We start from the raw sequence: 144,179 nt of genomic DNA, 5'->3' as shown, positions 1-144,179 counted from the left end.
AATTACATTTAAAACTTTATTTGCGTTGCTACATATAAGAAACATTTAAAGTAAGAAAATACTGCAACAAGCTAACATCACACATTTTCCACAAAAATTTGAGCTGACATGAGCAATTACATAACTCGCTTGTAGCAAACTCATTTGCATTTATCTTTTCAGAGTTTCTAGTGCGGAAAAGCGAAGTAAAACGTGGGGTGAAAAATAGATTGTGATTCGGCGTTCAGTTGATTAATTAGTAAAACATAAAAACACCGCTTTATAAAGGACTTTAAGTGTTTGATCGATTTGAAAAACCACAGAACAGTTGATGCTGTATATACAAAAATTGCAGGTTTATCATAATCTAAAGTAATCTAAAAAAAACTTTGTTTAGTACTGTTTAGTTTGTTAGCAAGTGGAGCACAATTCTGAAAAATATTGAGCCTTTTTTTAAACAAACTAGATTAAATCTTTGTTTAATACGAGAAGTCAGGCCAACAATGCACAACGGCCAGACACTATCTCATTAAAATACTTGTGAGTTTGTTTAAAAAGGCACGTCTGATACCGTTGCTGTTGACAAGACTATAACCACTACAAATTACAAAAATAAAAAAGCGAAACATTTTCGGTAACTAAAACAATGTTGATGATGATTTAAGTACTTATCAGCTTACCACAAAAGTTACCAACGTTTTTCCTCTGGTTTACCAAAGATGGATCGTTGCAAGTTATTTGTCTCAGTGTATCACTGTGTCTCTATGTCACAATTAGTGTACACTGAAACGGATACCTTTTCTTTGCAAAACGGTAGGCCTGCAGTTGCTACAAATGTTACCCATCCTTAAATACGTTTATTTCAAGTAAGTATTCCAGTCAAATGCGAGTTACTTTATTTTTTTCATAAAATCGCAAACATTCATTTGTTTTCCTGTTAAGCAAAACGAATTTGAAAACAACGACGACAAACGGTTTGAGACAGCTGTTATTAACATGCCACGTTTAGTAATCGCAAACCACGTCCAAGATGATTCTTTGACGTGAAAATAAATGATTAGCCTATTTCATGTGAAGGCAGGTGTTCTTTCCGAGCAGAAAGAAAAGCCTGTGACTTGAGCAGATTTGCATACACTGAAAACTGAGCGGTTAACTGAACCGCTTAGCAAATGTAGCCTTAGTTTTCCCACTGCTGCGGCTGAAACAAAATAAAAAATTGCGCTTAACAGCCTAAAAGCTACCAGCACCCAAGTTGAACTCTTCGGTCATAGCATCCTGACCAAATAATTCAGCAAATCACACTATACTGCGAGGAAAAATTAGAATCTATGAGTGCTTTCGAAAAAACTTTAAAGCCGAGTATTGGAGAAAACCTGCGTCAAACTCGAGTATGAAATTTTTATATCAAACGCTAACTGAAATAAATGTAAGACTTAGAAAAATGAAAACAGTAAAAATACAGCTTGCGGTTTTTTCTTGTGATGTCATTCAATTAAAGGCAATCACTTACAGCAAATTAAAATATATGTCACAAACAAAATGGCGAAAAAATACTTCCTGAATTAAGGCATGAACCTGCCGGCAAGTTACTACGCCAAATCAGCCATTCTAATCAACCAGAAACAAATTCTTGCTATTGTTTACTGTACTCGTTCCGTTTTAAGAATACTTTTCAACTAAAAGTATGTTAAAAACTCAACCTGAGTAGCCTATTCTATTATTATATTTAAACAAATCGAACAAACTTATTTAAACAGAGCATGAGATGCAAGTTTACTTCCAAAGTCAATCGAAAGTTTAACAAAATAAGATTCAACGTTATTGATCTACAATTCTGCATTTTGAATGATTAAGCGTGGCATTATGTTTTTAAAAAATCATAGTTTCAAAGATTTATGGCGGTTCAAAACGACTTTGTGGTATCTCAAACGTAATTACGATCATACGCATCTTCTATAAAGTTGGCAACAAATAAGACAGTTTAGGTTAAGACACTTAACTTTTGTAAGAAACAAATCTTTTGCATTTAATCATCACCAAATTTGAATCAATATTCGAATCAAGGATTATACAATTTCAGGCAAATTGTACTCAATTGAGAAAGATTAGACTAGCAAATGTAAAAATCCATTTTTCAACAAAGAACTGGTTTTACAGTTGCTGTTTTACAACCGGATTGAACAGTTAGCGTTGGAAGGAGTGCCATTTAGAATAGTTGTGAGCACATTACCATGGCCGAAAAAGTCACGTACGCAAGCACAAAATCGTGAAGCCTTGTGTGCATATAGACACAGTAGGTGAAAGTTAACCATGATGTCATGAAAGTAAATAGTCCAGAGCGAAGTCCAATGGCATCACTTCTTTGAGCCGCATGTTTTTAAGAACTGGGTAATATTGAAACTCGTTAAAATGTCCATTTTTCATTTTTCTTTATTACTTTCAATTTTGTTGGTACTTTTTCTCCGAATTCCTGATAGACATTTTTTAAAAACTTCTCAGAATTATTTCGATGTTTACAGTTCTGTTTTTTGATGTCGATAGTCGTGACACATGTCTCCTGGTTTAGGCAAAATTGTTTACACAACTGAATGGTATATACATAGCCTCATTTAAAGTTAAAACAACTTTTTTCACAAATGATATTGATGAAAGCTGAACTTGTTAAAAGAACAACTTGAAAAATATTAGTAGGCTTTTTTTAAATTAAAAACAATTAAAAGAAAAATACACGTAAAAGTATTGCTGAATAAATTCTTCATGTAAATTCGACAACTCAGTGACAGACTGCAGTTGTAGACGAACTTGAAAACTGGTGAAGGAAATTAAATAAGAAACATAGGATTACTGAATAAAGAGTATTTATTAATTACCTTTGCAGCTTTATCTTTGCAAGTTTATATTAGCTAGACTTCCAGAAGTTGATTTCATCGACACAGTGCAGGTTGCGCGTGAAATTGACATGACGGTATCACAATATCACCAGAAAAACTGGTCATTTCCATTGATTCAATATCTACACTGTCCCGACGTTGAACTACTAATGCAAAGATGATTAAATTTTTTGCTGGAAAATTATTCCACTGAGAAGCATCGACTAGTCGAAACATGACATGCTGGATCTATCAACTAGCTGAGTGACGACTAAATGTTTTTATCTTTGGTTCTGATGAACATAGCTTTGCTTCCCAGTGCGGTCATGCAAAGATTTATAAAATCCTACAGGCTGTATTTTCTTTCACGTCAAGACCTTAGCGGGCACCCCAACCGTATGCTAACAACTGAAGAACGTTACACAATGGGCGTCTCACCACAGCGGCTGAAAAGGTTTCCTTCCGCAGAGAAGAAAAAGTAATTCGCTGTAAAAAACGGTGGTTGACAAGAAATGTAGTCGTCAGAATAGGCGAGATGCTAATGAGGCCCAGAGGCCTAAATAACGTCGCCTGCAGCTTCATTATTTCCCCAGTTGGTTGTCTACAGGCAACTACTGCAGTCTTGATAAAGTGCAATCACAGTGTAAATACGACGAAAAAACTCAAAAAGTATCGTCGTTAAAGAAAACCTTAGCAGTTGAAAGCAGCAACAAACACATCACACTACTATTGCCATTGTTTGAAGATCATCTTTCCATTTCCTCATCACTGAGTCATCTAGTCAGGACCAGAAGTTCGAAACTTCAAACTTAAGGAAAATGGTACAAAATTTCGCACAATAAATACAGCAACGACTTTTAACTGCAACGGCAGTGAAATATTTTTCCAGTAAAATTTAACTTACGTTTTCAGGTTTTAGACATCCCGTAAATGTTTAGCGGACACCTCCGTTGGGGTATCTCATGTCTGCGATACTGCATCACACTTACGCCAGCACAAGTGACTAAACACAAAAAGCTAAATCTTGAATACAGTGGTAAGTGTGTAATGTGCAAACAAAATTGAAAATTACGTACAGTACTAGTTATACTTACACACAAACTGTGCTATAGCAGAAGTCACAAAAAATGCCTTTTTGTGAAATGTATCAGCTTGTAGCTGTTCACAACTCGTTAAGATACAAGTACAACCAAACTGTTTTTGTCGGTAGTTGACAATTGTTAAATTTTCTTCAGTCAGAGAAAGTTTCTTGCACTGCAATTCTATCACTTTGGATGAGCTTTCAAGATTAATTTCATATATTTCATACAGGAAAATCAATTTATGATTTCATAAAGTGCTTAAATGTGTGCATTTTATTTGCAGGCATGAAGAAATTTTCACGATGGACATCGCAAAAAACTACATTTCTTGATAGGTGTAGCATGTCACTGTATTGAGACCATCGATATAATCAGCACCTGGCGCGGTGTTTGCAGTGCTGGATTTATTCTAAGGGCGTGGTTAGAGCAAACTTTAAATGTAAAAAACGCACTCAAATACAAAAATATTACGATGGTGAACTGGAAGATTTATCATTTTCTAAAAAGTATGTTCCAAACCTTAATTTTTTACGCTCTAACAAGCAAAAAGTTATTTCATCGACATTCCAGGTTTACCACACCCAATCAGTAGGTTAAGTTAATCCAGCAACATTGAAGTCCGTTTTACATTGATTCAACGTATTCAGACGTTAAATAATGTATAGTAAAAATAGATATTTCTGAAGCTGAGCACTTTTTGAAAATCTAATAAAGAACATTTTTGTTTAAGATATTTATAGTTTGTTCAGAATAACATCAGTTTTAAAGGTTAAACCGAAATAATCACTAGCTATATTAATCAAAATGCATCAACTTTCAAATAGCTAAAGCGTAATCCACTGTTTGTTGTAACACATACTCTTTACGACATGGATTCTAACTAGTGAACCATAAACTTCTGATAGTCCACATTGGCTTATTGAAGGAGTCACGAGATTTTTATGCAAACATTTTTGCCGCTCTGTGTGCAAGCAACGACGTTTATTTTGTTTAAAGCACCTTTGCTCTTGTGATAATTCCTAAACAATCAAATAACATAGAAACCTACGAGATTTACAGTTTCAGGAGAAACTTTGCTTTCTTGTACCAAAGGCAGGCAAGACACAACAATACAACAGGATTGAGCATTATAAGTAACAATTTATTTTACATATTTACAAATAGTTTAACAGTCAAACGTTTTCGGCTTAACTTAAGCCCTCATCAGGAATCTGAAAACATTAAAAAAAATGCAATAAATTTCACTTCTTGAAGGTAACTAACTAACTGATTATATAAGCATCAGGAAATAGTTGCTATCTGCTGATATACTATATTGAACAAATGGGTATTTAACTGCGATCGTCTGTCTTCTGTCATCCGACACTTGCCGAAAAAGCTTTGGTGATCCATATAACAATTCCACACCACGTTGTCTATGAAAAATAAGTCATCATGTTACTCTTTTTGCAGGGCCTTGCTATGTCACACTGATAACAAAATGTCAGCAGATGCTGAATCAACGCGTAAAGGATCAATTTTGCTGACTGGGGACAAGGGACTTTTATTGAGCCTATGCATTGGAAAAACCAGCGGAACGGAAACTATACATTGTGCAAGGTAAATATTCGTTGTCACACTCATTCAGTAATTACTTTGCGCACTTGCACTGCTTTTTTGTAATAACTTAGGCTGCACGTGCTGTTAAACCTTTATGTTTCATAAAATTATACCTGTATTTACAAAACAAAACTGCGCACATTTTAAAGCAAATTAATTTATAAGGCATTACTGAGAATTGCTGTCTTGTATGACGTAATTGAAATTGCTGCCTTATATGATGCAATTGAACTTATCAAATGAGAAAAAATTTCAGCCAAACGGGGAACAAACGCAGCCGCGATTGCCCCGAGTGAACTTAACTAAGTTGCACTTTTTATTTTGATACATAAAGGCACAACACCTTGAACGAACTAACGAACGAAATGAATAGTCAAAGTATTATTTTTCAAATTCAATTTCAAAATTTTGGGCAGAAAGGGCTTGGTCATGTGCGGCAGTGTATTTCACAGACTAAAGATTTATTCACATCGGAAAAGACCGTGCAGATAATTTTGATTAGTTGGACATTAGAAATCAAAAGTGTTTCGGTAAGTTGCAATGAATTAAAGTCGTTTGAAAATTAGCCAGAATTATAAAGAATACGATGAAGATGCTTACAAAGACTGCAGAGGGACCTGATGCTCTCTCCTTTGTGTTAAGAGGGGGTCCAGATAGTTAAGCTAGCTCAAAATGAACTTTTCCACTAGTGCCGTGGGGCTCAGGATGTGTTTTGATTTAGCCATGATGCATAATGTTTTCTTTTTGTCTCAAACTTTGTACTGATATAAGAAGTCTTGCCCGCAAAGTGGGCAAAAGTGGTTTTAAACTTGATAACGTTCGCAAGGACCCCTTCTGTAATATCTTGAAGCGTTGTAAGAATAAACTGAAAACATGTTGCACGAACCCGGTGTCATTACGCAAGTCAGCCGGATTCCATTTTGAATTTTGAACCATCCAGTCGGGTCTACCTAAAGACAGCAGCGCGTTCTTAGTACGCGCAAGTACTTTTGGTCAATACTGAGGCTATATTTCGTATCTCAAGAGAACCAGGTGGCGCTGTGGTTAGTGCCTTAATCTATCTCTGATACTGAATCTGCAGGTCACTGCAGCAGATGGGGTGTTTTGACTGGCAGACACCTTAAAGATCAACGACAATTTTCCCTATGAACCAGCTGACTGCAGTCCACGTGACCTTTCTAGCACTCAGACAGAGCATTGATTCTTTCTTTGAACTTTGTTTGGTAATTAATAAAAAATTATGGGCAGCAGTGGGAATCGAACCCACGTCATCAAAATGATTATCTCCCAAACTCTATCGACCAAATCATTACGCCAATCGCTGGATGCCAAATCGTTCGAGAAAAGCGCTCACAATATCACGTGGTTGCTGCAGCAACCTGCATATTATAAATACGCTACCAGGGTCACTTGACTCGTTAGCGTATTAAGTCGGATTATGAAAGCAAACTTTTAAAAACTTAGGCCTGCCGATTATTTCCTTCAGCAAAGTAGTGGAAAGTCAAGTAGGCCTAACAACTAAGTTTTATAAGTGGGCAATAGTAGCTTCCTCTCTAGACAGCCCTTCCTGAACAAGCCACTTGGACACGCTGTGACTTGTCATTTTGCTTTTCCATGCAAATACTGCCCATGTCAATCATTACAAAAGTTGTCCGAGCCACGCTCTTCTAAACTATTTATGCTCCGTGAATGCAAATTGAGAAACTGTATTCAATTTGAAACTTAAAATGTATTTCGAATCAAATCGTGGCCTACGAATCAAATGCATGGAGCCTAAAATACCAAATAACATCCTGAATCATTTTACAAGTACAGTAGATGTAGTTAAGATGCAAGTACGTTGCGATGGCCTAAAATTTCTAAACCTCTAATTGTTGAGCTTGCAAGTTGATGGCATTTATGTTCATCGCAAAATGCTTTTGGGCAAACATAGGCAATCAAAGTTCCTCATTTAAAATTAGCCCGAATTCGTAATCCTAAATCACCCATTTCCGAAAAATGAATTTTTTTATCACGTTTAAAATAAATAAATGTTTCATGCTCTGCTATTTTAAGGCAATAATGTTCTCAAAATGCTTTAATCATCAGTTATAAATCTTACAGACATGAAATTTTAAGCGCAGACCGATTAGAGCATGCAAATAACTTTGGTTTTTAGACTTGACTTCTTTGTATACATCAGCGTAGTCCAACTTCTTTTCATCGAGGACCAAAACTTTTTTTTTATCTTGCGAGCCAATGTTTTTAAATAGCGATTCATTGGCTTATTGCTGGCAAATTATGCATAGCCTACGGCAGGGGTGTGAAACGTGCGGCCCGCGGGCCAAATGCGGCCGCGAAGAAAAATTATGTGGCCCGCGAAGATGTGCCAATTTTGAATTGTGTGAGGCCGCGAAACGTGTTTATAATTTAGTTTAGTCTGGTACGTGTGAACAACTCATTGTGGAGTGGATTATTGTAGATTTCGCACCTTCTGTTAACCATTTTAGAAGTCTCCCACCGGCCACCGCTAATCCATTGTATTTAATTATTTGGAATGTAAAAATGTATGGTCACATAAAAGGAATTATGAACAAATTACGACTTTGAAAAGCTCACGTACAGACAGGAAATCTTTTCCACTTTCCAACTGAGAGACCATGGAATGCATCCTGAGAAGAAAACTGAATTTGCTGACCAACTTGAAAAATTGTTGTATGAATTTTTGGCTCGTTTCAAGGACTTCAAATTTCATGAACATTTGTTTGGTATATTCGCTTCGCCATTCAACACAGACATTAACAAAGCACCAGAAGATATAACTTGAACTGATTGATCTTCAAGAAAAAACGGATTTGAAAGCAAAGTATTTAGAAATGAATCTTCTTGGCGATTTTTACCGAAAACATTTCAACTAAGATGACTTTCCACATTTCAAAAATCCATGGCTTCAAAAATGGCACTTTATGGCTCAACGTATTTGTGCAAACATTTTTTTTCTAAAACGGGCGTCATGAAATCTCCCCATTGATCGGTTCTGACAGACGAACACTTGGAAAATGAACTTCGAATTGCGAGCATTTCCATTAAAGTAAATTTGGAAAAAGCCGTCGGGAAAAGAAGCCAGCTGCAAACTTCGCACTGAGCTCGTTTAAAGATGTTGTGACAATAAATTTGAATAGCAGTTTTCTTCAGAAATTTATGCGTCTTAACTTATTATTTCTGGAAGGAGATAACCCCTAATAATGCCATAAGAATAAAATAAATAACAAAAAAACTACTCTTTTGTGCCTGCAACTACTAGAAATCATATGTTAAATAAACGTGCAGCCCGCGGTTTCACCCAGTTATTTATATCTGGCCCTTCTGTAATAAAGGTTGCACACCCCTGGCCTACGGCATATAGTTACTGCTCTCTAAAACCTCTATAACTTGTTTCACCCTAAAAGGGGGATCATCTTTAACTTTATCAACTTTAGATTTTAATTTTACACAATAGCGTTGGTATCCACGAGAATCGTAGTTGTGGCCATGCGAACGCAAGCGTAAAGAGCCTCGTTTCCAAGTTGATTTGGATTTTTGGTTTTAATATTGTTCATTGCCGAAAACGTGCATTCGCAAATGTATGTACTTCCAAACATCGAGTGGCCTACAGGTTCAGAACAGCATCTTTTGAAAGGGAAAACTTCTCCTTTGACACTAACTTCCAAAAGCTTGCAGGATTTTCCAATTTTTATTGACAGCAAAAACGGATCGTTCTGAAGTTCACATAATTGGAGTTGAAGCTCTGGGGGCTGTGTACTAATTCTCACGCCCATGGGAAAAATTTTTGAACAAAGTGTTATTGTTATGCATCACAAAGGATCATTCACAAAGTTTTTCTGTCAATTACAATAACAAAGAAAAAAATTGAAGTGATAGGCTATTGCTAGAAAGCAAAGCTGACTATCAGTTCGAGGGCCAAAAAACGGAGCTCGCGGGCCAAGTTTGGCTCGCGGGCCTGCAGTTGGACCACGCTGGTATACATCATCACTGCTAGAGAGATTTCGTTTGAAATATATTCATCAAAGCATTTTGTGGAAAGTAAATATTTTGTGATGGGTGTACAACTGTACAAGTATTATTACCACCCCTTCTAAGCAACAAGAACTTCTGTTTAAGCTATTGTCTAGAGATAAAATAATTTATATTCTGTGAGCAAAATGGCGTTTTATGCTACTGTATTATAAAAGAAATAAAGTTAAATTCTCAAGATTCCTTCAGATTCCTGATGACGGCTTAAGTTAAGCCGAAAAAGTTTGACTGTAAAAACTGTATGTAAATAGGTTAATTACATTCTCATAATGGTCAACCTTGTTGTGTTAGCCCTTGCCTGTCTGTGGTACATAAAAGCGAACTCTCTCTCCCGAAAGCGTAATTGTAATCTGCATATTGCTGCAGCAGATGGAGTGTTTTGACCGGTAGACACCTAAAAAGATGCAAGAATTTTTCTCGTAAACCAGCTGACTGCAGTCCTTGTGACTCTTCTAGCACTTAGACAGAGAATTGATTCTTGCTTTGAACTTCGTTTAGTAATTAAATAAAAAAAATTAACGGCAGCAGTGGGAATCGAACAAAGATCATCAAAATGATTTCCTCCCAAACTCGAAGAGATAAAACCATTGTGCCAGTCTGCGTCTACCGAATCGCTCGTTTAATTTACTTCATGTGAGAAAGTTTCGAGAAAGACGCTCACAGTATCACGTAGTGTTGATGCAGCGATTTGCAGATTATAAATACGCCTCCCGAACTATACTCAACAATTTACTCTTAGCAACTGAGTTGAATGTGTACCATTCAAACATCGACACATATCTCTGAGCTACTTAGTTCACACAAGGGATAGAGTGGAAGATTACGCAGTTTCCTTATTTGCCGTGTTTGGTCTTCAGCTCAATTCTCCTTTTGCTTTCAGACGTGGCATCCAGACAGAGAAGACGTGACTTAAAATTGACCAGACACCGGCCGGTATTTCAAAAGAGAATTTGTGGAAAATTAGAAAAAGTTGCAGTGAGGGTAGACTAGTTTTCTGTTGACAGAATGACAGTCACGTTGGTTCAACGTTGTTATATCGTGCTTCGAAAGGAATGCAGCAAGACATTACAGTGGATCAACAATTTGTTTGATGTATAGTACACTAAGTTGGAACTTGGAAGGCGCTCATGCAACATGCCATAAATTTGTTCTACCCACCAGCCAATCATACTGAGGTCCAGCTTCAATGTCGGATAACCATCTACTCTGCTGTCGCAAACAAGTTTTCATAGACATCACTGAATGCTGTAGTGTTAAAGAGGATTATAATGCAGCATACATCAAATAACAAATTGAGCTCCAAGTGACAGATGTGAACGACTTTATGAATGTAGTCTTTCATCACCCTTGACATGCTTTGTTGTTTATGAAAAGACAGTGGACATGATGTGCAGTCCGCACTATAGTCACCACCATTATTCCAACCTATTTCACACGCTGAATCAGAGATAACTTGTTTCAAATGGTGAAAGCAAGATCGTTCTTTAGATTAAAAACACCGAACAGCAATTGTTTGCATTGTATTTTCCACAGGGGTCACTACAAGGAGGGACATACTATAAGTAAACATAGGCGCCGACTTTTCAAAAAACCTTGGGGGGCGAGAAAGGTGATGACGTCATAACCATAACGCTATTTTACTCAATTAAAATAGTCTTTGATTAAGCTTAGTGTCTTGCTTATATTGACACCTAGGTCGCAAACCGAATTTAGTAGAACCGCTGCTTGAAACGATTAGTTTTACGCATGCAGTACGCCTTGTAAAAATTTTGATATTGTTAGCTCATAATTGGAACAGTTGGAAAACAAGCCGATTCATTTCCTTTTCGTGTGTGGGAATAACAACGACCAAGACAGTGAAGTTATCGAAATAAAGCGCAAAAAATCATGATCTCAAGCAGAGTGAAAACCCGCTATCAGTTTTATTAACTTCGTTTCGCTCGTTTTGCTAATTACTTACCTTCAATGCGATAACAACGGTGAAGTGTTTTCTCTTCTGTTTTTTATCGCAAGTCTTTATAGTCTTTTATCGAATACCGTATACACGAGTATAGGCCGAGATGTTCGTCGCAAGCGATTGTCACCTCAAAAACACAGTCAGGTTCAACTTATACACGGGACAAGCTGTTATCTCCAGCTCGGCAGTTTTCAAAATGAACACATTTTTGCTGCGGCAAAATCATTGCCGAGATAGATTACGGAGTGTGAAATGGCGTCGGCCAGAGTACAAGTTTTGAATACGTTTATTTGCAGTGATTCAAAACTAATTTTCAAATTTAATGATTTCTTGTCATTTCTAAACTTTATGCACTTGTTGAGCAATATGCAAAGCTCACTAGACAAAACAGCGGAAAGAGCTGTTTTAAGAGATCAATTTTTTTTATTTTTGCGTGTAGGATATAATCGTTCTAATTATGTGACATTCCATGATCGTTCAAGTTAGTCGATGTCAAACCTTGGCGGCCGCATAAAACAATGATGTCAGGTTAGCTAGGTCATAATAGCGGTAAGAGACGTCGTTAATGCAAGCAATACCTGCGACCAAGACCATTAAACAGTTAAACACCTTTTCTTTTATCGGTTTTCGATTTAATTCTCACACATTGCGAACAAGACAATGCGTTCTGTTGAATTATAATTGATCTCACAGCGGGAAGACCTCGTTGAAAATGGCGCATCTAATTTAGCTGGTTTAGTTAATATTGCAGTAAATAGTACGTGACTATTCCAGCAGCGTAAGTTACTCTACCATCTACTTTGAAATTTCCGTACCGTATGAGAAAGCCATGCGATCAGCTGCTGTTTTGCGGGCAAAAGCAACGTAGGCTATTTTTCGTTTTCGGCATTCTTTAAGTCCATTTAAATGATCTAAATCTCTTTTGCGAAGCGTTTTATCTTTGAAACACCACTTGGAATAACCATTTTTGTTGCCCCTCAACCATAAGTTTACGGGGGGCGCCGCCCCCCGGAAGTCGGCGCGTATGAGTACACTAAAAGTGTTCTTTAGGTGTTTTAAGTGAGGTTATTAGAATATAATTCAAATACAAATGTCTTATCAGTTTTAACTTGATTAAAATGTTTATATATATGTATTTGTATGTTGGCTTACTTAAGTGTTTTGTGTTTTCTAAGAAACTGTTCAAAATGACTTGGGTACACTTTAGTGTACATGATAAATAGAGTAATGAAATAAACAACATGTTGTTAGACACAGCCATGCATATCGTATAGCATATATGGTACTTACCAAAAAAATTCAAAGTTTGGATGCACAAGTGACTGCTCGCTTTAACTGCAGTAATTCAAATCACCAAAGAATTCAAGATATCTTTGTCTAGTGCACCCGCGTCAGTGTAACGCACATCAATCTAAACACTGTTAAAATAATTGCAAAAAAATGATTGAATAAAAAATTACAATAGCAATCTGTTGAGATAAAGAATAGATCGTGAAAAACAAAAACTGCTAAAATTGTAACAGACATCAATAGAATAGAAAATATTATATTTTTCCACCACCTTAATATAATATTCTTGTCGCACAAAAACATACATACATTCAGCCACATGCTGCACCACATCAATGGCTTTATAAAACAGGCCAATTGTTTAAATATCAATTGAAGCATCGTACACAATTCTGAGACACATTTGTTTGATTTGATGCACCAGAAACCTATAATGATTGCGTGTTGAGAGGTACACTTTCTTGGAAAAATTTTTCTTGGGGGGACTCACATTTTACATTTTTACTTATGTATCATACATTTTAACCCACACAAAGTATATATATTTTTAGAAAGCTGATAAAATTTGCAAACTGTCTACAGTCTCTAATTTGCACTAAAAGCAATTACTCAAAGAAAAAGATGATTTAAAAATGTGCACATGACTTCTGCAGATTGCAAAAAAATCTAAAAGCTCAAAATTCCTTTCAAGATATTTTTTTGTAAATTTCTGCGGAAATAATATGGCCTTATAGTTATATAAATAGGATAATGGAGGCTTTTGGAACAATAATGTTTCTGTAGTGAAATATAATATTTTTGGTAGATGCATTCTCAATTTTGAAAGTTGACCTGAATTTTTAGCCCTACTAGCCACAGACAAAATTTTTCGAAAACTCTCCGTTTATTGATGGCTCATTCCCCAACAAGCATTGCTGTAAAATTTCAGAAAAATTGGATAAGTGGTTTGGGCAGAGTTACAATTTAGAATTCGAGAAAATCAGCATTAAACATAAAGTAGGCTACTCGAAAAAAGCAAAAAAATGTTGTGACGATTTAATCTTACATCTGAAAACAGGATGGAAGTATTAACAGCTGCACAGTGCACATTAACCCATTCTTTTCAAATTAAAGTCTTAAACTGAAGTCTTAATTGAAGAACAATGAAAAGGAACAAAGAAGTGGTAAGATCAAATATTTTTTCACAAAAATCACGTTCAGAATTGCTAAGTACATTCCAAAAATTGTAATTTTAAGGCATAAAGAGTTCAAGTATGGCAAAAATAATTACATATTCTGAATCCTCATTAAACTTACTATTTATATCAACTAAAATAAAACATTTTAAATAAAGTAAACAATATCAACTAATATATAGCAATTTATCAATATCAAGTAATATAGGAACAAAGTTTTGTTTTGGGATTTTTAAAATAAAACAGTTGATAAATGTTTGTATTTTAAGGAGGTGTGCCCCCTTAAGCAAGATTTGTTGAATTAATCTACCAATACTGCAAGTTTGCAAATGCCTGAGGCTATTACAATTATGAAGATAGGTATTATTTACCTAATCAAAGACTGGCATACACCATAATTTGCATATAAACAGGAAAATCGAAGAAGCTATACCGAAAATCAGTGACCTGGATGTACTGCAAAGGTATAAATTGCAACTTTCACATATGTTTAGACAAAGGAACTGTAGTCAAATTTAGCAAACTACTTGCATTGAATATTCAGGGTCCACGTCTATTAGGCGCAGACAGTTAGGCGCTGGTCAATAGGCGTGCACACTGTGGCGTCAGGATATTTAGGTGCTACTCAGACCTCTCACAGTGTTCTTATGTTCTCATAACTGGGTCATTCCACATCAAAACAGCCAATATGAAGATATCTTGTAATGGTACCTCTCAGATTTTGCTGTCATGCTATGCCTTAGGCTACCAAACGAAAGAATCCTAAGTTTTAGATCAATATCTCAAACGGTTTTCCCATGGCAGCCATTTTAATTTCGGGTGCTATCCTCATTTTTAACTGGGAGGGGTAGCAAATAGCAATTTTAGCCATTTTCAGAGCCCCATAACTTATATTGTAATTGTGGTAGAAGACTAAAAATTGCTGTGCTAGTTCATTATAAACTATACTACACAATTCAATAGTAAAAAACAACATCTCTTGATGCATAAGTGTTAGGTGGGTCATCGAAATCCTGTTTTTTTTTGTATAAGTGTTTTTTTTATTTTCAAATGCTTTTACCACCCAAACCAATCAAAATATTTCTCTAAAACCTAATTATTTGTAATGTTTGGAAACTGTTCTTTTGCCAACTTGAATTTGGGAGTTGTGGTGCCATTAACAGAGATCTTATTGGGGTCTGAAAACCCTATCAGGCAGAAATGACCCTTTGTTACAATTTTGTGTGAAAAGCATTGCCGGTTTAAGCAGCTTCACTCACCGAAGCCATGACATATTTTTCTGTTCCATACAACATTTTTGTGTGAAAAGCATTGCCAGATAAAGCAGCTTCACTAACAACAAATAAATGCACGCGCATTAACAAAACAACATATTTTTCTGTTCAATATAACATTTTGTGTGAAAAGCATTGCCCAACCTGACAAGCTGATACAATCTGCAGACTTTACAACGAATAGCACCTAAATGAACGGGCGCCACAGTGCTTCGCACCTAAATATCCAGACGCCACAGTGTGCGCGCCTATTTGACCGGCGCCTAACTGTCTGCGCCTAAAAGACTTGCTCCCAATCTTCATGTAGCAAAAAATAAGCAGCATTAGTAAAAGTTTGCTGTTAGCATTGTGATCCTTTGCGAAATAATTGTAGCTAATATAATTTCCACAATCAATTTGTTTATCATACATTTTGCTTTCAGCTGAGCAAACTACTTTTGTTGGAAAATGTGTGTTTGTAGTTGTATGGATGAACTATGATTTGAAGTTGTGGAAACACAAAGACAACGTTCTATAAGCAATAAAAGATAGAAATTTATAGCTGAACTTGGTAGTGATGACCCAATGGAGATTAATTGATCCGTTATGGCTTGGTCATAATATTGTGATAGCACTTGCAGTCTCTACAATAAATCATAAAAGTTTGTTTTTTGTACAAAAACCAAATCTACGGAAAAACAAACTAAAAAGTAAACTGCAGAATGTGGAGACAAAACTATGTTGTCTCAATAAGGATGACTACTGGTAATCCAGCATAATAAAATTAAATTATTACTTTTGAATTTCAATGCTAAAATTAATAAAAATCAAGCAATGAAGTGGTCTTTGTACTTACTCAACCAAAAAAAAATGAAATTTGTAAATTGGCAGGATCAATCACTTTTAAAACTTGTGGTGCAAAGTTAATATTCAACCTCAAGTTTGATCCCAGTGGTTTTGTTTTGACTTTACTTTATAGCTTTGGTAGAGAGGTACTTTTTAAAAACCATAAACAGACAATTGATAACAACTTAATAACATTGAATTGCATAATTCAAACTTAATACAGAAATGAAATAGATACATAATTTCAAACGTTTTCAGCAAAACTTTCTGCCCTCTTCAGGAAAATATCTTAATTCATCTAAACAAAACAATTATTCGTAAAATGTTAATAATAAATGAATGAAATTCAATAAAACTGCACTGAACTGCGTACAAGCAACAACTGACGAACAAACACAAAAGGTGGTAGCAATCTGTCATAATTACGCGGGAGTGTGGTCATGAGCTTGTACGCAGCTCAGTGCAGTTTTATTGAATTTCAGTCATTTATTATTAACATTTTACGAATAATTGTTTTGTTTAGATGAATTAAGATATTTTCCTGAAGAGGGCAGAAAGTTTTGCCGAAAACGTTTGAAATTATGTATCTATTTCATTTCTGTATTAAGTTTGAATTATGCAATTTAACTTTACTTTATGTTCAGTAAAAGTATAATCATTTTGGATCAGTGTCAAAACACTACAAAGTTTACAAACTTGAGTTTATAGATTTTTTTCTTTCACTAACTGGAGTTAATTAATACAGATAGAGTGAATACTGAATATTGCTTATCGAATAAAGCACAATAATTAAAATTAATTATACAAACATTAGCTTGCTGCCAAGACAAAAAAATCACCTGGAAGTGAATACTTAGATTAGGATAGCCTAATCAATCGAAATAAAATATTAACATTACACAATAAACAACAAGGTAATCTGCAGTCTTGCAAGTGTTTGCAAGATACAACATTACAAGAAGTGGATTTTCAACACTTACCAGCAAAGTTAAAGGTTTGTTTGGATAAAAATGTTGAGTTTTCACAAAAATACTGATAAATTCAGCATCATCTCTCAAACAATACATGTATTGAATGAGCAATATCACCAGTTTTGGTTATCTTGAAGATCAAACCAGATCACCAAAACAATGTGATTTTGAAGATCAAAATCACTTTCAAGATTACTTTTCTGTGTACTTGAAAAAATGAAGTTTTTGATCAATAATGTTGCAAAAGAACACACAAATTTTACTACATAAGCATTAAGCAACCTGGTCAACCACTTAGTCAATCTCGCTTAGCCTATTAGACGGGATTAATTGCAAAGAAAATTCTCATTCTTATTGCAATTTGTTTTTGAATAGTTTTTTAGTTCGGTGGTTTTTCCAGTGCATAATATAATAAGGCAGTGGCTATTTGACCGGTGCCGGTCTTTGAATTTGAAACACTATTTAACCGGTCATGACGTCACTATATACAGTCTTCGATATTAGCCTCGGCAATTGCTGAGGTGATTGCCGACGCAGATGCATGAATGGCGCATTAGCGTCGGCAATAAAAATGATGAGGCCACACGAGCGCTTGTAAGGTTAGGGTTAGACATTACTCCCAGTCGTTTATGCCAGGGTTGAGAAAAACCCGGGTTTTTTTAAAAAAGCCCAACCCGCCCGTGTTTTTTTTAAAAAAACCCGGGTTTTTTTGGGTTTTATTGGTTTTTTTTAAAAAAGATGCAAAAAAAGGTAGATTCATGCTTATTTCACCTCAAAACTACTTTTTACGAATGAAGTGCCTTTCACTCACAGTACATGCTTGCCATAACTCAATAAAATAATGCACTAGGGCTGTTGTTGCTTGAATGTTGCATCATCCATTAATTTCAAGATCAAGTTGGATGTTGCATCATCCACTGATTTCTATACCAAGTTGATGCTACCGTGGTAGAAATCACATTTGCATCATTTGCTTTAGATTTGAAGGCAAGGAGCATTTATGCCATCATGTTTAAATATTTTTTATCATTTATATATATATTATATATAGTAATGGGTGAGCAATTGAGCGATTGCGTGGCCAATTAGGCAAATGCTCTGAAACAGCCATGTGTTAGAATCCAGAATCTGTAATTGGTAAATAGCCTCCTAAATTGCATTTCACATCATATATATATACAGACTACAGTAGAGTAGTACTTTCACCAGTTTAACTATAAGGCCTTCTTGCATAAATGAGTTTTAGTGTAGTATATACACAAAGTGGCATTACTTGATTTTTGTGTACTGTACAATATCCACTGCGTTTTCAGTTTATTCTTGGAAATTTACTTTACAATCACATCCTTAAGTCCCAATTTAAAGTTTGTTTTAAGTGCCTTGTAGTGTTTTTGTTCATTTTTTTAATTTTCTAATAAAAACTGGACAAATATGATGCTCTGGGTTTTTTTATGGGTTTTTTTGGGTTTTTTTAAGTGGATTTTTTAAAAAAAACCCACCCGGGTTTTTTTGGGTCGGGTAAAATACCGACAACCCTGGTTTATGCCAGTGGAGCCATAGATTTATTCCTTAGTCAACACCATGATGGAGCTCTGAGAAAGAGGCGTGTGGACTGTGGATCGGTATCAAAGCACGAAAGCCACAAAACGTGGACTCTTCATTGCGAACGGCGAAGACAGTGTAGATTTACAGCCAAGCGATGAGCCTCTTGATGTTTCTGATTCCAGTGATGACGCGACAACCTCATCCTCCGATACAGCATCTGATGATTCTGACAACTAGTTCTTTATCAAACAGACTTTGTGTTGCTCGCAGTATCCCAATTGTGCCGAAATTACTTTATGTTTGTGTATACGTAAATCGAGGCAATCTTCTTCCAGGGAGCTATTAATTTGTTACTGGTACCCGGTTGAGCAATTAACATTATTTTATGATAATTCAACGTCGCTAGTTGTCGAATTAATGTAAAACAAACGTAAATTTCTTATTAGGCATTGTTGTTACGCAATATAATCCGCCGGGAAAATTAAATCGATTTGTACTGACTCGAACGTTGAATCAACCCAAAATTAACTTTTCCCCCCGTGAGTTGTTTAACTCGACCTGTTATCAGCCGGGACCTGATGGTCCCGCCCTTCACTAGTTTTGAAATTTTATATAGAAGGAATTCTCCTAAAGCGCTGATATTTCTTGACTTTTACTTTTTATCATTTGAGCATCGTTTAAACCTAATTTGGTTATTTTTGGAACATTATGTGGTTCACAATAAGCATTTTGTCACAGGTTGTTCAGAAATTTTGTCTAAATTCCTATATTTTGGCAATCGGCCTCGAAATGACTCATCGCTTCTGCTATTGTGTACACAGTGACCGCAGTCAACCACGAGTCAAGTCATCAATCACACATTTAAACTTAGAACTAAACGCAATGGAACTCATCGTGTAATTTATCGTTTTATCTAAATCCCAGGCAGTTTTTGTTGCGTCATTGCACAATCTCGGCAAGTGAAGTTGACCAGTTTTTACGAAGATTCGACGTGTTCAAAACATGAAAAGCAAACTTTAGCTACTAGGAATAATCCGTTACTTTAGTTTAGTATTTACACTTTGCTACTTCTGAAAAGAAAAACAGAGCTAATCACAACCGAATCATCAACCACAGTTATCCACAAAGCGTTGTACCATTATGTGTAGACGACATCAGAGGAACGGGTTATTCCAAAAAAAGAAATAATCTCGGCAAAGTTTCTGATCGTCGCTACAAATGCAATATGCCTTTTTGCACAAAGCACATATTGAAACTATGTATGTCATGCCATTCATGACATGTAGGCTACAGTTGAGAAGGAGCGATCTTCCCGGCGTTAGCACTACCTGACTACTCACAACAGAACAGCGAGCATTGTGTTTCTCTAAATGCTTGTAAACTGAATTTTTCATAACTCCACGATCATTTGTGTGTTGAACCAGAATTGTGGTACAGTGGCGTAGCCAGGAAAAAAATTTGGGGGGCGCCAAATATTTGATGAATTGAAGAGAACGACAAAGTGTTTGATTTAAGACATCACTACCTGATGTGCAGTGGCATATCTTGGTGGCTTGAGCAAGGGGAAACAATGAAACTGGTGGGGGTTAGAGCGTGCCGAAGGCACGCGTATTCTAGGGGGGTCCGGGGGCATGCTCCCCCGGAAAATTTTTGCAAAATTACACTTAAATAATGGATTATAGCGCTTTCTGGAAACACTTTTAGGGTAATATTTGTATGAAATTTATTAGCAGATAAACAGCTATTAACTTATTAAAGGTAGCTCTTACACACGAACGGGCAAAATCTGCGGCTAAAATTAGAGAACACCAAAAACTCAGCTACACAAAAACTCAACAGAGTAAGCGATTCTGAAATTGCTTCCACAAATTAGTTAAAAGAAACGTAAATCGAGTAAATTTTGCGCGATTTACGATTTGTAAAATTTATTGGTGTCTTTCTGTGTATCTAAAACAAGTCCTTGGGGTGTTAATAGCCAGATGTCTTGGAAAACGTTATAAATTTCTACAAATTTTGTTGTACTTTGAACAAAGGGCTCAACTTCGGAATCCAAACTTTGAAAATTTGGGGGGGGCATGGCCCCTTTCGCCCCCCCTGGCTACGCCTATGTTGTGGTACTTTTCATTAAAAGTAAAATTAACTATTCTTACATTGTCTCGACATTGCCAGACTCAAGTTAAACAACCCAGACAAAAAAACCAGTCATTTTTACATTGATTCAACGTCTGAAAAATGACGGGTTTTGCTGTCTGGGAAATTTAGCTAAAAGCAGCAGTCCAGGCAGAAAAGTTGGCTTTTATATCGTTTCAACGTTTAGCTACATTGAAAAGTATCAAAAAGAAGCTTTTTTTCTGATTCTAAAACATTTTGGCAGGTTGAAATGAAAGCTACACTCTATGTTATGAAATGAAACGCTTGAAAAAACAGCTGACTGGAAATCGTGTTACCTATACTTCTAACCCAGCCAGTAAATTAACCACTTTCAACAGTGATTCGACGTCTGCAGACGTTAAATAAATGTAAAAAGGACCAATTTTGCTGGCTGGGAAAGAATGTGATAACCTAGAGTTCTTTCAACCAGAAAATCAATCTGCGAAGGTTGAATCAATGTAAAAAAATGATTTGCTGGCTGGGACGCGACAACTATTTTATGCTTTCATTCATCTTGATTTGTCATGAGAGATACTGCGATGCTAAGCAGCCATGACCACATGTGGAGAACCTATCAGTGCAATTCATCACAATAAACTCAAAATCGCTTGATGTAGTATGAATATGAAAAATACTGTATTTATTGTAGGAAAAAATAATTTGTTTCAAAGTATTTTTTTGAATGGTCACAAAATCATCAAAATTAAAATTCAAACGAAGAAAATCGGACATAAAATGACTAAATGCCAGCAAAATTCGCGTTTTTAGAGCTTTTTTGCAACATATGTCTTCAGAATACACAAACTAAGCACTTATTTCGAAAACAAATAATTACAATATAAAATAAAAGCATTTGACTATGTGCATGCCAATTTTCTCAAATGTGCGATATTTAGCGGCTGAGTTATAACCCATTAATCAGGGCGTGGCCAAATGGTCCCGTCTCGTGCTTTTCGCGTGTCTTTGACACGAATACCAGAAAGGGTTAACGTGAATTACCATAACAGCGTGCTTATCGCGTTGTTTGCTTATCGCTAATTTTGGTATTATTACATCACAACAAATCAAACAGTGCGGCCGTGGTAGACTACTCTAGTATATTTTTCTCTTCTCGTTTTACTTGTTTTGGTACAATTTTTTTGTAGTTAACGTTCACAGCAATTGCCGAGGCAATTTCAACTTTTGCCGAAGTAAAAATATGCTAATTTCAAAAACTGTATATAGGCACTTTTTTTCTTTTTCTCCTTCACAGCAAAAGACGAGAAGCGCCTATATATATAAGTTCTAAATTGTGATCGTGTTTGCTGAGCGACGCATTACATACCATACTTTTCTTTTAAAAGAAGCATTGTATATAACTAACTTCTTGAGAGCAAAAATGTAATGCGTCGTTCGGCAAACACGGTCACATCCTCTTATGACGAACAGAAAATTACCGTACTCAGAGAAAATCTCAAATTCCAGCAAATTAAAAAAACTCTAACTTTATTACTCACATTTGAAAAGACATAAAAAATAGGGCTGTAGGCAACTCAAATTAAAAATTGACTAAAAAAATGCACTTCGGGTCAAAATTTAGTTAAAAAAATAAAAAAAAGGAACGCTTCCGGGTAGTATCGAACTCATTCCCTCTGGAATAGCAACCGGAGAAATATCATACACGCCACGTATCGAGTTGAATAATGTTGTCGAATTTAGAACTTATATAGGCGCTTCTCGTCTTTTGCTTTGAATTGAAAGAGAAAAAGAAAAAAAAGTGCCTATATAGTGACATCATGACCGGTTAAATAGTGTTTCAGATTCAAAGACCGGCGCCGGTCAAATAGCCACTGCCATATAATAATGTTGTCAACATTAAAATAAAAAAATGCTGAAAGTGTTGCAAAATATAAATAGCACCTATTAATTTATCAACAATCAAAATATGCATTAAAAACAGAGTGAAACTGTTCACCAGACATTTGATAATTAAAGTAGCAAGTTACTTTATTAACCGAGTTACTTTAATAATCAAAATATGTATAGTATATGTACCTACGGTATGTCATTAGTCTTATTGCAAAAATTTTTCTCCCGCATACACATATGTCATCTGTCCACAAGTGGTTAAAAGTAGTTGGCATTGCAAACTGCGACTTATGGCAGTAGACCTCAAGCTGTAGTTGCATCAAATTTTGTCATAACATTGTGACCCTCCAGTTGTCCACCTTAATTTTGAGTGAGCAATCACCTACTTCTACCATCCCTAATGGCATTGAATGAAGAATGATGCTATTAAACTACATGTTCCAAGAACTGCATTGCAAGCTTGTTGTCATAGCCTACTTCGTCCTCTACCTATCAATAACATCTTTTTCCAATGATTTTCCGTGTTATACTATATAAAGAATAGGTAAAAATCAAACAAGTACGTTTAGTTTGTAAATGTTGGCCAATGTAGACTACGGTACTCATGTAGAAATGTGGCATGGTACCGTATTTGGTTGGCCAAAACAGCTTACCTTAATTTTTTTCAACTTGTATCCATAAATAATAATTTATTTGCATCAGACAAAGCTGTCCATATCCAAAACAAAACAACAAAATAATACACAAACTGCAAATGCACAAATAAAATATAGTCAAGGCGGATTATAGGTTGAAGATTCCATCAAAAATTTGTTCAAGCATAAAAATAATGATAGTAACCCACAGTCCTACACACAGAGCATAATACATTGTGAAGTCGTTTCTCGTTTGTTCTTGAATCTTGTTCGCACCACCAACAAGTAGAACTAATTTGCATGTTAAACATCAGGTCAGAGTTGCCAAATGCTTTGATTAACCTAAACGCACACGATACAGCAGGTTACAACCAGAAAAAGCATCAAAAACCTAGAAAAATTAGAAGTTCAAAGAGAGATCAAAAGAATATCAAGATGGTTGTGTTCTGAGAATCGTTAAAGTTCAATAATTTTTGAAGAATCTGAGAAAAGTAAGACTCGACACCAAGTGGAACACTCGGGCGTTTAAAACAAGTTTTTTTTTGTTTGAAAGGTTGGCTCCGTCGGTTGACTACACGAACTGAAGAACACGAACGAAGAAACGGCATGAAATCAACTACATGAACGAAGAAACGGCAAAAATGAAAGGCGCTAGTTTGACTCTCGGCCCGAGAGTCACGTAGTCTCCGCTTTAGCAACGCATTTCAAGGACACCTGTTTATTCAGCGACACCCAGTGGATAGAATAATTCAGAGGCAGCAGCACTTCAAAGCGAAAGCTTTGGATGGGACCACAGATGACTCTCAATGCCCCATACTGTGTACTGTAAATAACACTTGCACTTAACCAGATGCAAAACGAAACGGGTCAACACAAAGCCTTTTCCCGGACGGCACCCCTACACGGGGTAATGGAGAGCAAAAGCCTCTGATAAGTTCCCAACTAGCAGTAGCAATGACAACAGGCGCCTACCTAGGTATCAAATGGGCAATATGCTGGGCCCAAGTGGGCTGTCAAACTGGATCCCAGTTAAATTTGTAAGCAAGTACCGTACAAGTTTTACCCAACTAGGCAGTCCAGTTTGAAAATGTTTGAAATAAAAGCAGTTCGGAGCGGTGTCGACCTGATGTCCTTTGTAATCTGGATCACGGACGGATGCGATGCACCACTGTGCCTCACGCCAAAAAACTTCGAGCTCAGTGGTAATGAAAGGAGTTTTTGTTTGTGGTTGAAGGGAAGGTAAAAGAAGAAAATGCGGAAAAATACCTACCGTATGTTACCATAACAGATGGTGCATTAAGTTAGATTAGCCTACTAATACTTTGAACTAATGTGAGATATTCAACTCAGCCTAAATTTTGTAAAATATTGTTGTGCTAATGGCCTTCCCAGACTGAACCAAAATGAGATCTCACATTAGCCTAACTCTTGCCTAAATTTTGTAAAATGTTGTTGTGCTAATGGCCTTCCCAGACTGAACCAAAATGAGATCTCACATTAGCCTAACTCTTGCAATAATTATTGGCAGTAGGCTATAAAAACAAGCAACGCTAAAAACATTTTTGTAATAATGATCACCCACTTAGCCTAGCCTACCACCAATGTTTGAATGATTTTACAACTGGGCTACCCAGATTCAATACTGATGTAGCGGACGTCGAATTGTCTGGAGCATCCGCCCATACGCCACTTAGCTGTAACTGCTACAGCAACATCCCGACTATAAGCATGGTAGTGGGGATGATCTGAGAATGATACCTTGGTTTTCTGCGAGTATGAGTTTATTGCAAAGAAAAAAAAACAAACTTCCAGATCGAAAACGTTGCAGCCAAATAATGCCTAACTTGATTACAAACAGAATGAAATGAATCGAAATAATGATTCATAACATAAAAATAAAGTAGGCTACAAACATAACTGAACTGACACCCTGACTTTCAAGAAAAGAATAAAGGAAAACTCAGCGAGATTAGAATGCTCCAAGCAATGCAGCAGATGCACAACGCTAAAAACACATAATAAACTACGTACCGAGTAGCCTATATGTGTATCAAACTTCCGATTGCAAGAGAACCCACAATTAGCCTACAGTTAGCGTTTCAAATCCCTAATAATCCTTGTGCTATTTGTGATGACCTACCAATGTAAAACTGGGTTCTCAACTCTTGTGAACATCAAAACTAAGTCGGGGAATCGTTTGGATCCACAAGATGATATGCGAGTGTTTCAAAGAAAGAACCTGCAGCAACAAAAAGCCATTAGTAAATTGACTGATTGTTGGTGTGCTGCAAATATTGTTGAACTTACTAAGACTGTTTTTAATGCATAGGCTACATTCAACACGTAAGTCATAAATACACTGAGTTTAATTCCTATTATTACAATTTTATTTACTTCTGTCGGTCATTGTAGACAGGGGTTCGAGAAAATTTCATAAAAGCTCAAAGGGTACGACACGAGCGCTAAAAAGGTTAAGAAACACTGGACTTATGTATTCAAAGATGGTAATCATGTCATGTCCGTCCGCCCCGATAGCTCAATTGGTTAGCGCGTGACTTCTGGACGAAGAAACTTGATTGATTGATTGAATCTTTATCCTCGGACTGGGAAAGCTTCTTGCAGAGCTTAATCCTGGCAGTTTCGCATACTTGTAGAGGCTTTGAATCACTGACGCAGGCCTGGTCACCGAGATTGACAGAGTGAAGTTTCCGATTGTTGATCAAGATCAATAGCGGCGCTGGTTTGACTCTAAGGGTGTGCGCTTGAGCAACGCACTTTAAGGACTGCTCTCCATTCAGCGGTATCTAATGGATGGAATAATTCTCCGGCAACAACACTTCAACAATCGGAAACTTCACTCTGTCAATCTCGGTGACCGGGCCTGCGTCAGTGATTCAAAGTCTCTACAAGTATGCGAAACTGCCAGGATTAAGCTCTGCAAGAAGCTTTCCCAGTCCGAGGATAAAGATTCAATCAATCAATATCATAATAAAAGGAGTTGCAAAGAAAAAATTCAGATCTACTTAAAGTACAGAAAATCAGATGACCTATCAAGGGAGGGTACGGTAATAAGTTCTTTAAGTTACCGGTACTCATATAGGCTACAGGGCCTCCAAGAACCCTGCCGGGCCCCGGTGCAGATGTTGCTGCCGGCCCCCCAGCGCGACATGTTGCATGATATTTCACAAATCACACAGCAAAATTTGCGGTGCGCGTTAATCCACAAGACCAGTGCATATGTACCGACTGCTGTCTCGCATTCGTCATCAACCAATATTCTGCAGTGCAGTTATTTTAATTCAATTGCTTAGCCTACCGTACTCTCAACTGTTTCAAGTTTTCATTAATTAGCATTGCGTCTGGCAGCACTCGCCAAGGGTGACTGATTTCGCCTATAAAACACACTGGTGTGGTAATCTTCTTTCTTTTCGATCTACGCTCTCACCACGGGAAGTCAGTGACGTTTCTGGATCCGCCTTGATCGCTTCACACGTGGCGTAATACAAGATGTACTTTCTGATACCAACAATCTAGTGTCGTTGTCAGCCACTCTTAGTCAGAAGCATTCAACCGGCAATCCCAGTAACGTTACACATACATGGTGTTCCGGACAGAGTTTTTATTTTAAAACCAGATCTGTTTACAAAATAATATAAAGAATACATTAGGTTTAAGTGTGAACACTCCATTATTTCACAAAGAATGCAGTATTGTGTAGTGGTGTTTATGATTTTAAATTCACAGACACACACTAGTTATACACAAAGATAAAATGCTGTGGCTATATTTAGGCCTACACTACGTATACTATATAGAGTAAATATAGCCTCAATAGCGTTGCCAGATAAAGAATTCTGCTCTAATTTGAGGAAAAGTTTATAGCTGCTGAAAACAAAAACTTGTATTTTGGAATTTTTGTTTAGTCCTGAGCAAAGATAAAAACCCTAACCTTATTCCTAACTCTAACCCTTTTACCTTAACCTTTCTTAACTTCAATCCTAACTCTGGCAACACCTGATTGTAACCATGGCAACAAGTGGGTAAAAACAGCCAATTCGAAGATAAAAATGGCAATACTATCCGGCATGGCTGACATAGCATTGGTGTCCGACGTTTTCTTCGTAAACAGTTCTTCGTAAAGCAATTCTTCGTAAGCAATTTTTCGTAAAACAATTCTTCGTAAAGTTAATTCTTTGTAAAACAATTCTTCCCAAAGCATTTATTCGTGCATGCAATGGAGATTTGATGTATACTAAGAAATGCTTTACGAAAAATTCTTTTACGGATTTCATTTCACCAACAACTGTTTACGAACAATTGTTTTACGAAGAATTGCTTACGAAGAATTGCTTTACGAAGAATTGTTTACGAAGAATTCGCCTTAACCCATAGCATTGCATATGTTACAAACACATCGTCGTTTCGAGCCGGTTGCAATGCTTTATCTCTGATTTTTGACGTTACATAAATATTGCGTAAATATTCGTCTTGGCAACGTCATGTGTAGGTCTTCTACATTTGTCGCTAGAGTGGCGGCGTTTCAAACTTTCTCGATACGAATCATGTGGAGTCATAGGACAGCGACTTTCTTTCTCTCTCGCTATGATGTCTGTGTTTTGTTGTCCAACGCAACTTCTATGTATTTAGTACAGATATGGGTCATTGCTTTCGAAGCGCACAATTGTCCAATCGAACGCTGTCCATCCATCGTCCAATTTACTTTGACCAGATTAGTAGCTTGATGTGAGTCTAGCGTGTATTCGTACTTTTAGTGCAGCTTCATTTATGGTATGAATATAAACAGTAATAGCTTTGTACTATCTTTCAGATTTAAGCTCGTTGTAGGTGTTTGCCACAACTATTCGAAATCTCTTTATATTTCTTTTTAATTATCTTTCAATCATAATTTGATACGTTGTTTGTCTCGAATTTGTCTATTGGAAGTGCATTGTCTATTTGAGTGGAGACGTTGGATATTTTAATAGAAATCACTTGAGAGCATTTCGCTTGGCACCTGCAGACGAGAAGATTAGCGACCCAATTGCCTAAGAAAGCCGCATCGTCTTATCTTAGCTGTTCGGGTTTGGCGAGAGATTTCAATAGGTGAAATCGCTTGCTACGTAGAACACAGGGTTCTACAGCATATGTGTGCATAGCCTACAGATTTTCATTAACATTCAATACCATTTCTGACCTTGAAATCTGCAGAGACTAGGGAAGCAAACTTAGGATGAATGCTTTGCTATTGTTCATGACATTAAGAAATACCAACTTCATTTTAGGATCAATAGGCTGCTTCTTATATTCACTCCTTTAGTTTTCTTTGCTTGTTTGAGTTAAACTTCTCCATTCAGTGGCAGTGGCCTCCATTCAGTGGCATCTAATGGATGGAATAATTCCCCGGCAACAAGACTTCAACAATCGGAAACTTCACTCTGTCAATCTTGGTGACCGGGCCGCATATTTACAAAAGGTTCCCTATTTTGTGCCTATCTCGAAAACTGACCAATCAGGTGCCGTATCGCTTTCTTAGGTCATTGCGTTATTTACGTTTTCTTTCTTTGGTCTTCTGCTCAGCGCTTCCACTTTGGTGGTAATTACCACAATTGTGGAATTTTCATCATGCTTGTGGTAAAAATGTGGTAATGAAAAATTTGTGGTAATTTAGTGGTAATATGGAAATTTTGTGTGGAAATGTTGCGAAAATGTGGAAATTATACATTTTACAAATTCACATAAAATACTATCAATAAATAAGAGCATTTAAACAGTTGTCTTCCGAAATCAAACAGATATGCAAAAAACTACTTATAATAGCATGCGACTAGCATGTTTCGCTGTTTTCGGTTTGATTTTGGAATGCGTCCTGACTTTTGACTTTGAACGTAGGGTGACCATGTGATCATATTCATTGTCAAGATGTCTTTCAGATTCTAGCTGCGGTGTCAAGTACAGTACTTTGCTTACTTATTTCGGGCGTTTTAATAACTGTTAATAACCGGTAGCCTACTGGTATTAATAAACTGAGCAGTTGTTTTAGACCTTATTTTACACTATGTAGTGTAAATATAGCCAAATAATAGCGTTGCCAGATAAGGAATTTTGTCCCAATTTGAGAAAAGTTTAAAGCTGTTAAAACACAAAAATTTGCATTTTGGAATTTTTTTTAGTCCTAGGTAAAGATCAAAACCCTAACCTTACTCCTAAGTCTAACCCTTACCATAACCTTCCCTAACTTGATTAATTGAATCTTTATCTTCGGACTGGAAAAGCTTCTTGCAAAGCTTAATCCTGGCAGTTTGGTATACTTGTAGAGGCTTTGAATCACTGACGCAGGCCCGGTCGCGAAATTTTTTTTTCCACGAGCTTTCTGTCTCATTGATTCTAGTCACTGTAAAAGTAAGATTTTCCGAAAATGTTTTGAGAGACTGGTTGATTCAGATTGCGAAATAACTATTTGCCAATGAAATTGTGCAATAATAATAAAATATAAGCTTTCCCTGACCCTACTTTTTTTGAAAAGCTCTTGTGCAACGCAAAAATTAGCTTAAAGAAAAAAAAAAGTTGACTTCGACGGGCGCCCTCGTTCCCACGAACACTAGGCGGAGGATGAAACCACTGAACAAACCGTGCCAACGAGAAATGTTGCATTCACACGATTTTAATACAAACTTTTACCAAAATATGCAAGTGAGACAGAAATCCCGTGGGAAAAAAAATTTTGCAGCACGGTCACCGAGATTGACAGAGTGAACTTTTCGATTGTTGACGTCTTGTTGCCTGGGAACTATTCCATCCATTAGATGCCGCTGAATGGAGAGCAGTCCTTAACGTGCGTTGCTCAAGCGCACACCCCAAGAGTCCAACCAGCGCCGCTTGATCTTGAAGATTCTTTGTGCCAGAAGTGACGCGCTAACCAATTGAGCTATCGGGGCGGACTATCTTTAATCCTAACTCTGGCAACACTTTATTGTAACCATGGCAACAAGTGGGTAAAAATAGCCGCTTTGTTAATGTAAAAGTAAGTCGAAATACGGTTAAAATCGGTAAGAACATCACAGTAAAAAATGTGGTAATCTGAGGACAAATGTGGTAATACAAGTGGTAATCTAGCTTTGTAAAAGTGGATGCACTGCTTCTGCTAGTAATGTCTGGTACAGGAGCAGGCTGGTAGGTTAAGTTCGCAAGTTAGTCAGTAAAGTGAAGTGTACTGATGCATGTACAATTGAAATGTTTTGTAAGTTAGTCAGTTAATTGAAATGAATGAAAGCGCGCATAAAATAATTATCAATGGAAAATGAGTTAGTGTAATTTTCTTGGCACTGGATGTAGCAGATATAGCAAGTTAGTCAGTTAACTGTAGCCTAGGTAGTAGGTACTGGCAGAGGTGGGCACCCGCTACTTTCAAAGTAGCGCGCTACCCGCTACCGCTACTTGGGCCAAAGTAGCGCGCGCTACCGCTACCCGCTACCAATTTACAAAAGTAGCTCGCTACCCGCTACCGCTACTCGGGCCAAAGTAGCGCGCGCTACCGCTACTTCTTCCGCTACTTTTGTCTAAAATGACACTAGGAAACACTCAAATCCCTAGTGACGCAAAAATGACCTTGAAAACGAATGTTATCATTCGTTTACGCTGTCATTTTAACGTCGTTATAGAAAACACATTCCAAAGGAAATTTATTGTTACGCATCTTTCAAAAACACGAGCATTTCAAAATGAGAGTCACTAAGTCCTGCCCGCTTTCGCTTAAGCACATCTTTTCCAACAGAGAAAAGTCTCTCCACAGCAGCACTGGAAGTAATGGGTGTGTTGTATTTAATGAACAGGTATGTTTTAACTCGTATTCGAAAAGCTCAAGGACTTGCTCTTGTCCGAAAAAAAGGCGTCCACAATTGCTGCTTCCTTCTGCACCGACGTTCCACGGGATGGCGCAAACACTCCAAAAAATACATCCTCAGAGTCATGACTGGTGTTGGTGTCGCTCTTCTCGGTATCAACCTGATGGCTTGGTCTCCCGCAACCGGAATGGCCCGTTTCGGCGAGTCCGATTCGGCGAGTCCGATTCGACTAGTCCGATTCGGCGAGTTCCCTATTCGGCGAGAGCCCTTTTCGGCGAGTGCCCTATTCGGCGAGTTTTTGAAATTTTTAAAAGGAAATTATCGGGTACCGTAGCCTAATTGCAATTTCGACTAGTCCGATTCGGCGAGTTCCCTATTCGGCGAGAGCCCTTTTCGGCGAGTGCCCTATTCGGCGAGTTTTTGAAATTTTTAAAAGGAAATTATCGGGTACCGTAGCCTAATTGCAATTGCCGTTTTTACATCGTTTTAACGTCGCTAAACGTTAAAATCGTGCAGAAAGGAATAAACAGAAAATGTTTGAACTATTAATTAAATTAAAATTCGTCATGTCAGTTCAGTTGTTTTTATTTCTGACCATCATATGAAAAACAACACACGTCAACATAGCAAAGGTAGAAGCGACAATTCACGTCAACATAGCAAAGGTGTAGAAAAAGGTAGAAGCGACAAAACGCGAACGTTAAAACGTGCTTGTGACCGAAGTAAGTTATTGAGTTGAAAGAAATTTGGCAAGGTTGCATCACCTTCAAAAAAATTTAAGATATGAAGGAAAAATACAACAAAGAAAATGTTACAAAAAAAATAATGTTTATGTCTATAAGTTAGTACTTTTGAATAGTTAAAATCATAGGCGCCTAACTATTTTTTTGGCCGTGGGGGCGAAAGCGTGTTTCATCAGCAGCAACGTAAATTCAGCGAAATGTCACGCAGATGGATGACGTAATTATGTCGTCACACTAGGATTGCTTTTATTGCCACACTCGGAGTTATCGCTACGTTCGACCTACCGTTAATTATTACAAACAAAGCTCGACCAAAACACATGGTCTGCGTTGGCTAGCGGTTGATGGACTGCGACTCTTTAAGCTAAGCGCAACATTAAGTTTAGCAACATATTTATTAGCATGAAACAAGAGACGAAAAGGTTTACTAAAAGGTATACTGTAAATGGAATGAAAATACTAACTTGATCATATGCTTGAAAATATACCTGTTGAAAGCAAAATCATTCATGTTTACATCAATTCAACAGCACGTCACCTTTAATAAATTTAAAAGTTGCTGACATCCGTAAACAGCCCTTGACAAATAGTTACAGAGAGACGTTTGATTAAGTTTTCGACTTGACATTGCTCCCTTTTCACTACAATATCGCAATTTATGGCTGACCAGCTTTCAAGTTTCAATTCGCTGTAATACGCCCGCTTTCGTGTTGCAGATCAAACAAAAGATGCGCATATTCCCCGCCTTTGATCGGGTTTCTATGGCAACGGACGTGTGTGCGCCATGCAGTTTGCGCGAGTCCGTTGTTGTGTTGATTATGCCGCTTGTGCGACTGTGGGCAGTGCGGTTTGTACCAGCCTTTGTTACGTTGGTTGGTGGTTACCTCGGGCCGAGACTTCAAGTTCATGTTCACAGCAACCGATTCACTGCCGCGACAATTCTCTGCAGAGGTTTCGACTTTCGAAAGCGACAGGAGGCTGTTTGCAAGTGCATTAAGTTAAACGCACGCTGCGTCAACGTAGCAAATTATGTTGTTTTTGGGTGCATTCAACATCTGATGACATTGAATCGACGCAAAATGGTAGATTTTTGCTATGTCACAGGCAGCAAAATCAGTCATTTTTACATTGATTCAACGTCTGCAGACGTTAAATCAACGTAAAAATGACAGATTTTTTTGTCTGGGGTGGGATTGTAGCATCGCTACTCGTTCTAGTGATTATTTACTGCGAAGCTATTGCGGTTTGTATTTAAAAATGTTTTCCTGCTGCCGATCGCTAGTTCATCTAATGTTTTATATATCAATGCCGCATAAAAAGTTGCTCCCACGCGGAAATATGCGTGGGGGCCTGGCCCCCACGGCTTAGGCGCCTATGGTTAAAATGATTAGTTTGGATCAACAAATGTGTGACCTACACTCCTACAGCTTAGATTGAAAGGAAATTATCGGGTAGGCTACCGTAGCCTAGTTATACCGACCAGCAAAAATTTGTTCCAAGAACCCAGTTAGCCTAACAGTTCATTTTTACATTGTAGTTCATTCATAGCTTGTCACGCCAGTGTCGGAGCCAGGTAAGAGCATTGTTTGTGATGTTTTTGAGGTCGTTGTCATTGTAGTAACAGAATGAAAAGGCTAACCAAATGTGTGGCCTATCGTTTTAACGTCGCTAAACGTTGAAATCGTGTAGAAAAGGGTGCTTTTGCTGACTAGGATACGTTGAAACTGAGAAACATTCACAGAAGCCCTACGATACGTTGCATTTTTAAGATAATGTATTCAGACGTTGAATCAATGTGCAAATGAAATGTTATGCTAAATGGGTTCTTGGAACAAATCGTAGGGCTTCTGTGAATGTTTCTCAGTTTCAAAGTATCCTAGTCAGCAAAAGCTTCCTTTTCTACACGATTTCAACGTTTAGCGACGTTAACACGATAGGCCACACATTTGTTTAGCTTTTTCATTCTGTTACTACAATGTAAAAATGAACTGTGTTCTTGGAACAATTTTTTGCTGGTCGGGATAACTAGGCTACGGTACCCGATAATTTCCTTTCAATCCAAGCTGTAGGCCACACATTTGTTGGTCCAAACTAATCATTTTAACTATTCAAAAGTACTAACTTATAGACATAAACATGATCTATTTTATTTATTTTTTGTAACATTTTCTTTGTTTCATTTTTCCTTCATATCTTAAATTTTTCTGAAAGTGTTGCGACCGTGCCAAATTTCTTTCAACTCAATAACTTACTTCGGTCACAAGCACGTTTTAACGTTCGCGTTTTGTCGCTTTTACCTTTTTCTACACCTTTGCTATGTTGACGTATTGTTTTTGATATCATGATCAGAAAGAAAAACAACTGAACTGACATGACGAATTCAAGCACGTTTTAACGTTCGCGTTTTGTCGCTTCTACCTTTGCTGTGTTGACGTGTATTGTTTTTCATATGATGGTCAGAAATAAAAACAACCGAACTGACATGACGAATTTTAATTTAATAATTCAAACATTTTCTTTTTATTCCTTTCTTCACGATTTCAACGTTTAGCGACGTTAAAACGATGTAAAAACGGCAATTATAATTAGGCTACGGTACCCGATAATTTCCTTTCAAAAATTTCAAAACCTCGCCGAATAGGGCACTCGCCGAAAAGGGCTCTCGCCGAATAGGGAACTCGCCGAATCGGACTAGTCGAATCGGACTCGCCGAATCGGACTCGCCGAATAGTAGCAGACCCCCCGCAACAGTCGAATTACATCTGTCTTGACTTTTTCTCGCAGTGCGTCAGCATCATCCGTGGAAACGTAGTGCAGAAATTGTAGTCACGACGTCTTGAAGGAGGGATGAAGACATGATGCCATAACGCATTTCATGTCGTTGAAGCACTTGTTGAATCGTTTCTTCACCCCTTCAAGGACTTTCTTTTTCAACTCCTCACAGGTCACAAGATCACTGATCTCGGTCAACTTCTTCTCGCAAATTGTGATGGTTGGAAGCAAGACTCCGTAATATGCCTTGGACTCGCCCTGAAGAATATCTAAAGCCTGGCAGATAGGCTTCATCACACGGAGATATTCGCCGAAGAAGTTGACGTCAGCTAGAAAAGACCGAAACTTTGCAACCAAGCCGATTTTATAGCTACTTGACCACGCCAGTATTGCAAAAAAAAACAAGCATTTTTTTCAATTTAAATTAAAAAGTAGCGGGTAGCGGAGTGCGACTGAAAAAAGTAGCGCCTCTCCCGCTACCGCTACTTTGGAAAAAAACAGCGCCGCTACTGCAGCCGCTACTCTAGCTAAAAAGTAGCGCCGCCACCGCTACTTTTACCAAAAAAGTAGCGCCGCTAGTAGCGCCGCTACAAAAGTAGCGCGCTACTGCCCACCTCTGGGTACTGGTGCATGAAAAATTGAGCCTGACAAATTGGTAATGTTAATTTTTTTTTTTCGGTAGCCTAACCTAGGCAATTGCTGGCATCATGGCTTCTCAGGTAGCCTACCACCTGTGCAATTGGTGAAGCGGTTAGAACGTTGCAAACTTGAGAAAGCCTGTGCAATTAATATCTTTCTCCAAGCTGGCTAATAAAACCACAGATAGGCTAGGCTGGGAGCAAAAGGGCTCCAATTGTGGCAGGTGGAAAAAAAGGTTTTTAGGGTATAGTGGTAACAGTGCTAGTTTTAGGATTGAAACATTATGCTGATGTGATGATACAAGTTATTGATAGCTAGCTGTTTAGCTATAGTTAGTTTAGCTACAGTTACCTATTACTTATAGATAGCTATAGTAAGACCATTGAAGTTATTTACTGGAATCGGGGATATAGTGAGCTCGAGATATGAAGTCACGTGACCTCGCGAGAAGCCTCGTACTTCTGCGCACAGTAGTGTCACTGTTTGGCAAGTATTCAAAGTTTAAACAGCGCTGTTGGTGATTAGGCTGCACGTTGAATACTAGTTAGTAATGAAGTTTGGTTGTGCAATAGGGTCAGAAAGGCTAATGAACGTCTCTTGCATGCTGGTTTTCTGTAGGCTATCTGTAAATACACTTCTAAATACTTTACAAGTGGATTTAGACTAGGTTTATAAAACATTACGGTATTTTGTATTGTCTTTGATACGGTATTTTTTAAAATCTTTGATTACAGTATAGGCCTAGAGTTACAGTATCTACAGTAGAAAGCCGCAAGGACTTAAACTATGAAGACCAAAAGAAAAAAAAAGGCCAAACAAATGCCAATTGGGAAACTAAAAAAGGCCCAGTGGCCAAACACTTTTCAATATTGAAGTGGCCAATATTGAAATTAAGAGAGCGAGGAGGTTCTGCTATTAACATTTTCTATTTCTACGCATAAATTCGTTGTCCTTAAACGATTTCTGATTTCATCAGAATTGTAAGGCATGCAGTGCATGCCTTGCATGTATGGAGAATACGCCCCTGAATTAAGCAATGTTTCATTAAAATTGCACACATTTTGCCCCCTAAAGAGGTTCTGTATGGTTATAGCTGTAAGCCTAAGCTATAATATGAAGTAAATCAATATAAGCTAACTAAAGGGCTAGCTTGTTAGTAGTCCAGAAAGTAATTTATAAACAAAAGTATATACATACATATGTTAAATTTTAGTAGCAATCCAAGGTTTTAATCTGATCTTTCATTTAGGTTTTATTGTGATAAATTCAGTGCTTTAATAATCTATATTTGTGAAATGGGGTTTGTGTGTTGTGTAACAAGCTGTAAAAGTGGGTATGTACAAGTCTTGCAAGACTGCAGTGAAAGTAGGCTACCAATGTTTTGATTTCCGAAAGATGAAGAAATGAAAAAAAGATGCTGCCTGTTTCATAAATTTAATTGCAAATGTGTGGAAAATCATGTCTGTTACAACACCTACAAAAGGTAAGAATAAGATCAAAAGAATGGCTTTAGTTTGGTTGTTAAATTTAATTAATTAGGTTGAAATTGTGTAGAGTGACAACAGTACTTATTACGGCCCAGCAAATAAGTTTTTGCTCATTTATTCACCGTCTTCTGACTTTGATTCGAGGCAAAAAAGGTTCGTTCTGGCGAGGATAGTAGGTCTAAATTGTATGTTGTGTACCCATGGGTGTACACTACTCAGAAATTGCTAATGTGCACTGTATTTTTTCAGCTTTTCGAAAAAGAGATGAGATGTGTTCTCCAATTGAAGCTGATGGAATCAAACAACAACCGAGTTTGACCTTCTTAGGAAAAGCTAGAGATCTATTTATACTTTGGAAAAAAGAAACCTTTCTGGGCTCACTTCACAGACATTTACTGCATGCATTCAGACCATGGGTGCGGTTCCAGAGTTGGCGCAACATTGATAACCAACCATCATTTCACTTATGTTATTTGTTATACCTCACAGCCAATGGAGTTGCTACTCTCATAAACACCAGTTTTTTCAAGCGTGCTTGTTGTTGTACTGTAGTGTTTATTGTATGCTTACTTCACATTTATTTACAACCAATCGTATGAAGTGAGTATTGGTGAAGTTGCTGTTGTATTCTTATTGAATAAGATCAAACTTTCATTGAGTGTGTTGTAATTTGACTACAGTACATAATTTCCTGGTCATTCCGGACTATTTTTGATGGCCATATCTCAAAGAAGTATTTGTTTATTTTTTATTTATTTTTTTTAACATGTGATATATTTTATTAAATACAGGTCATCTTTACGAAGCAGACACAAAATGCTGACTTTAATAAGTAATCACCCTATGTACGAAGGGATAGGCCTATAGCTGTTTGTATGATTAACTGTCTTAGTCATTGATTAAGTATATTTACGTCTACTTGTCTATATCACGAAACATAGTGTAATCTAAATGGCGATATAAAGTAGATATTTACACTATATAGAATATTTGACTTGGGTAAATTTGATCGAAGTGTTGGAAGCATTAATTACGTTGTTCAAATTGCTTGTATCATCAATCTTATCATTTACTTGCTTCCTTGATTGTCACTATTGCATGGTATTGTGCTCTGTCATGTTACACCATCTGATATATCTTGAAGTTCAGTCAATTGTATTGATTGACGAAACGTACGAAAATGGATTTATTGTTTTCATGACTGTGTAGCTGTTAATTAATAACATGTTAATAGTGTTAGGTAACATGCGTAACTATAATGTGTCAATGACAGTAGTCTATGTACGCGCTTTAGTGCATTCAATGATGTGCTGGTGCGTGTACTGTAGAGCCAGAGGTAATGAATACCGAAGGCCTAAATATATGTACCAAGAATGACCGGTGTTTTATAGGACACCGTGGTAGTCCTAGTGGTAAGGTAGCTACTATGTGTTCTTTTTGTGTACATCCGAGTTTGCCTGTAGACTTCGTGTAGGCCTAATCGACAAACCCCAAAGTGAAAGTTGCAGCTTGTCTTTTTACCTCGAGACGTTACCAATATTACCCAATGACATTACCGCACTACGGTGTGACTTTTACAACCCAGCGAAAGCTGTCACAGAAATTTATTGCGTCTGCACCAGAAACAATCAACGTTCAACCTGCTCTCCTACCTCCATACAAGCGCTGGCAGCAATTAGGAAGTTGCATCGCTAAGCCTATCTTAGTTCGGTTCTTGTTAGTTGTTGTTATTATTGTTAGGTTCTTGTAAGTCGCAATCTTCAGTGAATTTTATGCATAACGTTTATGTTTTCATGTTACCAATAAAGTATCCTTATAGATGACAATCATATTTCAATCATATGCAGGACATATTTAAGCAGGATGAAGAGCAGCTGTTTAAATTTGAATCATGCCAGGTGGTAAGAATATTGGTATCAACGAGCTCCTGCAGAGCGTGCTCTTTGTGACCATAGATCAATATAACCTGTTTAAAGGTATGAACACTGATCCTCTAGACAAGTTCCATGCAACGCACTTTTCTGTAATAGCATTCCAGCAAATATACATGTACACTTGCAATATACTCCATATACAGAAACTGCAACAGATGCAAAGAAACAATTACAGTTTCATTTTATTAATCAAAAATGTGATAATGTATGAGTTTCCTTATTGCCTATTCAAGTTGAATGCTATGATAAGTGGTAGCCACTTTAACAAGTCGAAATTCTGCCACTGCGAATGACTACAATGCAACCGCCAACCAATCAGAACATGTTATAAGAGGCTACCGTCCAATTGTGACCCTTCTAGCACTCAGCCAGAGAGTTAATGCTTGTTTTGAACTTTATTTGGTAATTACAGAAGAAAAAGAGCAATAGCAGTGGTGGAAATCGAACCCGCGTCAATAAAATCACTACTTTCTAGCCCTAACCCCTAAGCCAACCAGCTGACAAAAAATCCATCACTTAATTTGCTTTCAATCATCTTCTTTTCGCCATTTTTTACGTCACTTAAACCGTAGCTTATGATTGGTTGGCGGTTTCATTCTAGTCATTTTCAGTGGCAGAATTTCGACTTATTAAAGTGGCTACCATGATAAGTAGGGCAACCAAAAGACATGGACTTCAAAGACGATAATGTGAAACATTACTTGATGTTGAAGTATAATACTGCAGAACCCTCTCAGTAATTTCGGGATATTTAAAGACACTCCATATTTATCTTTTGCAGTTTTTCGAGTGACTTCCATTATGTGTTCGTTAGCTGTGGTGTCGTTGAGTCTTCCATATTTTTCTTTTACAGTACCGATATTTCATTAGAAAAACAAAGATATCCTTACTTAACGTCAACGGTTTGAATGCTAATATGCTTTGTATTTTGCATTTGGGTTGCAAACGCAGAAAGTTATGAGTCAAAATTTGTAAATTATAAAGTCAAAATTTCAAGTTTTTATGTCAAAAAATTGGTTGCCCTAATAAGCAACATTGTTTGAGTATCCTAGTGAGAGCATCATCTTGATTCTTGGGTCATTGTTTTTTAAGAAAGGAGGAATGTTTTAACTCAAGCCAAATAAACTTAGTCTAAAGTAAACGCAACAAGAAAATCACTTTTTGTCCAATGACTAATTATATCTACTTCAGTGAAATGTTTGCAGCAAATATAGGAATGACATGTAGGGGTGAAATGCTTTCTTTTTATGCGATAGTTCAAATTTAAAATTGCAGATAAAATGTATATTGTAAGTTATGGATAATCATCACGGTTCATTTACTTTAATTACTGCACATTGTATATTCAGTGATTATTCGATATATACAGAAATATTACGAGATTTAGCCTCCCACAGTACTAGCCTATAGCGATTAGCCTGCCAGACAGCAGGAGCAGAGCAGACACAAACAGCGAGCAAACTAAGGTTGCCAGATGTTTTTAAAATTTATAGCCCTATTGCTACTTAAAAGTAGCCCAGTCGTCGAAAGTGATGAAACAAGTCCAGAATATAGTCAAAGTTTTTTTATGAATATAAAACAAAACAAGAAAAAACGCCACTGCTAACATTTTTCCGCGACTTTGAAACAAAACTAGCCCAACTCCAGGGGAAAACCGCAGAACTGGCAATCTTGGAGAAAACCTACGAACTCGACGCAACCACGCAAAGAAACTTTGTAAATGAGTTGACGTAAGAAAGCGATACGGCTTCTGATTGGTCAGTTTTCGAGATAGGCATAAAATAGGGAACCTTTTGTAAATATGCGACCGGGCCTGCGTCAGTGATTCAAAGCCTCTACAAGTATGCGAAACTGCCAGGATTAAGCTCTGCAAGAAGCTTTCCCAGTCCGAGGATAAAGATTCAATCAATCAATCAAACTTCATTCAAGCACGATTGAGGGTCACTTTCTCTTCATTTCCACAGCAAGTGGTCAACTCAGTAGAAAACAAAGTTGAATATATTTCTATGTGCAAGTGCTATCAATGTAAATGTGTAAATGTACCAGTGGCGTACCGTGACCACTTTGACAGGGTGTTCAGTGACGGCAAAGCAACAGCGGGGGGTCTGGGGGGCCTCACCCAGAAAATTTTTAAAATTAACATTGAATTTGGTGCGTTCAGAGAGCATTTTCAGCACAAATTCTGAACATGAACAGAACTGACAAAAATAATGTTGTCGGAATGGAGAAGAATACAAAATAGATATTTATTTGACAGCGCATTGAATGAAAGACTTAATAATATCAAACATTAAGTTGCATTTCTAAAGTCACATACTTCAGTTTACTTTTTATTTCCGACCATCAAAACGAACAATATTACTTGCCATAACACAGCAGGAGTCTGAAAAAACGCAAAAGTTAAAGCGTGCTCGAGATGGAAATGATTTACTTCATGCAAGGATTAGGCACGGTCGCAACACCTTGAGAAATGTACAAGCAAATTAAAAACAAACAAGTGAAAGTTAAAACAAAAAACAATAGCAAAGCAACTCGATACAAGAAAAGAAAGTCGATTGCTATGTTGGTCGGCTGTACTTTTATCCGCCGTACTACTTAGTAAAAACGAAAATGTTTAACACCTCGACTACAGAAGGAAAATTCATCTATAGCATAATTCGATTCTTCTTGTTTGTGCAATAAATTTTTGAATTACATCGTCGTAGAAAGCTTGCTTTTGCTTCAGTTCTAGCAAAAGTTGTTTCCAACGCTGATCACCTCAAACTCTAATCCAACAAGCTAAAACTTGCTATTGCCTGGGATTCCCCCAATGACGCGCCAAGGTGTGCAGATCAGCGAGTGCACAGCCTGGTTGACCTAAAACCATTGCTGTTTTCGCTGCCTTGTGACGTCATTTTTCTTAAATGTTTATTTTAAATAGCACTCGCAAAGCTGTCAGTGCACACCCAGCTTAAAGGTAATGACCGAAAAAAATTAAAGGCAATGACCTCAAACGTTGGAGTATTAAAATTAGAAGGGGAAGAGTTTTGTAATTGAAAAAAAAGCAATCAGCATGCAGCAAGATGTTAGAATATCATGAAAGTAAAGAACATCGACAACCGATGGAAATTTTCTTTTTTTCTGGATTTCTTGGGGTGTGCAATGCACACCTTGAACACCCTAAATATACGCCACTGAAATGTACCTACATCCAGTGTTGTACGCGTCAATGAAATAAATTGACGGCATCAGCGTCAGCGCAAATTGCCCAAAAACTTTACGCGTAAAGTAGGCTACTGCATCAGCTCTTAAAGAAATTGACGGCGTCAGCGCTAATTTCTAGCGCTATTTTAGCCAGGATCTCACAAAACAGAAGTATTTCAACCAAGTTCAGGCTAAAAATAGCTATTTTAAAACGTTTGTCAGACAATCTGCTGCATTTAGGACGCATAATGTCCTTTCCAAGTGAAAACATGCGTTCCACAGCAGCGCTGGATGGTATTGGTGTGTTGTTGTAGCCAGTGGCGGCTCGTGTAATGGTGCTGTGGCGCTGCAGCACCACCAATTTTTTGGGCTCATTCTGCCCGTAAAACACGTCGTGATTTTTCACTATTGTTGTTAAATTTGTTTAAGTTTGTAGACCTTCTCAGAGAGGAAAACTATCTAGTTGTCACATGACTTCCACTTAAGTTGACCGCTATGATTTCATTCTGTGAGGCGCTGCGATTTTCCGTGCACCGAAGCGCGAGCGTCATAAAAGCAAACAAACCTAGTCGAAGTCACGTGACAATGACGTAGTTTATCAGTCTGGCAATGCTAACGTTCGTCGTTTTGGCGCTGTCTTGAACGGTAGGCACTTTAACATTACCCACTCGTCGAAGAGGTACGCAATCATACGTGACATGTTCACTCGCGATTCAGCTGATTTCAGTCATGTGACTCGACACGTGATATTCTGATCGAAAAATTTTGATACAAAAAAATTTAACTGAATGCTTTGCCATAACCACCGTTGCCTAATGGTTAGGGCAGAGGAGTAGTAATTTCGATTTTGTGGGTTCGATTCCCACCCTCTGCTAATACTATTTTTTCTTCTGCAACTAAACTGAGTGCAAGAAGGATCTTAATGACTGCAATCAATGGAGTTTATAAGAAAAATTGTGACTAAACAAAACACAAAGCAATTTCACATTGAAAAACAGGCGCTTTTCGACGAGTGGGTGATGTAAAAGTGCCTACCGTCTTGAACAGCGCGCCTAGGGTTGCCATATTGCCAAAAAAATTGCCCATTTTCAAAGGGTTTGTCTACATATTTGAGGTTTGGTTCCTTTTTAACTATTTTTTAAACCAATTTAGTTTAATTAATTGTGTTTGGCAATTCCCTAACCTATATTAACTTACTTGCAGAACAATACATTGCAAAAGTGTTTAGCAACGCTTTTTGTCACAATAATGGCTGCAGCCAATTCACCAGTTCAATTTATTTTTCCTTGTCTTAATACAAAAGAAACAATATAGTGGAATTAAAACACAGCAACGAAACCAACAAAAGGAAAAAGTTCAAACCGCAAAATTTTATCTTATATTTACATTACAATTTAAAGCTGACGATGCGCACAGAATGCACCAAATTAAGTGTCATTTTTCAATTTTTTCTGGGGGGGACCCCCATACCCCCCGCCGTTTTACTCGCTTTCGGTGAAGACGCGGCCGGGTTTCACCCGTCCGCAGTACCACCACTTTCACACCTCACCAGCCGCCACTGGTTGTAGCCTATTTCAAAAACAGTCTTGAAAACGTTTAGCCTACCTACTCGAAAAGGTAATCATTGTTCCAAGTGTGCTGTGATGGTTTAGCATAGCCTATATAAATTTTTTAACGAGGTCCACTGCACCAACATCGCTCTTTTCAGGTTCATAGAGCTCTTGAAATAAAGTATCTTCAACCTCCGCGATGACATTCATTGATTTTTCGCTTTCTCTCTCTGATACCTCGTTCTCGATGATACTGATATCGTTAGTAGGCTATACAGTTATAGTGCAAAGTCACATTTATCCTACAATTTTCATTTTATGTACAGTTGCAGATATGTAATTCCTGATGAGGACACATGTACGTGTCGAAAACGTTAGAGTTTATTTTTAATTATGTTATATTTGTGTATGTAGGCTAATAGCTACATCATGTTAAACCCGCTGAAGTTACTTTGTTTTATTGCTCTATTTTAAAATTTCCCCTTAAATTATATAGCCTAATCATTGAATTTTTATGGGCCACCACAAAATAAGTGTGACTATAGCCTAACCCTAACTCTAATCTTGGTTCGATAACCGTGGCCTAACCGAAAGTGAGGTTCAGACAGTTCAGTTTATTAACTATTATTTCAAGATACTTAGCGTGGCCAGGCCAAGATTTAGGGGGGGCAGAGGGGGCAGTTGCCCCGGGCCCCCGGACTTTTGAAGAGCCCCCTATGTGAAAAAAAATGTGATTTTGTGTTATTTTTTTCCTTTTGGCCTTTAAAGTTTCTGCAAAATGCTGTGCAGTACTGGACTGATGCTATTGTAGACCTAGAGATGGCTTTTCGCGCCGTAGGCTTGAAAAAATTTTTTGCAAGGGGGTCCCCCGATCTAAAAGTGCCCCGGGTCCCCCATCAGCTTAATCCGGCCCTGAGCGTGGTCATCTGTTTCGGAAACCGCGGCAACAGCAACTTCTATCAGCGACTTCGGTGATCACTGATCAGCGTCTTCGGCACTTGTGTAGCCTATTTTATTCTCTCGATTTTTCAAAGCAAAAAAAATTGAAATGTTTGCGGCAACCCATCAGTGACTTCGGCTCTGATGTATTTTTTTCTCGATCGGTTTAGGGGACGAAATCCACCTTTTCCATTTTTTAATTATCAAAGATCAAAGCAAGAGTTTCTAGCCGAGCGCCAGTAGGGTCACAACAGCCTGCAGTTAACTGGTTTACAAGAAAAAAAAAGCCTAATCTTCAAAGCGTCTGTGGTCGTAACACTCCACGCGCTGCAGCGATCCATGTTACACACGAACCACAAACACGCAGTGATGTACGCGCACACAAAAAATATTGACGCTGTCAGGGTAAACGCAAACGTTCGAAAAACCATACGCCGTATGCGTCAATGTAACTTGTAAAAAAAGTTGGAGGTCACAGTGGCGCCGCCAGACCTTCAACAATGGGGAGACAAAATATTGACTGTGCAAGACAGTAGCGTAGTCAACAATTTTGAAAGGGGGGTGTTGACAGCCGGCGGGCACAGCCCGATGGCGTGTTCGCCGAAGGCGACACTTAGCGGCGGGGGGTCTGAGGGGCCTCCCGCAGAAAATTTTGAAAAATTACTTTCAGTTTGGTGCATTCTGAAAGCATTTTCAACAAAATTGTGGGTATGAATATTTCTGTAAAATGGTGCTGTCCGGTGGCATAGCAAAAGGATAAGATCATGTTTTCTTCGGCATTTTTCGGAAATAAAGCTAAGTCTATGTTTTCTTGTTGCTAATTCCAGACTGAGATATTTGAATGTTTGGTATTGGCAAAACTCGCTTTTTTAATGCAGTTTCGTTTAAAATTAGGCAAACTTTGTTTTAGAGACATAGGTTGATTGCTTTTTTTTGCGAGATTATTACAGTTTTATTATTTATCAATTTTCTTCTTGGTTGATTCAAAAAGCGATCTTATTCCGGTAAGTCACTAACTTTTATGCTCTGAAGTCAACCCAAAGTTTAGAAAATGTAACGTCATAGAGGTCATACACCTTCTTGATGAGTGTCAAACAAAAAGCTTTGAGACAATGAAGTTACTTTAGGCTATCTCTGATATATTCAAGTTTTGCATAACGAATAGCTGTTTACTGTTTAGATGTTAAATCTAGATCGAACAAGCGATCTCAGCAGTTGCAGATGGCTTGCATCCTTGCACAGTTTGACGAGAAATTACATCATAACCTAAAGCTTTTCTTGTAAACAATGTATTAACATCCGTAAATTCAATTTGAAAGGTTGAAACCCCCGAACACCCCTCCCTTGGCTACGCCACTGGTGCAAGACATGCAAGACAGTGGTATATTATTTAATTTCTCTTGTTTTCTACCAGGGCTGGAAAAAATGTTTAGCTTCCCGGGAATCTGTTTTTTAGAGAAAAAATTTCCCGCGGCTTTTAGAGAAAAAATTTCCCGCGGCTTACAATCACGATAATGAGAACCTTATATTTTACTGATCTCGGGGGCTGACGTAAACCTTAAAAGTCATGTCGACATATTCTTGATGCCCCCCTTATCGAAAATTGTTCTTTGTAATACTGCTTTGAAGGAGGATTACGAGTTACGACTATGAACAAATGAATAAATTTTAAACTTCATTTTGAATTGAAAAGACATGTAATGTCTTCCAACCTTAGTTATATATTTTTTCATTACGTAACGTCTTGTAGGAATAAATTGAAAATCAGTATGATCACTCAAAATGAAAGCAATAGGACTACGAATCCTCACTAAACCAATCAATCAATGGTCTTGTTGCACTGAAGATGACAATCTTATATTTTACTGATCTCCGGAGCTGACGTAAACCTTAAGGCATAGATCTGTTGACTCAAAGCAAACCCTTTGAAGGTTGGGGGGGAGCTGTCAATTCAACTTTTTTGTATCAACAATTGTACCTCTAAAACCACTGAGGCTGCGACTACGAGATTTCTTGACTTTTTCTAACTTTTATTCACCTCTATTGAGCTGAAATTTTGAGCAAGTAAAGGTTATAAATTGAAAGATATAAGGCATTTCTCAGCACATCCTCTGAAATATTTCATATTTTGTTGTGAAACATTTTCCCACCAGCTGGATGAAAGTAATTAATTTGGCCCATGTCTTGTTAATCCTAATTATTTCACAGCGTGAAGGACATTGACTGTATGTAAAATAATGTAAAAAAAAATTGATCACAACATTACAATGATCGTTCTTCATTATACTCTACCAAAAAATAATGTGTAAACTCACGCTACAAATCACACTCATAAGTGACCTCAACATTTCAACGTATATGAGCAGTTCTAAAATTCACATAGTTTTAATTTTCGGATATGCTCAGCGTGAATAATTTTACAAAGTGAATCCCAAATTTTGAAACCTTGCCAAAATAACAGAGATATCACTCCTAAAGCATAAAAAGAATCGACAGCCCCCCCCCCCCCAAACTGAGCAAGACTCCAGGAGCCCAACCTTTTTAAGGGTTAAAAGTCATGTCGACTTATTCTTGATGCCCCCCTTATCGAAAATTGTTCTTTGTAGTACCGCTTTGAACGTGGATTACGAGTTACGACTATGAACAGAAGAATAAATTTTAAATTTCAATTTGTATTGAAAATACATGACGTAATGTCTTCCAACCTTATCACATTTTTTTCATTACGTAATATTTACCACCACCAAACCACTTTTGACGATCGAATTTGTTAATTTATTATTCGATAAAATGTTTAGATGATGTCGCGTCATTACGCGATTTGAGATATAATTTCATTTATGACGTCGTATGGATGAAAAACTTTTACAAGTTTTATACTCTGCTGAGATTAAAGCAGAGTATAAAACTTGTAAAAGTTTTTCATCCATACGACGTCATAAATGTCGTACGGAAGAAAAACTGTAGAAAGATACAAAATGCTGAGATTAAAGCTGCTGAGATTAAATGCTGAGATTAAAGAAGAAACGTCGGCTGCATAGCCGAGTGGTGAGAGCCCTGGAACGGTAATCGAAAGGTCGCCGGTTTGACACCAGTGGCCGAGTGGTTAGCGCGTTGGGCTCGCAGTCGAGAGCCTGCATGTTCGACTCCAGCCACCCGCACTTGCTGTTGTTTCTCTGGGCAAGAAACTTTACGATAATTGCCTCTACCCAGTGATCGATTTCGAGTAATGGGTAGTACCAAATTTAAGTCATAAGTAGAGTAGACAACTGGAAACAGACATTGCTGTCGGCTGCAGCGTGGGTCAGGTGTACGTCGGAAGGCGTACACCGATGCATAGCGCTCAAGTCCGCTTTCCCGCAATGCAGGATAAAGATAAACCAAACAAACAAAACAAAACACCGCTCAAGAGCATGTGGCTGTGTCTTTGGCAGGACACTTAAAGGCATGCCTGAAGGTGGACACGAAGATTGGCTTCCTTGCCTTCCCGTCCACTTAATCTAAATCTTCAACTATCGGGTGTAAGCCTGGATACGACAAACAAAAACAAAGAAGAAACATAAATGATAAATATTGGAGAAATTGAGTCTCCTTTACAACTTAAGAATTGAACAACTCAAAATTGCTGAAACAAAACGTTTTGTTTAACCGTATCTGTTACTGGCGTAGACCTTATGGTCTCGCCCTCTGCTAATTCAGCAATTTCACATAGAAGCAGTGACGCTAAAAACCTGAGATTTCTTGACTTTTACTTTTTTTTCTTGCCCCAAATTTTAATCCCGATTATGTTGGTATCGGATAATTGTGAAGTTCACAATAAACCTTTTGTCACAGCCAGTTATGAAATGCAAGAGATTTGCCGATATTCAATAGCTTGATTGACAGTTTACTATTAGCGTGCGGTTTCATTTTGTGTTTGTCATTCAAACTGGGACAGCGCTAAAATTCCATTCTTCATGGGGAGTCGGTCTCTGACCAACGACGCGATATTTTGGTCTTGCCTCCATGGCTTGGCACAAGAGAATGCGCATCATTTTCTCATGTTACATTTCTTCAACGTGTGGTGATAGAAGTATAAAGTATTTTGAACTTTTATAAACGCCGTAGAGAATGACTCAACTCAACCCATAATACATTCATGCTGTTATTGTTACGACATCACATTTGTTCCAGTGTTACGTCAGTTTTACATTAGCCTACTATGTAATATATAACTCTTACAACGATTAGAGATAAAACTTCGTCTTGTATCTGGCTGGAACAGTTTGTTTTTGTCCCGACAATCGAACATCTACCAACGTGGAATCAACATAAACGGAAGATTTAGTATAGATGATCTGACCATTACAGTTGGCCTATATATTTCTTTCAAAATTTTGTGCCACTTCAATTTCACTGTTAGAATCCAGTTAGAACATCAGGTTTACAGTGTTTTGTTTGAAAATTTATAATCTGTTATATTTGAGGATAGAATAATATGCATGCAGAGTAATGTACACCAGAAATTATTTAGACTGTTTGATAAAAAATTATTTACCATTATAATACATTTTGCTTTATTTGTTTGTTTCATGCATTTTAAATTTAAATATAAATGTGCTTTCAACTCTAACCAATAAATTTTTTTTACATAATTATGCTAGCTGAAGATGCTATTACTATGGCGAAATCGATTCTTTGAATATATTAAGCTTAGAAATTTGATTGTTGTGGAAATGCCAGCATTTAGAACTACAATGAGATAAATGCATATTAGCAGTACTTAGTCATAGCAATATTGAATGTTCCAGGTGGACCAAACTAGATACCTTGTAATGGCTTCAAATTCGAATGAAAGTTATAACGCTATTCAAGCTGCAAATATACTTGCAAACATAGAGGACGAAAATGAAGTAGACTTTTCCGACAGTGACGAGGATTTGCCGTTGTGTGATGGCGAAAACGATCCTATAACGTCGGGGAAAGCAGTGATGAGGAGGTAATTATTGCAAGACCGAGGCAATCGCAGCAGCGGAGACATCATGTTGTCAATTCGGTGGATAATGCGCCAGACGAAGACAATTTTCAACCATGTCCTGATCAGGAGGAAGAGCGAATTTCGGTTGTAATTGATAAGAGAACTAAAGAAAGTGTGGTGTGGACAACTAATTGTCCTACAAGAATAGGGAGACAAAGTTCAGCTAATGTTATTCATAACACTCCTGGAGTCAATCTTCCGTATAGAAACGCCATGACATCATTCGCGGCCTGGCGCAATTTTTTCACTGTCGAAATAATTTACATTATAGTAGCAAGCACCAACGCAAGCATTCGAGAACGATTGGCAAAGATATCGGATGAGCAGCGAGTATCTTGGCGTGCTCCATATTTGATGGAAACTAATGCGACAGAGATTGAAGCATTTATTGGTCTATGGTACGTGAGAGGGTTACTGAAGCATACCTTTCACAGAATTCAGCATTCTTTTTCTCATGTGTATGGCCATCCAATATTTGCTGCAACAATGTCGTTGAATCGATTTAAATTCTTGTCGGCCAACCTCAGATTTGACGACAAGTCATCCAGAACCCGTCGTTGGAAGAGCGATCGATTTGCCGCAATGAGAGAAATTTTTGAAATTTTTATTACAAACTGTGCGGCAGTTGTTACTCCAGAAGATTTTTTGTCTTTAGACGAAACGTTGTATGCTACTCGTGTGGGAGTAGCATTTCGTCAGTACAATAGAAACAAGCCAGCGAAATACGGATTGCTATTTAGAAGCATCAACTGTGCGCGTGTACCCTACACATATACGTCCATTGCATATGCTGGAAAACCAACTGGAGATCCAGGACCACATTACCTGAGCAATGTTTTTGAATATGTTCGCACTCTTGTGTATAATTTAGAGCAAGCGACCTCGTTAGAAGGGCGTAATATTTCCCTTGACCGGTTCTATACATCGCTGGAGCTAGCAGAATGGCTGTGGATGAAACGAATCACGTTGGTGGGAACGTGGCAAACCGCCAGGAAAGGTGTTGGCGATATAAGCTCTCTTATCGATAGAGAACCGCTCAGTACAAAAGTTTATTGGGAAGAATCAAAACCTCATCTTACTGCTACATCTTACGTGGCCAAGCCGAAATCTTCCGCAAAGCGAAATGTCCTGGTACTTTCAACCATGACTCCTATTCTAGGAGTAACTAAAGATGACGGTAAGAGGAAGCCAGCTATCATAAAATTTTACGATTTTACGAAAGGTGGTACAGATGTAGTCGACCAAAAGATGGGATTTTATTCTATCAAACCAAAATCATCAAAATGGACGGTGTCAGCCTTTTCCTATCTATTAGATGTAGCTCAAGTAAACGCAATGACGGTTAGCTATATGAATAGAGGGATGCAATTGGCAGATGCACGAGCAGACGAAAGCTTCCTTGAAGGTTGGGAGCTCGCTCTATCGTTGATAAAGCCTCACATGTCGCATCGTCTAGATAACACGCCAACACTCAATGATCACTTACGGAAGACGATGGCGTCGTACCTAGGAAGAAGTATTAGGCCTAATCCTCCGCAGTTGGATCAGCAACCTCAACCCTCAAAGAAGCAATGCTCTACATGTTTAGACGGAATCAGAGGTACAGGATATACAGCAAAAAGAAAGAAAATTGGTAAAACAGTGTATTGTTGTGAAAAGTGCTCCAGCCCGCTTTGCGTAAAACACGCATACAAATTGTGCCCCTCGTGCAAATAAGTTATTCAAGTCAGTCGTTCATCATTCTGGTCGTCAAAACTATGTGAACTGAGTTGCAGTGATGTTGTAAATATTTGGGCCAAGAAGTGTTTGATATTATTCAGAAAACTCTTGCTCCACTTGTAATATTTCATTACTGTATACTGCAAGTCTGCTTTATAGTCTGCCATTTATGCGACGTGAATTAGCTGAGCGCACTGTATTGCCAGTGTACAAAATGGCCTGATTTTGTGTTGATGGAACGTCATGAGACATTGTATCAACACACCTACGCGATTAATGTTACCAAGTGGAGTGTAATTTGAATGAACGGGTCAACCAGGCTGAAGAATACGAAACGTTGTTATAACATTAAATTTCTTTTACCCAACAGGAATCTATGAGCCAAAATATTGGTAAACATTTGATCTAAAACGGAGTCCATTTCTATTATTCTACAGACGATAAAAACCGCTTTGTTTGAAACGTTTAGATTCAAATGTTTATAAGTAGTTTGGCCCTTATATTCGTTTTACTTTATATCATATAATCCCATATTTTATGCTCCAAAAGTCCTTCTCTTCTAACTAATGTGTGTAATAGATTTCATTTCATTGAGGTTTTCTTTTGATTATAAATTTCCCTCCGACGTGCTTTCCCTGTTTTTGTTGGTTTATAAACAAATTGCCGAATTCGAGCTAACTGCGATGATCAAAAAGCAAATTCACACAATCTGTAAAAAAGTTGAGTGAACGCTTGCTCAAACGTGCGCATCCAACCGCATCCGACATATTTTCGTAGATTTATCATCACTATAAGTTGAAACTACGCATTGTCTGTCGACAAAACAGTGGCGCAGCTTAGCCATAGTGCAGGCAATGTCTATCCAGCTAGCAAAATCAGCCGTTTTTACGTTGATTTAACGCCCGACGACGTTGAATCAATGTAACAACGACCGATTTTGCTGGCTAGATAGGTGCCTGCCCAGCTAGAAAAATCACCCATTTTTCCATTGAATCAACTTGGGGGATTTAAAATTGGGGGATTTTGCTAGCTGGGTAAGTAATAAAATTTCTATTACAAACTTTAGCAAGTTATCGAAGAAGAAAATGATTTTCACTGCAAAGTAATTGAATTGTTTTGACGCTTTGAAACATCGAATATACACGATTTTATTCAACTTTGGATTAAATTTATTGTATCAATGCAAATAGAGTAGTGCAATGTAAAGAAACATGATATATTTTCCGTAATCACATGCTTGCTCTATTCTAGCATACAGAATATTAAAAACACGAAGTAAACGAAAAACAACGTACTTTTTACATTAGAGTGAATTATAATCTAGGTAAATACAAATATTCATTCAGATTGAAGTTTATGTGCGTTGCGTTATTTGAAGTAGCTAAATGTCTTGACCAAAGTACAACGTCCTTGACCAAGTCAATCAATCCATCAATTTTGAGTAGTTTTTTCATAATGTATTGTTTATGAACAGAAGTTGAAACTACATGTATTGCAAAATGATTGAGCTTATTTCCTTAGCTTGCAGAAAACGCTTTCAGCCATGCAAGTCAATGAAGAGGTTGTGTTGATTTAACATCTACTAATGTCAAATTTACCTAAGATGAGATTTTTTGACTAAAGAATTTCGCTATCGCCTATCCAAGTCGAAAATAATTGCTACAGGGTTATGTACAATTATTCGACATTACTTGACGTGGAATCGACGTAAATATGGACACCAACCCATTAGTTACTTTCACATATGGCATTTTACAACAGTTCAGACATTCACGCTGACGATGAGTCATCCTTTGCTGGCAGACAATAATTAGGGAGGTAATTTGTTATTCGCGCAAATTGCTTTGTAGTGCAAAAAGTGCATGGAATACTGTTTGCACAGAAACGGAAAAACAAAATTGATGAAATTCTGTGTTCTATGCTAGAAGATTTTCAAAATAAAATGCGAACTGAGAAATTTGACCAAGAAATGGCGAAAATAGGTCAAAAACCGAGTCTTTATCACCTTTTCTACCTAAAATACACAATCACGAATATATTTTGCGAAATAAATTGATTGAAGTGATAGATAAAGCTTTTGACCAACGGCATATTTTTTCCCGTTGTTATTTGATGTAAGCCGACGGAGTAATTAGCAATAAGAGAGACGTAGACCTGATGGTCTCGGCCAGTAACTCTTGACGCCAAAAGGAAGCAGTGACAGATACGGTTGTGAAAGAATCACTGCAAGCAACCAATGCCAAAATGCACGTGGAAGAAGTCATGGGAGTGTGAGGTATAAAAAATTTAACAGGTTGTTATTTTTCTACATCAATGTGACGTTAGTTAAAACCATGGCAAGGTTAAAACTTTAAAAAGTCTATATCTTTGCTTCTGTAGAATTTTTTTTTATCTACTGTACAATTTAGTCATCAGCAAGGTTTTCCAATACTTTTTTTTTAAAGAGAGAGCTTCCCCCCCCTCCCTTGCAACTTGAGTTGACTTACTTGAGGTTGGGATCCAAATATTAAAAAAATAATATTAATATGTATTAATAAAAAATAAAAAGATGATGCCCAAAACATTGGAGGGCAGCTGCCCCTTCTTCCAGCAAATTGTGATGGTTGGAAACAAGACTCCGTTATATGCCTTGGACTCGCCCTGGAAAATGTCTAAAGCCTGGCAGATAGGCTTCATCACAGAGATATTCGCCGAAGAAGTTGATGTCAGCTAGGAATGACCGAAACTTTGCAACCAAGCTGATTATATAGCTGCTTGACCACGCCAGTATTGCAAAAAAAACAAGCATTTTTTACAATTTAAATTAAAAAGTAGCGGGTAGCGGGAGTGCGACTGAAAAAAAGTAGCGCCTTTCCCGCTACCGCTACTTTGGAAAAAAATAGCGCCGCTACTGCAGCCGCTACTCCAACTAAAAAGTAGCGCCGCTAGTAGCGCGTACTACCCACCTCTGACACTAGTGAGTTGGAATGCACTTATATGTGCCTTGAGTGCTTTTAAAAAAAACTCAATCCATGAAGAATTAACCAGGTAATTTAGTAAATCCCGTATTAGTATATGCAACAAGCAAAACTAATGATTAGAATTTAGAAAAACTATGATCTTACCGCACCAACTTTGACTTGACCAAATTTCAGTGTTGCCATAAGCGCAATAGTTCAAAACTTTCTCTGTGTTTGGAAATGTTGTGAGGAGCACATAAAATTTTTTGTATCTTTCTACACTAAATTAAAAAAAAAATTGGAATTTGGATCCGGTTAAAAACTGTCCGCCTCTTTACCTCAGTGGTTACGCGCCCGGCTCAAAATCACGCGGTGCTGGTTCGACTCTTGGGGTGTGCGCTTGAGCAACGCACTTTCAGGACTGTTCGCCCATTTAGCGGCACCTAGTGAATGAAATAATTCTCCGGCAACAACAACACAACACTTCAACAATAGGGTGGGTCGATTTTCACATAAAATTGTCGGATTGTCGCATAAATCGGTATTTAGGCGAGGCTTGCCATACTAAATAAAGTGTTAAAATTTCAATGTGATGGTGTGCTCCTAACCACTTACCCCAGGTGATATGTAAAAATAAAATTTCTACTTCACGGTAAATTATATTCAATAGGTAGGCTACAGTGAAAGCGAAACACAATTGAAATGTAATGAGTTAAAACCACACCTACATCAGGGCCGGATTTAGCTAATGAGGGGCCCGGGGCATTTTTAGATCAGGGAGCCCCCGCACAAAACATGTTTTCGCGCCTTCGGCGCGTAAAGCCACCTCTACGTCTATAGTAGCATTAATCCAGCACTGCACAGCATTTTGCAGAGACTTCAAAGGTAGAAAGAAAAAAATAATAATAACACAAAATCACATTTTTCCACGTCGGGAGGCCCTTCAAAAGTCAAGAGGGGGGCCCGGGGCACCTGTACCCTCTGCCCCCCAAATCCGGGCCTGACCTGAATGTTAAAATAAACAACACAGTCTTTCTTTGATTCAAATATAGGCCGCTGCTTCCTTGCATCTAAGATAGAGTAAATCATAGAGTTTCTTTTCTCCTTTCCGAGAGTTTTGAAGCTGACCTCAGCGACTACACGAATCATTCTTTCAACGGCTTGAGTCTGTGGGTTGGGACTGACTTTATTGCATCCCAAAGTTCATCCTCACTCTTAGTCCTTAGACTTAGATGATAATAATGGTGGTTCAGTAACGTCAATCTGTGTCCAATCGTTCACATCAATATAATCCATTGCATTAAGATTGAGTTGATCAGCAGGGCGATGGAATCTTCATATTATTGTAGATGAAAGCTTTCGTACTTTCAGAATTCGCCTAACAGCTACTTCACGAATGGCAGGCTTATTGTCATGAAACATGGCATATAGCAAGTTTTCGGGGTAAGCTGCATAACAATTTTGCTTGATCGATTTGTCGATGACAAATTGCACTTCTACTGGCTCTAGTCGACGACTGAGTTGTATCATTAGGAAAAGTACTGCTGGAGCATCGCTGATATCTGTGGCCATCTTAGTGCAATCCATACAGGCCCATATACAGTTGTAATGAATCGTGTCAATGTCTTAACAGAGTCTAATCTCTAATGGATGGGTTTGACTAACATAATAGCAGCACATTCGATTTGCTCCTGTGAATGATTATATTTCCCAGGATCTCTGTGTAAGAGTGTTTCAGAGCATTCCCCAGAACTGATTGCATGGCAGATTTCCAAACGGTACATCTGGTCTGTGTTTAGATCTTTGAATTGTCCAATTTTGGCAAATGGGGAGTTTCAATTTTATCAAACAATGCGATCTCCAAGGCTATGTGGTTTGACCACAGAATATCGCCAATTTCACCAATGAATGTTTCTGGACCAGATGTCTTTCCAAATAATCCAAATAGATTTTGCAATGGTAACTCATTGATGGGCAGCATAAGCCAACATATATTCCACTGAACTTTATAACGGATATGATCTTCTATTCTAGCGATTACTCCATTACTATTTCCAGTGTTCACTGTTCACTGCTGTCCCGTCACAACCTGTTATTAGAATTCCATCCATGTTCATATTCTCGTCGATCATACATTTTAAAATGTCAACTGAACGACTACTTGGTGTTGTGACATAAGAGATGTAGATGTCACCAGGTTGTGTCAGTAAAACGTAATGGTATTCTTTTATTTTTCTCCTGTGGTGGTAGTCATCAAAGACATATTATTCATCCTTTCTCCCATCGAAATTGAGCGATATAAAATTATTGACGACATGTTGGGTTGGTTTCAATCCAGTACGCCTCTTGACTCGGCTATGTCTCACTTTCCGTGGGTCAATAATGATATATGTGGAGAAGTCTTTTCCTACCACACCCTGCAAAGTAGCAGTGGCAATAGCAGCAACTGTTTCGTCAAAAACCATTTTTCGATCTGCTTCCCTTGCAACACAAGGGATTGGGATGGTATTGTAGGCACTACTTCTTGAGAAACTCTCCTTGAAACTCGGATCATTATCGGATTAATAAAATAAAGAGTCAGTTTCACAAAGTTTTTGTGTGGCGTGTTAAACCGCACAACTATTAGAAGTTCGCTCACTGCGAAGCATTGCCGAATTGGGCAAAAATGAGATAAAATGACAAAAATTACCGCAACTTTTCTCCCAATCTGGCAACCCTGTTATAAAAACAGAGGGTCGTTGGGGTAATGGGTTGCCGTGCACCAAACGATTTTAAACTTTGAGGAAATGTTTAGAAGGTAAAGTGGCACCTATTTTCAAATTTATATGATAAATGGAGAAATCGACCCACCCTATTCAACAATCAACAATCGGAAAATTTCACTCTGCCAGACTGCCAATCTTGGTAATGGGCTAATGGCCCTGTGTCAAGAGCCTCTACAACAGGGGTTCCCAACCTGTGGTACGCGAACATTTTTCAGGTGGTATGCGGGTAACTTCAGTTTTTTTCACAAAAACCTGGAATCACAACTTTACATTTTGTTTATCTGGTTTTATTTACAAAAAAAAAAAAAGATCCTGAAGCCTATTCTTAGTGTTTCGTATCATTACCGTACGATCTTCTAAATACAGGTCATGTCAATTGTCAACAAGGACTAGGAGCACAGTTGCTTTGAAAAGCCGTAGGCTACAACTCTGTGGGACAGTGGGTGTTAATTATGTGAAATGATTGCTCTTGATAGATATCATCTAATGTTTAATAGCTTAATTTATTGTTTTTAAGCTACAAATAGCGTTGAATAAAGCTAGTTGTAAGCTAAAAATAGATCGGAATAAAATGTTCAATAAAAGTTACAAGGAATGTTCTCCAATAAACTTCTGGCTAAGTATGGCCTCTTCATATTCAACGCAAACTTCCCATGCTGTTCCACAGCTACCGTACTGATTTTCCCTTCCACATGGGAATGCGAGCAGGGATTCTTAGTCATGATGAACATCAAGTCAAAAAATCGAAACCAATTAGGTGTAGGGCCGGATTTAGCTGATGGGAGGCCCGGAGCACTTTTACATTGGGGGGCCCCCCGTGCAAAAAATTTTTCAGAAAAAATACTTCTACGTCTACAGTAGCATTAATCCTGCACTGCACAGCATTTTGTACAAACTTCAAAGGCTAAAACAAAAAAAAACACAAAATCACATTTTTTTCGACGTCTGGGAGCCCCCTTCAAAAGGGGGGCCCGGAGCACCTGCACCCTCTGCCCCCCCTAAATCCGGGCCTGATTAGGTGCACCTGGAAATGACTTTTGATGCGCTGTTAGCAAATTTACACCGCACATCGAACAATTGGTGGACAGTAAACAAAAACAAAAATCTCATTAAATTTAGTTTTAAGTTAGTGCTTTAGTGTTTTAGTGCTATGGTATTATTTTGGTACGCCAATATTATTCTTCTGAATAAAATAAGATTCGATAAAATTAGTTGTTGTGCAAGAAGTGGTACGCTACAGAGCTTCCAAGTGGTACGCGATTGTAAAAAGGTTGGGAACCCCTGCTCTACAAGCATGAAAAACTATATCAAGGCTCTGTCAGTCCGAGGATAAAGATTCAAAAACCAAAAACAGAAGGTTCCGGTTCCTGTACACTTCTACAAAATACGGTATGTAAAGAAAAAAAGTGTGGCTTTCACGTATAGCCTGTGGCGTAGCCAAGGGGGGGGGGGGGGGGTTTGGGGGTTACAACCCCCAACTAAAGATAGATGGACTAACAATAGATGGACTAAAAAATTAACAACATGGACACCACGAGAAACCAAAAGAAAGAAAGGAAAACCAAAAGTGAGATGGAAGGACGACATTGACAAACAATGCAGTACAACCAATTGGTACCAACTAGCACATAATCATGTGAATTGGCATGAAAAGGGGAAGGCTTACGCTCTGCAGTGGGCTGTCACAGGCTGAAAATGATGATGATGATTATTATTTTTTACATGCCACTTTTTATCTAAAAAGAAATTTCGATGATGCATTAGCTTAACAGAAATAACAACTGACTGTTGATATGTATATATATCAATTATTTTGATAGATTCCTTGACTTTGCTTCAATGATGATGCAGTAGATTAGCTTTGGTAGATAGCATTTTTGCCTAGGTTACATCACAAAAGAATACACCTGTGAAGTACCGTATACATCAATCAATCAAGTTTAGGCTATTCTCCATCCAACAGACATACACAACAACAACATCAACCATGACAAAATTAAGAACTAACCTTTACCACTAAATCATTGATTGAATCTTTATCCTCGAACTGGGAAAGCTTTTTGCAGAGGTTAATCCTGGCAGTTTCGCATATTTGTAGAAGCTTTGAATCGCTGACGCAGGCCTGGTCACTGGGATTGACAGAGTGAAGTTTCCGATTGTTGAAGTGTTGTTGCCGGGGAACTATTCCATTTAGTAGATGCCGCTGAATGGAGAGCAGTCCTTAACGTGCGTTGCTCAAGCGCACACCCTGAGAGTCGAACCAGCGCCGCTTGATCTTGAAGATTCTTTGTTCCAGAAGTGACGCGCTAACCAATTGAGCTATTGGGGCTAAATGAACAAAAGATAGCATAAAGACATCATTAAGTCAGCCGCCACCTTCAATAGGCCTAAAAAAAACAAAAAAATAAAAGAAAAAACGATGACATATTATATAGGATAGGCTATATAAAAGCATTTATTTTGTTACAGGCTTACTTATTTGCAATTAAAATAAAAGATTAGTGAGTAGTATGTAAGATTGGGCAGTAAGCTCTTGATCAAAAGGTTTGTGTTTGATTTTTAGGGATGTCACCAATGTCGTCCCCTGAACACGCCCCCCCCCCCCCGATGTCATCTCACGTCAATGTCATTCCTTGAAAGCAGTGTTGCCAGATTTTAAACTTTTTTGTTTATTTAAATTAATTGTTTTATTTCTTTGTTCATCAATTAATCCCACAAGTTGTAACAAACTGAAAGAATAACGTAACAAACACCACAATAAATATCTAAAATGTAATAACCTAATTTTGCAATCCTGCTTTTGTGGCCTGAGCTTCAGCAAAAAAGCATATTCTCAGTGAATATAAAGTCTTTTCGGCAGCGTTATTCATAATCACTCACTGGGAACGACATGGGCATTGACGCTCGAGCTAAAAGCCAACAGCCTGCCGAGTATGAAGCTTTTTCTGGTGGCGTAAATGATTGCGCGTCCCAATATATGAGGGACCACATTGGGGTACGACATCGGCAAGGGACGACATCGTCGCCACCCGATTTTTAGTCCTGACTTTATCCTACATATACAATAGCATTAGTTTCCTGATTGGTTTGACACTAAATTAACTTGTTTCAAACGCAAACATTTTTTCTTGTATGTTTTCATGGTCACATGTATAAATAAAATAGCAAGTCTAGTAACATTATCTTGAAGCTAGAAAAAGTATCACTTTCAACAACTTGAAAGTATTTAGTTTTGGTAGAATTGTTGCAACTTTATTGCTGTGTTTTCTGAATTCTTTGTTTAATGCTTTAGACATGGATATAGGTTTTCTAAAAAATATTTTGTGTCTTCTGGTATTTACTGTTCAAATATATCCATCATCTAGTGACTATGGGTTCTTTCGATTTAAGTCCTCATCAATAAATAAAGAAACTGAAGTATGTGCTGCATACAACCCTCAAGTACATACTTTCCCAGAAGACCAACATAAGCATGTAACAGCTTGGAAGAATTGGCATCAAACAATTAACATCTATCCCAGTTATGGATGCTCAGCTCTTGAAATTGATTGTAAACAAAAGTATGTTATATTGCAAAGAGGAAATTGCACATTTGCAGAGAAAGCACGAAATGTACAAAGAGCAAGTGGGATTGGTGTGATTGTAGTGAGCAGTGAAGGATTAGATGTGCCTGGTGTGGATAACAGTGATGACTTAAATATTTCTTTGTCTGTGATTACTTTTGAATCTTATGCTAAATATCTCAGTATGCAAGAAAACTTTAGTAACGAAAAGATACGTTTAATTGAATACACACCACTTATATACAACAATACTTTTCTTGATTTTAATGCAATAGCAATGTGGTGTTTAGCAGTTGCAACTTTGGCAGTTGGTGCATGGTGCCAAGGTTCCTTTTTTCAAGCCAGCCGGAATAATAGGTCAATTGTTGAAGATGCAAATGAATCTGAAAATGACCAGTTAGACATTTCTATTACCCCTTTTCATGCTTTTCTCTTTTTCTGTATGTGTTCTGTTTCTATTCTACTGATGTATTTTTTGTTTGATTATCTAGTCTATGTTATAATTGTTGTTTTTTGCTATGCATCGGCTTTATCATTGTTTGATCTGTTTTATAGCTGTTTCAAAAAGTCAGCTTGTTTTGTTAGGTATCGCATACCACCTAACAAAATTCCGTTTTTTAAAAAGCGACCACCATACTTGTCCATAGTTTTGTTTCTAGCTTGTGCTTCTTTTTCAGTGACATGGGCTGTACATCGCAAAGCTTCATTTGCTTGGATAATGCAAGATATTCTTGGTTGTGGTTTTTGTATTTACATGATCAAAACCATTAAGTTACCAAGTTTTAAGGTTTGTACTATTCTGTTAGTGCTGTTTTTCATTTATGACATTTTTTATGTGTTTGTTACACCTCTTCTTACTAAAAACAATGAAAGCATTATGGTGAAAGTGGCTACGGGAGGAAGTGGAAAGACTAAGGAAGAACTTCCCATGTTGTTCAAGCTCCCAAAATTTGCATTATTGCCGTTTTCGAAATGTGGCAATCTCCCTTATTCTATGCTTGGCTATGGAGACGTCATTTTGCCTGGCTTGCAGATCGGGTTTTGCTCCGTTTGGGATGCTAAAGTGAGTCAAAGTAGTACTGTCAAAATCCATAGTTACTACCTTGCTGGCGTGGTTAGTTATGGTGTTGGTCTCATCATCACTTTCATGGCCATGTATCTGATGATGACCGGGCAGCCAGCTTTGCTATACCTGGTGCCCAGTTGTTTGCTGGGTACTCTTCTTGTCGCACTAAAGCGAAGTGAACTTCAAAAGATATGGAATGCTGAGTTAAAAGATTTTTCAAATGGGGCGAGGAATTCTGCCACTGATTCTGATGTTGAAGAAAACGATAGTCTTTTATCTACCAATGAATCACCTTTATGAAACTTAATATTTACGGTGATGTAAAATTTTTAAACAGAAAAAATTCATCGGCTTCTTTTTACCAATTTTTATTTTATGTGTATGACATGAACTTGAAGAAATGATTTTGTCTGCAGCGACATGCTATTTTGTGAAATACTTGATTTGTAAACATAGTAGTTCATCCAACCAAAATTGTTTCTGCCTACTCAATGAGGAGGCGTAAAACGAAATGTTTTACTACAGAACCGAAAGTTGTAGCAAAGATGGCAGTTTCCAGCCTGAGTGATCCCGACTTTTTGAGCGATTTTGTGTGCTAGCTATAGACTAAAAAAAGCGAGATATATATGCTTTATCGTTTTTTCTGCTTTATTTTCTCATTAAAAGGGTGAAGTAGTATGGCAAAGTTAATCTGAGTAAAGAAAATACAGCTTGAACTGCAGAAACTGAACTCGTGTCCAGCAAAATTGTTTGGAACACGAGTATCTGTATTCGTTTTTGTTTTTACTTGAGCTTACCAAGTATTTCATTCATTTCGCCCCGAGGCATTGCAGTGTTTTGAATCTTGGACTGAGAAAGCCTCTGATACTGTAGGTTATTCTATGTGGTTTCGCATACTTGTATTTGTAGAGGCTTTGAACCACTGACGCAGGCTTAGTTGCCGAGGTGAAGTTTCCGGTTGTCGAACTTATTGGTGAAGTATTCCACCTACTGTGTGTCACTGATCGAAGAGCATTCCTTGAAATGCGTTGCTCAAGCGCACACCCCGAGAACCAAACTAGCGCTGTTCCATCTAGAGGTTTCTTTTTAAAGAAAGTCAGTCGCTTTACTAACTGAGCTGTGGAGCGCACGTTTTTGTGTTTTCATGTACAAGCAACATACCATAGGCTATTTGTACTGTATCATTAAAATTGTTTCGAATCTGGATAATGTGTGCAGCGGAGAGCTGCCAAACAACGTGCGTGATATTATCCCTGTGCCACATAACAAGGCTTGCAATGAAGTAGTTCGATTGTTTAATATGGATTTGTATCGTTTATTAGTTGAAGAAAATTAGAATATTACTGTATTTGCAAATAAAAAGGTTTTCTGCAATCACATGTAAATGTAAGGTATCTATAATCCGATATTAAGGTGTCACGGCCGAGCCACATTTTAAGCTGATTGTCTTGTTTTGGTATCAAGCACGTTATAACGTCCGCGTTTTGTCGCAACTATAATAATAATAATAATAATAATCATGCTTTTATTTGCGCCCATTGCGATAACATACAGTACACTGCGATCACAGATGCGATACAACAGACGACAGGAAGCAGCGGAGTGACATATAGTCTTCGAGTCAGCTGCTCCCCTTATTTTGGCTTGCCATTAAGTGTCTTTCGCCGAGGCACAGCCGCGTGCTCTGGAGCGGTGTCGAACCCACGTCCTTTCGAACGTCGCGCAGACGTTCTCACCACTCGGCTACGAAGCCGACAACTACCTTTTTCTAGACCTCTGCTTTGTCAGGTAAATATTGTTTTTCGTTGTGATGGTTAGAAATATAAGCAAACTGAACCATGACTGAACTGAGCTCAAGACGAAGTAGGTTATCAATCATATACGGCATATAGCCTACGTACGCCTAATAACATTGAACGCAAAAACAAATCGTGAAATCCGTGCAGAAGCGGTTCAGTTTAGAAAGCGATAGCTATACGATCATCTTCCAAGTTCGGTTGTGTCCCCACTAGTGGGGGCCGGTGGCTGATTCTTTGCATGCAGCGATTACCTTCACTCCTATTCTCCATCTTATTCTATCTATCGAATTTTCTTTGTCCGACTTTGTGTGCTTCATTCTTTACCTATTCTTTTTGGACGTCCTCGTTTCCTCTTCCCATCTGTCTTAAAAGCCTTTCGAAGAAAACTTTCTTCCTCCCTCCTTAGTAGTCGGCAGCAGTGGCCGAGTGGTTTGCGCGTTAGGCTCGCAGTTGAGAGCCTGCATGTTCGACTCCAGCCACCCGCACTTGCTGTTGTTTTTCTAGGCAAGAAACTTTACGATAATTGCCTCTACCCAGTGTTGGATTTCGAGTAATGGGTAGGAGTCATAAGTAGAGTAGACAACCGGAAACAGACATTGCAGCCGGCTGCAGCGTGGGTCAGGTGTACGTCGGAAGGCGTAGCCTACACCGATGCATAGCGCTCAAGTCCGCTTTCCCGCAATGCAGGATAAAGATAATAAAACAAACAAACTCCATGTCCATAATATCTTGCGATATGTTTTTTAAAGATTCTCTTAGAGTTAGGCTGCTTGCGGTTGCGAATGTTAAGTAGGCTACAGTATTAACACATTTGAAAACTATTTTTGTTTTGCTTGGCACGACTTTTGTTCTCATAATTTTAATGTTTCGTCACTCACAGGATGACGCAAAAGGAAATTAATTGAAATAGCCTACGGTTGCGAAAAAAAGAAAGAAACGAACCGGGGAAGAATAGGGATTTGGTTTGTTCGCGTTTCTATGAGTCATGTAGGCTACCGGAACTTCAAACCTCAGCGCACGTGGTGGAAAGCCAGATCAAAAAAGTTTCATTGTACGGTATAGGACGACCACTGAATGCATCAAGTTTGATGCGTTACGTATAAAAGCATTTAAAAACAGCACAGACACCTTTTTGTTTCTTCGCATCATATTCATCGACCGCTAATGTGGCCAAATCTTATTTGGAGTAGCCAAAACGATAAATTTACAGTCGATTTAGCTTGGCCCAATCAGATCGAGGTACCACACAAGCTTAGCTTATTATGTTGTTGGGTAATTGTTGAATTGCCGAGGCGTGTGTCGGCAGTTAACCACTCTGCATTTCAAATATGTTGCATAAAATTTACTGCCCAGGTGTTTTTTTGTTTATTATTTTTTAACCCCTATTTTTACGTCAGTGTCTTGCTAGTCGTGTGGCCTTCAGCTGGACAAAGTTAGGGTTTCTTATTCTTACAGACAAGGGTTCTTGGGTTTGAGGGTTTATCCTTTAGGCTTTTACCACAGCGGAATGCTTTACTCAAATACCGGGACTCACCACGAGAGGTGAGCGACAACATAGCTAAGTTTCGTTTCTCACATACGACTAAAATATATCTTAACAAAACGTTTTACTCGAGATTTGATACGCTTGGCGTAGCCTAATTGTAATAAGTCTATAGCATGGCGATCTATACTACTGGCCTTCCCAACGTGGCAACAGCCAAACAATGTGGGGGCCTATTAAGTTTTGGCAACTAACAAGTATTAGGCGTAAAAAAGGCGTTTTTGCATGAATTATTACTAAAAACAAATAGCCTACTTCTGGATTAGAAAACGAATTTTTTAACATACTGAGTGTTTGGAAAGTTGGGTCACTCTTGATTTCGTGTAGGCTACCTTGATTCTGTTGATATCTTGATTCTCATGGTATTCTTAACATGTAGCTATTGTTCTGCTTTCTTGCCACTTATTTAATAATATTACATCTTAATTACGTTTTGGCACCGTATTTACAATTTTTAGACTAAAAAACATTACTTGAGCAATGAAAATTGCTGATTTCATGTTGTAACACTTATCTCAGTCGGTAAATTGAAATTTCGTATAGGCCCCCACATTATTTGGCTGTTGCCACGTTGGGATGGCCAGTAGTATAGATCGCCATGGTCTATAGCCAATGACCTATTTTGCTAATTGGTTTTTGCCACAGACAGAGATGGGCGTGATCTTGAAGATCACTTGTTTTTTGGTGATCTTGGTCTAAGATCACTTTTTTTTGTGTGATCTTGATCTTGAAGAACAATAAGATCAAGATCACTTTAAAATTGAAGTTTACTTACTAGATAGAGGCATTTTTTTAGAACTCGTACTGTACAAAGTAGTTAGTGGCAACTACTAACATTAAGCCACTGTTAATGTGATATGTGTCCAACAAAAGACGATATAAAGTCGCCATCTGATCTGGTCAGTGTTGCCATTTCAAAATTGAAAAAGTTTTCTGTGTTGGTCATAATAAAGAAATCAATTTCCGTGTACTACTTTATGTTGACGTATAATAAATATGATTTAACTTTGTTCACAATTTCCATGTGTGAATTTTAAAGAAATGTTTGCTTTCTTTGACCCAGTTTTAGATGTTTCAAAAGTCTAGAATGGCGGTGTTAAAAAATTTAGAGTCTAGCCGATTTTAGTCATGTAAAGTGGTTTATTGCAGCAACTCAACCAGAATAAGACTTGTTTAGGGTCTGAGTATGGAGCGGTTTGTCTGACCGCAAACCTCTGAACTTTTTTGATAGCAGACAACAGTATCAACGTTGCCAGATGGATAAATGGTGCAATAAACTTTAACATAATACAGTGAAAGTTAAAACTACTTAGTAACACGTATAAAAACTCCCACATAAATCAGACAAAAATTTGGTAAAAAATGATGCAGTTCAAAGTTTATTTTTATTTATTTATTATAAATAAAAAGTAAAAAACTAATTGCAAATTTTGCGACTTTTTCAGTAGCCTACTACTGTAATTAACCTCGGCCTTGGGTGTGACGTTGCGATTCTACGCAAACTACGTCAACAATTGATAGGCTTAATAACAACAGTCACTAACTTATTACAATTCTTAGGCCAGCGATCGAGTAGTTAAAAGTAAAAGTTAGCAGAGGTGGGCAAAGTTACTTTCAAAAGTAACTGAGTTACAGTTACAGTTACTTGGCCAAAATAGTAACTGAGTTACCGTTACAGTTACCGATTTCAAAAATGTAACTAGTTACAGTTACTAGTTACAGTTACTAGTTACTTTCAGTTACTCATAAATCTCAACATAAACGCTGTAATCCAAATTTAAACAAACAATTATTTGCGGGAGGCGCATCCATTCTCCTCAACCCTTATTAGATGTATCACGCACCCTGTGGTGCAAATTCTTTTCTAGTTACGCAGTTGCCTTTTCCTAATGTAATTTGTTTTCCGTCTGTCTGTTTTCCACATTATTGCTTATAATCGTTGCGTGTTTCTTGATGCTTATAGTCAGTTAGTTATAATTACTTTCAAAAAGTTTAAATTTGTTGCAATTTATAAGGCACCTGCAGCTAATAAGGCCCGCTAATTTTCAAACCTCAATATTTTTCTAAATACTGCATAATTTTGAACGAAACTTGGAATGAGGATACTTTGGGTCTATCTAAACAGCATATCTATTAAACAAGTTTCTAAATGAAAGGGGTTGTAAAATATTAAAAACATAAAAAAATTTTCAAGCGGGCCTTATTAGATGCACGTGTTGTGAATAAGGCCCGGTTTGAATTAGCACCAAAAGTGATGGAAAAGGTGTATTTTCACAATAACAACACCACAAAACAAATTCTAATCGACAACACAGGCACATAACTAATAATTAAATACACAGAGACAATTATTCTCTTCCCCGCCCCATGCTCCATTTTTAAAAAAGCGACATGGTGTTTTTAGATATGGTAGGGATGATAAAGTATTTTGATTCTGAAATTATGATATTTCCATTGCAATAACAAATTGGATTAATGGTGTAACAAGAATTTTTAGGTCACTCAAGTCTTTAACCCTCACTTTTTTAACCAGGGGTGCACAACGTTACCCCACGGGCCCATAGGCCTCATTACCAAAATTAGCCTAGTCTGATCATCATTATCAGTCTTGCTTTAATTAGAAAAAAAGTTCATATTTATTGGTTTTACTGCATCAGCATGCACATATCCTTCACATAAAATGCAAAAAAAACGGAAGTCAAAGCGGTTTGTTAACTGTAGAACAGTCTAAAATATGTGAAAATTAATAAAACTACTCAATTTCAGTCCCCCCAAACTTCAACTTTCCATAACTCAAAAAGTTCTCAACTTTAGGCTGTGAAACTTTACCAGTTAGTCTCAATTCACCATAGCAGCAAGCAAATCTTCCAATTTTGTTTAAAGATTTGTAACAACGGAGATCCAGGGGGTGGGCCTTATTACTGGCCGGGCCTTATTAGCTGCAGGTGCCTTACATATTTTCAGATTCCTGATGAGGGCTTAAGTTAAGCCGAAAACGTTTGACTGTTAAACTAGGCTACTTGCAAACATCTAAAATATATTGTTGTAATGCTCAACTCTGTGGTATTGTTGTGTTTTGCGTGTCTTTGGTACAAAAAAGCAAACTCGCTCCCGAAACTATATTCTCTTTAAATGCTCGAAACAAAGGAATTAATTTGTTTTCCCTGCTATAACTCGAAGTTACTTAGACATCGACTTCCGATTTTGAATCGAGAAAACAATGATGTAATAAGGTTGCGAACAGTGAACGTAACACCGAGACTCCGGGTCCTAAATACTCCAAAACTACGGCTCCTGTATGCCTCTGGCAGCTATACTACGGTAGCCACTTTAACAAGTCGAAATTCTGCCACTGAAATTGACTACAATGCAACCGCCAACCAATCAGAACGTGTTATAAGAGGCTACCGTCCAATTGTGACCCTTCTAGCACTCATCCAGAGAGTTAATGCTTGTTTTGAACTTTATTTGGTAATTACAGAAGAAAAAGAGCAATAGCAGTGGTGAGAATCGAACACGCGTCAATAAAATGACTACTTTCTAGCCCTAACCCTATCCCCTAAGCCAACCAGCTGACAAAAAATCCATCACTTAATTTGCTTTCTATGATCTTCTTTTCGCCATTTTTTACGTCACTTAAACCGTAGCTTATGATTGGTTGGCGGTTTCATTTTAATCAATTTCAGTGGCAGAATTTCGACTTGTTAAAGTGGCTACCCTATACGACAAGCATGAACTGAGCTATCAAGTGTTGCCAAACACTTTTGCTAAACATTGCATAGAAAGTCACATATTGATCAATCACCAAAAGCAATTAATTTAGCCAAATCAGTTCTCAAAAAGCGCTAAAACGAGCCAAAGCGCCAAACCATAAATATGAAGCCAAACGTCTTAAAAAATCGCCAGATTTCTATATTTTGGCGATGAATTCGCCAATATGGCAATCCTGCTCCAAAAGATCACAAAACAAGAGCGCCGCGCATGGGCAGTGCTGCTCCAATACAGCTGCGAGAAGAATGCATTATTGCGCAACGCGCAGCAAACACGCATAAAGCATGACACAAACATGTGCAGAGAAATGGACGGCGATTAGAAACAGAAATTTCAATACAAAAGTAACTTGTAACTGTAACTGTTGAAAAAGTGCTAAAATAGGAACTAGTTACCACGTTTCGTTACTTTTGGAAAATAGTAACGAAGTTACCGTTACAGTTACTCAAAAAGTAACTAGTTACTGCCCACCTCTGAAAGTTAGCAATACCAACTATATATCTTTTACCATAGATGTCTTACGTATAGATATGCAACTCAGCAATCGTGGAATTATCGTCACGCTCGACTGATTTTATGGAAACAATCAACAATTCATGTTTAAGTATTCAAAAAAGCTACTTCCCACAACATTCAATGATATAATTATGTGTAAACAATCAAGTAGCCTAACCACAAGAAGTAACTCTCCTTATATTCCTATATATTGCAGAATTAACACTTGCAAACAATCAATACGGTACATGGGGCCAACAGTTTGGAACAAGCTTCCAACTACTATCAGAAATGAATGTAAAACTGTAAAAGGCTTTAAATCAAAAATAAACAAGCTAAATCTTCCTTGAAATAATCCTATCTAAGTATTACATACACCAAACGTAGGCCTACTAATATATATATATATATTTTTTTGCCCATCAATGATAGACCAATGTGTGTAGATTTATTAGCAAAATAGTAAGGTTGTAAATACTCCTGCTGGCTTTCTGGTTCTCGTGTTTTTTGTCCACAGAAGTTCTACAGAGTCTGAAGAAGTTTTTCCATCCTCTTTGACCAATCGCCATCTTTCGGTGAAGCGGTGGCCATGTGCTCCAACCAGTTGTTTTATATCAATATCTTGGACTGGATCGTCATGCTATTGTCTGTTTGTTTATCCATTTTTTCTAACGTAATATGCCGAATTTTTTTCACTTTTATTATGGTTTAACGTGTAAAACATATGGTAACCCAAATTTCTCATATTATTGTGACATGCCACTCCTACGTCCCAGCTAGCGATGCCTGTAATTTTTGCATTAATTCAACGTTTGCTAACGTTGGATCGGTGTGGAAGTGACGAGTTTAGCTGACTGGGGTGTAAAATTATCGCTTTATCAACGCAACTTTATATCAAAGCACGCTTGACATCTTCAAGACATAACTTCTCTGGGTATAATTGAATTTCCGCAAGATGATGATGTTGTTTTTGCTAGTTTGTTTTATTTGTTTTCGTCATTGATTCGCATCGTCAAGTTGTATCTATTTTGTGAGTCGTGCAAGGCCTATGGTGCGTTGCGGTTAAAATGGCTTTGCCCGTGGTAGGATTTCTTTGTGGGGTTTTCTTTGCCTGCCTTGCTCTTCTTTGCTATGAGCTAAACGCATCAAGACGTGTTCCCCTCACGACCATCAGCACTGTTGATAACGCACCATGGCCGATCTTCATAGCAACTGTCCATACAAATCTTAAATATATCAGCTAAAGCTATTTGGGCTAATAAAGCTATAGCCCAAATATATGTTGTTTATTTTTTTGTAACAATTTTTTTTCTTCTTATTTTCCCTTTATATTCTTAAATTTTTCTGAAGGTGTTGCGACCGTGCCAAATTTCTCAACTTAATAACTTACTTCGGTCACAAGCACGTTTTAACGTTCGCGTTTTGTCGCTTCTACCTTTTTCTCGACCTTTGCTATGTTGACGTGTAGCCTAGCCTATTGTTTTTTTGATATGATGGTCAGAAATAAAAAACAACTGAACTGAACTGAACAATCAAGGTTGTCAGCTTGGCAAGCGTATCTATGGTAGGCTATTATTGCACGGTTTGGGCTTGGCGAGGCGAGTGGCGGCTTTTGAGCTCCTTTGGAATATTTTGTTTGGCATATAGCCTATTTCAAGTTTTCACAGAATAGCTTACTATAAAAAATCAAGACAATAATCTTTCTTCACGTAGGCTATGCAACTTCTGTTTCATGATCGTTGGAACTATCATTTAAGCTTATTTCCAGTGTGTCATTACAGCTTGTTGTAGGTAGTTTATAAACCTGAGATAGTGGGGTGCCGGCACGATTTTTGACTGGGGGGAGGAACGTAAAGAAACAGAACGTAAAGAAACAATATCCCACATACGGTACCAGATAGCTTCAATTCATAAACAATTGCAAGTAAGCTTGGTATGGCATTACCTTTCATTTGAGGTGACAGTTTTGAATAAGAAGTTTCCAGATTGTGTAAAGTTAAATGTCGAACACGTCTTGCAGGTAAAGCCTTGCGTTTGACTGGGGACTTTCGTTGCAGCACCTATATCCATACATAAGCAAATTAGATTTTATATGTAATGCATCATTGCATTTTTTATCAAAACTAAGTATAGAAGCATAAAATGAACAGCAATCACAGACTGTAGCCTACCTTTATACTTCTGCACTTCTCCGGCAAAAATTTGGTAGGAAGAGCTCCAGAAATAAGTTTTGCTGATGAATTTGATCGATTTATGTCCCTCTCTTCAAAGTGCTTTTCACATATTAATGCCCTGTTAGCACACAGCAAGTTAAAATACCTAGATAAAAATTCTTGAACTACAACATTAAGATACAGCTCACAACTTTGTGGCTCACGTTTCTTTATGAAGAAGTTCTTTGATTTTATCACCCTTGCTTGCATCACGTATGGACAAAATAAACTTTGTCAAATCGGATCGATGCTTTTTTTCTTCTGCAGTCCTGCCAAGATCTGGACGTCTTATAGAAAACAGTGAACGTTTGTGTGCACTTGAATATTCATAAGTACATCCAGGAATGCAGCAATTTGGCATAGGCTATTTAATATTTATATTGAAATACAGCAACCGAGCTACTGCAAAAAGGTGAACTTCTCAAGTGGTTGTAACTTAGACGAGCCTATTGGAAACCTTAAGCCGATGCCGCAACGATAACGAACTCTGCGCTAGTTTACTAGTCCATGCTACGATTTGATGCTGTCCCTTGATTTTGATGCAGCTGCCAGAAAGTTAGTCTGTTGTGACTGTGATTTGTTTTCAATTGCCTGAATCTCCACAAAGCAGTCCATGCGGAACGAGAATGTGACGTCATCACAAGCAATCCATACGTCAACTTGAAAACGAAGAAAGTTTTATTTAAGCAAAAAACAAAAAAATATATTAAAAATAAAGTTGTTTCGCTGTGCCAAGTTTGAAGTAAATGTATACAGCCATAGGCTACGCTGTTAGCCTTCAAACATTGTTACGCACCACACGTCAACAATTGATAGGCTTAATAGCAACAGTCACTAACTTATTACAATTCTTAGGCCAGCGATCGAGTAGTTAAAAGTAAAAGTTAGCAATACCAACTATATACCTTTTACCCAGGTTGCTTATAGTAATTATTTTTTGCAACATCATTGATCAAAAAACTTCATTTTTTTCAAGCACACAAAAGTGATCTTGAAAGTGATCTTGATCTTCAAGATCACGATCTTGATCTTGATCTTCAAGATCACATAGTTTGGTGATCTTGATCTTCAAGATCACCTATTCTTGGTGATCTTGATATTGATCTTCAAGATCACCAATACTGGTGATCTTGCCCATCTCTGGCCACAGATTCTAATGCACGTTTTGGCATAATTTTAGGAACAAAATTCAATATATAGCCTAGGTCTTTCGTTGGTTTATGAAATTTAGCTGTAACAAAAATCTTAAGGTCAGGTTTTGTACAATGATGCCATAGGCTAAGTGCTGATTTCAGTTCTGGGCTTCTGGCATGAATTTCAAACTGGGTTCGGGCATGAATTCTGAAATGGGTTTGGGCTTGAATTCTGAACTGAGTTCGGGCATGAATTTTAAACTGCGTTCGGGCATGATTTTTGAACTGGGTTCGGGCATGAATTTTAAACTAGGTTCGGGCATAAATTTTGAACTGGGTTCGGGCATATATTTTAAACTGCGTTCGGGCATGAATTCTGAACTGGGTTCGGGCATGAATTTTAAACTGCGTTCGGGCATGAACTCTGAATTGGGTTCGGGTATGAATTTTGAACTTCGTTTAGGCCAAAATCAAACTACAGTAAGTAGGCTACTATAGTTATATTTTAGTTTAAAGTGGTTTTATTGGTTGCTGTGATAACAACGCAGATGAAGTATGGGCCGACACACCAACCAATTCCTACAATCAATGCAGTCAGGCCGGGGTCGCTTCATTCTTATTTTTTACAATAGTTATGGCATTGGCGATTCTTATTGGAAATTTCATCATCATAGCTGTTGAAATACATCGCCACAGAAAAGGGAAAGGAAATAAAACAAATATTTGTAAAATCTCCCTTGCAGCAGCTGACTTCATGACAGGTAGGCTAATTACTAATTTTCTACGTAGACTCATCTAGGCCACATAGAGTAGTTTCAACTTGTCATTTTGTGCTAAGCATTCGAATAAAACTAGTAGTGTTGACGTAGCCAGTGGTGCTGAAGTTAGTTGAGGATTGGGGGGGATAAATCAACATTTTATCAAACTTTAGACGATTTTGAACATTGGGGAATGCATATTTTTATACACAATTTTAGTGATACCGGTAGCCTATTAAGTTTATTAAACAATCACCGGACCTTGGTAAATTAGCTGCTAACAGCATAATATATAGATAAGAAATCATGGAGATAAAAGTGCGGCCAGTGCTCTTGTGAATGACTGCTTCAAGATTAAGAAACAAGCAAAGAAAATTGGTACCTCCAGCGGGATTCGAACCTGTTACCTTTCAATGAATACTTAGTTTTTCCCAAAAAAACACAAGTTATACTTTTCTTTTTGTCCTCTCCTTCACTAGAATCACTACACTTAGTGCACTTTAGGACAAAGTCACTAGTCAGGAGGTTGAAAACAATCGAAGCTACAGAAGAACATCTGCAAATTTATGACAAAATAATAACTTTCAAACACATCACAAGACCTTGTTACAACCAAACTTATTGGCTATTGCGTCATACGGTAGTGCGCATTGAAAACTCATTAGCAATGTCATTTATGCTGATGTCATTAAGAATATTTTGGTGAATGTTGCAAACAATGCTAGCATTCAACCTTTCCTGTCCCAAAGTATTTCTCAGCCAGGTTTTCAATCTACGAAGATTGGAAAATGACCTCTCACAAGCAGCAGAGGTTACCGGGCAAACTAAGAGGATCTTAATCAGCAGGAGTATTTGAGAATAGGTAGGTTTTTCCAACTCGGACAATGCCTGGTAAGCAGTGGTGCTGAAGTTAGTTGAGGATTAGAGGGATAAATTAACATTATATTAAATTTTAGACGATTTTGACCATTGGAGGGATGCAAATTTTTATAGCTTACACAATTTTAGTGGCAATCACCGGACCTCGGTAAATTAGCTGCTAACAGCATAATACACAGATAAGAAATCATGGAGATAAAATTGCTACAACTGCTCTTGTGAATGACTGCTTCAAGATTAAGAAACAAGCAAAAAAAAATTGGTACCTCCAGCGGTATTCGAACCTATAACCTTCCAATGAATACTTAGTTTTTCAAAAAAAACAAAAAAAAAACAACAGAAATTATAGGCTACTTTTCTTCTTGTCCTCTCCTTCACTAGAATCACTACACTTAGTGCACTATAGGACAAAGTCACAAGTCAGGAGACTGAAAACAATCGAAGCTACAGAAGAACATCTGCAAATTTATGACAAAAACAATAACTTTCAAATATAGCACAAGAACTTGTTAAAACCGAATATATTGCGTCTTGCGTCTTATAGTGCGCATTGAAAAACTCATTAGCAATGTCATTTATGCTGATGTCATTAAGAATATTTTGGTGAATGTTGCAAACAATGTTAGCATTCAACTTTTACTGTCCCAAAGTATTTCTCAGCCAGGTTTTCAATCTATACGAAGATTGGAAAACGACCTCTCACAAGCAGCAGAGGTTACCGGGCAAATTAAGAGGATTTTAATCAACTGGAGTATTTGAGCATAGAGAGGTTTTCTTTGCAGTTTTACTAGAATGCCTGCATCCCACACCAATGGACATTGGGCAACCTCCCAATTGTTTCATGCATCCAAGCCACTGTTTTGTTTCAGAAGCTACTGTTTCACAGTCGACGAGCACTGGAACCAATCGCCTCCTCTGGTCTTACGTCAATGTTCCCCAAACGAGCATCCATGTCAATCAAAATTAAGACAACGATTTTTTCCAAGTGGCAGACACCCAACTTCTTAACAAAGCTAACAAATACATAATCTCTGCGTGTAATTGCGCATATCATGAATAGAAAGCTGAATGATAATAAAGTTTTGGTAGAGAGTTTGCTTTGTTGAACCATAGATGATATGAATGATAATAATCCACCAATAATGAATGATAATAATCCACCATTATGGAATAGATATCTATGAATGATAATAATCCACCAATAAAAGCAACCTCACTTCATACTTCATCTCCGACGTGGACACCGGCCACGTCGGCCTGTGCAGCCTAAACAGGCAAGAGTGTGTTTCAGTCAAAGAAATTTCTACCACACAAAGGTGACATGGAAACTTTCACTTAAATAAAACAAAGATTTCAACTAGGCTACTTTGAATTAACTCATGAAAACTCATCTAGTAATATTTTATGTACTCTACACTCTACAGTTGCAGTTGTTGTGGTCGTGTTGTTATCTTACACTGGTACGTTGACGTGCTCTCTCATTTCCACGCCCTACCTTGTTTGTTTCTATGTTGGAATGTCTAACAGGTAAAAGACAACGTTGCTTCTTGTCAAACACTGTAAAGATTGTTTGACAATGAATTTGACTCCATTTCTGTTTAGTGTTGTTAATGCTTCCCTGATAATTTCTTCCTTACATAGATTAAATAATATTGCTGAGAGTATGCACTATAGGCTACATCGCTGTCGAACTCCTTTAGATATTGGAAGAATTCAGTTAAACTGCTGCCACTTTGAACTACTGCTGTATTTTAAAGCACATGTTTTTGATAAATCTTCTTTCCAAGAACGAGACATTAAATTTTTCGAGCAATTTTAGATGGTTGTGTTGTATTTGGCCGAATGTTTTGCTGTAATCAATGTAAGCAATATAAGTGCATACAACTATAGTCCGAACATTTCAAATGCGAAGAATCAAAACGTTACCTAAAACAAAAGCAACTTTATAATTGTAACAAAATGTTAATAACATTCCTATTGAATTTCAGCTTGGTCAACGTCATCGTGTACAGCTTGAGGGATAAATCGTTTCGAACCAACGCGAACGAATTGATTTCAGGAACATTTTGCAGCCATCGATATTTGATGAATTTCAAGTCAATCATTATTAAAAATCTATGTCACAAAGTAAAATTTATTTTGTGGCGTAAATCAGGGGTGTGCAAACTTGCAACACTGGTGGGCCAAACACACATGACCAGCTTGATCCGCGGGTCACAAGTGTGTTCCACAAAATGACAGCAAAATACATAAGTAGCCTCAACGTATGCAACGTAACATACCATCAACACTGTCGCAACTAGGCTATATCCTTAAAAGAAACAATACTACTGTACTGTCAAGTGCCCCTACTTGCGTTGGGATCACTGGAAAGATCTATTGTTCACTATATTATGACGAATGTGTACGCAATAAATAACCACGCAGCTACCTCACACCTAGCTAGCCTAATTCACACTGGTTGAACTTGTCGGATTGCTAAACAAAAAATAATGTTCACTAAATTTGCAAATTTGAGACATAAATGAAAAGCGTTTAGCATATCAAAAATTATTTAAAATCTGCACATTTCCGCGAGCCAAAACATTGAGGATCTTGGCCCGCGGCTTGCACATCCCAGGCGTGCGTGATTAGCGATCAAAAGAAGTTTTAAAGATGAGACGCCAACCCTTAGATCACAAACCCCATAGCCACCCAAACTTCACTTACAATAGAATTTGATTCAAGGGAAAAGTTAATGCAACTCAACTTGTTATGGTTATCATTGAATTTCAGCTTAGTCAACGTCATCGTGTACGGTACAGCTTGAAGGATAAGTCGTTTCGAACCAGCTCCGAAGAATTGATTTCAGGAACATTTTCCAGTGGTTAATTGTTGATGAATCTCAATTCAAGTGCTTTGCTGTGAAAAAAATCACAAGCTGAATGGTGTAGCTCCGAAAGCGTAAAAGTCATATTCTTCTCTATTTCAGCTTGTCAGTGGAAATTATAGGCTGTTATAGCAACCTAAATGTAATTTTACATTTTGTGCTCAGTTCTAAAGGCGATATTGATCTTTTATTTGCATTACGCTTCGCGAACAAGCATGATTTTCGAAACAATTTAAAAATCTTTAACAGATTTTCTCAAAACGTTACAGTCTGTGGCCAGCCGGCCTATGACAACTACGCTCTTCAATTTTGTTTCCAAATATTCACAACGATAAATTGTTGTCAAAGATAAGTGCAAAAGAAAAAAAAGTAAAGTTACCGATCTATTTCTTGTAAAGTACTAATATATCAAGCGAAAGCCGATGTGTTTCATACCTTTGTGCTGGCTTCTCCTCGTGCTGTAGAATGATAACTTATACAGATCCATGGATTTAGGATGCATCTGGACGGTTGAACGTGTAGAGTTTGTGTGTGTATTTAGTAAATGTATAATAGGAGATATAAAAAGTGGGATATCAAGTGGAATATAAAAAAGGATCCGGAACAAGAAATGCAATCTTCCTTCTAAGAACAATTGGCGAACGGAGAATAGAAAAAGGAAAACACACTTACATTGCATACATAGATTACAGCAAAGCATTTGACAGGATAAAACATACCAAATTACTACAATTGCTTGAAAAATTTAATGTCCCGTTCTTAGAAAGAAGACTTATTAAAAACATATATTTTAAACAAACAGCAGCAGTTCGAAGTGGTAGCAGTCTCACAGAATTTTTCCCGATATTCAAAGGAGTTCGGCAGGGATGCATACTCTCACCAATATTATTCAATTTGTACAGTGAAGCAATAATCAAGGAAACATTAACAACACTAAACAAAAACGGAGTAAAATCCAGTGGTCAAATAGTAAGCAACATACGATACGCAGATGACACTGTCATTCTCGCCGACACAGAAGAAAATCTACAAGACAGCATGGACAAAATCAATAAAATCAGTAAAAAATACGGAATGAAACTCAATTTGAAGAAAACAAAGACAATGCTGATCGAAAAAAGCAATGAAAATAAAAAAATAAAAATTAAGTTGGAAGGAGAACAATTGGATCAGGTCACCATGTACACATACCTAGGGTCCCTTATTACACAAGATGGAAGATGCACCAATGATGTAAAAAGAAGAATCGGTCAAGCAAAAGCGTCATTTTGGAAATGAAAGGAATTTTTAAGAGGAGAAATAAATTTACAATTAAAACTGAGACTTCTATTTTGTTACATCAAACCAGTCATGTCATATGGAAGTGAAAGTTAGACCTACAGCAAAGAAATTCACAAAAAAATTATAATATATCGTTTTTTTTTTTTTTCGACAATGTTATTGTATCTTTAATTGCATTCGCTTTAAAACTTTCCCTAGAGAAAATCATTAGTGGTTGAAAAAAACATAGATGTATATTCGACGTGACTGTTTCGTTGATTGATAGTTGCCCAAATTATACATTAAAGTGCACCACGTGCCATGATATCATTAATAATATAGTCTGCAACTTTTTTAATTGTTTTATGTCTAATTATGTCCGTGATCTATCACAAAGCAACAGGTCAACATCGTGCCATAACATTGCTGGCAGCTGACTTCGTTAAACCTGTGGACTTTGGCTGTCATTCTAGTACCAGCATTAGGCTGTGCCAAAAATGGCGAGGTTTATGAATTTTAAAGTTGTAGTGGACTTTTACAAACACAAACGAGAAAAAAAGTTGAAAATAATGACGACACACGGTCGCGCTGGGCGTTTCTATGGTTACCAGTATCTATTTTTATAAAAATTGTCATATCTCGAAAACCACTGGAGATAAAAAGATGAACGTTACACCAAAAGCTGCAGAAGTGGCATGTTTATATCTGCTCTAAGAACACTTTTTATTCTAGGACTACTTTAAAAATATTTATAAGCAAAAAACTGAATTTTACTATTTTTCTGTAGTAGGGGAGATGCAGGACGTATTATACATTTTTTTCTTTTTTGCTCTCATTTCTTCAGCTCATATGAAAATAAGACAAATTTTTAGAGAATACGGCCAAGGTCAATGTTTATTGACTGTGCATATATTTTTACAATCGAATTTGTTTTTGTGAGGTTAAAGCTTATACAAATTTTTTTGAAGAGTGTATAATTCAATTCAATTCAATTTATTTTTCTTTGTCAGAATGCAAAAAAAATGATATTGTGAAAAAGAAATACAGTAACAGAACCAACAAAAGGAAAAGGTGGCAAAACCATAATGGTTTAAGACGTGCATGAAAGAATCTAATATTGCGGTATATGCATCGATAAATATAGTTAAGCACGGCCACCAAACCTGAAATTGGTCCTGCCTCTGAAGGACCTATTATACACAAGCAAACATTGAAAAACAAAACATGTTTTATTCACTTTCATTGCTAAAACAAGCAGATAAAAAATGTGAAATAATAATACACTTAGTGTCTATAAACATTTTAATTGCAAAAATAAGATTAATTAGCATTACATCAATCGGGGAAGAGGCGTCTTCATAAGGGGGTTGTTAAACTCTTTTCCGCCATGGACAAAATTCACTATTTTTATTGAAATGACTTTTAGAGCTTACATGTAATATAATGTTGCTAGAAAAGTAAGGTATATTTTTAAAACGTACAAAAGTTAATTCTTCAAGTGCCTTAACTCATTGTATAACAGGTCTTGGACGTTACTGTTAAATAGGTCCTTCAAGGATTCATTTCAAAGGTATGAAAGGTGTGAGAGAAAAGCTTGGAAGTTAGACGACATCATCAGAGCAGATTACTAAAGAAGCCATTGCGGTTGTTGATTATAACTGGAGTTGAGGTAACAAATACCAAAGACACATTTTCGAAATATTGCTTCATGTAAACTCTTTATTGACGACAGACATAAAACGAAAAACATTGTTGTCAGTACTAAAATCTTGCAATTGCAAGCTATTACTTAGAATGTGGTTGAATAATCACTTGATTAACTATGCAATTTCAATAAAGAGTGAATGTAAGAGCGCATTCTTTACATGGTAATTGAAGTGAAATTATTTCAGTGTTAATGTGACAAATTATAAAATTTGCATGCCGAATAATTTTTAATAATTTTGGACTGTCCTTATCTTAAAAGTTTTGACATGTAGCCTATTTTTGGATCATGGTTCAGTTACTCTTGATTCTGTTTTTGGACTATGCTATTGTAGCGATCCATTATTTCAACATATAAGTTTTCCTGCCTTTTACTAAAGTTTCTGTAATTTTCCATGCAACTGCTCCCAAAGAAAATAAGAAAAAGGGAACACAAAATAAAATGGTTTGTTCGTCCTTTGACGAGAGCCAAAGGACGAACAAACCATTTTATTTTGTGTTCCCTTTTTCTTATTTTCTTTGGGAGCAGTTGCATGGAAAATTACAGAAACTTTAGTAAAAGGCAGGAAAACTTATATGTTGAAATAATGGATCGCTACACTATGCTTACGAAAACCCGCAATCTTGGCTGTAAGAATGTCTGATACGCTAAACAGTATTGCCTGCAAGACGTGAAAGTAAAATGTTCTGTTTTTCAAAAAAATGTTATATTGGACTGTTTTAGACTGTTCTTTTTATGCAATTTGTGACTAAAATTCGTTTTTTGCTGATAACTTTTTTTCTAGACTTTTTACAGTGAAAAGTGCTTTCAGAGCATATATAAACATGATGTTTCTGCAGATTTTGATGTGTGTTTCAACTTTCTATCTCAAGTGGTTATCGAAATATGGCGAGTGTAGTAAAAATGGCCACCGGTTACCGTAGAAACGCCCAGCACGACCGTGTGACGTCATTATTTGCAATTTTTTTTAACGTTTATGTTTTTATTAGTCTACTACAACTTTTAGGAAAGTTAAAAGATCTTATCTCAAAAAATAAATTTTAACCCATTTTTGGCACAACCTAACCAGCGTCATATCTAACATCTTCCATATTTAGTTTCCATATATTTAACATCTTCTATATCCTTCAATATCAACATATTTAAAATATTCAACAATCGGAAACTTCACTCTGTCAATTTTGGTAATCGGCCCTGTGTCAAAAGCCTCTACAAGTATGCGAAACTACCAGGAATAATCTATCAACGCTTTGGCAGTCCGAGAATAAAGATTCAAAACCATTTGTGTTAGTCTTTGAACATATGCTTAATGAAGCTGTCAAGCAAAACATCTCTGTCGTTTATTGGGCTGACCTTCAATGAAAATCTGAATGGAAATTCATTACCAGCAAGCTTCGCTCTTTTATCCCCGGCACCCGTTCTTTTTCTTTCTCACTGAGGTAAGCTTGGGACTGCCTTTCGTCTTCGTGAGAGCGATCACATCAACGATTTTCAACTGCGCAATTTGTTCAGTTAGGCGTCGGATAGGAAATTTCACAATCGAGGCCATAAATATATGGTACATGTTGTTGTCAGCGCATTATTAGCGTCAAGTTAGCCTACAAACAGATTTAGAAAGTAACGTAACCTACGTTTATTTAAAAGAATTAAAAATGTGTTAGGATTGTAATCACTGATGAATAATTAATTTTCAGTGCAATCTTGGTTACCGGGATAAAATACTATCTAATGACATTGTCGTTTTGCTTAAATGAGTAATTGCTTTTGAAAAATGTTGCCTTTACAAATTGCAACAATTAACAGATTTCTACTTGTTGACTTCACGTTTTTCTTACACGTCTTGTCACTGTCATGACCTTAAAATGTGCCGCATTTATAATGCACCGTGTTTGTGGTTCATATCGTCCATTGAAAGTTTGACCGAGTTGCTAGATAAAATAATTTAAAATAGTCCACGTATGTTTGAAAAAAATTATACTAACTGAAAATGCTGTGCAAAGAGAGAATATAGTACTTAGAAGTTTGCATAAATTGGTAACTAACTCAAAAAAGGAAAGTTATAAAATTACAGATCAGCAGCACTGCACAAGTGTAGCTACGTTTTGGCCCATTTAAAGTTATCATATTAATATAGCAAGTATCTTTTTCGTATGATTTTGTTGCCCTTTGTGGTCTTTGATCAAGTGTTATGGCTTGAACAAATGCTAGTCCAAATTAAGTTCTAAAATATAAGATACAGTATAAGAAAAATTATTTTTCAGAAGTCATTTCTTCGTAATAAGCTTCTCCACTTTAATTGAAGGTCGCGCAGAATTCAGATTATGTTTTTATTAGGTTTAATACAACAGCACATACACATGAGTTAATACACAGATAGCTTACATAAATATATACTTTAAATGTGGTGCTGGTACTAGGATGACAGCGAAAACCACAGGGTCAACAAAGCCAGCTGCCACCCTCATAGCCTACAAACAAGAAAATAAAAACTATAAAAAAAGAAAAAGAGGTAATAACAACAAGAGAACAAGAAAAGAATGAATAAAACATACAAACAAACTAAGTAAAAAACGCACAGAAAGACAAGAAAGCCAACACTCATGTTCATCTTCAGCAAACCAATAAGCGCTTTGTCAAGACATAGCGACGTGCTCTCTACAAGTGTTGGAATGAAGTCTTTTCGAGTTTTGTCAGGTACGGTCAGTGGGCCATCACTAGACCTACTCGTTTTCGGAGCCCAGAATTTAAAAGTTCGGTAAATGACCGTTTTCAAATACTCGAAAGACTATATGGTCTTCTCAATTTCAAAGTTGTTTCTAAAAACTTCGTTGGAAATGTCAGCTACGTTAACCGATTTCGTAACATAGTGGTTTAAAACATTTAGAAATGTGTAACACTTCCACTATTTTAACAAACCCATCCGAAAGACAAATTTATTCACAATCGAATCAAAGTAATTTTGAAATGTAAATCAAGTTTTTGTGTGTTCTTTTGTTTTAATTATTTGTGGATAAGTTGTAGCTAGCAGTTAGCATTCTTTTCACAAAGTAGGCGATCGATACACATACAGAGGCTAATTAAGGCTCAGAGCCAATGACATTTTGGGCCTTTAAAATATAACATCGCTATACAAACACTTCTTGCAAAAACCTAAGGAAATGAAATGTTAACAAAATTATCGAAAAAGCGTCAGTTTTCTCAAAATGCATAGGAAGGAAGGAAGGGTCTCTCAGACAAGTCTAAAAGCAATTTCTAGATTGATTGGAAATCGAAGTTCTATGATCTCGTCGATCTGATTGTAAAAATGACATGCGAAGATTCTCATAGGTAGCAGAAGAAGAATCTCAGACAATAGCTCCCCCGATCTTCTGGCGACTGGTGAGTCTTGAAGATCGCAATTCGCAGGTACGAAAGCGCTATTTCATTTTTTATGGGATCTTGCAATGGCGCAAGCGGAAAAAAAGGAATCTTTTGTACACAACGGCAAGCTTAGGGCCAGCGTGGAGTGCAAGCTGATACAAAACGATGATTGATTGAAACGTGCAAGTAAAAATTCAATCAATTCTCACGTCTGTATCGGAAACGCGGAAGGTTTCAACCAAGTTACAACTGTAATAAATTATAACTTTTATAACATTAGTTATCGCCTAACAGTAATGTGTCTATTGAAACAATGTCTGGCTTTGGAGAAGTCGTTTAGTTTAGCCTACACGACGATTGGTGAAATTTCTAATTGTTTTTTTTTAGATGGCTATTGACCTACTTTCTAACAAATGCAGTGACAAAATTTGAAAACAGTTCTGATACGATGGTTAAAAAGGTTCTGGCATGATATCTGGAATGGGTTATGACATGATTGCTACGAAAATCTCCAGCAAAACTTCTGGAAAGGCTTTTGGCATAGATACTAAAATGGGTTACGACACAACTGCGGAAAAGGGTTCTGGTATAAATTTTCGAGTGGGATCTATGCATTCTGGAATGGGTTCTGGTATAGATTCTCGAATGGGGTCTATATATTTTGGAATTGGTTCCGGTATAGATTATGGAACAAGCTTTGTTATAGATTTTGGAATGGGTTCTGGCACAGGAAATACTGACATACAAGTTGTTCACACAACTGACGTCATAGAACCTCTGTTGGTAGAGTCAGTTCTCGTGGAAACAATTACTCTTGAACGGTCTGCGAACCAATTGGGCCCACTCCGGAAAAACTCGACAATGAAAAACTTTAGTAACTCTGCCATTTTTAACGAAAACAAAAGTTCAAACACTTGGATCATCGAAAATACTAAACTTTGTGGTTTTGTTGGTTACTGTAATGACAACGCAGATAAAGCCTGCGCATACACACCAATCAATTCCTGTTACCAATGCAGTAAGGCGGGAGCAGCATTATTCTTATTTCTTACAGCAGTTATGGCTTTGGCGATTCTTATTGGAAATTTCATCATCATAGCTGTTGGAATATATCGTCATCGAAAAGGGAAAGGAAATAAAATCAATCTTTGTAAAATTTCCCTTGCAGCAGCTGATTTTCTTGCAGGTAACTTCCTAGACTCACCAGAGGTGGGCATACGCTACTTTAAAGTAACGCGCTACCCGTTACGGCTATTCGGGTTAAAGTAGCGCGCGCAACCGCTTTTTCTCTCGCTACTCTTGTCTTTAATTGATACACACACTGTGACGTCAGAATGACTTTGAAAATGTATAATATCATTCGTTTACACACTGCTATTTTAAATTCATTATAGAAAACACATTCTAGGTAAAATTTGTTGCTACACATCTTCCAAAAACACGAGCATTTCAAAATGCGAATGGTCCTGCCCGCTTTGGCTTAAGCACGTCCTTTCCAACGGAGAAAAGTTTTTCCACCGCTACACTGAAAAGAGCGGGGGTGTCGTATGTAGTAAAGAAACGTTTTGAATTGGCACTGGGAAGGTTTAAGGGCTTGCTCCTGTTTGAAAAAATACCCTCACAATTGACTTTCTTCACGTTTTATGCGATAGCACCAACAAACCAAAACATCATCTTTGGAGTCCTGACTGGTGTTGATGTCACTCTTGTTGGTATCAAAGTGGCTTGGTATTTTTCACAATAAAATGATTTTTGCTTTGATGTTTCCAAAAAAAAATCTCAAAGCGAGTCATTTTTTCACTATAAATTGGAAAGTAGCGGGTAGCGCCAGTGCGACTGAAATAAGTGTAGCCCCTCTACGCTACCACGACAATAAAAAACAGTAGAGCACTACTACAACCGCTACAACTACCAAAAAAGTAGCGCAATAGTAGCGGCGCTACAAAAGTGGTGCGCTGTTACCCACCTCTGTGACTCACGTAGCTTACATAAGGGAGTTTTAAATTTGTACTCAGTACTATATACTTTAATACCACTATTAGAATTCACATAGCTTTGCATTATTTACAGTATTATACAGTGCAAGTTATCTTCTTAAAAACTTACACTTTGCAGGATGCATTGCGATAGTTAAAATTGAGAAGACAATTTATGTATAGTATTCGATATGTTGAATTAACTTCAAAATCCTTTTAACTGAGATTCAGTTTAAAATTTATAAACGTTTTGGCGAATATGATATATAGCCTACGATAAATAATTAGTTGTATGCAGAATGTCGCAGTAATCTGCACGTGCATAACTTGGATGCAAGTTTTCAAACCTTTTTTTTTCTCTTTGTTTGTTTATCTTTATCCTGCATTGCGGGAAAGCGGACTTGAGCGCTATGCATCGGTGTACGCCTTCCGACGTACACCTGACCCACGCTGCAGCCGACGGCAATGTCCGTTTCCGGTTGTCTACTCTACTTATGACTTTAATTTGATACTACCCATTACTCAAAATCGATCACTAGGTAGAGGCAATTATCGTTAAGTTTCTTGCCCAGAGAAACAACAGCAAGTGCGGGTGGCTGGAGTCGAACATGCAGGCTCTCAACTTCGAGCCCAACGCGCTAACCACTCGGCCACGGCTGCCGACTATTAAAGCATAAACTTCAGAAAAAACGCAAATGTTCAATTTATGGACAGCTTAGTGTTATTCTTGTATTTGAACAGATGGTGCATCTACAACAGTTGTAGATGCAGTTTAATATTTTAGTTTTAGGTTAACAAATACAACAAAAGCTGTAGTTTTTAAATTTCAAAAGTAGTTTAGGAAAGGCCTAAAACTAGAGGTCACTGCATGTCTACATTATCGAAAATTTACAAGAAGGTTTTGTTTTAAGTAAGATTAAGACAACAAACTTTTGTGTTTGTCCAAGCTTAAGAAAGTACTTTGAATTTTAAATTGTTTTTTCAAATGCTTGTAAAATTGAATGATTGGCAAATCGATCCGTTTCGAAATCAGAACACTAAATTGTGTACCGTCCTTTTGAAACGAAACCAAGATAAGTAAGTTTGAGTCGGAATGAATGATTGCAAAGTTTTGAAGTGGTTCAGATCGAACAGAGGGATCACAAAAAAATCAGTTTAATTGAAAATTATAACAAAAATTTTGCATTTGCTTCTGCAGTCGTTCTCAAACTTTTTTTTAAATTGGCCATTTTCACACAAACAAAATTCTGTGGCCACTAGAAAGCATACCACTAGTGGTACGCATGATGATAATGAATGATGCTTTCCCACGCAAAGGATGAGTTCTTAAATGATTAATGAGTCAAATACTGGCTTTAGAAGTTTAGTTACGTTTTCGGTTGCGGATCGATTTTGATTTGGAAGTGATTACAAACCGCTCCTTTTAATAATTAAAGTGTTGTTTTGACTATGATTTTCGGTGATAAGAAGCAACCTTGTCACGTGATCGTCAAAAGATTCACGAATGCTTCAAATCTGCAGAGCAATAAACATTTGCTCTAATTCTAGATTGTTTATCAGTAATCTGTATAAAACTGAAAAAAAAAATGTATGTAAACTTGTAATTGTGTTGCTTGTTTTAACAACGGCTTCACAGGGCTATCGTACTTTCGCATTGGATGCATACTGTATGTTTTTCATTTTATTTTATGCGTCCGAACCAAAAATAAACCTCCGTCCATCCATCCACCTATTATCTCAAAGTGATACAGGCCCAGGGCCGGATTTAGCTGATGGGGGGCCCGGGGCACTTTTAGATCGGGGGGCCCCGTGCAAAAAAATTTTTTGCGCCTACGGCGCGAAAAACCATCTCTACGTCTACAGTAGCATCAATCCAGTACTGTACAGCATTTTGCAGAAACTTTAAAGGCCAAATAGAAAAAAAAATAACACAAAATCACATTTTTTTCCACATAGGGGGGCCCTTCAAAAGTCGGGGGGCCCGGGGCAACTGCCCCCTCTGCCCCTCCCTAAATCCGGGCCTGTACAGGCCTACCATTATTTAAAGGGTTAATTGCAAGAAAATATAACATTATGGATTAATACATCTTAAAAGTTTACTTTGGCAGAACATACTTCCCGATCTTGTATTTCAGGAATTCAGATCCTGGTGATAACTATGTAGGCTACAACTACAGTTGGTCAACAAGCTTGACCGCAATTGGATTAGAAATAGAGCAATTGGCTCTGCGAGGCTCAGTACAAGCACTTTTTGGAGCGACTCTGTTCATGCAGGGCTACACTTCACCTATTTATCATTTGTTGTACATGAGTTTGCAAAGACTTTACGCTGTTAGCAAACCAATCTTCTACAAATGGCAAAGTATGAAAAGCGTTTATCTGGGACTAACGTTGGTTTGGACATTGGCTATCACTTCAGCGACAGCCCCAGGTAAGAAATTATCTTTAATGAGCAAGTAAACAAAATTAGAAGAAATGAGTTACCAGACACAATGTAGCCCAGCCAGCAATAGATCCAGGAGAGGGGTTTGGCACTTAGTCATGTGTCCCCTTCACAACGAAAAAAGTACATGAATTTTTTTCGATTTTTGCAAATTTTTTTCTGGTCTTGCTAGTTCCATCACATTTTATTGGTTATTACAGTGGAACACGTGTTTTTAGAAATGGATATAAGGGACGACAATTTTTTTGTCTTTTAAAACTGAAAAAATAATTCCAATATTCCGATTTAAAAGTAATTAAAACTCTTTGCTCACTCTCAAAATTAACAATTAAATTAAAGTATTTTAGTCTTGATGGAAGTATGAGGTAAAATGTATCTTTTACGCCTACCAGTGGCGGCTCGTGGTCTCAAAACATGGATGGGGCTGCATCAACCAGTAGACTAACCTAATATAAATAATTATAAACCTGTACCGGACTGAGTTATAAATGCACTGAGTTAGGGTTATGAACACAGTAACATGTTCTTTTAATTGGCTGTCGTTTAATGTTTTTATCATTTAAAGTAAACTTTTGATAATGGCTTGAATTTGGTCAAGTTTAGGTGACCACCAGATGGAGCTAGTACTATTATGGACTTGGTATTAACTTAGTTGGTTAGATCTATGCTTGTGCTTTCCAACGTTAGCAAATTTGTTGAAATTGAACAACAAATGAATAAATGGGAGACAATTTCATTCAGGTGTTTTTCTGTGCATTTCCACCCCGTACTTCTTCCTTTATAATAGTCCATTCCAACCTGTGTGACGTATAATGACGTCATCATCTAGAGGGCGAATTGTGAAAGAGCACCAATAATTACAGTAATTGGCTTTACTTCACATCAAAACTAGTCTGTCTCAGTGACTTCTAAAAACACAGATCAAGTAAAGTAACCTAAGATCCCTTCACCTAATCACCGATAGCTTCCACACGCTTGCCCTAAAGATTTACGAGAACCAAAGTTGGAATCCCTGACCAGGGTCTGTTCTATTTGCAGTCCCTGCAGCGCTTGTTCAGTGATGCTAGAAAACTTTTTTCTGAAAAACCTACGTCATAAAAAAAAGAACAAGCAACACATAGAAATAGAATAGAATTTCTATTCTATTTCTATTCTAATTCTATTCTATTTCTATGAAGCAACACCGGACCTGCACAATTTGCAGACCCAGAGTTGCCAATTAATTTTTGTAATACAAATTTTTTTTTATTACAAAAAAAAAATAAAATTAGGAGTTTTTTAATTCTTCAAGCGAAATAAATTAAAAAAAACATGGCAAAACTATCTATATGTAATATAATTCACATATGCACAAAAATGTTGGGGGGGCTGCAGTCCCGCAGTCCCTTATGACGAGCCGCCACTGACGCCTACTACGTATACTGTAAGGGGACATATATTCGAAATTTCTTTGAACGACTATTCGATGCCATGAAAAACTGGGCAAAACGTTGTCAAAAAATATGTTATTGAAACATTTAAAAAAAAACTGATTTGAAACTTAAAGATTAAACCAAACCTTACAAGCATAAATTCATCCAATTGAAAACTAGGTTTCTATAAAAATTAGTAAAATACAAAAATATGCGTCTTAAAGTGCCTCTGACAGGTAAATAAATTCGCTAAATTTACCTAGGATACCAAAAAGATGACACTAACAAACTTCCCTGACCAGCAAATCGTAAAAAATATCAACAGGCTACTAAGTTACACGCTTGCAAACTTTTGTCGACATCGGCGAATCTGGCACTCATTCAATTGCGAAAATAAAAACGGCAACACCTCTGTGACGTCACAGTAAGCGGGAAAGATACATTCTTTCTCTGTGATGACTTGGTAAAGTATGGTACGCTACTGCAAAACGTGAATGTGTGGGGCTCTGTTGGTCTAAAGCATGTGCAAATTAAGAATTACCGAAATGAAAAAGTGAACTTATTATTACTATCAGGTTTCGATCAAATAGGTTGAGTTTACTTTTATCAAACAGCATCTCAATTCAATTGAAATTGCAGTTTCATAGGGCTACAATTTTCATAGTTTTTTATTTGTCTTAATCTGGCTATAGCCATTTGCAGTGTAACAACAGTATCTCACAAACAGTACCTTTAATTTATGGTTGAAGCATTGCCTACAAATTGCTGTTTATGTGACATTGTCAGTAACAAAGACCGTGTGCTTTCTTTTCCCACTTTCCCACAAAACAAGGTATATGAGAAGAAACTGGTCAAAGTTTTCTTCAAGTGTTCGAAAGTGGGATGGGCCATACAAAACTAGTCGTATACGTTCACTTCACAGAAGATGATTTTGTTAATACCACTCAAGTAAAAATGCCTACAGGCATGTGTTGGAGTGTATACTACAAGGTGATGCTCTCGGTAGCAACAATCGGATTGTGATGCCGTCATGCATTGTTTGGCGAATCCGAAACAATTTTCCAGATCCAGATGGCCGTTACACAGGATTTCAATGGCAAACTGAAGGCACATTATGAGAGAGAGAGAGAGAACTTTTTATTTATTTTTGAATAGTGATTATGAATTAAATATGAATGATGATTCGTACGATTTCTTCATTTTTCACTTCAAGTATATTTTAGATTTTGTAAGAACGTATCCAGTACAGTTTTATTGAACTGCAAAAACAATAAATCTTCGAAAAAAGCAACCGCTTGTACCAACTCCGACCAAACTGTGATCCATCAATTACATCTAGGAAGCGTTTGTTTCATCCGTTGACGTCCACTTAGGATGACGTAATACCACCAAAGTCGTCCCAGAGCAGTGAAATATGGACTTTCGCCTGTGGTGGCGCTGCGGAGCAGTCGTTTGATTAAATTACGCCCTAACCAGTCGAGCTACGAGGTTAAGATTAAAAAGTTCGCTAAGTGTAATTCTGCGCTAGGAAATGCTTTAAAAAGTTACTATACTTGGATCCAACCTGTCAGGGGCACTTTAAGCAATAATACATAATATTGGAGTAGGCTGCAACCTTGCGAAAAGAGACAATTGGGTGTGGGTATCCTTGAAAGAAATCTTAAACGTTACATCTTAGACAATCACGACGCAAAAGAATTCACCAGCTTAAAATTAAATACTATGTCTTGGCCAAATCTTAGTTACTCTAACCGAAAATAAAACTAGATCACACAAACCAACACTCGTCTTTTGTTCTTCACATTTTAGATCTTTAAGGCGGATGTTTATTCTTTTAGATCATTACAAATACGCACAGGAAAGCAAATAGATATCAAATTCATATTTACATTGTCAATCAACAATAATTGAAATCGTGAATTTAACAGTCTTACTTTTATTTCAGCTTGGTTCCCTCAGCACTACACGTCAAGCTACGTTGTACCTGTGTTCCTCTACTTGCCAACTGTCAAAGGAATCACAGCACATCAAAACACAACTCCGATCATGGTTTTAATGATTGTAATTTTTTTCTTGCCATTTATTCTCACGGTTATTTCATTTCTGAATTTACGCATTACACAGGTCTTATAAAAATGCAATTTTTTCAGTACAAAAACTTATAAAGTTCTGCCAAAGCACACTGCCGCATAGCCGATTACCAGAATTTACGAGTGACACTATTAGGCTATTTGCGTTACTGCAATTGATTGCACATACTTTCTTACACTTTAGACTGTTGCCACAGCAGTATGCGGCGTGCTTTCGTGGAAGATCCAAGGGAGTAAAATTCGTAATTCATTGGATGAAAGTAGCAAGTGCAAAAAAAGAAAAAGAAACATTGCGTTGTTCAAAACTTTTGCAATTATGCAGCTGGGGTTTACAATGACGCTACGTATGTTTGTAAGCTTTACTTAAGCTGAATTATTTTATTATTATAGCTTTTTTCTTTCAAAAAATCACTGGGAATTTTAAAGATTATAGCTCGAAACAATTATATCGTCATAATAATGAGATGAGCACACCATACAACTCTCCTGATGGCGATTTTAATCTTGAGACATTGCATTTCCAAATTAGCATTGCAAGCAAAAATTATTTTCAATAAATTGTGAATGTATTGTGAAAGTTTGCATGTTTATGCCTTTAGCTCTCCGGGTTAATATTATCAAGTTTATTTATTTCTAAAAGCTTGGTTATTTACTTGCTTCAATATTGCTTTTTACATTGAACAAAACAACAAATTCAAACGAATGTTTACTCCATAGATACAATGTATCCAGTGGTAGCCTGCAATGCTTGTATAATTCTTTTTCTTTTAAAAGCCGAAAACTAAAAATTACCAAAAGCGTCTCATTGAAACTTGTCTAATATTATTTTATACTTTTTACAGTTCCAGTTGTTGTGGTCGTGTTTTTATCTTACACTGGAACGTTGACGTGCTCTACCATGTCCACGCCCTATCTTGTATGTTTCTATATTGGAATGTCTAACAGGTAAAAGATAGCGTTCATACTTTCTTGTCAAGTAATTCCAATTTTTTTAGTAACGCTAAATGGCATACAGTTCAAATATATTAATCGAGTTGTAACTTTTTATCATAATATGGTAATAAGCCATTGTTAAGGCTTCGTTTTAAGATTTATAAAATAAAATTTTAATGAATTGAAAACCCATCGTGGTTTGATTGGGTTATTCATCTTCATTTTGTATCGCTTTTCTGTTTTTGCAGCGACATAAATCTTCAATAGGCCGCTTGTGCTATCTGCATGAAAGCCAACAAAAATGAAAATGAAGTTATAGATAAAACGGTTTTTGTTTTAAAATCACTTTCTAAATTCTACAGTATTTATGCTATTTGCACGAAATGAAATGAATAAAATATAAACCTCACTGATTGAGCGAAAGTTCGAGTTTCATGTTAAGTCTATTACACGAAAATGATGTTAATACGATGTCAATTACAAATTTTTTTATTGCAATTGCTCAGCATAAACACCTGTGAATTTATTTCAAACTATTTAACAAAGTGAAATTGATGTTATAGAGTAAGTGTACAGCAATACTCAAAGTAGTTTTAAAAATGATCTGCTAACTGTCAGATAGCAACCGCTATAGCAATACAAACGTCACTTACAATAGAACTTGATGCAAGAGAAAAGTTAATGCAACCAAATTTATTACAGTTTTTAATGAATTTCAGCTTGGTCAACGTCATCGTGTACAGCTTGAGAGATAAATCATTTCGGACCAACGTGAAGGAATTGATTTCAGGAACATTTTCCTCTCGTTAATTGTTGATGAATTTCAAGTCAAGTGCTTTGTTTTAAACATAAATTATCGTAAAGAATGCAGCTTTAAAAGCTTTTCAGTTCCTTTTTTGGTCCATTTGAACCTGGTAGGCCTACTGGTAGTAAGGCTTTTTATAGTAAATTAAATTCGCTTTACATTTGTAGAATAAAGAAATACAATTTCAGTTGGAAAATAGTGCGGAGGCTTATCTTGTAATGCAAACGCTTCGCAAAAAAAACATGATTTCGGAAGCAATATGAAACTTCGAAGCAGTTTTTCTCAAAAAGTGGCAGTGTCTGACTTAGCGTCAGTGATTTATCAGGAAATAAAATTTTAGGAGGGCAAAAGTAACTCTTGAGAAGGTAAAGTCCATTCAACATGAATTCACAGCTTTTCCAAAAAAATTGATGCCGGCGGTATTTCAATGGTGTTGGGGTATTTGTTGGAACTGAATCCGAATATGGCATTAGTTTTTTCGAATTGGCCTTACTTTTTGAGATATTCATGTTTCAATTTTACAAATAGGCTACCGGATAACCGCATTCATATAAGCGTCTCAAGAAGTATAGTAAATTAATAATATTATGATGCGAGTGTGTACGAACTATTCCTGAAGCAGGACAAACGTCATTGTGATTAGAAAACTATAAACTTTGTCCTCACGTCACTCATCAACCGCCCAAGAGTTGTTGGGTGTAAAGGAGTTATAGGAAATATTTTCTGACTGACAGATCATGCATCATGATAAGCCAAACAGAGCTTGATAAACTAATCATTCCATCTTCTTGTACAGTAGACCATAGCCTACAGTTGTCAGAAGCAGAGGTGTTTAGGTGAGCTGCTTGACAAAGAGTTAATAACTTGTGCTTAGCCATGTTAGTTTTCTATTTAGCATCTGTTATAGTGTAACATCTTAACAGGGAGTTAAACAACACTACACAGTACTATATTTTTACCGGAATTGGTTTCTTGTTTTGACTACTTGTAGCCTACTACTTAAATTTCATTTCGTCCATATTAACATGACATCATCTAGGCTGCAACGCAGCAACAAGTTATACTCGATTTCAATTTTGGTAATTTTTCTCTATTTCTGTTATATGTGAATGGAAACATCTGACGGTATTTTAATATAACTTTTCATAGTTAGGAAGTAATAATACAAGAATGAAAAATTTTTTTTAACAAATGGCCTTTTGAGTTTACATATCATGTTAAAAAGATATATGCAAAATGTTAATTTTTATTATTTTTTAACCTGAAATTTAAAAAATATCTCAAAAACTAGAGCCATTTCGATAAAAACAACATCATTTTTGAATTCAGCATCCCAAATGTACTCCAAAAACAATGTCAATCTCCAGAATAAAAAAATTATTAACTAGTCAATGGTATTAAATTAAAACATATTTGTTTGGGGGGACAAGATAAATTTTGGGTGCAATTATCTCCCAAGCCCCGTGGCTACGTTCCTGTTTAGCGTGGGCTACTATATAAATAATTTTACAACTGTACCCTTTTCTATTTTATTCCTTTTATTTTCAACGTGAAAATGTTTCCAAGCACAAAAATATCGTAAAAAGTGAAGTTATTGTTGTATTACTTGTAAAGTATTCATGTATAAAGTAATAAAGTTAAAACTGATGTCTCTCAAACTCTGTTCTGGATTTTCGGTGTAATTGCAGAATTATAAATTACAAAAATCCATTGATTTAAGATTCTACTGAACGATGGACTATGTATAAAGTTGTATGCTCATAGTAAATGTACAGTATCAGGCTACAAAGTGTACAGTGCAAATAAAATCAGCTACATTCGATGACTTTTTCACAATAGTAATTTTGCTACTAGCCTACACTCAGAGATGGGCAAGATCACCAGTATTGGTGATCTTGAAGATCAAGATCAAGATCACCAAGAATAGGTGATCTTGAAGATCAAGATCAAGATCACCAAACTATGTGATCTTGAAGATCAAGATCAAGATCGTGATCTTGAAGATCAAGATCACTTTCAAGATCACTTTTTGTGTACCGGTACTTGAAAAATAATGAAGTTTTTGATCAATGATATTGCAAAAAATAATTACTATAAGCAACCTGGGTAAAGGTATATAGTTGGTATTGCTAACTTTTACTTTTAACTACTCGATCGCTGGCCTAAGAATTGTAATAAGTTAGTGACTGTTGCTTTTAGACCTATCAATTGTTGACGTAGTTTGCCTAGAATCGCAACGTCACACCCAAGGCCGAGGTTAATTATAGTAGTTCTGAAAAAGTCGCAAAATTTGCAATTAGTTTTATACTTTTTATTTATAATAAATAAATAAAAATAAACTTTGAACTGCATCATTTTTTACCAAATTTTAGTTTGGTTCATGTGGGAATTTTTATTCGTGTTACTAAGTAGTTTTAACTTTCACTGTATTATGTCAATGTTTATTGCACCATTTACCCATCTGGCAACCTTGATCAGGGCCGGATTTAGCTGATGGGGGGCCCGGGGCACTTTTAGATCGGGGGGCCCCCGTGCAAAAAATTTTTTTGCGCCTACGGCGCGAAAACCCATCTCTACGTCTACAGTAGCATCAGTCCAGTACTGCACAGCATTTTTCAGAAACTTTAAAGGCCAAAAGGAAAAAATAACACAAAATCACATTTTTTGCACATAGGGGGGCCCTTCAAAAATCGGGGGGCCCGGGGCAACTGCCCCCTCTGCCCCCCCCTAAATCCGGGCCTGACCTTGATACTTTTGTCTGCTATCAAAAAAGTTCAGAGACCGTAAACAAGTCTTGGTCTGGTTGATTTGCTGCAATAAACCACTTTACATGACCAAAGTCGGCTAGAGTCCAGATTTTTTAATACCGCCATTCTAGACTTTTGAAACATCTAAAATTGGGTCAAAGAAGGAAAACATTTCTTTAAAATTCACACATGGAACTTGTGAACAAAGTTGAATCATTTTTTATTATACGTCAACATAAAGTACACGGAAGTTGACTTCTTTATTATGACCAACACAGAAAACTTTTTCAATTTTGAAATGGCAACACTGACCAGATTAGATGGAGACTTTAAATCGTCTTTTGTTGGACACATATCATATTAACAGTGACTTAATGTTAGTAGTTGCCACTAACTACTTTGTACAGTACGAGTTCTAAAAAAATGACTCTATCTAGTAAGTAAACTTCAATTTTAAAGTGATCTTGATCTTATTGTTCTTCAAGATCAAGATCACTCAAAAAAAAGTGATCTTAGATCAAGATCAAGATCACCAAAAAAAAAGTGATCTTCAAGATCAAGATCACGCCCATCTCTGCCTACACTGTAGCCTACAGTGTCATTTTGTAACTTCAAAAGCACTTACAAATCACCTTGGCAACAACAAGGTTTACCACACTTGCACAAATCGGTTTTTACTTGATTTTTAACTGGACGATAATTTGATCACTGAGGTGGCAGACAAAATACCGTAGATGCTACTGCTTTTGATGGACACATCCGCTGTAGGCAACAACTATTTACTGTGCAATAGATTGAGTTTCGCTTTTAGAAGCATGATCGTTGCGTACTTCACAATGCAGATTTTAACGACCTGCTTTAATCTTACGTTGAGTTCGCAGTGGTAATAGCGAGTTGCACTAGCTTTCGAAACAAAATTCCCTGGTCATGTCCTATGACGAATGGTGTTAAAATTGACGTGAGTGAGTCGTTCAATGCGGCTCTTTTGTTTGGCGTTACACAGAAACTCAACAGACAGCAGCCTGACTTTAACACCATTCGTCATAGCACATGACAAGTGAACTTTGTTCCAAAAGCTATAGTGCAATATTCGCTATTACCATAGCGAACTCGTAGTATCAGGCTAAAACAGGTCGTTAATATCTACACTGTGAAGTAAAGTATTTGTTGGCTGTAATAGAAGGTTTGGATGGTTTGTCAATATTTTCAGTGGTTTTCTTCTGAGTTATTGAAAAAAACTATGTCATTGTTAATTTTTTATCGGCTTTATGAACAAATAAATAGTGTAGCTATAAACCTGAAGTAATCTTAATTAATGATTTCATAAGTTTTATACATGCTGATAGATTGCTTACTGTGTTTCGAGTATAACGGTATGATGCAAAGCATTTGGACTTATAATTAAGACAGGAAATTTGATCAAAATTTGGAACTGATGCATGCAAGTGGTGAGGTTATGAAAATGCATCTTAAAAACGGAAAACTGTTGAAGGCTGTTCAACAGGAAAGTTTTTGTGCACTAGAGTTTCAATCTATGGACTTGACTTGCGGCAATATTGAAGCTATTTCTCATAGGCTGAAATTTTGGTTATGTTTGTGGTATACATTGTAGGCCTATATATTTATGCGTAACTCCTAGGTTTTGTTAAGCTACAGCGGTAGCTTAGAAAACGTTCCATATACTGAGAAGTTTGGGTGTTCATCAGGACAATTATCGTTTCTAGCACTAGTTGCAACGTTCATCTGATGAAATTGAAAGTAAAATCAACAACAAACAGGATGGTTTATTGCTTCACTGACGTTTCGCGCACCATGACAATGCGCATCTTCAGAGCGAATAACATACATATGTTATATACATATGTACATATGTTAACATACGTATGTTATTCGCTCTGAGGATGCGCATTGTCATGGTGCGCGAAACGTCAGTGAAGCAATAAACCATCCTGTTTGTTGTTACTTTTACTTTCAATTTCATCAGATGAAAGTTGCAACTAGTGATAGAAACGAAAACGTTCCCTGTTATATATTTGACCAGATAGTGTGCTTATCACATATGGCATTGTTATACATGGGAAACTCAAACCCCAGCCTAATTCCGACTATTTATTCGTAAATCAATTTCGGTGATTCGACACACGACGAAGAGCATAAGATTTTAATTTAGATTCAATCTCTATTCCTCAGTGCAAATTGAAGGAATTTGAACTGATTTTTGCCCCATTTCGAAAATAGACATGCATATAAAAACAAACTTTACTAAAGCTGGTTAATAATAATAATGCTACCAGAATCAAAAGGAAGTTTGCTCGTCCGAGTTAATTGCCGTGCAATATTAATTATTGACCCTTTTCTTTTCCCTCCACATTTTTACAAGAACCGCCACTGCAAGTAACATCACGAATACAGTGTATCGTAATGCGAACACACGCAGGTTGGGAAAGCACATGACATGATTGCGTTGTTTTAGTTCAAAAAGTTTGAAAAGTTGTTGGGGACAAAATGGTCACTACGAGCACGTTTGAATTAATGTTTCCTTGACAACTGCCTCTCTGAATCACACCTTAGTTCACTCGAAAGGAAATAACTTGTGTAGCCATATTATTTATAGCATTAAGTATTAATAATTTTTAATACTTTTATGGAATGAGATCAAACTTTTTACAGTTGAATTGATACATATATAACCTTTGGTGTTAGTTACTATAGGTTGCTTGTATAGGATAGCACCTAAATTTTGTGAAGATCAGGCTATTTAAAAGAGAAGCAAGATCTTCAGAAAATAATAAGCTTATGGAACACATTTTGTCATACGCGTTTTAGATGGACCTATTGATAGTGTATTAGAATTGTTTTTATAAGACCTACTATTTTTAACACTATTGAAACTAAAACTAATTATAATTTCAGCTCACAAGGTCACAACATTTAATTGAAAACACAAAAACACCAAGGAGGCGCTATTAGAAATGTCAGCATATGTGTTTACCATCATGTAAAAGTAAATGCGTATGTGGGATATGTCGTATTCATAGAATGTTTTCTATATTTATAGCTACGTTATAGACGAGCTTTTCCAAGCACGGAAGTAGTCGAAACAAATTAAACTATGACGCACCACAGACATCTTACGCATTGTAGTGATGTCACTATTAATTTCCGAGAAAGCGTAATTCTTGAATACAACCAGTTGTCTGCTTTACTTCAAAGTTTTCAAAGAAAATTAACTTTTCCAAAAAAAGCTGTATGGAATGCTGAATAATAGGAAAGTTTGAAATATCAGATATCAGTTGAAGTAACAGGCTGTAGTTTTGTTAAAATCACTCATAAGAAAGTGGTGATGTGTGGAATGGATTACTATAATTGTTATCTAATTGGCCTTACTACTTTTCTAATCGATATTTGCTTTAAGCTATCAAGAAAACTAATTTATTTTAGCAGAGCTATTTTTACAGAATTGTGACAATGATTTCTGTTCAATTGTTTTTTTGTTTTTTTTTAGCAATCAATTAAGACAAGTTTAAGCATCAAAATTTTTCTTACAATGCATTGCAAATTAGTTAATTTTTATTCATTTTATTTACAGTAGGCCTACACTTTTCACGCAACGTTGTATTTCAAGTGCAATGTCAAGTAGTCTACTACTGCGAGTTTAGCAATCATGCGTAATCTGCTGATAAAATAAGGTGTTTCAATGCTCCCAAAAACGTAATTTCATAAAATAATAGTGACATTGGAAGTTTACACAGGATTGTGCAGTAAGCATGTTTTTTCCTTTTGAAGTCTAACAAGAATTAAAAGCAAAAATTGTAGACACGACTAGAAGTTAGAAACTGATTGAGGTGTAGACTAACGGCTGAAGGCCCAGGCCCATCAAAAACATAAAAAATACTAAAAGCAACTGAGACGATCTTAGTAAAAAAAATAAAACAACTATATCATCAAGTGCCCAATAGATCCCGGGATTTTAACCGCCTTTTTTTCTGATTTTGTGAATATTTAATAGTGATCTTGGAATTTCAAGCATTTACAGTACTCATGATCATCAAATCAGGATGATTTTGCTTCATTTCAGGGTCTAGTTTTATTTCAAAAAACTGTAGTCTAGGCCTATACTGGCAAATTCACCTAAACCATTAAAGACAAAGGCAAAAAAATGAACTGATGTCAAACCTATTTCGATTTATGACCGCAGCCAGCTTTCCCTACTCCAAATGAAATTTCTTTAGTTAACGAAGTGACAATTGGAGAACGAAGTCAAAAAATGTGAAAAATCTGGATAATGTTCTAACGGGATCCGAAGCGAACCGTATAGCCTATATATTAGCAAATTGCTTAACCTGAAACTAGAACAAAGCAAATGCGTTAACATAATTTGATCCCAAACTATTGTAGAGCCGCTAAATGTTCTTGAGTCGAAGTTTAACCGTGGTCAGCTGTCATTGGACTTCCTGACATAAAGTATATGAAAGTCATTTTACATGCACTAGTCACTGCACCACGACTAGTCATAATGAAATTACAATGTTGGAAAATGTGTATTGTCAATTATTGGGTACAATGTTCTGTTCTGAGCATTGCGGACACCTGCTCTATGTACAGTATCCTTGCAACGCATAGGATATCAAGCAGTTTTTAGTAGTTGACAGTTGTTATCAAGAACTGTAACGGCAGCGTAGGTAAGCACAAAACTTCTTTAATGTAGCAGTTAAATTTACATCATATTTACGATAGTTTGAACAGTAGTAGCCTATTTCCAAATGAATAGGCATAACTTTTAGGCAAAACTAAACTTAAGATGAGGAAATGAAGTTGTACATTTGCTATTTTATTTTAATTGTTTTCGGTACAATGAACGTAATGATTCATCGACCTATAGCTCCAAGTCCCTCAAAGTATTAATCCAGCTCTGCTAGAAAATATATTTAAATCAATAATCGGGCATTTTATTGTTACACTTCAGTTGTTGAGTGCTTTTTGAAATTAATAGGCAGTTTAGCAAATTCTAATTAGCTTATTGCACATCTATTACACAAGACAATTTTTTCTGCAACGAAGACAAGAAAGATTTTGGGGATTTTCGAGGGTGGGGAATCCGAAAATGAAGTTGGTTTTCTTGAATCAAAGCTGTTTTTTTTAACTACAGCTATTGCACACGTGTGATGGCTGTAGTGAAAAACAGATTTGATACGAGAAAAAAGGACCTCACTTTTAAACTCAGCGATCAAAATTTACCATAAAAACGATCGTTTTGTTCGTACGCCAGAAAGGTTTTTTTTTTTTAGTTAGCTTCTCCAGAAAGTTAGTTTCAAATTGTTACCTGTGTAATCAACTTGAGCTATTGACACTTTTTTAGGGTCTTAATGTCTACTTTAGGTTGTGGTATGACTTTTAAAGTTTAATCAAATCTGCATCTAATTTTGTGTTTCAGCTATATCTAAACTAATAACACAGTAACTTATGAACAACCTCATTTAATTTTTCGTATTAACAGTAAGTGATTGTAACCCTTAAGTTTCAATATAAGAGTCATTGTTTGTCTGGAAAGATTAAATTGACACAGCCAACATTTTTCTTCAATTGATTTTAGAAGGTGAAAGTTGAGCGTTGCTCGATTTTGTAATCGAGTATTCTGAAAGCTGAAAGATTATCTTTTGTCACTAGACTAAATCTATCTCCTTTACCTACAGAAGGGTTTCCAGAGCTAATTACTATGCCAACGATTGCACCAGCTCAGCTTCAACCACAAGCATTCAGACCAGGTCCGTTTGAACCAGGCAGAGTCATGCCAGATCGTCCACCGGAATCGATCATACCTGATCGGTTTGTGTCAGGTACAACTACACAAAGTCTGATTTTACCAACTACAACTATTCCAGATACATTTACACCAAGAACAACTCTTCCAGATCGGATCATACCACAAACCATTATTCCAGATCGGTTTACACCAAGAACAACCATTATTCCAGATCGGTTTACACCAAGAACAACCATTATTCCAGATCGGTTTATACCAAGAACAACTCTTCCAGATCGGATCATACGACCAACCATTATTCCAGATCGGTTCATACCAAGAACAACTCTTCCAGATCGGATCATACGACCAACCATTATTCCAGATCGGTTCATACCGATACCACAAACTGTTATTCCAGATCGGTTTACACGAACGACATCTATCCCAGATCGGTTTACACCAAGAACAACCATTATTCCAGATCGGTTTACACCAAGAACAACCATTATTCCAGATCGGTTTACACCAAGAACAACCATTATTCCAGATCGGTTTACACTAAGAACAACCATTAATCCAGATCGGTTTACACCAGTAGCAAACATTATTCCAGATAGATCTGTATCAACAACAATTTCTGATCGATTTCAACCGGAAGAACTTATCACAGGTCACTTTGAAATTTTTAACCAAACTAATGCAACACCGCCACCAATGAACGGGAGTTTGATCACAATAGACAATTCAAGAATTTGCGGGTTTGTGGGGTTTTGTGAAAATTCTGCTTACGATACATGCATTAATATTACAATAAACTCATGTGAAGAATGCAGTCAAGTTGGAGCCGGTTTTTTCTTATTTCTCATAACTATCTTGGGATTAGCGATTCTTATCGGAAATTTTGTCATCATTGCCGTTGGTGTACATCGTCGTCGAAAAGGAAGAGCAAACACATTGGACATTTGTAGAAGTTCCCTAGCGACAGCTGACATCTTTACAGGCAAGCTACAAAATTTACGCTTAAGTTTGTCTAGGTGCTAATTTAATTCTGTATCTAACAAATTGAATATTTTCTGTTTATTATCTCATCTTTTAGCCAAAATTTAGCCACACTTAAATCAAGCAAGAACAATCGTCGCCGTTTAGCTAGCCTATAGTCAAGGCCGGTATGGGGTTACTTTGCAACCTGGGCAAGGTTCAAATTCTGCCCTCCCATTGGTTTAACATTTTAATGTAATAAGTGAATGATACCAATTATGAATTTTTTCGGTTTCGACAACTCAAATTGTTGTGGATTAAATCACTTTACAGTAGTAAGTAGCAGGTCAAAATTAAATGATAGTCAAAATTTACACAATGCTGTTAAGTGTTAACTAATACAACTTAGGCTACGTCAAAATATAACTTTTCATGCTTACGTTACCATTTGCAAGTTTTGTTTCCAATTTCGCCATGTTGAGCGCGTAAAAATAGCCACGCTCGATATATGCCGTAGGTTGTGCTGCGTTACGTGCCTATAACTTAGTAATAAAAATTGAAGTTGTAATGTTTGGCCAAGAGTGTATACTTTTCAGATTTAGATATGTTTAGTTCCCCAGTCATTTGCACATGACTAGGAACTGTGCTCCGAAAGCTTGTAAAAACTGCTATTACTACAGCGAACCCGCAGTATTAGGCTTAAAAAGGAACGCTCAATCTACGCTTGTGAAATAACTTTTGTTTTGTTGCTGAATTTTTTTATTTTCAGACCTTGCTTTGACAAAACTTTGCAAAAATCAAAATGCCTATTTTTGGTCATAAATTGCAAGAGACGGATCTCCTAGCAAACTACTGCTTCTTCAGACCTCAGATTTTCCTCTGTTTATTTGCTATTAAAGCGTTTACTTTCTTGATACTACGGTGCCTCCATAATTTTTTCTTACTACTCGTGCTGTGATCAACTGGGTACAAGAAATTGATAATAATAGTTAACCATGGGCACTGGGCTAGGCAGTAGATAGATAGATGTTTCTTAGCTGCTGCGAAAAAGATGCACAACAAGTTAAAACACAATGTAGCCTACATAGCAAAACTGTTGAAATGATTACAATTAAAAAAAAAGAGTCATTCCATATAATCAAGAGTGGGTCTTCCAAAGCGTGGTTGAAGTGTATTGAGATAACAATAAATTTTATTGATAAATATAACAGCAAAAATTTGCTTGATGAAAAGTAGGATGTGATGTTGAAATTGCCTAGTCTTGCTGATGCACTACTTAAGCTACGTGTTACATCCGCTTGATTCTGTAACATTCTAATAAATCTCTATTGATTTATATTAAATTCGTATTGCATTTTCAGCAATTCAACTTCTGGTTGTCACAATGTACAACTACAGTTGGTCAACTAATCTGACGGCTTATGAACTTGACAGAGCGCAGCTTGCTCTCCGTGGTTCTGTGCCAGCTCACTTCGGAGCAGCTTTGTACCTTTTCGGATACACTTCTTCCATCTATCACTTGTTGTTCATTGGTCTGCAACGGCTGTACGCAATTCAAAAGCCTATTGAGTACAAATGGCAAAGCAAAACAACAGTATACATTGGATTGGGCATAGTTTGGGGATTAGCCATATTGTCTTGTTCTGTTCCAAGTAAGAATTGAAGCAGCTTTTCATGGGAATAGCTATAAGCTACGGTTGTTGTTATGGTTATGTTATGGCTTCCAGATAAGCTACAGAACTGATTGTTAGGCTACAAGTTGGTGTGTTTTTAATAAAAATGCTCGTGATACCCTTTCAAAAGCTTTTTGGCAGTAGCGTTGACAGGGGTCCAGGTGGTACGCTTGCACTCAGACCCGGGATGGTTGTAGGGTCCGTAACTTTTTTAAGGGACCTGGAACTGGAAAACACCACCACGTACTCTTTGCATACGCTGTGGTTTCTTGTGTCTGGATATTGGGCCCAATGATCATATTGATACTGGGCCCAATTATTCTCTCAAAGGCCCGTATAGCCTTCGGGATTAAATCACATGCTTCTTTATTGATTTATATTTCAGCTTGGCTACCGCAGCACTTCACTTCCAGCTATATTGTACCTACATTTCTGTACTTGACAACTATTCAGGATATCTCAGGAAGTCTTGACTTTACTGCAGCTATAGCTTGGATGGTTGTATTTTTTGCTGTTCCATACGTTTTGATGGTACGAGTATTTCTTTCTAACATGATTGTATGACGTATACTGCATCACATAATGATACACTTTTATTACTGTTATTGTCAAGATTTTATTTGTGGATTTGGAAAGTAGTATCTTATTATAAATGTGGTGGACACACGTGTCTGAAGTATTCCACATTGTAGTGAAGTATTTCAAAATTATAGCCTAATCATTTTTTCCCAGATTTTCAAAATCCAACCTCATGTGTCTTGTAGGGCAGTTGGGCTATTTACTGCTTCATTACTTTATTAATTCAACGCTGATGAGTTTGGATCGAGAATTTATTTCTTGCAATACCTAATTAATTTTCGCCAAAATGTGGTAGTTAAGTAGCTTACTTTATAAACTACCCAACATTTAGTGTAGCCTACTCTGTTTCAAAGTTATATTGCGAATGGTGCTAATTTCCATAGTAGGCCTACCTTGATATTCACTCTTACTACCTCTTTGATAGATAGTCTACTGTCTTTTTCAAAATAATATGTTTTTAAATGCCACCAACTTATCATCTTTCACGTTTTTTAAATGCTTGTTTCGAATAATAGAACAACGCTTCGTTCAACTGACAAACTGGTGGATTTTCAACTATAGTTTAATTTTATTGCAAAAAATGGCAAAAAAGAAGCAGACATGTTTAATAATAAGCAGTTTTTGTTTGTTTGTGAAAAAATGTTAAACTTTCACAACAACATTGTTTACAAAGAAATTGTCTTTCAGACTTTATCGACGATTTCCTGTGGTGTGTTGATATTAGTCAAGCAAACAAAAAGAGTGAAAAATCTTAGCGAGCGTCGGCAAGACCAAGAGGGACAAGAACTAACCAAGCAAAAAGTCAGGGTCTTCATTACAGTCGCAATCATGCAGCTTGGATTTACAATAACTCTGCGTAAGTTGAATACAACATAGTTCATGGTTTACTTCTTATTAAATTGCTGTTTTTGTTGAAGATGTGTTTTACAATGATAAACTCAAATATTCAACAAATAATTCAACATCTTTAACGTGTTGTGTTTTATGACGCAGTTCCCACGGCTGTGGTTACGGTTTTGTTCTATACTGGAAATCTGGATTGCAACAATTTTTCAACTCCATATCTCATTTGCTTTTACGTTGGAATGTCAAACAGGTGATTGTTAAATTATTAGTATGGTTGTGTTTCTTAAGTTTGCTAATTTTGCTAGTATGGGAGTGTTCAATAAGGTACTTTAAACGCTAGCATGAATTAGAGGGATTGTGAGTTTTCAGATCTCGTAAATTTGCGCCTATCGCTGCACGACACTGTGGACAAAACGATGTATTTAGTTTTCTGCACTATGTAGTCTTCTGCACCTCTAATAAGGGCAACACAAATGTTTCATCACATGAGAACACTATAACTTTTATCGGAAAATCATGGCAGGCAACTATCATCAAAACTATTCACTTGGTACTCAACAAAGCCATAGAACAGTGTTAGTGTCTTATACGATTAAACCTACAACCGTCATATTGAATGTGAATTGAATATCAAGATCGGTAAAAGTTATCGGCTATTACTTTTTGTCCTTTCTGTATAGTTTAAAGCTGCAAGAATGTTTATAATGCTTCTTTTTTGTAATACAAAATGATGGGTAGATGAAAAAAAGCTACATGTAACATTGATTAGGCTCATAACGTAGAATTTGTTTATTGTTTTTAGTTTGGTGAATTCGATAGTGTACAACTTCCGAGACAAAACGTTTCGAAGCAATGCAAAGAACCTATTTTCAATGTGCTTTTCTTTACTTTTGCCAACCACAACCACCACCTTGTCATCGGAGAGTGGATCAAGATCAAAGCAAAAAAAGTCCCAAGATCATTTTGTATTGAAAAATTGCGCAGCGTCGTCCAACAATACGTCAGTAACAGCAGTTTCCAGCAGACTAGACTCTGCCAGCGAACTACTTTAACTTCGTACGAACGAATTTTATTGGTTTGTACGAACTTAAACCTTTATGAATAGCCAGTAGTAGGCTATTCAATAATTAGTGCAACTGTTTGATACATATTGCATTTTAAAGCAAAGTCACTTGGATGTGACAAGATTGCAGATATTTTATTTTGTTGGGGAATGTCATTTATACTTATTTTGGCTTCTCAGTAAGTAAATTTTAGAAATGGCTGAGTAAAATGCAAAAAAAAACAAGATAGAACAAGATTATCTTATATGGTCAAGCAAGCAGAGTTTTCTCATACCAAAATACGACGTACAATACCACGCGATGAGTTCGCACAATCGTGTGTTTGCTCATTTAAAACAAAAAAGGAAATGACGCAAAAGCATAAGAAGCAAGACAAAACTCGTTTATTTAATGCGTTATAAAGTGTTCGTTGTTTACTGAAATAGCTGTATTGTTTGTTATTCATTGTCTGCATTTAAAGTAGACTAATCTGTAAAAACGTGAAAGTTATATATCAAATTAAACAAAATTGGACACTTTAACAATATTTATAAATAAGCTACAGACAATGCCACATTATAGCTCACATGCGGTCGTGAAATGGTCTATGGAAACAATTATTTTCATGTTGATTGGAAAGTTGTAAGCGTTTGTAGTTAAAGTTTATATGCAAAATACTTCAAAATGACACTTCTAAGAAAAGCAAGAAAAATCAACAGAGGAAAAGAAACGAAAAAAACACTGAAAAAATTGTGCGAATTTCTAAACAGATAAAGCTTTCTTTGTTGCCGTACAGTAGGCCTACTTGTATTTTTTTTTTATCAATGAATCACTAAATACGTGTTTTTCAAGAAAAGAAAAGAAACATCTTCTGACAGGTGCCAGACTCACAAAAACCCTTCATAGACGACTAGGTTACATACAAATTTATGTCTATTTCAATAAGCTTTCCCGAAGACACTCTCGCAGCTTCGCAGATGGAAACCGACTTTTAGCTGTTTAAGATCGCTTACTTGTGTGAATACACACTTGGACTACTACCTTAACGTGGTGAGAGAGTTTCCGTGCCTCAATGACCTCTGGAGCTGTACTGGCGGGAGCCAACTGCTCCCAGAAGGGTCACCCAGTATGCCAGGTTGGTCGAAAGGTAGAGGTCAGACAAAACGTAGTCCAAAGTACCCAAGTCCCCAACGGCGGAACAGGCAAATGAAGCCAGCCAGGCTCAACGACTGTGACGGCGGATGAAGGCTGCAGCATGCCATCAGCTCTAATCGTCTTGGCTTGCCTTGCCATTGGACAAAGCTGATAGCTTTGTCAAGTTTATGTGTGCTTGTTGAGTGTGCGCCATCAAGTCCACGCTAATCAACTCACGCACAGGCGTCTTCGCAAGACACACGTAACCGAATTTTTAAAGCCAGGATTGGACTCATTAGCCATTTAAGAACTCATCGTTAGCTTTTATTTTATTGCGAAGGCCATCATCCTCGAAGACGAGGGATAGCCATCACACACTAGTGTGTGGACCTACACTACATATGCACGTTATTATCATCTTTTTTGCAAAGAAATTGTACAAAAACACGTTAAATTTATTAAGTCGTTGCAAAGTTTTCGACAAACATCAGACTTTATTTTATATTGTGTTTATCTGCAGCGTTATAGAGCATTTTGATAGCTACCCTAATGAAGTTTTGTATTTTTCACTTTTGACGTAGTTTCGTTTGCTTTTCAATACAAACTTTATTATAAAAAATTTATTCTTTTAGTCACAGCCTTTCACAAAAAATAGTAAAACGAATTTTTGTTTACTTAATTTTTCATTCTTACTTGTCAGCAAACCTATTTTCGTATTCGCAATTTGAAACAAGCTTGCAAAAGCAGAAAAAAGTAAAATGATATATCATTTAGAAAAAAGAATGACATAAGTTTTGTGTTGGCCAAGTACTTTTTTGTTTCGGTTAAGAGAATAGCATTTATGTGAAATAAAGGCATGGTTGTAAATAGTACGCATTCATTTGACAACAAACTACAGTAACTGTTTAAATGGAATTTTATAATTTTTTGTTTTGTTTTTCCAAAGCAAATAATAACAAGCATAAATAAAAAGGCCTGCACACTGCTGATGAGGTTTAGAAAACTGTAATGGATTTTGCTAAACCAACTGCTGTTTATCAAATATTACATTATCAATACATAAAGAATAGGCTACAAAAGTAGCCTAAGTCTGAAAATAAACTGTAATATATATAGCACTGAAGATGAACACAGTATTGTTTTTGAAACGTTTGCTGAACATGAGTTTAGTATACATTTTGGGCTCTTTATTTTTTAATCAATCTGCACTACTTTTTATTATTTTACTATTTTATGTTAATTTGTATTGATTTATACAGTAGCTTTTCCAGCTTTCGACTACTATCAGCCTATGATCGAGAGTCATTCACTGTCCTAACCTTTTTAAACAATTTCACATGGAGATTTAAAAAAACATGTAGGCAGTGGCGCGGGAACTATTTTTCTCTAGGGGGGGGGGGGCTGAAGCTTCCATTAGTGTTGTGAGCTTCTAGGGGGCTTCTCCCCCCAGACCCCCCTTATGTAGGAGAACGTTTAAAACTGGTAGCTACCTTTTATAGGTCCCTCCTGTGTGTAAAACGACGCCAAAACACACACATTGCAAGTTGTAAGAAACGAAGAACGGCAACAACAAAGCAGCTGTTCAGGAAATTAAAATAAAAACGAACAAATTAGAAAGTGATATTAAAACGACAGTTTGTGGAAATGAGTTCTCACACTCTTCCGAAGATTGCTTTTCGCTCAGTTTTTTCTCTATATGAACTGTGTCCATGAGCTTTTTGACATCGACAGTGTTCAAAATGTTTTGGTGGACATACATCAACGCAAGATGAGTAAGTCTGTATTGTGTCATTGAGCTTCTCAACCACGTTTTCAGGCGTCTTAGAGCAGAAAAAGAACTTTCTGATGATGCAGCTGAAACCGGGAGGCAAAGGCAGAGCTCCACGAATTTTCACGTTTCTTTGAAAAGATCAGTGTTGGAGGGTTTAGTTGCAATAGTAGCCTACCTCAGCAACCTTTTGAACGGAGTTTGCGGTTTTTCTACTTATACAGCATCGCTGAGCAAGGTAAGTTCCGTTTTAGGCGATCTTTTCTGATGGCATCAGCTAGGTAAGCTGATCTCAGTATCAGATCCTTCCTCACCGTTTGCACAGCTCAGAAGGACCTTTTCTCTGGTGGCTGCTGTAAGCAGATACACCTGGTCGAATCTTTGATCAAGCTCAGCTTAAACAACTCAAGGACTTTGATGTATTGCCGTTTCCACGCTCCTTTTTCAGCAGACGACAAAGCATCCGATTCCTCTGTGTTTCAAAATTTTGCTGGAGGTTTGCTCACTCGGAGATCCTTTGGCGTCTTTAGGTTATTGGCAGACGCTGGGACGTTCGCTGCTTCCACAAGCTTGGAAACGGATTCATCTTTTCTGAGATTTTTGATCCGTTCGCGGAAACTGGTGATGGATCCAAAGCTGAAGAAGCGGAGATCTTCTTGTTTTGGAGCTGTCTTGCGACGGCTTCTGCAGGCTGAAAAACTTCACCTCTGCAGGTAATCGCAAAATAAAGCCGCATCGTGTGTGCTTATTTTACCAAGCTGAATAGGCTATCTTTGCACGTGCGTCTCCTTCCATTGCACTATCTTCTGTCATGTCGGTCAGACATTGCAACAGGGTAGGGTAGCACTTAACAACACGAACGAGGGCAGAAGCACGAACGCACCAACGAGTAGGACACAAACCCAGAAAATTGCAGGCAACTTCATCGGAACCAAAAAACGACATGAATAAAGATTTACGTTTAGACGATTCACGAATTACAACTGCAACACCTTGAACGAAGTTTAAGGCATCGGCAATAAGCCTCACCTCCTTTACAACGTCTTGCAAAATCAAATCGAGAGCATGATTACTGCAGTGAATGTATAACGATCCAAGGCATAATGCTTTAAGTTTGGCCCGCACTCCGTTATTACAACCAGATCTCTTGCTGTTCTATGCTGTAAGTGTAAAGTGAATATTGCAGAATAATGTCCAATAAACGATAGAACGCCGTGTTAGTAGGGAGGATGGCTGGAAGCGCTACTGCGAGGTATAGTTTTCTGTGATTGAGGACTCTTTATTTCGAATGATGAGCGCGATCACACGTAATAGGAACTCGATCGATTCATCGTAGCAATTATTGCTCGAATAATTTTCTGAAAATATGTTATGTACCGTACCTTAAATTATCAGAATTTTCTAGGGGGGGCTGAAGCAATTATCCAAAATTCCAGGGGGGGCTGAATTAGCTCTAGGGGGGGGGGCTGAAGCCCCTTGAGCACCCCTACTTCCCGCGCCCTTGCATGTAGGCCTATTTTGTAAAATGTTAAGTCATTTTGTAAAATACATTGAGCTAAAATGCAAACGAATGTTTACTGCTTTCTAGTGTTGAGTGCAGTAGTGTAATGATTTTCATTGTTTTGCCAGGTTGTAAATTATTGCACCACTTTATTCCTTGTGTTATTTTCTCATTGTTCTATCTGGTTTGACAAATAAATTGGCTTTCCATCAAGTCGGATTTGTTGATTCCAGTGACGTAGGCGGAAAATTTTCATAAAAGCGAGATTACGTTATAACAACCAGATCTCATAAAAGCGAGATTACGCTTACTCTATCCTAAATAAGACTACATTTAAAGTAAAATTATTGCAAGCTAGCTACATTTTATGCGACAGAAATGAAGGTGGATCTGTGATTGGTCGCAAAATATCGACCTGTAAGCGCAGTAATGGCGTAACAAGAAGAGTTGGTTGACAGAAGAAGTTAGTATTCTTGTTTTATGTTATTTTTGTCTCATTATAGTGTAGACGTTTCTTGTCTCCTTCGATAGTGTAGATTTCAAATTGTCGGTTTAGTAAGCTGACTTAAGCAATTAATAATAATAATAATAATCGTGTTTCTATTTGCGCCCATTGCGATAACATACAGTATACTGCGATCACAAATGCGATACAACAGACTACACGAAGCAGCGAAGTGACATATAGTAGTCTTCGAGTCAGCTGCTCTCCTTATTTTGGCTTGCCATTAAGTGTGTTTGCCGAGACACAGCCACGTGCTCTGGAGCGGTGTCGAACCCACGTCCTTTTGAACGTCGCGCAGAAGTTCTCACCATTCGGCTACGCAGCCGATGGCCGACAGCTCGGCTACGCAGCCGAATTAACATTCTCATTAGCACAAACAGAGCTTTGAAAATGGTTTAATTAATACGAATTAAAGTTAGATTGTACAGAGGTACAATTTCTATTTGAATAAGAGTCTTCTGGTGATCCCTCTTTCAAGAAGAATGTGGTGCAAATGTTTCTTGAAGAATAATGATTTTGTGTGCTTGGTAGCCTACTGCTATTTTGCATTCAGCAAATGCTAGCATTTGCGCAACAATCTAACCTTTTAACATAATTTATTTGGAATAGATTTTGCTATAAAAATAGCATCTTCAGCTTCTTCTAATAGTAGGCTACTTTTTTATACTTACGCTACACGTTTATATTGTCAGAGTAGCAAACACAAAATTGAAGAATTATTTTATTTTGGAGATTCTAAGCAAATTTAACTGCATTTCTTTGAGCTGGTTTAATTCATGTATGCAGCACTTCACGAAATGGACACACTGATAACACATTTTGCTGAACACGTGGAAGTCGGGAGAAATCTGTTTTTTTAAAAAGTTGTTTACTCAAAGATATATCATTGCACATCAAATAAGAGATTGTATAATATTGTTTTAAATATTTTCCATAAGTGAAGTATCTTATTTGCACAATAGGGGAAAGTGGTGTAACTTGGACCAGTGTGTAATTTGGACCAGTCCCCTAACTCAAAAAATAAAAATCGCTTTGTCAATACTTTTGAACAGCTTGAAAAAAAAAAAAGAATAGCCCGGATGTGAAAAACTCAGCTCATTTGGTTTAGAAACGTGGATGGGAAATTGGAATTTGTGGCTTTGGGTATGCTGATGTTATTTTGGGGAGTTGGTTGCTTAGCGCTCAAATGTTATTGGCATGACTTTTGAGACTGATATGATGTTGGTATTATCTTTAACCTATAAGGAGATGTTGTGATCAATTACAAGATTTATAACCAAGTATGGAGGTCATAGTTGGTAATTTTTGACAGTGCATGACAGCGTGTAATTTGGACCAGTCATCTCACCTATGCAGCATCGCATCAGTTCAAAATTCCCAAAGCTACATTGTTAAGACATGTCAATAATAGGCTACCAATAAATATGCTACACAAGGGTCAAACACCATTGGTCGACAACTTGATCTTCCCGAAAATATTGAAGATCATCTGGTCAAACATGTTTTTAAAATGGAGTCAAGATTTTATGGTGGCCACAGACTTAAGAAAACTTGCATATGACATTGCGTCTGCCAATAATATCAATACTCCCTTCAACAGTGAAAAGGGTCTGGCTAGAAAAGATTGGCTGAAGAGATTCTTGAACCGTCATCCAGAAATTTCATTGCGAAGACCTCAAGCAACTTCGATTCTAATTACATACTCCAATGGTCCAAAATACACACCCCAATGGTCCAAAATACACACCATATGTGTAATTTGGACCATTTTTGAACATTTTTTATTGCTTAATTATTCTGTATTTTTTTATTGTACGTGGTTTATATTTTCTACACTGGTTTGCAAGTACCTAGACTGTATTTGGGTGAAAAATAATACACATTGATCGGAAGTTGCTGAGCTGTGCTTATTTTTCTTTAAGAGGTTCAAAATACACACCTTTCCCCTATGTTAATTACCAGGGCGATTTTTTATCAGTAAAGTTACTTTTCTTTAGTTGTACCAATTAACAAAAGAAATGCAGAACCAAAATTCCATGGTAGTGGGATCAATATTTAAGAAGTTATAAAGTTACCAAAAGTCACTTTTTGTGTTTTTAGGCTACTTTTCATTTGTTACGTCACTTTATTTACATACTTTTTGCACTAATTTTTCTATTTGTTTATCTTTCATTGCTACTGGAGAGATGAATTTACATTCTATGTAATGCCAAGATTTTTAATATGTCTTCTACTATGATACAGATTTTAGGTTTGCACGAGTCCATGCTGGTTCTTATCGCGTGTATTTCCGAAAACTCGTAAAGTAATTTTTTCGATGAAACAAATTGTGTTAACTATAAACCACTTGCCTTCCCTGCAGCAGCTAAAATGTTTGATTGACAGAAACTTCCTTCCAGAAAATGTATAACAAAACGTATGAGTAACTTAAATGCGTAATTATAGTTTGAGCACAAATTGAAACTAATTTAGATGCTTTTGTATGTTGAATTGCAGCTATTTCTTTCGTTTTCTTGTTTTCGTTGAATAAAGTTACTTCTTGGTTACTTTTTTACAAAATTAAAGTCACCTTTTTGAGTTTTTTAACTTACAAAAAAATCGCCCTATTAATTAGCCTACTGTATTATAAATGATACAATATCACATGACACGTAATCTGGCAAACAACAACATTGTCAAAGCAACAGCCAGTTTTGCATTTTTTTTCGCATTGTAACCTGGTTAATGAAGCACCACATGTTAAGGTAAAAATTAACAAAAAGCAGATTTTGTCAAGTGAAAGATTCTTTTAAAGATTTTTTCCAATGCGATAGCTTGTATAGAAATAATTTTCCACTTTTTGCTTGTGAATGTAGGCTATATAAAAAACGGAGTTAGGAGTAACTAAACATTTTTTTCAAAGTCATGTTCTTGGAAAGGAATCTTTAGTGAAACACTACCTTGGTAATAGTGAGTGTTTGAAGAAAAGAGAAGATATAGATCTCATAAGTATCGCAGGCTTACGAACATTTGCTTTGTAGCCTTGAGGGCATTTTTGCACTGACAAAGTTGCAATAAAGATGGATTATAAAAGAATCATGGGCTAGACGCACAAAAAATACCTGCTAGTAGAAACTTGTAAGGTAAAATAACCGTTTCGCATGTTACAGTATTTTTTTTTGCTTTAAGGCAAGACACAAGACTGATCAAACCCATTAAACACTTTCATAAAGAACATATTGAATAAATCCGAAATCTTTCTTTCATTCTTCAACAAATAAAAAAAAGTTATGTTGGTTCATAGGATCTTTATTCTTTAATTAACTTCTGAAGCTGTAATTTTTTTTTTATCTCTCCGCAATATGCGGTCAACATGGAATTCTTCAGCATATTGGGCTGCTTGTCCATACAGTTGACTTGAACATGCTGTAGGCTACATGAGCTGTTCGCCCGTCCTAAAACAGAATCATTGAAGGTGAGTTGGTAAAAAATTCTTAAATAACAAAAAAAATTTAATAATACTGAAATTATAAAGTCGGTCTTCAGCAAAATCAAGGAAACTTTGCAAATAAACTTAAAAAAACATAAAAATAGAAATTCTAAAATTGCGAAGTCTGTAAACACCTGTGTCGTTGGTCGAATCTTGCATCTTGAAAAGTTTGTTCTAAGCAATGTTTATTTTAGTGCAGGTTTGCAGATAGTTTATGCATAAACCTGATGATTGATGAATCTTCTACCACGGTAATCAAAACAAAGGTCTTGCTTTGTACAGGTCATTGTTCGCGTGAAAAATTCTCCATGGCAGGATTTTCAACAAAATTACGCCACTCATGAAACCCATTCAAATGGTTTCAAGAATACCACATCTCAAGTTTCATGTTGTTCAAACTTTCTTTTCATTTCTCCAGTGCCTTTCAAAGGGAAGAATATTTTGCTCTTTAATTCAATTGAGTTGAAGAAATTTGTTGATCTTGAATGACTTGTCGATGTATTATTGTTACTTTTTTCAGATATAGTCACAGCTACTTTCTTTGCTTTGATTCTGCAACACGCTGGAAGACAAGATGATATGGACGTCCAAATTGAAGCTCTGAATTTTGGACTGAGTACGAAGTAGACCAGGACATCTATCAAGCTGAAAATAAAAACGTCCATGTCAACTCAATTGTAGAAATTTTTGCTTTACTATAACCAACTTTATTTGTCTAATCTTTCTTGTAACACGAGTTATAGCAATTGCATAACAAGCATATGCTGACAAAGTAGGCCACAATGTTGAAATAGTTTTATAAACTGGTGCTGCATGAAAAAATAAACAAACATACATACCTGTGAGTCAAACTTAAGTAAAAACATATGAAATAGGGCGTTGAAAAATTGTTGCAATTCAAATTCCCACCATAAAATAACGCTGTCGATACGATCAGAGGAACTAAAAATAGAGAAAATATTTTAATATTTCATAATTCCTTTGACGTCGAAACGATTCGTCAGAACTGTCAACTTATATTTGTGACGTGTTTTTTTTACGATGGCTCCTGATAACAGCTTTCTTACAGTTGTGAAAACAAAGCAAATTCTTCCTTAATTTATATGTATAGGCCTACAGCACAATGATGTTTTATGTTTAACTAACACAAATTACTATTAAGTTTCCAAATGGTCATTTTAGTTTTTTAGGAAAACCTTCGCATAGAATTAAAAATAAGGCCTGAAACACTCACTTAATGATACTGTGAAACCAACTTGCATAACGATGATTGTTTTGAGTATGTGAACTTCGTATTTAGAAACTGTAGTTGATTGTTCTTTCGGCAACTGTGATGCCGTTAGTTTCCTGGCTCTGCTTCGATAGTATTTCCGAACCATTACTACAGAACCAAGAGATAATCCAGTCTGTAAATACATTTATCAAACAATTTATTTGTTTAATTTTTAAAATAATTTAGGGCTATATTCGACAATAGTTAAGACTTATTTTATTTTCAAGCCTATGCCAGGTGGTTTAAGATGTGGACGTAAAGGTGAAGTGAACAACTTCTGCTTCCTTGCCTTACCATGCCAATAACATTATCTTGTCTATATTGCAGATTTCATCTCATCGTCAGTTGTCTAGTCAAAGATGAGACGACGATGGGATGAACTGACGATGATGAAATATGCGTAGACTCAATGATAAACAATCTCCGACATGCGGTTGTATCACCAAGTACTATTGAAAGCGCCTATAGAACGTTTGACAAAAATCGGGTCCGACCTCTATTGAAAATAGGTGACTGCGTCTTGGCAAGACATTTGAAGTGTTGCATTAAAAGTGGACTTAAGGATTGGCTTTCTGGCTTTTCACCTTTTTGTTCAATTTTAATCTACATTTTCAAGCAACCGTCATAAGCCTGGATAAGAATAAAATAACCTTTTAAAACGAAAGATTTATGTTGATCTTTTATTATGTAACAAAACTAACTGAAAACGTGACAAGAAATAGAACAAACATTACATTAACGTTCATAAATGCGCTTTTGAGTTTATACCATTTAAGATTGTTTTCCATTAATTTAAATGTAAATTTAGTTCCAATGGATTAAACTTGCTTTATTGTGTGAAGAAGACAATTATTACTTACCATCAAAAAGTAAGGAAGAAACAAAAAAAGAGCAAGTGAAACTAATGCTGGTGCGTCCGTATGATTTATAGATGTTCCTTCAATTTGTGTGGGAAAATATACAAACAAGGTATGGTAGTAAGCAAACGACAGTTTATCTGGAAACCATACTGCAAACACAAAAAACAAATATTTATACCTTTCATAATTTTTTGATTTTGAAATCTTGAAATAGGTTATTTACATTGCAATCGGTGTTTTTCAGTAGCGCTAACATTTATTCTTGTCTTTATTTAGGCTACATTTCTTAATGCGCCTACGTGCGTTGTGTCACTATCAAAGAACAGAAAAGGGCAGTTGGTGAGAATACTTGTCTCCTCTTTGGCAGGTTTGGGTTAGATTTTTTATCGGATCAAGGAGTAAATGTTACCGCTGGTGATTTTTGTTACGTATAACAATAAAAAGTGATGAGCCAACTTTGTGGGTTCTACCAAGACAGAAATGCAGCACTGGAAGTTACGGTAGTTAAGGCCATTGACTTTTATAAAAAAATAACATTCTTTTTCACAATTAGCAATGACATTTTAATCGTAAATGTGTTGAAAAAACAGTTTTCAATGTAAGTTTTTAAGGATAAAATTTATGGGTATAATATTTGCATTAATTGTATTGTTGTTTACATTATTCCGTTTTAAAAATAGTTTTCTAAACCAAGGTTATACCACCGTTTCCAGTTTGTACGTACTTTAGGTAGGAACCAGTACTTTAAGAGTAATTTAATTGATACTACACCTGATGGGAAGTTTAAAAATTACTCAATGACTTTACCAGTATTTCGTACCGGTACTTTTTCACATTTTCTTAGAAAAAGCGTAAATTCTCAGAGTTGTCACACGAATTTTTATTCGCAGTTCATCATCATCATCATTATCATCATCATTTTCAGCCTGTGAGAGCCCACTGCAGAGCGTAAGCCTTCCCCTTTTTATGCCAATTTACATGGTTATGCGCTAGTTGGTAGTTGGTACCAATTGGTTGTATTGCATTGTTTGTCAATGTCGTCCCTCCATCTCACTTTTGGTTTTTCTTTCTTTCTTTTGGTTTCTCGTGGTGTCCATGTTGTTATTTTTTTAGTTCATCTATTGTCTTGATATCTTGCTATATGACCTTCCCAGGACCATTTTAGTTTCTTGATTGTGCTTAATATATCTCGTAATTTCGCAGTTCAGCACGCCTAAAATCAGCGCAAGGACGAACGAACAGGTATTTGTTGTAGTTCGTACTCTCTCATTGGCTCCAGGCGAACTCACTTATAGAATAGATAAACACAACGTGCTGAACAACTTTGCAAAATCTATAGTCCTAGCCCTCATCTACACATCTCCATATTATTGCAAAAAAATGCATTTTTTAGTACAAGCTTGGCCTTTTTTTTTTTTTCAACAGCAGCAACATTCTGCCAAGAAAATTCTAGCTTGTGTAACTACCCTAAACCATATCCACAACTGGGATATCTTCTAATAGTGAATGTTTGAAAAATATTTATTTTGTTAAAAGCAAAAATACTCATAAAAGAAACTTTCAAACCCAAGGATATCTCTACGCATCATTCAGAGGCTTTATGGGAGTATCTTATGTTGGTGGATCTTTACTTTCACAGTTTATAAAATGATTATGAGATTATAAAATGATATATGATTAAAATGATCAAAGAGATTATAAAATGAAATATTAGGAATACATTTACAGATAAAGATATTGAGATTACAAATATTTTACAAACAGGTCAAGTTGTATGAAACAAACCTGTCGGTAGTCATGAAAAATAATTGGATAGCTGGATAGCTACGTAGATGCAAACACACTGTTGAAGTTGGAGTTGTTCATACAGAATATGTATAACAATTGAGTCATTTCCTATTATTTTCATATTGCAATGTGTATTTACTGTGCTATATGTGGTATAGTTGCTCCTCTTCTTAAAAAAAAGATCTGAATTTTTGCCCAGTAGGTTATTTGAGGTATAGCTGGTTTATCCTATAACTACTGAATGCAAAAATTTGAAGCAAAGCATAAAACATTATGGTGCAAAGCAAAATGGTTTACTTTGCATGCTGCCACATGGGCGACTAGTACAATACATACTTGTGTCATAGACTCATAGTTACCGAAATCAAGAGATCTAACGTTTTCAAAATACAAATAACCAAAAGTAGGCTATCGACCAAAAGCACCGATTTGCTAAAAGAAAAAAATCGATACGGGTAGCGATTTTCTAAAATAGATTTCACGTCTGAACTGCTATTAGTAAAGTTAAAAAAGTAATTTGATGCATATAGTTTGCTTTAGTTTGCAAGATAAATTAGCTTGCATTGTTGTAAAAGCCATAAATTTTGTATTACAGACTTGTGTTGAACAAAAAATGCATAAAAACAAGCGGAAACCACTAAAACACATCCTTTAACCTAGATACATCAAAAAGTTGATGGTTGTAGTTATCATTCTAGTAAACTTATTAATTTCATGCAGTAGTGAAGATGCACAAACGTTATTCAGTGTTGTCCATGTCTGGATTTGCACATGTAATTTTACAATTTGTCATCGTGTGAAAAATTACAAACTATTTCAGATGGTAACACTAGTATCTCTATAAAGAACATCTTACATGGCTAAAGTACTATATTGTAACATTTTTATTAAGTTTTTCTGTCAAATATAGTCATAAAAGTTCAACTTGCTGTAGCTTACCTGGAAAAGTTGCTGATACCACAGCTAGTGTCCACACAATAGCTAATCCAATATAAACGGATGTGACGTTTCGTAGTTTGTAACGAATAGGGAACGCTATGGCGTAGAATCTTTGCGATGATAAAAAAACTAGATGGTACAAAGATGAAGTGAGTCCAAGGACATAAAATATTCCTCCAATCACTGCATTTGGTGTGTCCCTAGTTGTTTTGTCGGCTTGGTCAATTTCATGTGCAGTAGAACCAATAGTCCAGATAAAGTTATACAAAATAACAGCAAAGATCTGAAGACCTGTAGAATAAAAAGATGATCAATCTACGCCAATCTATAAATACCACGTTTGTGCAAACATGCTGCGCAAGATGAATGTTACAACATTAGTCAATATCAGCAAGTCTGTAGTGTATTGAGGTAACTAGATTCTAAAGGTCATGTTTAAACCATTCTAAAAAACAATTACGTTACTGCGAAAAATCATAACTTGTAGTGGTTTCATGCAACAAATAAATCATTTAGTTTGGTGTCTTTGCATGGAGTTCTATTGCCTTTATTTAGTATGTAGGTTTCGTTTCAGCCTACAATAAAGCAACCTTTAATGACGTTGGTAAGTTTTTTTTTGCATTATACAGTAGCCTATATCAAAAAAGAAATGTACATTTGAGTAAACGCTCAGAGAAGCAGGAGACATTAACCTAACAATAGCCACATGTCGGAACATACATTGTTCTTGATGGTTAACGATTTAGGTTACGTGGAAAAGTGAGAAAGAAATCGATTTCCCACGTCTATTATTTAGAATCTGCAAGTTATGACATCTATTTATTAACCTTTACCTGACAAAATATCAGCTGCAGCCAGAGATGCTCGTATTTTGCTATACGTATCCTTGAAGCCTTTTTCTTTTCTTAAAACGTTTAAAATTACCATCCCGTTACCAAAAATAATCAAACAGCCAACAAGAATGTATATTGCAGCAAATATTCCAGCTTCAGCCATGTTACACTCTTGGCAATCTTCCAAAGTTGTATTGTAACAAGTTTCAGTGGCGTTTTGAGTACAAAAAAAAGGGAAGCCACACAAAGGATACTTGTAAAGAGGAGCATCTGTAGTGATGGGGTGCATTGTTATGTTTTCTGCTTTTATTTCACCTGGAATAATGCTGGATTGGTTCAACAATTCAGAAGGTAAAGGAAGCTCTTTTGGAATAACAATTCGTCTGTTATCTCTAACTGTCAAGTAAAATCTTCCATCAAGTGAAGAATTGGTTGAGTTCTGGTTCAACGTATTACCCCCAGTTAAATTTTTTTCAAACCTTGTGTCCATGCCTGCAATACCTTCGTATACACTTATTTTAAGCAGCGCTTATTTTTTTACTTTTTACTAGTACAATATCTAAAAAGTAAAACATGTAAACAGGCACTTATTGCAAACAAACTGTTATAAATTTTACTTGTCTTCTAGTGAGCAACATTTGCGGTAAAGTGAAAGATCAATGAGCACACATTACTCTCATATTTTCCTTCAACTTTTTGTATAGACACTAACACAAATATTACACTAATTTATAACAAGATGGAAAATTATAGGCCATTATTTGTGTCGTTATTTAAATGTAACCAATTGCTCAGATCCAATTGTTAAAAATCTTTTTTAACAATTAAATATGTAAAAAACTTTGTAAAAATTAAAATCCTTCATTAAAAACGAAGTAAATCAAAACACAACCTCATACTTGTGAAAATGTATAAAACTGTAAAAACAAATGACAGAAGCACAATCTTTTTTCACGTTTTTCCTGAAAACTTTTAAACGAAGCAACTCAACAACTAAGCAATCAGTGAAATGACTTGTTTTGTAATTCAGTCCAGTTAACGTTGACAATGCCCTGCGGGGATATTGCGCAAGTGAGGCAGGTGGTAGCAGGAACAAACAGCACAACATTTCGAATCTTGCGACTTGGCTGCTATTTATAACCTGATTCTAATGATTGCCGCAAGTCTTCATCAGTCAGAAAACTTGGATGTCAAACATCTTCACTATTTTTGCTGATGATTGTGTACGAATGTACGATTATTTGTGAACAATGGTATAGCTAGTATGAATGAATTTTGATAATATGCAAAATAAGTCAAAATAGAAACTTTTACATTCTAATTTTCTAGTCACAGCGTAGCCTTGCAGGTTTCAAAGAAGCAAGCTAATCAACTGCACTGCTAATGCCATAAGAATAATAACAATCTTTCTGTTTTTGTTTTGCCCAATACTTCCCAGACAGCAAAATTTATCATTTTGCATTGATTTGACGTCTGCGTCTGCAAAAATCAAAACACAATGTACATAATAAAACTGTTGAAATGATTACCGTACAATTAAGAAAAAAGAAAATGATGAAAGCATCACAACAGCGGGAGGCTGCAAAGTGACCATTCAAGGTTTTCAAGTCAAGCAGCCACCCCTTAACTCATCAATGATAATTATAATTGGATAATTGAGAAAAAGAAATAATAATATGCTTGCGACTTTGTGAACAAAGAAGCTTTAAAATCAAGCAGCGCTGGTTCGACTCTTAGGGTGTGCGCTTGAGCAACACATCTAAGGACTGCTCTCCATTTTGCGGCACTTAATGGATGGAATAATTCTCCAGCAACAACAATAGGAGAACTTTACTCTGTCAATCTCGGTAACCTGTCCTGAGTCAAAAATCTCTACAAGTATTCGAAACTACCAGAAATAGCCTATCAAGATTGTGTCTGTCCGAGAATAAAGATTCAAAACCAAACCAGATCAACATTTCAATTGTCTATCAAGTGAAGTTCTTATTGCTTTTATAAGCATATTTTTTTCTCTCAAGCACTTCTCTTTTATTTTTTACATTTACTTAAATTTTTTAACTTCTCAAGGTGTTGCGGCCTTACCAAAATCGTTCTACATAATAAATCATTTCCTTATTGAGGACATTTACATTCACTTCTTATCGCTTTTACAGTGTGCTCATCTTTGCAACATTAATAAACAAAACTGCAAGACTGAGTTGATTAATAAGTGACAGGCAAAATTTTAAATATATATTTTTTTAATCTCCAGGTAATTCAATCATGTAACAAAACCATAGAACTTAGTAAGGGGAGTTATAGCATAACCGATAAATACAAAAACAGAAAAATATTCATTTTCTTCAATTCATTACCGGTCCTCTCATCTTTTCCATAATTTCTCTGTTCACTGCTCTTATAACAGATTAGTCTAAGCAGCTTCCATGAGTTTCTAGTAGTTTAGTCAATTTGTTAGTGTGTGGTGAAGTGTGTTAGTTTTTGATGTAAATGTGACACCTTTCATGGTTATTTGCTATAATTAAAAGTTGTCATTTTTTTTCTGTTGATGCTGTTGAGTATTATTTTATGTGACGAAGGTACAGAGCTGCTCTAAAAACATTTGAATTGGTTCTACAGTATTATTATTATTTTTATCTGAATAATGCTGTTCATTCACTCTTGTTTTCTGCCTTTTACCCGATGTATCTATTTTCAGTGCAGTATAACAACAACAGTAAATACATAAATTCAATCATTCTGCAACAGAATAATTGACGTGCAATTGCTTTTATTCTAAATTGTTTGGCTGACAACAGGTCTCATTAAAATAAAGATAAAGTAATAGGACTTCCATTTATATGTCTTAATATTTCACTTCAGTTATATTGGAACACTTTCACTAATTTATCCACTTTATTCAGAATTGTTAAGCTGTCATTAAAACATCGATTTTCGGATTTAAATGATTTTCCGACTGGTTATGAACAAAATAAACTGCATTTGCTAGTTCAGACTAAAAAAAAGGAAAAATGTCATTAAAAATGCATATTGCTTGCCGAAAAATAAATATTCTAATCTGAAATGAAATATTTATGTCAAAACGTTTTATCCCTAATAAATCTTTTAACAACTGCACAATTAAAACTTATTTCTTTTAGGTACCTGCAGCGTTGCAATCCTACAGCTCAGAGTAAAAAAGTTAAAAATTCTGTACAAGTACAGTGCACACACCCTTTCTTCTGTAGCTTACCTTGACCGCACTTAGAAATGACATGAAGCTGATTCGTGAATAGTCAACTGGTTGAAGTTTGCAATGAAAATGAAAGCAGTATTAAAGCAGCTCACTAATTTTTCCACCAACTCGGCTCATACCTAGCCAATAACTTCGAGATGTTCTGAATAAACTTTGCAAATGAAGTGACCCAGAAGGGTCAGTGGTTGTTCACGTTGGTTATGAATTAGTAATTATTGTAACTTTCTTTCACTGTCGTGTCAGTAGATTTGACTCGTGAAGCATTCACGTGCCAATAACGTAGAATCGTGTTTCTCTTGTAATGAAATCAAACTTTCCACCAAGTTTTGCTAGTAAAATGTTAATTAACTGTGTTATCAAAGTGGACGCTTTTAGACGTGGCATTTTTCATTCCAACTTACAATTACTAATTTACTGTACATAAAATCGTTGATGCCGCATTTTGGAATGTGTTCATTGTATGTTCACCAGAGACACATTGTAAGTTCTCTGAATAATGTCAAAGTAATTAGCCACTTAATACCAACGGAATTGATTTTTAATACAACTGCTGGTATGAGTGACTGATAGCGTGTCTGCGAATGTACAAGAGGTAGACAAAAGAGAAAAAAATCATATTGTGCTGGTTTTCCTTTCCATAACGATGGCAATAAAAATTAGTATTTTTAAAGATAACTTTTGATAATTTAAAACGTATGTACTGCAGTTATATAAAAACTGTTTCTACGTAATATGACTGAAGAACAGATTTGCTTCTTCGCTAACAGAAAGTTAATTCGTCAAGTATGTCAGACGTTACGTACGTAACTTTGTTCTGACGTAATTTGTTTAACTTTGTTGCCAAATCTGCACACGTGCTTTGCTGTCTGACGCATGGTGTTACCTCAAAACGTAGCTATTTCATATTTTTTGCCACAGATGAGCATGACAAGTGTGCGTGGTTTTCCTAAATTAAGAAGAAAACATTTCTTTTTGTATGATCACTCATTAAAATATTTAGAAGTGCAATGATGGTACTAAAAAGTAGCCTATCAGCAACAACAATACGCCACACAAAAGTATATATTTAAATAAAAAATAAATCAGTGAAAGTATATATATATATATAGTGAAAGTGTGTGGATTTTGCGGCTATGTATTCAACATGATTGTTAAATAAATGAGTCACATACTTAGTGTACGTCTACTGTACTGATGAGACTTGAATGTCAAAAAGTATAGGGGAGAACCTCCATCATTGGGACGATTCTACAATGGGACACTTGGTCTCCCACGCCTGGTTGATCAAACGAGCACAACGTATATGACGAATTTCAATGCGCCATGTAGTCTATAGCTTGTACCAACAGTGGGATCTTTCAATTTGTATGCATGGCTGGTTTGTTAAAGAAAGTGTGTTTTTTGATACCCAAAGTAAATAAAGACAGGTCACTTGTCTTGAAGATATTTTTCTACATACTTGGCGAAGCAGGTTGAAAAAACATGGTAGCACAGTCTATATGTCTGGCAGTTCTTAGGACAAAACGTTGTTGTCAGTGACGTAGTCTTTAAGAAATTAGCTGATTTTTTTTGCATTTGCGGATGGCATCTTCCAATGGGACAGCAGGTCTTGCCCATCAATGGGACACTGTAAATCAACTCGACTTATTCGTAAAAAGGAAAACACAGATCCTTTAACTATGAAAACTGCTGTTGAAAAAGCAATACAATCCGGAAAAAATAGACCTGTAGCAAGAGAATTTGACATAGCCTACCAAGCCAAACATTGAAAAACTGGGTTGACGCATACAAAGAGCCCAAGCAAATAATGATCTTAAAAGCAATCTAAGTTTTCAACCTCATTATGGTGTCAAAAAGATTTTGCATGATGAAGTTGAGAAAAATTTAGAAAACTTTAATAATGCACTACAGTAAATATAATCAATAACAAAGTGAATATCAAGTTTATAATATGCATTTACACGGATAATAAATTGTGTCCCATTGCTAAAAATTGTCTGTCCCAATGGTGGAGCCAGATTCAACAATGGGACGTTTTGAGTAACCTTAAAAAACTGCGCGTTATTTCTAAACCACTGGAGATAATGAAATTAAACCAAGTGTTATTTGAAAAAAAATGCATTGGCATAAGTGTTGTAAAAAAAAGTACTGCATTTCGTTACAAAATTTAAAAAATTAGCAAAACGCAAAATTTGTCCCATTGATGGAGGTTCTCCCCCCATTATTTGTTACTTCATATTATGGTGACACTGTTTCGATTACCATTCTTTATCCGCTTGACGGTGAGGGTTCAAGGGCGATACATTACGGTTTCTACTTTGCTGGTTTGATATATTTTTGTTTCATATAAACAAGAATTTGTTATCTCGTTTGTCATTACATCCTCTCTTATAGCCGTCAATACTTTCCAACGCCCACAAGCACTCCGTATTTACAAAATCATACTGTAGAACATGCCAGTCATTTTTGTAACAGGGAAAAGCAAGACGACCCGAGCGAACCGTGCAATATTGTGATGGTCAGTGATCTCACGATTCTGGGGACTTCAATGGCTAGTGACCTGCTTTTCAAGGAGGGGTTAAGGAGAAATCAAACAAATCTTTATTCACTGCAAGTAAAAAAAAGTAGTAAAAGTGTTGTCAAACAGAACCCTTCCCAGATATTAAATGGAATACCTCAAGCTTCCAAACATGTTTCGAATTGCTTAGTGCTAAATTTGATATGGGTATGTCTGACTTAGTAGAAATGGCACAAGCTCTAGAGTTTGTAGGTAAAACGATAGCCTACGTTTATATTAAGTTTCGTAGGAGATTTGTCACTGTATTTTTAATTTATTTTGCCTTCTTGATTTTTGCTAAGTAAGGGTACTGTATTGCAATTGCCACCTTATTTTGATGGAGATAGCAGAGAAAGGGACAAAGGGATGGGCAGCTTTTTCTTACCATTACTTTGAAGGCAAAAAAATGGCTGCAATCGCATTCTCTTGTAACAAGTTAGATAAGAGAAACAGACGGCTAAAAATGTCATATCATTAATATTTTTTAACAGCATGCCAATTTTGATGAGGAAAATAGACAGGTAAAAGTTTTTAAGCTATTTTTGTATCCCTTGGGACTTTTTTGTTTTGTTTTTTTTGCTATTTGTTTTTTTTGAGTTTTGTAGGAGTGCTAACTACATACATAAACCCGACTACCCGTATTGCATGAACAACTATTTAGGCACCTCTTAAACCTGTCAAGGTTTTTCCACCTTTTCCATTCATTGACCTGCTGGTATATCAACTATTGTAGCTAGAGGTATTTTGTTTGTTCAGATCGTGTTGATGACAACAAATAAAATTTTATGTACAGTACTTGACATATAATATTACAGTCGAGACTGAAAATGACAAATATTGTTGCTAAACGAACCTGCTTAAGGCGTTCTGTTCAGCGTTTCAACTTGCATTTGTTTTAATTTTTTTTAAGTTTTATCTAAATTAGGGAGAAAAAGAAATATAAAAATATTTTTTACATTGCTCAAAAAGGTAAATTTTTAGCATGAAGGCAAAACAAACAATAGCTGAATAAGTAATAGCTTCAAAAAAATAAATTAATTTTGCTACAAAACATGCTACCTGCAAGCTATTTCACATTGATGAGGAAAAAACGTATCAAACTGAATAATGTATGTCCGATTGACACTTCAAACAAACAGTGTAAAAATTTTCATTGGACGCAATTAGATTTGGATTGGCATGACAGAAATAAATTTAAAGAAATTGATTGTTCAATATGTTGGAGTGCTGCGCCAAAAGTTCTGTTTCATACCACTTCAGCGGTACAGAGAGTAAAAGTAAAGAGAGGTATTATATACCACTGTTCGGATGTAGTCCAAAACGCAGACAATTTTCTATAAGTAATAAAATAGAAGCTAATGCCTTCTTTGAAACTTAAAAAAATCTCTTGCAGAACTTTCGATTTCCTACTGACAAGATTTCGCTTCCACTTTTTCTATGGTAAGAGAACTTTTTTCTCTTTGCGGAGAATTTTTATAAGAATGCGCTTTATGGATTGCTGATTTAGTCAAATTTTGTAGAGCTTACAACTACTGCGCGTCTTTCTTTACAACTACTGCACCTTCGTGTGGTCTACACGATCCTGGACAGTTGAGAGAACAATTTGGATCTGATCTCAAACAAATTTATGAACCTGCTTTGACCCAGCCTCCTATACAAGATATTTATAAGCAAACTTAAATGTTTTTTTCATAAAAAAAGCTTGAGAAAAGATGCTGCTATTAAAAAAAAAATTTCAAAAAATATCACGACTCCTGTCAATGGTAATGCATCTAAGGTAGCCTACCACAACATATAGGCCTACAGTGGTGTAGTTTTGAAATCATAGCTCACTCATTCTTTTCATAATGAGTAAAATTTTATTTTGATGTACTTCGCGCTTTTGCGTTAAAAAATGAAAAATAAATAACTTACTGAAAAGTTTAGATGCTCATCAGGATTCTTATATTTTCTAGCAATTGTTGAAACAGTCATGTGATGAAAGCGAAAGTAAAATCCAAAACAATAAAATAATCCGTATGTTTCTGTGTTTATTATCGCATTCATCAAATGAATGTTGCAACTATTGCTAGAAAAGATAGTTCGAGATGTCACCTGGTTTTCCATACAAAGAAATAGAAAGACCAAGAAATGATGATTTAACTTTACGAGTGTTCTTCAGCAACTCACTACAAGAACATCTTTCCATGAAGTGAAGCAGATGAAAATAAATTATTATCAACAATGCACTTCAAAGAAGCAAAAGCTCTGCTCCCTTAACTTCATTGAATGAAAGCTTACACGAGTGTGCAAAACTGTCAGAAACTGTCAAAAATATGAATAATGACAGAAACTCAATAAATCAATAATTTATTTGACAGAAACAAAAACAGTACATGTTTGAAGTACTCAAGTTATATACTGTGGATTGCAAAATTTGCACAAGTTCGTATACGACCGGAGTCAACGAGACGACTATAAGATCTACCATACGCCGCCTAGCTGAATGCTTTTTTTGAAATACATGTTCATTTAATACGGTAGTTGCTGCATGACTAATATATTATGATTATGTTAATATCGGAAGTTGTTTTTAAAATTTCTTTTAAAAACGACATTACGCAGCAGATGGCACATGGTAACCTACCAGTTATATCATTATGCTCATCATCATCATCATTATCAAGCAGCAGCAGCAGCAGCAGCATATAATGACAACACTAACATAAAAAAGAAATAACTCAAAACAATAAAAGTCATGCATTGTTTTTACATTGGCATTTCTAGTAGTAGACCTACTAATTCTGATTTCCAGAAACTAACCGTATGCCTGTGATCAGTGCTTTGAGCAAATCACGTTTAGTTACATGCATCACTTATTTCTTTATGGCGTTGTACGGTGCAAAGGTTAAAGCATGTTTTTTTCAGCAGTGGTCAAAATGTTTTAGCCTACCTTTTTCAGAACCTCTGCTATGTTTGGCATATATTGTTTTTCGTTGCGGTGGTCAAAAATAAAAACAAACTTCTTCTTCTTTCGTTTGTGACTAGATCAAATCAAATTTCAGGGCAGGTGATAGAGAGCCAGGTGAGTGTAGCTTCGTCCAGCGTTGCTATACCATGCGTTCCATTTGGTGCCTTATGGATCGGACATTCGAGAACGACATGGTCAGCAGTTTGTTCCTCCGCGCCGCATTTGCAGGCCGGTGAGGGAGCCAAACCCCACTTGTGCATGTTGGAATGGAAGCGACCGACTCCGGTTCGGATTCTGTTGAGCTTGACCCAAGTCGGCCGAGGCAGGTCCATACCAGGGGGGCGCGCCACCGGGTGAGGTATAAACCGATGTAGTTTCGTGTCGGTGGCACACCACGCTGCATTCCAATTGTCTTCCATGAAGTGTGCTGCGCTGATGGCATGATCGCTGAATGGATGTAGTAATTCAACAGCAGCTGGCACAAAGGGGTGTCTTGACTTTAATTGCCGGGGAGATTCCTGGGGTGGAATGTTGAGTTTTGCATGAAGCAAGTGGTTAGGATCCCCCGCCCGCCGAGCCAGGTGTATAATGGCTCCCTTTCGGCGAAGCTCAGCAGGTTGGATGCCTGCGAGGATTGGTAAATACTCTGTTGGAGTTGGGCGCAGGCATCCAGTCACAGTTCGCAATGCGTCGTTGATTGGGCTGTCGATGAGGCGGGTGTGGGCACTGCGGCACCAGGCAGGGGCGCAGTATTCAGCAGTAGAGTGGACCAACGCCAGGGCTGCAGTGCGCAAGGTGTCAGCACCTGCACCCCAAGTTGTGCCTGCCAAACGTCTCAGCAGGGCGACGCGAGATGTCAGCTTTTTGCGTAGTGACTGTAAATGGTGACGGTATGTGAGTGACCTGTCAAGTGTAACCCCAAGGTATGTAGGTTCTGGGCAGGGCGGCAAAATTTTGCCATTAACGGTCACTTTCAGGTCACGTTTTGCCTCCCTGTTGTTGAGATGGAAGGCTGCCGTCACAGTTTTACTTTCGCTGAGCTTCAGTTTCCATTGGTGAAGGTATCCAGATATGGTCGTCATGTCTTGGCTCAACGTCATTTCTAATGATTGCCAGTCTTTCGCAGAGTGCAAGATGGCCAAGTCATCAGCATATGCATTTGTTAGATTTTGGTGATGGTAGGTCATGCATATAGACATTGAAAAGGAGGGGAGCCAAGACTGATCCCTGTGGGACACCGTTTTTGAGTCGCCGCAGTCTACTTGGTTTTCCGCTTCCGGTGGTAAGGGTAAAACTCCTGTTGTGGATGAGTTCCATGATCATTTTGACCATGTGCCTGTCAGGGAGTAGGCGGAGTAGTTTGTAGACTAGGCCACGGTGCCAAACAGTGTCATAGGCTGCTGTTAGGTCGATAAAGACAGCCCCGCTTTCTTTTTTGCCGAGAAACTCTCCTCAATATCCTGAGTTAGTAGTGTGACTTGGTCTACAGTTGATCTCCCGTGTCGGAATCCAGCTTGTTCTTTGGGAAGCAGTGGGTCGATTATTGGTTCGACACGGGCGTAGATCAGTCTTTCAAGGATCTTGAAAGGGATGCAGAGCAAGGAGATGGGGCGATAGCTTTTTGCATCGTCTAGTGGTTTGTTTGGCTTAGGGATCGCGACGACCAGAGATCTTCTCCATACTTTAGGAATCTTGAGGCAGCGCAGGCAGGACAACAGGAAATCGCATAACCAGGACTTTAGAACATAACCAGCGTGCATGATCTCTGGACATATCCTATCTGGACCAGGGGCCCTACCAGGTTTTAGGTGCTTGAGGGCAGCATTAAATTCGCTCCGTGAAAAGGAGCTAGAAATGCTCTCCTGGTCGGGTGTGTTGATCTTCCAAAGCTTTTTCACTTCTTTGGTAACAAACCGAGCGGAGGTACGATCACACGGCTTATATATCCCATTTTTTATTACCTGCGATGCGATCTTATTAGCAGGAATGGGACATTGTCGAGGTGCTTGTCTTGATCGTCCCGTAAGGTTATTGAGTGTGCTCCACGCTGTACGGCTTGAGTGCGAGAGATCGATAGATTGGATAGTCTCTGTCCAGCGTTCTTTTCTTTTTGCATCGAGTCTTTCCAGAAGAGCCTTGGCGGATGAGGGTGTTGTTTGACCATCTGAAGAGCTAACAAAAGATTGGTAGAGGCGCTCGCACTCTGCATCCCAGCATGGAGTGTAGTTACTTCTACGACCTCGAGGGATGGATTGTTTGGCACATGTTAAGATGGTGTTGCAAAAGTCCTGGTAGGCCTCGTCCACATTGTGACAGTTAGGTGGAGGTAACTCATTTGTGAACTTGTTGGTAAGGAGGCTAAAGCGATTCCAGTCAGCTTTACGGAAGTTCCACCGCTTGACTGGTTCACTCGGAATTGGTGTCTTGAGCGGTATTGCGGTAATGAGAGAAGGTCGGTGTTGGGACCGAGGGAACTTCTGTAGCACACGTCTGTCCGGAAGCTGATTGTCGTTGCCAGTGCTAGCAAAGGCCATGCCTGGGTTTGTTCCAGTGCCCCATCGCCCGGATGTAAAGCTGGCTTCGTCTTTGGGGTTGTACAGTGGGGCATAGTTGTTATTTGATGCCCAGTTAGCCAGACATGCACCAGAAGGGCTGGTGATGCGGTATCCCCAGTCGACGTGCTGGCAATTAAAATCGCCAGCATAAAGGCAGGGGTCAAACCTTCAAATTTTTTTTTTTTTTCGAAGAAAAACAAACTGAGCTGGTGCAATCGAGATCAAACCTACCGTTCCAATAAAAACCTTATAAAAAACTCCTCACTTCTAACAAAACAAAGACCATCATCACTGGCCTCAAGTAGTAGCATAAATTGGAAATTTGCGCATTGCCATTTACTAGTACATCACCCATATCTATAAAAATCTCAGGTGGAGAGACTTTTCATTCTCCTCGGTAGCAACAGCCCAATGAAGACCAGCATTGCCCTCTCGTGGATGCAAAATAAATCGGTCAATCCGGCATTGCAAAGGAGTGATTTGCTTCTGCGTATTTGGACAACGCGTCCAAAATGCGCATCAACATTTTGTTGCTTTAAGAAATTATAATTTAATCAAACTAAGTGACAAGAACTGTATTTTCACAGACACCCAGATACTTTTGTTTATTAAATACTTGCGGTTATTGTTATTTTTGGATATAGCTTAGTTGTTAAAGTTTAAACTTAATTCTGCATTGTGACTTTTCACATATTTTAGCATTGTACCGTCTATTTAGATTTTGTTGCGTTTATTCGGCTCTTTAATCTTTTTGATATCGAAGTGTTGTTACAGCCTATGATAAATGAAAACAGTGTAATACTTGCTTGAGTAAAGATATCAAACCACCCTGGTTTGCGGTTGCGTTTTGTTTTTGTAGATAAGTCGATTCTCACTTGAGAGTTTGTATATAAATATAATATTGTTCTGGTCGTGCAGGGAGAAAGCCTTTTCTATTCAATTACGTCATGGTCATACATTGGTTGAAAAGTTAAAACGTATTTTAGTACATGGAAATTGAACCATTGTAATTTTGATTCTACCTGTAATGGCCGTTTCAAATATATTTTAAAGTCTTCACCTCTGAGCATTTTACTTCAATTAAGCCACGTGACTGCTTTGATTTTATGGTTGACTGAATATTTGTTAGTGTAGCATGAAAAGGGTTTTATAATATCACAGAGAGTCTACGTTTATTTTACAGTACTGTTTAGGTATTTAAACGTTTTTCGTAGCAGCTCATAAAAACGTCTAGAACTCATATCACGCACTTCTATTTTTGTAACGTCACATTATATTTACGCATCGCTGCCCAATAAAATAATCTGATATTTAGAGGCTGGAAGAGGGAAACATCTAGAGAGAATATGAAAAGCTTGGATGTTTAGAAGAATGGTTTACTTCTTTATAGCAACTATATAAGCAGTTAAAATTATGACGCACATGTTGAGCGTTATGAATTACAAAACGCTATGGGTAAAATGTCATATGGTCTTTAAGAATATTTTCTTTAGAAAGTGTTGAAGTTTTTGAATAAAGGCAATAAAGCATAGTATTGTTTTATATGGCTATAATGATTGATGTTCAATGCATTTATACGAACTGTACAATAAAAAGTATTCCTTGATTTCAATAAAATGGGCAAATCATTTTACTGAATACAACATAGATCATGACATATTTCATTGCAATTAAAAGCCACTAATTTGGTAACTAATGTCGAAACCTTTTAATATTTCAGTGTAAAGAAGGAAATTGTATGTATTGTAGGCTATGCTTTGAGGGTCAGTGCAAATATTTTTTAATAAAGTTGAACAGCTTTCTCGGATGTGCTGCAAATACAAAAATATAAACTTTATAGTCTTGAAAGATTTTCGTTTCAGTTTACGTTAATAGTAAGAATTCAACTTGAAGACAATTTAACTTGATTGGCATTAACTTGATGACAATGTTTACAGTTGTTGTACTCTAATTAGATGATTGCTAACAATGTGATTGAGTTGAATAACCTTCAAGGAATTGGCTTGTTGTCGACCCTCTGAATGTAGTGCAGTTTAAACAATACTTTCCAAAACCAGACTACAAATCCGTTGCTTTTTACATTGATTTAACGTCTGCAGATGTTAAACCAATGTAAAAAAATGACTGATTTGCTATCTGCGAAGTTGTGTCTATTACTTTATAGTGCAGTATGCCGTCTTGTCTTATTGCAGTGATAGGCTATCCCACATTATCAAAGTTTCCAGAAAAATGACAGATTACTTGCCATATAAAGCGCAGGATAAAAATGAGCAGCTTCGTAGAAAGTCTCGTTTCTTGAAAAGCTCTTCAACAAAACTGATGAAGCTTAATACAAATCATTCCCTTGATTGCAGAGAAAATATATGTCTTATGCGGAAATGCGTGACTTAGCTTAATTTTTTCAGGTTATATTAATCTATGTGCATGGCTCGTTCATTTGTATTAACTGACATAGAATTTGTTTGACGTAAAAGTCTACATCCTGCTCTAACGCGTGCAATATAATAGATCCGGTTTGCCCATTCAGCAGTATGGCAGGTCAATGTGGGACATCCAATCACGTGTGCCAATCGCTGCTACTTGCAGATACAGGAAAACAACTTACTCAAGTTATTTTGCGTACTTCTGTGACTACTCAGTTGAAAGAGATGAAGGTGTATAGCTGCTAATAACTAGTCGTTGGAAACATGTTGTGACAGCAAATTAAAGCACTTATTGTTATCCTCTTCAAGTGTAGTCATAAAATCCAATGTGTAGACTGTAGACTTGATGGTAAAGCATTGGTTTTAATCCATTAATTTAATAAATAATAAAGATAGAAAAATTACCAAAAAATATCAAACTTCTTTAAGGCCATTGAAGCTCTGAGAATAGGCTACTATACATAAGAACGGCCAAAAGTCTCTGTTTGAGAAAGAAAAAGCCTTAGCTATTTTAACAAATAGGCCTAAATATGCTGTTAGAATTACCACAAAGGGATAGTTGCTTTAATTATATCATTTATTATTATTAAAATATATTTGATTGACTTTTGGTTTATTTTCGGTAGATAAATAATTGTTCGGCTGTTTTTAGTCAAGGACTACAATTAATCTTCTGTAGCTTTTTCTGTGCACTTTAATTTATTACGTTGTTATCAGCCCGTAAATTACAACTCAGTGACATCGAAACTTTTCACATAGGCTACACTTTAAGCCGTAAAAAGACATCGATTAACACGTAAAAAGATTTCAAACGTTTTCAACACATCGTTGCGTTCTCCTCCTCACTCCTTATCAAGAATAGCCTAATAATGATTAGGCTACATTGGCAATAACAAATGACAATTAGAAATTCAATTTTGATGATACGCCAGCTATAGTTTACCATAAAGAAATAGCTATAAAACGAATAGCAGAAACTCAATAGCCTTTCTGGCACAAGACTGATAACAAGCAAACAGCTAGGCCAGAAACAGATCAGGTGAAGATGTAAGAAATAGGTAATAAGCAGGTAAAGTCAATGATAAGAAAACGTACAAAAGAAATGACCAGCCACAGCCAAAAATATTTCCTGTGACTGGTCACTTCTTTTGTTCGTTTTGTAATCATTTGTTTCACGTAACAAGTTACTTTGGTACAACAAAGTGAACTATCTACTAAAGTTATATCAAATAGGAATAGCTCAAATAAAAATCGAGATTTCTACATCAAAATGAAAGATCCCTAGTTAATTTTCATTTTACAAACTGTAATTCTCAAACGCACAACATGACCTAGATGAACTCAAACTCTTCATCTCAGTGATATTTCAACATATGCAACAAAAGCTATTTTTATGATTCAAATGACGTTACCGCTAATAGCAAGCTCACGTTTCGGTGTTTTACAAACGTTGTCATTTTATTGAAAAAGTAGTTTTCCTATGTGGCATAATGAAAAAGGTGATGTGACGACGTGTCCCAAGTAGTCTTTTCCACTTCATTTAGTGTTTCTTTTTATCTGATAAAAAGGCAAAATTGAGAGACCACATCTAAAATTGTCGAGTGCTTGGCTGGTACGGTTGAAGTAACGGAACGATGTACTGTTGCATGTACAAATACTGTGTTTGTTGTAAATATAGTTTACCAGTCATTAATATATTTCTATACACTTTTAAACCAACTAGTATGCGATTCTTCATTAATAACGCAGCCATTGACGTTTGAAGTAATCACAGCGATATCAATTTCTAACTTTAACAACGAGGCGGGTACGTTTATTATTATTAATAAGGCATTTCATACTAGTTGATTATTATGAGGCAGTCAACCACTTCATGCAGACAGTTTACTTGAGTTAGGTTATCAATTATAGAAAGGTTTTATTTGACTTTCAAACCAAGAATAGACTTAGTCGCAGTATTTAAAAACAGGAAAATGGCAAAGTTAAAAATGAAGAAGCAATGGCAGTTTCCGCAAAGCTCATAGAAGGATTAAGGAGCATATCACAGTAGCTTACCTAATTGTAACAAAAGATCTTTGCGAGTCCAACGGTAAAGCCAGCGTAACTACTAATAGTATTTACACAACGCCATTCTACAGTGCAAACTATATGCTTCTGGATGCTGTACATGACGATAGGTACATTGTTAAATTTTACGTTGCAATACTTAGCCTACTATAAAAGTAAATTTTTTACTTTCAAATTTCTTTCAAAGTAAACGTTTCAAGAAAAACCATCAAATGAAAAGCGTTTTCATCAACATCGTAAGGCCTATATTTGTTACTGAATTTCAGTCTTGTCGATAAAAAATTAAATTAAATGGCAGGGAGGCAAAAAAACAAATTTCTGTTTCAGCATCATGTCAATATGTGCCAGGACACGTTGTAATATCAGATACAGACATTACACCACTAAAAGTTTGTCTTTTTTGCAATTTTTATACAACACATAACTCCAATAAAAGTAACTTTTTACATAAAACAAGAGCTTTAATCAACTAATATTAGGCGCCAGTTATTATGTCAGACAGTTTAGAAAAACTAATTCTAAACCTGATGCGTTATATCCTGAATCAGTTGGAAGTGTCAATTAACGTGTTCAATCAAGAACTCTAAAACTTGACGTTCAGACACTAAAGTTTTGGACCAAGGGTCTCCGTCACGCGGCGGCAATGCAATTTTAAACTTTCAAAAAATTCACTTCACTTTGTAAGATAATATTCACTTTAAAATTGATGAAAAAATCTGAAATGCCCATTAAAAATCACACGACATGGGCTAGCCTGTTGTTGCACCATTTTATTAGTGCAAAAATCCCACATTGTTACATCATAATCGCATTGCCTATTCACTTCTTGCGTCATTATCGCAACGCAAAACGTTTGTCTGACAATCTGCTGCGTTTGGGACGCATAATGCCCTTTCGAAATGAAAACATGCGTTCCACAGCAGCGCTGAATGATACTGGTGTGTTGTATTTCAAAAACAAGTCTTGAAAACGTTTACTCAGAAATGTACCACAGTTCCAAGCGTGCTGTGATGGTTTAGCATATATAAATCTTTTAACGAGGTCCACTGCACCAACATCGTTCTTTTCAGGGGCATAGAGCTCTTGAAATAAAGTACTGTATCTTCAACCACCGCGATGACATAGGCCTACATTGATTTTTCGCTTTCTCTCTCTGATCCTTCGTTCTCGATACTGCTCACGATATGAGTGATCACCATTCGGCGAACTTCTTCCGCTTGTATTCCAGGTAGCCATTCCAACCAACGCGAAAGCGGGTAATTCGGATAAGTCGCGCTGGCCAGAATACATTGTGAAACTCTCATTGTGAAGCGAGATTTTCAATGAAAACAAAAATTGACGCATAGCGCTTGACGCTTAAAATCGGCAAAATAGTTGACAGCGCTATCACTTCCGTCAACTAAAACATAAACTGACGGCGCTAGCCTCAGCTTCAACAAAAAGTTGATGCCGTCAAAATGAAGCCGTCAAATTGACGGCGTCAACGTACAACACTGTTGTTATTGTGAAAATACACCCTTTCTATCACTTTTGGTGCAAATTCAAACCGGGCCTTATTCACAACACATGCATCTAATAAAGCTCGCTTGAGATTTTATTTTTATTTTACAGCTCCTTTTACTTAGAAACTTGTTTCATAGATATGTTGTTTAGATAGACCCAAAGTATCCGTATTCCAAGTTTCGTTCAAAAATATGCAGAATTTAAAAAAATATTGAGGTTTGAAAATTAGCGGGCCTTATTAGCTGCAGGCATCTTAGTACTTTCGCAATGCAATAATTCCTTTGTTGGCTATACCTTGGTTTAAAATAATCGCCATAAGTGCAAGACGCAGCGAATGTGTGCAGTGCTCTACCTGCGCTGCCTGCGTGCTCAGCGGTAAAGATTTGTAAAATAATGCCAGATTTATTGTTAAAGAGCTCTGAAAAGCGATCTTCTAAATGCCTTGAATTTTTTATGGAATTTACAGGAAAAGTTAAATTTGATAGTTAAACTCTTTTTTAACGTAATAAAATTGCCAATTGAGGACAAACTTCCTGACTCTGAGAATTTCACTATCTCCCAATATTGCTATCGAATTCATATCCACTACCTATAATTCGAATGATTCCAACTCCAACGGAAAATGTATCCAGTTCTCCAACTCCACCGCCTCCACGTACGGAACCGTTCCTTATTCCTGTTGTCAGTCCTATAGCCAAACCTCCGCCATCAACCACTACAATTCCGCTGACACCACCCTTACCTGAGCTCCCTTTGTTAACACCAACTGAAGTTATATTACAACCGCCGTCATTAATTCCGATAACATCAACTCCTACAGAAATCACCCTCACTCTTCCACCTGAGCCACCACCAAGCACTGAAGGATTCCTTATTCCCGTTAAAATCCCAAACACCAGTTTGTTTTCATCAACTAGTAGCACTACGCTCCTATCATCATCTCGACTGCCATCAACAATAAAATCGATTGAGATTAATCCACAGTTTGAAATTAATCGTTCCCAATCCCATGGATTTTTCCCAGACAATCAAGGTTTTGCTGCTCCAAACCTAGCATCCTCTGTGCTTCCTATTATTGTTGGTCAAGCAGGAAATGTTGATAATCAGGTGTTGGTTACAAATGTCACCAATAACAACATGAGTGCTCCTGTTCTCCAAGAACAGTTTTCAGAAGGTCATTTATGTGGAGTTCCTGGAGTATGCAAGTCGTCAGCAATTGAAAATTGCATTAATATCACATTAAGCGAATGCCAGGACTGTTCTTCAACAGGAGCTGGATTTTTTGTTTTTATCATTGTGTTATTGGGACTGGCCATTTTGCTTGGAAACGCTCTCATCATCAGTGTATCTGCTTATTTATTCAAAAAAAGAAAAGCAACCAAAATTGATGGATATAAAGCATCTTTGGCAGCAGCGGATTTATTTACTGGTATGTTTTAAAATTATTTTTATAATTTCTGTTCACACAAAAAAACAAAAAACAGTTAGGTTACATTGGAGACACAAAGAGAGCTTCGTTAAATGATATATTCTTGTTTCAGGGTTTCAAATCTTTTTTGTTGCTCTACCAAGCTTCGGTTGGACAATCAATTCAACGATCGATTACATTCAAATACAACAACCTGTTTTAAAAAATTCTGGAGCTGCAGTAGTCGGAGGCACTTTGTTCCTTTTTAGCTTCACTTCGTCTTTGTATCACTTGATTCTGCTTGGTATAACTCGTCTGTACGCTATTAAATGGCCTCATCAGTACAGATCCCTATCTGCGACCAGTTATAAAGCTGGGATCATTATTGTTTGGCTGTTAGCAGCACTTGTAGCATCTGTTCCAGGTGAGTTTTAAACTTTGCACTGTTTATATTAGCACAAGTAGGCTAAGTCATGGTACTTTCAAATCTTTACGTGAAGTCTTTTATTTTTTCAGTTGTAAGTTATTGCTGTTGGGACCGTTCGATGAAACCTTACTTTCTATTTCAGGTTGGTTTCCACAAGAATTTGACTACGACTATTACCACATCACCTTTCTCTACCTTCCTTCTGTGAATATTTCCGGAACACAGTCCTCTACTCAAGCAGCTGTGGCAATGCTGTTGATACTCTTATTGATTCCCTTCTTACTAATGGTAAGTCAGATTTTCATAGTACTACTTTTGATAGTTTCATTTATGAATCAATTGATACTTGGTGCTGACTTTGGAATAGAAGGCAGCATTATAAAATATTTTGTTACCTTCTTCTGGTGACTGCAGAGTGCAGACTTGTTACGTTCTTCTGGTGACCACAAGATCTTGAAAATGATAGCCAATTCTATTTTCAACATTTCGTCACTCAGGACAACTGATTTTATCCACTAGCCTATGCCGAGACAGGAAAAACTACCTGTTTATCAGCAAAATAGCGCACCATAGAAATATATTGACGAAATAAAGAAATTGGTAGGATAAAAAATTATGAACTTCACAAATCTGCCACCCAATTGAGTTGATAACGCAAAAGCATACAAATTATTTTATAATTAAATGCCAGGTGAACAGTGTCATTTTGCCTTCATTCGGAATCCCTTCTTAACAACATGCAAATGGTCTTCTTTATACTCTAAGACATCCTTTATACTCTAAGATTCTCAATCAATCGAAGAGAGAATCATAGAGAATCTCAAATGCCACTACAAGAACCTTTTGCTGTGTCGCCGGCTCAAGGCCATGGATGTTTGTCGTTTCATTCGTTTGCTTTGCCACTCTTGCTAGCATAGTATGCAACTTTCTTTCGGTCCTGACAGGTGGCATAGTAACGAGATTTGACTCTAATGCACCAGCTACTTCAAAGTTTGAATAATTATGTTTCCACAGCTTTTAATGACCATAAGAATTTATTAATTTAAACCGTCATACAAGTGCTTTCACCACTCGGCAACTCAGTTAACATCTACATAAATTATATCAATTTCTGTGACACTCGGCTACTGAAAACTAAAAGTATTTGTGTAAGTTTTACAGGTGAAGTAATAATCTATATAATAACTATTAAAAAAATTCTCCAAATAAAATCAGACGTTGTTGTTGCAGACATTGACTTTACTTGCAACCGGTGTGTTGGTGCGAGTGGAACTTCGACGAAATCGCAAATTTTTAAGGTCAAATGGAGGTAACGAGCATTCCACCTTTTCAAAACAGGAGATATCAGCTTTTAAAACTGTGGCCGTGATGCAAGCTGGCTTCACATTGACTTTGGGTAATTGCATCTTTAGTGTGAATACATGCAATGCATTCAATTTATGTACTATCTGTCATCGGCTCCAGCTCGTGTCCGAGCATTGGTTTCGTCTTCAAATTAAATTTGGTTTTGGATGGTGTTGTCGTATGTGGCTTTGGAGGCCCAGTCTATGATAGAAAAGACGTGGGCAAAAGTCACATTGTATGGAGGGTGGGGGACGTAGTAGTTTTAGCTTTTCTTTTCTAGTATTTCGTTTTTCTTGGGCTTTTTGTATCCTGTTCTTTTCAAAAATTTCCGTGCCTTCCCTAATTCTTTTTCTTCAAAGTGATCTGTCACTAACAAGTAGTTCTCAAGAATCCAGATCAATGTTTGCATGGTTGAGGGAGACTTTCAGCTGATCTTTGTATCTCATTTTTAGTCTTCCGGGGGTCTCTTTCCTGTCTCTAGTTCACCATAAAGCATTATTTGTGGAAGCCTCGTTGGGTCCATTCGTATGACATGCCCTGTCCAGCGAAGGTGGTGTTGCAATATGGTGGCTTCTAAATTGGGCAACCTAGCGCGATCGAGGATTGCATCGTTGGTAAGACAATCTTCCCAACGAGTACCTAGCATTTGCCTCAGCTTCCTCAGCTGGAAGTTTTCAAGATGTTTGTTGTCACGGCGGTATAATGTCCAGGTTTCACACGAATAGAGAAGGGTAGATAGATTGATTTCTCGGAAGACCATAATTTTTTTGCGGATAGATATAGCATGGTTGTTGAAAACACGATGGTTACGTCTTCCATAGGCACAGTGAGCTGCTTTTATACGTTGTTCAATATCTTTTGCACATGTTGGTTCTGCTGAAAGTATGCTACCAAGGTAAGAGAAGTAGTCTACTTCACCTAAAGGCCTTTCGTTGATGTTGATCTCTGGGGAGGTGTGGTCAGGTGGCGTTTGGTTGAGTATCCTAGTTTTATCAGTGTTAACTTCCATTCCAAAATGCTCATAAGAGTTGTTGTAGATGGTGGCTATCGTTTGGAGGTCATCAGGAGTCCAAACAGGTGTGGCATTGTCATCGGCAAACTGTAACTCATAAATTGTATGAGCAGATGTTTTCGACTTAGCACGGAAGCGAGCAAGATTGAAGAGCCCTCGGTCCATGCGACAGCGCATGTTGATACCAGGGAAGGTTTAAGCATTGCAGCCACATACAGTGAAAAAACATGTAGGTGCAAAAACGCATCCTTGTTTGAGTCCACTTGTAACGGGGAATGGGTTGGAGAGGATGTTTTGGTAACAGACTCTGCCAAGCATGAAAACATGGAGAGCACGTATCAGGGTAATAAAGTCATCAGGGTATCCAAATCGAGCAAGAACAGACTACATAGCAGGTGGAGGAACTTTATCAAGTGCCTTCTTCAGGCCCCACAAGATAAATTAAAGAGGTTGTTTGTTGTTTAAATGAATAACAAACAGTAAAAATATTTTACCAGCGGTAGGTTATGTAATCTATACAAAAATTGATGCTCGAAATTTTATGTTAGTTAGAGCCTATGTTTGCTATTGAACGTGCTTTGTTTTTGTAAAATATGTCACATTATTCTCGGCTTATTGCATATTATATTTTGAAATTTAAAACTAATTTACAGATGAAATGAGTAATTTATTTTCTTACAATATAAAAAATGTCCAAAGATAATTCAGATTGCTTTTTTATTTTTATTTTATTCTACCTAAGGTACAACTCTAAATCACTACCTGTTACAAATTTAGTCAAGACCACTTCTTTTTAGTTCCACTGGCAGTTGTTGTTGGACTCCTCAACGCTGGCTACTTCGGATGCGAAAGTTTATCCACACCATACTTAGTATGCTTGTACCTCAGTATGACTAACAGGTAACCACACAGTGTGAACATTTCATGCGTTAGCCTACAACGTATTTGGGTAAGCATACTTGTAAAAGCAATCAGCCGTCAAAAAGTAACAATTCTTTGTTGTTATATCTCAAACACCTGAGGTGATAGAAGAAATGTGACACCAGATTCTGATTCAGCACCCCTAAATTACTCTAAATCAGTTTTTAAAGTTCATACCAAACAAATCGTGACCAGTGTTATGAATGTTTTTGCGTTTACGCTCAATAGTTTATTTCACACCAGCTAGGTGCAAAATAGCGCCATTAAAAAGTCTCCATAATTGGCAATTTTCATCCAACTGTTGCAGTTCTTCCGAGCTGTGCTTTGTAAGAGATCAAACCCCCACGCACGAGTGTTTCTGCTGGTATTCCTTGATTTCGTTTGCCTTTGCTCAAATTTGATAATAAAAGAGCTTCACTACAAACTGAGTTTATTGAATGTCGTGACGTTTGCTGACTTGAATACTGAAAAGTTTGGGTGTTCATCAGGATAATTATCGTTTCTAGCACTAATTGCAACGTTCCTCTGATGAAAGTGAAAAAAGCAACAGAAAACAGGTTGACTTATTTCTTCACTGACGTTTCGCACACCATGACAATGTGCATCCTCAGAGCGAATATTATTTGGTATGTGATTCGCTCATCCTGTTTATTGTTGCTTTTACTTACACGTTCATCAGATGAACGTCGCAACTAATGCTTAAACGTTTGCTGATTTGTTAAAACAGGGGAATTTTTCCTATAGCACCATATAACAAGTCATTGAGAATATGTTCAGTTCATGAAATTTTGAAAGTTTGTCTTAATGATTGTGTGTGGAATGTGTTAATAGTGTTTTGAAGTTTTAATGCTGGTTCCATGTTTCACAGGCATAGGTAAAAATGGGAAGAACAAGTGTTTGGTATAGCTTCAGTTTTAAATTTGTTGACAAAGTATTGTATGTGTAAATTTGCCACAACTGCATTTGCTTTGTGTCGTCGACCTTTTATGTCTAAGCCAGGTCTTCCGATTTGTAATCCAAATTATTTTAACTGATGTGTGTGTTGTATAACTTATTTAGTCCATTAATTTGTAATGAGTGTTCAATGGGAATATTGGTAGTCAAATACCTACTTTGTTTTCTTCACATTAATTATAAGTCCAACCTCTTCCGCTAGCTCCTGTAGCCTTTCAACGTGGCTTTAGGCATTTTTTGGTATTTTCATCTAGCAGGGCAACATCATCAACAAATGCCACATCGCATG

At 36.9% G+C, this 144,179-nt stretch overlaps 5 protein-coding genes and 1 long non-coding RNA gene across 7 annotated transcripts in view; 4 read left to right on the top strand and 2 right to left on the bottom strand.

The window, feature by feature from the left end:
• Positions 1 to 5,029: 5,029 nt before the first annotated feature.
• LOC145775517 (uncharacterized) lies at positions 5,030 to 23,367 on the bottom strand. The gene is made up of 4 exons (XR_014290159.1): positions 23,273 to 23,367; positions 12,831 to 12,958; positions 10,742 to 10,828; positions 5,030 to 5,346 (listed from the first exon to the last, which is right to left on the bottom strand). It is a non-coding gene; the product is annotated as an uncharacterized LOC145775517 (long non-coding RNA).
• A 36,709-nt stretch (positions 23,368 to 60,076) lies between these two features.
• On the top strand, positions 60,077 to 62,779 carry LOC145776065 (signal peptide peptidase-like 2B). Its single transcript, XM_082587471.1, has one exon. It carries the CDS (start codon positions 60,077 to 60,079, stop codon positions 61,709 to 61,711), a length of 1,635 nt encoding a protein of 544 aa, XP_082443597.1. The 3' UTR covers positions 61,712 to 62,779.
• A 28,654-nt stretch (positions 62,780 to 91,433) lies between these two features.
• On the top strand, positions 91,434 to 92,860 carry LOC145775042 (uncharacterized). Its single transcript, XM_082586237.1, has 3 exons — positions 91,434 to 91,461; positions 91,960 to 92,062; positions 92,770 to 92,860. The coding sequence occupies exons 1-3, from the start codon at positions 91,434 to 91,436 to the stop codon at positions 92,858 to 92,860; spliced, it is 222 nt and encodes a 73-aa protein (XP_082442363.1).
• Positions 92,861 to 101,318: 8,458 nt separating this feature from the next.
• Positions 101,319 to 106,633, top strand: LOC145776064 (uncharacterized). The gene is made up of 6 exons (XM_082587470.1): positions 101,319 to 102,348; positions 103,688 to 103,978; positions 104,385 to 104,530; positions 105,266 to 105,434; positions 105,572 to 105,674; positions 106,227 to 106,633. The coding sequence occupies exons 1-6, from the start codon at positions 101,319 to 101,321 to the stop codon at positions 106,474 to 106,476; spliced, it is 1,989 nt and encodes a 662-aa protein (XP_082443596.1). The 3' UTR covers positions 106,477 to 106,633.
• Positions 106,634 to 112,109: 5,476 nt separating this feature from the next.
• LOC145775634 (uncharacterized) lies at positions 112,110 to 121,091 on the bottom strand. Of its 2 annotated transcripts, XR_014290166.1 has the most exons (7): positions 120,538 to 121,091; positions 119,705 to 119,995; positions 116,978 to 117,126; positions 116,079 to 116,250; positions 115,684 to 115,786; positions 114,979 to 115,489; positions 112,110 to 114,809 (listed from the first exon to the last, which is right to left on the bottom strand). XR_014290166.1 is itself a non-coding variant. In XM_082586958.1 (6 exons), exons 1-6 carry the CDS (start codon positions 121,025 to 121,027, stop codon positions 115,222 to 115,224), a joined length of 1,473 nt encoding a protein of 490 aa, XP_082443084.1. In that variant the 5' UTR covers positions 121,028 to 121,091; the 3' UTR covers positions 112,110 to 115,221. The 2 variants fall into 2 exon arrangements, 1 of the variants encoding a protein (XP_082443084.1); XM_082586958.1 differs by having other exon boundaries at positions 112,110 to 115,489.
• A 17,333-nt stretch (positions 121,092 to 138,424) lies between these two features.
• The window catches only part of LOC145776063 (uncharacterized), an 8,452-nt gene continuing 2,697 nt past the window's right edge, over positions 138,425 to 144,179 (top strand). The window contains exons 1-5 of the mRNA XM_082587469.1: positions 138,425 to 139,253; positions 139,366 to 139,656; positions 139,802 to 139,947; positions 140,890 to 141,055; positions 142,813 to 142,915. Coding sequence (XP_082443595.1) covers positions 138,425 to 139,253; positions 139,366 to 139,656; positions 139,802 to 139,947; positions 140,890 to 141,055; positions 142,813 to 142,915 — 1,535 coding nt within the window. The remainder of the gene's footprint in view (positions 139,254 to 139,365; positions 139,657 to 139,801; positions 139,948 to 140,889; positions 141,056 to 142,812; positions 142,916 to 144,179) is intronic.

Source organism: Aplidium turbinatum, chromosome 8 (genome assembly GCF_918807975.1).
Source record: "Aplidium turbinatum chromosome 8, kaAplTurb1.1, whole genome shotgun sequence".
In the NCBI taxonomy this organism is placed as follows: domain Eukaryota; kingdom Metazoa; phylum Chordata; class Ascidiacea; order Aplousobranchia; family Polyclinidae; genus Aplidium; species Aplidium turbinatum.
The sequence above is the reverse complement of the archived record's forward strand: the minus strand, read 5'-3'. Positions and strand labels throughout refer to the sequence as shown.

Bases quoted from the DNA above. Each gene is read 5' to 3' on its own strand.
- LOC145776065 (XM_082587471.1), top strand. From the start codon at position 60,077: ATGGATATAGGTTTTCTAAAAAATATTTTGTGTCTTCTGGTATTTACT.
- LOC145776064 (XM_082587470.1), top strand. From the start codon at position 101,319: ATGCCAACGATTGCACCAGCTCAGCTTCAACCACAAGCATTCAGACCA. The intron at 103,979-104,384 runs GTAAGAATTGAA...TTTATATTTCAG, and splicing joins ATTGTCTTGTTCTGTTCCAA to CTTGGCTACCGCAGCACTTC. The intron at 105,435-105,571 runs GTAAGTTGAATA...TTTATGACGCAG, and splicing joins TGGATTTACAATAACTCTGC to TTCCCACGGCTGTGGTTACG.
- LOC145775042 (XM_082586237.1), top strand. From the start codon at position 91,434: ATGCAGCTGGGGTTTACAATGACGCTAC. The intron at 91,462-91,959 runs GTATGTTTGTAA...TACTTTTTACAG, and splicing joins GGGGTTTACAATGACGCTAC to TTCCAGTTGTTGTGGTCGTG. The intron at 92,063-92,769 runs GTAAAAGATAGC...AATGAATTTCAG, and splicing joins TATATTGGAATGTCTAACAG to CTTGGTCAACGTCATCGTGT.
- LOC145775634 (XM_082586958.1), bottom strand. From the start codon at position 121,027: ATGGACACAAGGTTTGAAAAAAATTTAACTGGGGGTAATACGTTGAAC. The intron at 115,787-116,078 runs GTGAGTGTTTCA...CTCTATTTTTAG, and splicing joins TGGTTTCACAGTATCATTAA to TTCCTCTGATCGTATCGACA. The intron at 115,490-115,683 runs GTATGTATGTTT...TTTTATTTTCAG, and splicing joins TACTTAAGTTTGACTCACAG to CTTGATAGATGTCCTGGTCT.